The 144,179-nt window shown below is 40.7% G+C and overlaps 1 long non-coding RNA gene across 1 annotated transcript; it reads left to right on the top strand.

The window, feature by feature from the left end:
- Positions 1-20,723: 20,723 nt before the first annotated feature.
- LOC142107390 (uncharacterized) lies at positions 20,724-118,320 on the top strand. The gene is made up of 3 exons (XR_012679957.1): positions 20,724-20,828; positions 114,830-114,886; positions 116,364-118,320. It is a non-coding gene; the product is annotated as an uncharacterized LOC142107390 (long non-coding RNA).
- The last annotated feature ends 25,859 nt before the right edge of the window (positions 118,321-144,179 follow it).

Here is a 144,179-nt window from a genome sequence, read left to right on the forward strand (position 1 = left end):
AATTAGTGGCGCTATATAAATAAATGGTAATAATAATAATGAACTGCACCCAGGGCTGGTGCTAGGGTCCACGGCGCCCTAGGCATTTTTTAAAAAGCGGCGCCCCCCCCCCCCGCAAAAAACGCCGCCCTCCTCCCTCCTCTCCTTACCTTGTCTCACCACCGCCGCCTCCTCCCCTCCACTCACTGACACTAGTAAGTGGAGGGAAGGAGACGGAGCAGAGAGGCGGCGGTGGTGACAAAATAGCCTCTTCCCCCCCTCCCCGTCCATCTGAATGCTGTGCGGCGGCCGTGACAGGTATGGTCAGCGGTCGCCGCACAGTTTTAAAGTATTTTAGAATTCTGTGGCGCCCTCCAGAGCCCGGCGCCCTAGGCAAGTGCCTAACCTTGCCTAATGGGAGCACCGGGCCTGACTGCACCATGTTTCAACAGGATTTTTTTACCATGTGAACCAGCAGAAATGTTTAGCGGACACTAGAGTAGTCCAGAGTAATGCGTTGTTTACACACAAATAATCTGAATGTAAGCGCTTTGAGAAGGAAACCTTTCTATGATGTCATCACAAAAGTTAAAGTAAAAAAAATTACTGTGGACTGGTGATACAAAAATTGTACTTTTTGTCCACAGACACAACTTATACATTTAGAGGGAAAAAAGGTGAAGCATTTGAAGGAAAAACATTGCAACTATTAAGCATGGGGTGGATCTAGTATGCTTTGGGATTGTGTAGAAGCTAGTGAAATTTTATTCGGGAGGAAGGAAGAACGGATTCAACTAAATATGACCAAATCCTAGAAGCTAATGGTCCAGAGCCTGTGAAGGTTTTAAAGCTGAAAAGAAGTTGGATATTTCATCGAGACAACTATCCAAAACATTCCTACCGTGAAGTACTAACTGCAAGAAAAGATTAAGGTTAAGGCCTTCACAGCGCCTAGACTGAATATTATTGGAAATCAGTGTATGCATGCAAGCAAACCCAACAATATTTTGAGCGACACAAGTTCTGCAAAAAATAAATGCAAAACATTCCTAAAACAAGAATAACTTTTAACATTGTTAGTGGTACAAAAATGTGGAGTTTGATCATAAAACCAGTTTTGCAACACAAAATACATAGAATACAAAATACAAAGACGCTATATTGATGATGTCATATGTGTATGGACAGGAACTGCACAAGAACTAGCTCTGTTCGTTGAATACATTAATTCCAAGGATTTAAACATTCATTTCACCTCTCAGATCAGTACTACCAAGTTAGAATTTTTGGACCTAGAAATTTTTGTTCAGGATAAAAAATTAGAGACAAAACCTTTTTTTAAAGCAGTAGACTGTAGCTCGTATATATCCACTAAAAGCGAGCACCATGCAAATTGGTTAAAAAGCATACCAAGAAGTCAGTTTATTAGACTGAGACGGAAATGTTCAAACATAGGACACTATGATGAGCAGGCAATTATTCTCAAACAAAGATTTTTGGAGAGGAACTACGATGAGGACCTAATAGACAAAGCCTACATGGAAATTAGGGACACTGAAAGAGAGACTTTGTTAGGTAAACGAGAAAAGGGAAATAAGGAAAAGAATGCTACTGACACTCCCTTTATTACTAGGTATAGTAGTAATTCCTACAAAGTAGAAAAAAATCATCAAGAGACATTGGGCAGTTCTGCTTGGTGATGAAACACTTAAAACCAGTCTTCCTCCAAAGCCGCAATTTATTTATAAAAGGGGCGGATAGTTTGAAGAATAAGCTGGTTAAGAGCACCATACCACCCAAGGGACGGGATGTAAAGAGCACATGGCTAAATGAGAACGCACATGGTTTATTTTATTGTAACCGGTGTAGCGCATACAAGATGAGTGGATGCAGGGATACTAAACCTGTATTATCCTTTAGCTCAAATGTTACTCATGTGACCTATAAAATCAAGGATAGATTATCCTGTGATACTACTGGAATAATTTACCTGCTGGAATGCCCTTGCAGGAAGCAATATGTCGGTAGGACAATTAGGAAGCTTAGTAGTAGGGTTCAGGAACATCTTAGAAATATTAGAAACGAATTGACCACACATAGCGTTCCAGACCAATTTCTTCAGTGCCATGCTCATGATCCCTCTGGCCTTAAATTTATTGGGATTAAGAAAGTTAAAAAACCATGGCGGGGCGGAGATTTTATCAGATTGATCTCCCAGGAAGAAACCAGGTGGATTTTTAATTTGAAAACTCTGACACCACATGGTTTAAATGTAGATTTTGAGCTCAACACCTTTCTGTGATTTTGTCCAAACGTATTACTACTATTTTTTCTAGTTAGGTCATCCCTATGGAACCCAATCCCCCTATTACTACCTTCTGATCAAAAAAGAGACTGTTTTATATATAACTATTTTGTTTTTAACTTCAACAAGATGGCCTCTAACTGAGGACATAGTATTTCCACTCTAGTTCTCCTATGAGATGTGGAACAAAGAGAAACGCCCATTGGAATGGGTGTAACCAATCATTGAACAAGCACCTCTATAAGAGGCAGGACATTTCTTACTACCTACATCCCTGAGGAAGCTCATTGCGAGCGAAACGCGTAGGTAGCGGACATATTTATTGGTTTGCTAGCATTACCACTTGTTCACATTACATCCTACCTACTTCATCGTGTCTGTGCATGCGCAGAAGACCTTGCAACGCCAGCGCGAACTTTTCATCTGCCAGGACCTAGAGAAGGGTGGATGGGAACTCCCTTTCTGTAAGAGCAGGACCTCTGAATTACCACGGATACATATGAGGATTGCACATCGCTGGACCTACATCTACAAACTTCTTACAAAACGGAGGTCAGTTTTTACTTTTTCTATTCTATTTTTGGTTTTCTCTATGGACTGTTTTTTCAATTACCCTTGTATTTTCTGAAAGCTTTCAGTTGGAGACTGAGCTGGTTCACAACGTTTTTTGCACCTATATTTTTGTGTTATGGATATCATTGTTTTTATCTGACATTTTATTCAGGACTTTGTTTTGTGTTTTATTATCTGATCATCTAAGTCATTGTTTTTATCCATCTACCACATTCTTCTATTGTTCTGTTTTTTCTATTTTCCACCAAGTTGGAAAATTGGAAGTGGACTGATTACTACCTATTTGGTTTTTAATATTGAGGTTTATTTTCACCCAATAAGACATTATTGCCTGGGACTTTATTTGTGATACGTCAATAAGCTTTTTTCTGGTACATTTATATCTGTGCTCTATTCCATTTTTGCGCCAGGTTATACCATTTTGTTCTATCTGTTTACAAAGGGGAAGGCATCCCCCCCTTTTTTCACCAGGTATTTCCATCTACAGGCAGCATAATACATCTAGGAAGCGCGGTTTATCCCTTTATTTTTACATTATCTGGTAAATATTAAAACAAATTGGACTTATTTGAATGGGTGGGGTACGCGTTGCCGATGCTGATAAATCCGACGCTGAGGACACCTACAAAAGAAAACCGATTTGATAAGAAAACGACAAGAATATACACCGACTTACCTGATCAGCGACTGTCCACATATCCGATCCTAGCAGAACACTGACAGGAGGTTCTTGCGAATGCACAGGTATCCGGCAATAGTGTCTGACATGAGTGTGCCTTCAATGAATTTTTATTTAAAGCGGCAATGTCGGGACCCCTCTCTTAACAGTTAACCTGCGTGGTCCCGACATTGCCGCTTTAAGTAAAAATTCATTGAGGGCGCACTGACGTCAGACACTACTGGCGGACACCTGTGCATTCGGAAGAAGATCCTGTCAGTGTTTTACTAGGATCGGATATGTGGACAGACGCTGATCAGTTAAGTGTGTGTATATTCTTGTTGTTTTCTTCAGAAATCGGTTTTCTTTTGTAGGTGTCCTCAGCTTCAGATTTATCAGCATCGGCGAAGAGACTACCACCAATTTGAATAGTTGAGGACACATCCAGCCAAATATCTGTTCAGTAATCAGTTTATCCAGCCAATGTCAACTCTTACTATACCAATGTGTAGTTCCAAGTGGGTGAAACTTCACTGGGAGTGATGTGATATAATCGATCCTCTACATAGGAGGAGAAAAAGGGTAAAAGTTATTCTGCGTGTCGAACGGTGATACACGGGTCCTTCTCCAGTAATATATCCAATAAGTGTATGGATAAAACTCTGCAAAATATTGATATGATACTTGCGGTGAGTCGTTAGGCCGACCGGGTACCCAGCAGATGTTTGGATCGTGGAGGTCGTGCAGCGAGGCAGAATCAGGATGTTCCACTGTGGAACGCAGGGCCGTCACTTCCGGGTTTGGAGGGACGATTAGACTTGCAGGGGCATGTACCCAACGCGTTTCGTCCCCAAGGGGACTTTCTCAAGGGTAAAGTGGACGTATGTGTCCTATATGAGTATATATAGTGTGGTTCCACTTTGATGTTCGCCCTGATCGGCTGGAAGGAATTCCTTTGCTTCCAAACAAAACAAGCCTCGGCTGTCTGTGATTATGGCCAAATGCTTCTAAGTTGATACATTCAGAAAGAATCTGCCTTCTAATCTCTGATGTAACCAGATAAAGAAGAATGGTTGCTTACTCATAATGCAATCAATCTTGCACTCATATCTTCACAAGCTGACCAATACTCTGCATGATAAGGATCTAAAAAAGTTCACTATATCCAAATCTCCGAACTCCACAAATAGTCACAATATGGCACCATAGGGCTAGGTATGTATTTCATCATCATCATCATCACCATTTATTTATATAGCGCCACTGATTCCGCAGCGCTGTACAGAGAACTCATTCACATCTGTCCCTGTCCCATTGGAGCTTACAGTCTAAATTCCCTAATATAGACACACACTCACACACAGACTCATACAGACTCATACATCATGTATTTATGATGATGACAATTCCGACAGGCTTTTGTCCTAAAAAAAACCCAGAAATGGGCCAAAAACGAATACAATATAAAGGGACTTACCTGAACACGGAAGCTCCCGATCTCCGATGGAAATGACATGCTGACAGGCTGTCATTCCTGAACACACACAGGCACTTCAGTTTGACGTCAGCGCGACTTACATCAAACGCAACTTAAAGTGGCAAGGTCCGGACCCCGCAGGTTAAGTGTTTAAGCAGAGAATGCTAACCATAAGCAGATCTAGATTGTATTTTTAGGGGGGGGGGGGGGGATTTAGGCTCTGCACCCTTTTTTTTTTTGCGGCTGCTCACTATGCGCAGGTCAGTGTCACTTTCAGCAGACAGTCAGCATATGCTGCCCGGCCGCTCTGACTAGGTTTAAAACACAATCAAGATTCTCTGTCTGTCTCCCTGTCTGTGCAGTGACACTGTCCTGCATAGTGTGCAACTGCAGGGAGTTAGGGGGGTTGCCCCGATCGCCCCCCCCCTGGATCCGCCACTAGTGCTGACTTGTGAAAGATAAAAAATAAGGATTACATTTGTCCTGATTCCTGTTGTGTACAGAAAGCTAACAAATGCAAATTATCACTTTACCCAGCGTGCATATTTCTGTGCTGGTCCGATTCACAAGTATAAATACTTTTCCTACTTAGCCCTTTATTTGGGGATTACCTTATATCCTCTTTTGTTGCTCCATACATGTTGCTATCTACTTAGAAGGAGAAATACTATAGAAAAGGCTGGTAAATTCAAAACGTATGTTTTTTTGTGTGTTCTTTGTATTGTACGATGTAATGTAGACTCTTTTTAGCAGCTGTCCCTTTGAAAACTCCTTGTGGTTTGCTTTATGTTGGGTATTAGAGACTTTCAATAGGTGTGATAACTATTTTAGTTTAGAGCTTTTCAAGTTTACCTCTGAATCGGCAGAGAATGCTTATTTCACACAGTCTGCACTCCACTGCCTTTGATTTTTCCATCTCATTCTTAATCCTGGCAGAGATTCCCAAGTCACAGAGAATGACTGCATTGCATGCTTAAACAGAGATAGATTAACTAGGCTACGTTCTATTGCTGGCAAAAGCATGCAAATCAGCAGAAAAACTATGTATTAATAGATGGGCATGAGCATTTGTGGTGACTGTCTCCTAATTGTGTACAGTTATAGTGAAGCCAGTAGATTAATCCGTTGTTTCTGCAGAAAATAATGCATTGCATGGACCATTAGTGGGGAATATCAAGCAGAAGTACAAAAAAGACAAAACCACATTTTCAGCCGCTCTAAAATTCAGGATACAGACATCCTTAATAGATCCGACTTGGAACGTTAAAAGCCGGGGCAGGCTCCATTGTCTCATTTAGGGATCTATTAACTTTAGGTGTAAGAGCAGTAATTGGTCATTAACAGCTTTCAAGTTAATGACTTTTGCACTTTAGTGAACATTGATTGTTCGTGGATCAACAGCTGATTTGTTAATAGACTAATGTCCTGTGGAAAGAGCTTTAGACGTTACAGATGTGCACAGCGGGAAGAAGTAGAGGATTTAAAGCGTACTCATCGCCCACAGACGGTGGAGACAGAGATTTTTAGGGCTGAAATCATACTGATGTGAACACAACTTATTAATTAACTAGGAACTATGTGCTACTACTAATATTTTCTGCCTTATGCTTCAGTGATGTTGTTAGTCCCTAACTAGTTGACTGGTTGCATTCTCATGAAGGCATCAGCAATTTCATTGCTGTGTAGTGAATTGACAGGTTGCCTTGCATTTAAATGCCAGTTCATTGAAATATCCTAATTACATCCATTTCACAAAATAGAGGATCATTATGAAACTACATATGTACACTGCCAAATAACTGTATTCAAAATCAAATATTCTCCTTATGTCAATTAGGACAAACCATTGCAAAAATTATAGCATGTATCAAGTTTATAACACACAGTCAATGCTATATTAGCAATTGTAAGTAAGTACATTAAGTGCGTCAAAGGGAAAGAAATGCAGGTGGCCCAGGGACCCAGCCTAAGGGAGCTGCTACCAGTGTGCTATACTGAGTTCCTGTGCCTCTGCTACCAGTATGCAATTCTAACTTACTGACATCCTGCCACCAGTGTGTAATCCTGAGTTCCTGATACCCTGTTACTTGTGTGCAACCCTAAGATATCTCTCTAGTCTGAGGTCTCTCAATCTATTGTCCATAAAAAAATCCTGCATGATTTCAATATTTTTAAATGGAATTCAATGAAAGAAAGTGCATTTAAATTACTCCTGCATTAAAAAAGATTGGCAGCTCCTGATAAAAATGCTACCTACAGGATTCCTTTGGTTCCTTTGTGTTTAGCTACAATTCAGTAGACGCTAGTAGCACAGACTGTGGAGAACTCACAGTGAGAGCTGTCTTCAAAATTGTGTCATGCTCCAAAAGCCTTCATATGCTGAGCCATAGCTGGTTGTTAAATCCCAGTATGAATACTACGGAGAGTTGTGGTAGTAAAAACAGAATGTCTTTATTATTGAACAAGGATCACACAGGTATAACTAGATGCAGTCAATGGTTAAACTGCTAGCAATTGCAGAGGTCAGTGGGATAAATAACACAGATTTGTCAGGATATGCAGGTTTGCATGGAAGCTGAAGCAGGAAAGACTGATGTCCAGGTATAACAGATGAAGCAGGATACCAGGATTACCAGGTTTAGCAGAAGAAGCAGGATACCAGAATTACCAGATTTGACAAATGAAGCAGGAGACGAGGAATTCAGACACAAATGGTGAAGTGTAGATTCATCTTAGCAGGATGACAGGTTAGCCATGAGCCACGAGACACTGGATGATCCACGGCAGAATCAGGCAAAAGCAGGGTCAGGCAAGTCAGGGGTCATAAGACGGAAGGTCCACAATATACCAGGGAGTAAGCAGGAGCAAGATCAAACAAAGCCAGGATGTGGGTTACAAGATGAGATGCAAAACGTAAGTACAAAGCAGGGTTCATGGCAAGACAAACAAATTGGCACCATTCTGTAGGAAAAGGCAGTCTAATAAAGGCTAGACACAGGTAATCATGATCCTGATCAGGCAAGGAGAAACTGTCCAGGTACAACAGCAGAGGTTCTGCAGGCCAAATTCAGAGTCTTAACACTGATGCCATAAATCTGGATTCACAGATTCTTTAACTGATCCATTTTTAGCATAGGAAATGCCATATTTGTCTAAAATGTCTTGCAATCGCTTTCTTTCCCCAGACAATTCAGTGTGAGCCATGTTACATTGCTCCAGTGATTCAAACACTTTAGAATGGTTCTGGTTCTGTTTTGCTTCACTTTCATTTTCCATGGATTTCTTCAAGTAACTGGCTTCTTGAAATATGTCTCAGTGTAGTTTCCTATAACCCTGTAATGTCTAATGTGCAGAGCCGTATATGGTACCCAGTATGTGTACTGACTGATCTTTGGTGACCTCTCACATTGGCTCTTTGACATCCCACCTCAGATACAAGCACAATGCATATGGCTACTGCCAAACCTGTAATGTATCAGTGATTTGTAAGACACATTTAGACTTGGCAAAGAGTGGGCTGCACAAATTCCACACCAGATTTACATGTTATAATATTATTAATGACATGTTTGGTGGACGGCGACTGCTGTGTCCAAAATTGTCCCATATTGAAATGCACTTGCTGACTTTATGGTCTTTTTCCAATGATGACGTGGGGCTGATCCACATACAGGGGCTTACTTGCAGTTCGGTGTACAACTGTTATTTTGCTTAACACATAGCGCATGCAAACCAAAAATGCCAGATGTTAACATTTGCGTATCAATGACTCGCGTTTCCTTGCACATGGAGAGGCTGAACAGGGTGTAGGTCGAGTACAGTAAGGGAGTATTCACGTAATTGTATCACAAGTTTTGTATATGCTAGAAGGCAAGTGCAATTATACCCACTGAAGATAATGACGATCAGCAGCACACTATAGCCGCTTCTTATTGGCTGATTGTGCATTATCCCCTCCAATGGCATTTAAACTATTAGCTTTGCCGCTATATTATATCAATTCATGGAGTCACTCTCATGATTACTGTAACAAGTCAATTAAGCAGCATTTTATTTGAAACATCATCATCCTCACCATTAGCAGTTATTTATATAGCACCACTAATTCTGCAGTGCTGTACAGAGAACTCATTCACATCAGTCCCTGCCCCCATTGGAGCTTACAGTCTCTAACATACACACAGACAGACCGAGTGCTACGAGCCGTGGCGGTGCCCAGCCGCCGCGACTCTCCTACCTGCGTCCCGGCCGTCGCTATGGCGACCGGGACGTCACTTCTGCCCATGACCCGGCCGTTGCCGGGGCAACGGATGGACGCTTCAGCGCTGCGTCCCGGCGGTGAGAAGCCCGGCGCATGCGCTCAACATATATCAACACCTGTGGGCTAATTAATCTAGGTCAAGGGGGCTGAGGATTATCAGAGCCAGGCTCTGATTGGCTGGGCCTACTACTTAAGGCAATGAGGTCTGCTACCTCATTGCCGGTTATAACTTCTGTGCTCCAGTCTGCTGACCTGCTTGTTCCTGTTCCTGTATCCTGATACTGCTACTGATTTCCCGTGTATGACCCCTGGCTTTGAATTGGACTTCGCTTGTGTTTCCTGTGACCCTGATCTTCGGCCTGTTTACCGTTTCTGCTATCTGCCTGTGACCCCTGACCTCAGCTTGTTTACCGATACTGTTGTCTGCTGCCGGCCCTTGACCTCTGCGTGGACCTCACTCCGCTTGCCTGGGTTCTCCCCAGCCGGTACACACTTCATGACCCTCTGTCAGTCTGTGGCCCAGTCTGTCCCCACCATCAGGGGCTCCAGTGAACACCTGATTGGCAGAGTAGATTCCGGGTTGTGTTGTGCCGGCTGGAGGGGTTCCTAACACCGAGAGAGACTAAGGTCAATTCAATAGTGGGCAATTAACTTGTCAGTATGTTTTTGGAGTGTGGGAGGAAACCGGGGCACACGGAGAAAACCCCAGCAAACACGGGAAGAACATGTAAAGAAGAGATGGTCCAAGTGGTGGTTGGCAGGACTTTAAAGTGATGATTTACTCTTTCCACAATGCACACTTTCAAGTTCTTTCACTTGGCGCATCTTCATTTTTACATGAGAATTTCACAAAAGCAGGTGTGGTCCTATGTATCTGCTTGGCAGACAAACACACACAACCAAATGCTCTTCATCTGTACATAGTTTTAAGCTACTAAATTACCCTATCTGACTCTCAACACCCAGCCAATCTGTTACACTGCAATAGTCTCAGAGCTTGGCACTGTTCTACAACGCATTGAAGAAGTAGAGCAATGACCGCAGTAAGTATTTAGTATGTCAGCTCAGATGCTCTTTTGGTATAGAGTAGAGAGTCAATATGTTTCTTGGCTTTTATGACTACCGGGTTGATTAATCTGCTGACAGAAACTTCTTTAAAAGTAACATTTTCTTCACCCAAATCTTCTGTTGTAATAAAAAAAAATTATTACAAGAGACAACAATGTACAATTAAAAAAAAAGTGCGTAGGATAGAAGAGCATATGTTGCAAGAAAATGACAACCTGTCAAATTTAGCATTCAGAATGCCGTTTCTCAAGCTAAAAAAAAAAAGTTGGAAGTTACTTTATTATTTTGGATTACCATAAATTAAAAAAAAAACCACTACTTGGAAATGGAACATTTTAGATTTTTCTAAAATTACATTTTAACTTGATTAAAACGAACTATGATGTAATTTAATGAACATTATTAATGTACATAAAATGCTAATATACAAGCAAAAGTATCAGAAACTTGTTTGAAGTTTTGAATTGACATAAGGACAGGCGTGGATTAACAAATATGCACTGACATAGGATATTATAGAGGCAGTATATGTACTTGAACCTTATTTGCCCACTCTCCCGGAATTTCCAGGAGACTCTCGGAGGTAGATAGGACTCCTAGGAGAGCAGGCCATTCTTTCCGCATTCTGCCCACTTCCTAATAAAGTGGGAAGGATAACTTCTTCCATGGCATGTCGCGATGGCAGCGCCAAAATGGTGCGACTCACCGCGCCAATACAAGGGATATACAAGGCTAAAATAGTTCTAAATTTCACTGTGTTCATGCTGTTTCCTTGGCAATTTAAAACAAATGGAGCAATATTAAAAAGGCTATTGCCATGCATCATCATCATCATCATTTATTTATATAGCGCCACTAATTCCGCAGCGCTGTACAGAGAACTCACTCACATCAGTCCCTGCCCCTTTGGGGCTTACAGTCTAAATTTTCTAACACACACACACAGACTAGGGTCAATTTGTTAGCGGCCAATTAACCTACCAGTATGTTTTTGGAGTATGGGAGGAAACCGGAGCACCCGGAGGAAACCCACCCAAACTCGGGGAGAACATATAAACTCCACACAGATAAGGCCATGGTCGGGAATTGAACTCATGACCCCAGTGCTGTGAGGCAGAAGTGCTAACCACTACGCCACTGTGCTGCCCTAGTGCATGTGTGTGTTTAAGATTACAGTGTTGTCTATATAATATTATCAGTGACGTAAAAGTGAATGAATATGAAAAGCAAACTATAAAATCCCTCCATTGAGTTTTACAGGGAAGGTTACCCCATCAAAAAAACAAAACAAAACATTAACACAATCTATATATTTATTATTATTTAATATAGGTATTTGTGCATGGAAAACTCTTATTTCCAATTTCCTTTGGCTGTCTGCAGTATTTTATATGAACTGAATTTATAAAGTGTTCCGATGTGAACTAATAGGAATAGCTTCTATAGGGAGCGCTGATCCCTATGGCAACTACATATGGTTTAAAGGTGTTTTGTAACCAACTCCTTAGTTTCACAGCGAGAATATATGATCCACTGCTGCTGTTAAATCCATTTCTTCTCCTCTCACCTAATCAAACTCGCTTCACACAGTCCCGTAGTTGTATTTATAAATTTGTGGGAAAACTACTTTTTCCTGTTTGTTTTACTGTTGATGCCAACATTATGGTAAAATGCAGCCTAGATGTTCAAGATCATGTGTGTCGTGTGTACATTTGTCATACTAATGGATTCTTTATTGAGTGTGAGAAAGTGCACATTATTTTGAGGACAGTCTGCATTTTTACATTATGATTCTACCTATCAATCTAACACCATGCACACTTATAGAGCCGCGTTGTTTTCTTACTATAGTCTATATTGCAATTAGTTGTCACAGTTGGGACCTAGATGTCAGAAACATGATGGACTTTCCTTTATATTTATCCTACTTTCCTATTGTTATATCAGGCGAGTGGAGCTTTTTATCAGTTTGATTATGGACACACAGGTCAATCGTCAAGGTTTGGCAAGTTCCTCCCCACCTAAGCTTAGAACTTGGTCACAAGGGTTCATACTCTCAAAGGCTTCAAGCGTGCCCTTAAGACTCACTTCTTTATTCAAGTTTATCATATCAGTCCTCCTCCTAACTCCCTTGTCCTGGCTCTCTCCCCCAGTTAGTACCACCCTATTTGTGTCTCCCCGTTCCTTTAGGATGTAAGCTCTCAGGAGCGGAGCCCTCTTTTATTGTGTGTTCCTTCTACTATTCCATCACCCTCTGTACCTCTTGGCCTGCTTCCCTAGCCCTGTTTTCTTAAGCATCGGCCTACTTCTCACTGATTTCTACCATCACTTTCATTTATTGTCCCAGAAATAATTTGATTTGCATTACCATGTTACCTGTGTCTGTGTGTATATATTTTTATTCATTTTGTGTTCTTTCTGTACCATGTTGTGTCATGGCTCACTGTTTTCTGTATATGTCATGTACGGTGCTGCGGACCCTTTGTGGCGCCTTATAAATTAAAGATAATAATAATAATAATAATAATAATAATAGGGGTTTATATCAGGGGGGAGTACTGTATCACTGATCACACACTTGCTCAGAAGAAACCCCCACTCTGAAATGCTGGATAGAGGCCTTGGCCGGCTGGACGAGCATTGCTGAGCCCCCTCTCACCTTCATGGCTCCAGAGCGGACTCGTCCTTTGCAGTAGCGGAAGTTCCGCCACTGATTTATGTGAAACTTGTTCAATGTATTGCAGCTACATAATATGAAACATGACATTCTCCCAGCAGCTAAAGTAATATACATCTGCTGCCTGCCTTGTGAAATCTGTACACAGCCAGCCACACTAGCTTTACAAGGAAAGACTTGCTAAATACCCACTTTGAATAAATACATATGAGCTGTTGATTGATGTTACAGTTGGCAACCATGTCCCTCTCTATTTTCTCCTGAGATGTGCAGTGTAAAGCCCTGAGCTTCTATTAGAAGGTGTAAGGATCCAAAGTATCTTAAGATGCTGTGTCTCCAACACAGGCTATGGAGTTGTTATACTTGAAGGAAACCGTCATTCAACACAATGCTCCAATTAAGATTTATTGATGGAGAGAAACAGAGAATAAATATGATAGCATTAAAGTAACACACAATCCAATTACAACAGTTTCCTCAATAACACAGTATATAACTTCCATCAGGATCCTCAACTCACTCCATGTACAGTTGATGTAAAGTGCTGTGGAGTTTGCTGGCATTATATAAATAAATGTTGCTAATTATAATCGTAAGGAATAAAAGGGCACTAGGTTTTTGACAATTCTGCCAGCCCACCACAATCCAACCACTGGATTATATACCTTAGTTTGTGTCCACTCTGATCTATTGTATTGTCCTGAGCAGCCACCACTAATGATGACCAGTCAAACATTGTTACTGTTGTCTTCTCTCCCATCCCCGAACTCTCACAACCACGGAATAGAGCTGTCACACCCACGGAACCCACATCTTCCTCTTCTTTTCCTGAACAACCTGCCATCTCAATGTTCCCATACTCCTGGTACCTTCTCTCTCTTCTCCGTTCCATCTGAGGTGGTGGAGGTCATCTTTGCTTCATTTGTTCTTTTAACTTTACAGCGTACTTACAAGAGTTGCAACTGTAAAGCTAATAATTACCATTAATTAATGCCTGAGCTTTATATCCTGGCTCTCTCTTCCTGCTTCCTGTCTCATAAGACAATAGTTGGTGTGATCTAAGCCTATTATGCACACACCTATGCATAGCTTCAGTTTTATGCTCAAAGCAAAGGCATAATATTGAATATGTGTATATTTATTACACTTTATACCATACATGTTTTTAAATGTGTTTTAATGTTTTATTTTAGTTTCACATTAATATGTTTTATAAGAAGCTAATGCGAATGTAATTTCTGCGGGGAACGGACAGATGCACACAACGTTCTTACTATCATCATGACTGGTTCATCTACCGTATTCCCCAGCATGGCTCCGTACCCTGCTTCTGTCTAGGAAGAAAGCACAACAAATTGCTGAAGGGTATGGACACAGAGTGGAAGGAAGGGGTTGTACCAGGTGATGGGCAGAATTAGAGACCCTGCACTCTACCCCTATTATCGACACCTCCATGTGGTCTGGGTCTGGGTGCGGGACTATGGATATTCGGGACAGGGAAGTATCGCGCTTGAATATCCTACTCACCCATGTACTGGTGAAGGCCCCCACCAAGAGACAGAGATGAAACAGAAACATGATACTCACCAGCTAATCGTCGCCTAGACTTGTTGGTCGTCTGCTCTCCCGGGATCGGCGTCTAGAAAAACGGACGACACAACACAGCCCACCCTCAATGCTGTCAACCGGGCTAGTGTGTACTTCCCACACTAGTGCTAGCTACAATAACACAAAACAGCATCCTGGTCCTAACAACCAATCAATGTGACCATATGCTGCACAACTTTAAACTCCTAGCACTAGCTGTGGCGTACTGCCCTAACTGAAGCCCCATTGTTCACAGACACAAATCACAGAATGCAGACGGCAGGGAAATACGGATACCAGAAGTCTATCTTTAATAGGGGCCTGACTTCTGGATCCTGGAAGGGAAAATACTATACAAGAATACAGAACAATACAATGCAAGTACAAAAAAATAGCGAACAGGCAATGGTCTATAAGAGGAATCACCAAAGGGCCTTCCCTGACTCTAGCAGCGTTCGTTGGCAACAGTCTTCTTTTCGCTTCCGCCGCTCTCTGGCTCTGCGCTGACTGCCAGCGTCTTCTTTCCTCTCTCTCTTTCTCCGTCACACCCTCTCACACAAGCTTTCTTTTATACCTCTCATTATTTTTTTCCCCGGCTACTACATGTTGTCCTGTGATATCAGATATGCTGCTCTTCAATGTTTGTGATTTAGCTGATTAGATAGGGACTCGCCGACTAAACAAATCCTAGTTATACCCTAATATCTCTGCAATAGTAAAACACAGAACACATGTTAAATGATCTGTATTAATGTGGAAATTTAAATTTATATCCGTCATGTGTAGAATGCAGACTGGCACATAGCTAGACAGAGTGTACGTGTCTATTTGTGTCTGTGTGCTGCGTCTTCCTTGCAGCTGGTCCATGCATGCATTTGCAGTACAACAAACTTAATTTGTGCTATGAGAGACTTGTATCTGCAGGCTGTTTTCTTCCCATGGCCTCTGAGAATCTTACTGTGAATTGTTTCTTCCAGTCCAGCTCTTAGCTCAGTTGAGCATAATGACAGCCGATCTGTTCAGGAAAAGAAAAAATTGAGGAAATTTAATTTTGATTTTTCGACAAGTCGAGCTGGCATGAATCTCTGCTTAGGGAGGCTGGGGGATAAGGAATCTTAAGGGAAAAAAAGGAATATGAGAAAAAAGAATTAGTTCTAAATATTCCAACTTACCCAACAGCCAATAGGAGAAAAGCACTTTGCTTTAGTTGAGGGGAGATTTGCTTAGAGCTTTAAGGTTAATAGCTGCCTGTCATTGTGTAATATCACTGTACAAGAGTATTGCATAAAACACAACAAATGGATACATTTCAAGTGCTGGCTTCTCCTGAACATGTGAGTAACAATGGAAAATGTCTTTCTCCAGGCCAGTGCTATACACATGATGTATACATTTGTCTGCCGTACTAGACCATTCAGGAAATGGCAACATTTTAAAAGGGAACATCCTTTCAATGAATACGAAAAGGACGTTAACCTAAACTACATGAAGTTGTTACAAATTCCGCTTGTAAATGTTGACCATTTAGTAAAGTTGCCATTGTTTGTCTCTCTCCGCATTGTCCCTTTATGTCATCCCAGAGCTCTCCTGTCAAGTTCATTAATCTGTGATAACCCTCTCATTACATATCATGGGTGGGTATGACAGGCGGGGTATGATGTTGGCGACCTGACCAGGGTTCAGTGGTCTGACAATATTGCAGAGAGCAGGAAAGGGGATGTCAAACAGCAGAAATGTTGAATTTATACAAATATATATATATATATATATATATATATATATATATATATATATGTAACAAAAAGACAGCCCTTAACACTGCATATCTGCATCTCATATAGACACACAGACACACACATATAAGTATATATATATATATATAAAACAAAAAGACAGTTGTTGTCAGCCCTTAACACTGCATATCTGTGTATATATAGCAAAATAAAAATTATGGGGTATTGGTTCATATTTTGATTAAAACATTTAAGCCTGCATCTCATATACACACACAGACACACACATATAAATAAAGAAATATATATATATATATATATATATATATATATATATATATAAGTTTTTCCTTGTACTAGACACAGTAAGTTTGTATCGTTTCCTCCGGATGCTTTGGTTTCCTCCCACGGTCTAAAAACATACCGGTAGGATTATTGGCTTTTTGACCAAAATGTACTTTTGTGTGGTAGACTGTAATTTCCAGTGGGACATTGACTGATGTAAGTGATTAAATATTCTCTGTAAAGCACTGCATAATATCGTTGTACAAGATAAATAACGAAGAATAATAATTACTGTAGCTGTCATTTCTCATACTGTAAAAGCAATCCAGCTACTGGATGTTAGTTTACTGTATGATTTATACATATATAAAATGTGTTGTTACAAATTCATAAAGAAACTATGTGCATCTGTTCCTGTAAATCAAATACTGTCATTTTATGCCTAATGCTGGGGCTGCATAATACTTACAGTACTTGTCTGAGTGACGTTAATGAGTGAGGTTAATGACGATAAGATATGCAGCACTAGGTAAGATTTTTCCATGGCACATGTAATATAATGCGATAAATTGAAATCAGATATTTTTCAGCTGTGAGCAGATATTTTCCACTCAAAAAATGGATGGGGTTGTATCTAACAATCATAAACAGTCACATTTAGTACATAACTTGTGCGGGCTTCTAGTAAACTAGCTAGATAATAGCAATTGCACATTTACAAGTGTCCTTCTAGGCAATTCTATAAACGTGTGAGTCACATGACCTAACGTACTACTGAAGTTATTTCACAGATTTCATTGAGGATATATATACTAAACAATACACTGTAGAAATATAATATTATTGAAAAGCTGTATTTCAAAGTAGTAACGTTATGTTACAGAATATGTTTTTCTTAACCATCATATTACCTGGAATGCTTGGGTTAGAGAGGTTCAGATCAAGACTTTCCCATACGTTGCTCAATATATACTCAATCACATATAAAGTATGACTGTTACCCTGCACTGAGGCACCTAGTGATCATGTCTGTGTATGACATCATAGCAAACAGCAGCAATGTTTTCTGTGTGATTTTCAGTTCCTTCTACATAACTGGTTGCTGGTTAAAGAATTCAAAGCATATATATATATATATATATATATATATATGTGTGTGTGTATATATATATATATATATATATATATATAATATTTACATATATGTATGTATATATATATACATATATCTACTATATAAATGCCTAGTGGCGTGTGTGGGGAAAAAAAACCAAGCTGCAGCGCCACCTGCTGGGCAGAGTTATACACTGACATATATATTTCTTGAAGGAGAAGTGACAGTTGGGAGTGGTTGATGGTTGCCGGCGGCGACAGTGGGGAGTTTTTAACACCTTAAGTAGCTTGATGAAGGATGTGGCGATGAAGATGAAGGATGAGGTGATGGAGAAAAATGATGAGGTGGTGACATGTGGACAAAACCACGTTAAAAAAGGGCGCTTGCTTTGGGAAGTAACGCTCTTCCCCTAAAGGAGGCCTGGGCTAGGCCCAAATGCATGACAAGAACCTTTTTAACACCTTAAGTAGCTTGATTTGACTAGAATGCATGAGTATCATGCACGGGTTAACTTGTGTATATATATATATATATATATATATATATATATAAAAGGATGACACCAGTCCACCTAACTCTTAATAGACACAGCCCTCCTGTCTAGACACCAGCCACTAACTGGCATCGGTCGCACTGCACACATGCACAATGCAATCTTTTATCCTCCAGCCAAACATCACAAACCAATCACAGGAAACAACTGATCAATTACACCACTGTGGTGCCCCTGTGTGGTAGGAGAGGTGTGACAAATGGACCTCTTTGTTATAAATGTATATCATATATATATATATATATATATATATATATATATATATATATATATATACATATACAGTCATCAAAATTACTATGAGGCTATGTAGAGGAACTATTGCAAATACACAACCTATCTTCCCCAGGGCACAGTTACAGTGGCCATCTTTATTGCATTCCTAAAAACAATCCTACTGACTCTTTCTCATACTTACTTTGCACACTTGGACACCTGGAAGTAAGACAAGGGACGTAGGCGTCTTTTTTTTTTTTTTGCTTAAAATACAAAATGTGTTACACAATAAAATGCCTAAACGCAAGTCCTTATTTTGACTCCTTACGACTGGAGAGGCAGACAGGGGTAGGGAAAGGGTGTGCAAGCTGTGAAACAACGCGGTGCGATTTTTAGGACTTGTGCGACTGAAGCATAAAGACACTTGCGATCCTTCACCCCTTTCTGTGTTCTCTGAACTATCATTGTCTCTCTGCCTTATAGTTTATTGTCATTCGTTGTTCCTATGGGTTGGTTAAGATGTTATTGTATGCCGTGCGTATTTATGCTAATTGCTAAATAAGTTAGACAAGTTATTCTTAAATGTCACCAGGTGGAGTGTTTAATAAAGAATAAGAGAGAACAACAGGTCTTAGTCAAACAATTATCGTATACGCATGTTTAGCCAACAAGGTCTTTGTATACTAGTACCCTGGATTAGACTCCTAGACATCTCCTCCACAAGGAGCCAACGGTCCCCAACCACCATGGGGGAGGACACTCAGGTTTGTCTTATCATTTTCCTACCTGTCACAATCTGGCTACTGACCTTAATCCACCCACCACTACTAGCTCCACCACCGTGGGATATGGTTCTATGTTTCTAACCCGGGTTTCGAAGTACTGAAGGGTGTTCGTGGATTGGTGATAAGAACTGTCCCATGTGTACGCTGTACCTGCAAAGAATCACATCTGTCTGATGATTGCACATCCACTTGTCTGTGTTGCCATCTTTGGAATAAACTGGTCTCAATAATCTGCCTCGGTGATTTCAAAGAACCCACTAGGACTTGCGGTCCCGACACAAGCGTAGGCCAAGTACTGTAAGGGCATGTTAACCCGTACTTGCGACTAAGTCTGCCCTGGACGCGTACATCTGTCAGGAGACGTATCTCTTGCGGGTGCTGGAGGGCAGGTTCAGAATACGCACTGATGAGGATGACATGAACCTGGGGCATAGGCATTCGATGCAGACCTGGACGAATCTTTTCCCGGAATTCTATGCAAAATAGGTGCTAACCACTTAGCACGGTGGCTCAGTGGTTAGCACTTCTGCCTCACAGCGCTGGGGTCATGAGTTCAATTCACGACCATGGCCTTATCTGTGTGGCGTTTGTATGTTCTCCTCGTGTTTGTGTGGGTTTCCTCCGGGTGCTCCGGTTTCCTCCCACACTCCAAAAACATACTAGTAAGTTAATTGGTTGCTATCAAAATTGACCCTAGTCTCTCTCTGTCTGTGTGTGTATCTTAAGAAATTTAGACTGTAAGCCCCAATGGGGCAGGGACTGATGTGAATGAGTTCTCTGTACAGCGCTGCGGTATCAGTGGCACTATATAAATAAATGATGATGTAGATTTAGACGTTTTTATTTATGCTTTTTTAACGTGCATTGAGTTCAATTCTACATCAGGTCCGCAATCTCAACAAGAAAGTGCGGAAACAGGTATAAAAAAGCGAAATAGCTAAAAAAAAAAATAATCAAACATTTCTAGAACAAACAGCAAGCACAATATATAGGTAATTTTCCTGTATGCTATTGAACCATAAAATGTGAGTTCCTGGTGACAAGTGCATTTCCTTGTGTCCTGTGATATTTGACAGGGTATATTTTATCAGTCATTTATCAATTATTATATTGAAGTGAGGCTATTCACTCTAGTCCTTTCACAATAGGTTATATTTTCCCTCTCTCGCTCTCCCTTTGCTGTCTGAAGTGCAGTCTTAGTTTAATGTGTGGGTATCTAGACGAAAGTCTGGCTGACGGCCAAGATGTAGTAACTTTATATTAAAAGCCACCGAGCTTAGTTTAAGGCCACAGCTTACACAATGTATGGCTATGCATTTAACATTGATACTATGCTGAGATGACCACCTGTCTATGAGAATCGTATCTGTTATCCGAATTGGCCTATAGGGACGCAGGCAAACCACTTGGCAGGCTCCCAAATCTGCACATCCCCCCCCCCCCACCCTCCATCTCTGATCAGCTTGATTCATGAAAACGGATATCTGGGTCTCATCGCCACCCTGCCTGATGAGGATTAATTAGGATCTGCAACAAAGAATAGAAACAAAACCACAGGTATGCTTACCGTTGAAATTAATGCCAAATTCATAATACAGGAATCCGAGAGTCGGAACATTGTTGTGTTATTTCTCCCTTTGTTTAATATGTTACGTTCATAAACACACAGATTAATGTCATAGTAATTGAAAAGCAATCCACAATAGATGCTGAGCCTCTTCCTATATTGCATTTACAACCCGAGGCTGAGTTATCTCTAGAATGAAACACAGGCTTCTATTTAAGACTCATTCAAACAGCAGCTGGGGACATTACAGGCAGAGGAAAAGAGAGCCTTAGTATCCTGCAGTTTATTTATTTCTTGAGGGTATTTATACAAGACAAATCTCTGAGCACAAGTGTTGATATCTGTTAAGCATGAGATGGATTAAGAAGAGTTTGGCTAAGACACAAGTATTAAAACGTCTATCTTTCTTCATGTTGGTTCATGGAAAAAATTCAAGTACATTTAGCTCTTGCAATGGAATCTAAGAAATGGTCTTGGTGACCTGCGCTAACCTGAGGCCATTTCCGTGTAGATTTGTCTGCGCGGTTGTACGTGGAGCCAGTCATGTGTTAAGCTCCTTATAAAGTTCATACAACTCTATAATGTAGATATCGAATATATAATTATTGGATCGCGTGACCCAGCTTTATATTTTGGCTGCCTCTTTTATAGGCCTGTGAATACAGTTCATTACTTAAGAAAACTGGAGATCCAGTTAAAGAAACTTTCAACCTGTAGAATTTACAGTTTCTACTATCATCAGTGTTTTGTGGTAAGAAAAGTTTCAAAACTTATAACAGATAATTTTTCTGAACCATTAAGAAAATATTTATGAATTGTTGTTCAGAAATTCGTAACTATTGTCTCCAAATAATCCCACCAACAGAAAGGCAGGTGTTTTGGGGGCAGCACAGTGGCTCAGTGGTTAGCTCAGTGGTTAGCACTTCTGCCTCACAGCACTGGGGTCATGAGTTTAATTCCCCACCATGGCCTTATCTGTGTGGAGTTTGTATGTTCTCCCCGTCTTTGCGTGGGTTTCCTCCGGGTGCTCCGGTTTCCTCCCACACACCAAAAACATACTAGTAGGTTAATTAGCTGCTATCAAAATTGACCCTAGTATGTCTGTCTCTCTCTCTCTCTGTGTATGTTATTGAATTTATACTGTAAGTTCCAATGGGGCAGGGACTGATGTGAGTGAGTTCTCTGTACAGCGCTGCGGAATTGGTGGCGCTATATAAATAAATGATGATAAGGATATCTCTTTTTGCCCTTCAGCAGCCAAAGTATTGAGTAAAGTTGCCTTTTTGCCCTAAAGAAGAGGCAATGTGCTTTCATGGTGAGAACAGTAGCAGACTCGAGAATTTTTTTGAAGTACATTCATCACGATAAAATAAAGGACTATTATTATAAAACAAATAGACGTCTATTTATGACCCATCGTATTTTTCTCACGTTAGTTATAATTTCTTATCGCATTCATAAGAAATGATTTAAATTGTCTATTTATTAACATGGTTCAGCCGGGGCAGCAGCTCCACCAGGAGACTGTACCAGCAAATAGTTTATAGGAAAATGATCGCAATTGCGATAACTTTACTTACTGTGGTCAGGCAGAATTTGCAATGGGGAGAGCGCGAAGCCTGCCACAAAGGGATCTGAAGATGCTTCTCCTGCAATGCTCTCCCCATAGACAACAACCGCTAATGCTATCTTCAGATAAATAGTACATAATCACATTCCCCATAGACACTTTTGAGGACTAGATTTGCGAACGATAAGGCTGTGATCCCAGCAGATATTGGAGATATCTTATTCGAAGTCTCCATTCCACTTATTTATTCCTTTAGCTTCCATTGCTGACTTCCTTGTATTCATTACCGGGGCAATAACCGTTCTAATATTATAGTAGTATTAACCAACAGTCTGTTCTTGGAAGCTTGTGGGTGTTATCCTTCATTGTCCCATTGTTTGGGGCATGCTGACATCACCCAATGACATCTCTCATCAAATCAGGATACAACAACAAGCAGCAATCCAAATGCTTTTGTTATATCATGTGAGGGCTCAAGTGGAAGCACACCCAACATCTCTGCATTGTAATATGGATACCCAAGACAAAAAAACTAAATAGTACATAGCTCTTATTGTTATGTGTAAAGAACGTCAACATTTTCAAACAGAAAAAAATGCTAACACAAAACAATAAATGCAGTTACCCTTTGATGTAGCATAAAACAGGATTGCGGTACAAGTGAACAAAATGACAAAAATATATAATAGAACTTAGTGTTTCTCAAGTTTTAGTGTTCTGGTTACCTCCTTCGAGGTCTCCTACTCACATAGTTTTACAAAGTTGCAACGATAATTTAAGAAGAATATTGAAAAATAATAGAGGACTTCCATAGATCAAGTATTTAATGCAAAACAGCTAAAAAATTAAAAGCAGTAAATCTACTCACAGACTAGTCTACCCAGAGTAGGCCGTATTAAAGCATTGGGCACAGAATAATCCAACCCCCTGTCCCATGTGTGATAACAGTATGAGCTCTTCTGTCTCCTACTCATTGTGTCTCCCTGAACCGGAAGTGTTGTCACAGGTGGCTCGGCAACGCGTTTCGCCCTATGCACGTTCATTGGTCTAACAACTGGTCTATAGACTGTCTACAGGTGTTAGACCAGAGAACGTGCATAGAACGAAACGCGTTGCCTAGCCACATCTGTGACAACACTTCTGGTCCAGGGATCAAACCTTCACCACACTGTGTTTGGGCTAGCTTTCAGTCTGCTTTTGGATTAATTTTGGCTGTTTTGAACTGGTGATAGTGTATTTGTGGAAATCTTATCTGGTAACTCTGTGCCAGATAATGACCAGGAATAAAAAGTAGACGGGGTAACGGTACAATAAACTAAAAGACAAAAAAGTGAAAAGATAAGTCTAAAGTAGTTAGGGCTCACACACACAAAAATTGAAAAACAACACTAATTAAAAGGATAAAGGAAACCTTAACTTTGTCTTCGCTTTAATAGAGTGTTGATTAACCCCCTGACACAGTTTCCCTTGCTGCATAGTGTACTCTGTATTTACTGAGCGCTCCCATAGAATGCGCGCTTCAGTAGTTGATATTGACACAAATCAAAGTGAACACGTGTTCCTCTATACGGGATGTAATCCAGAGTGTCTGCATTTATGTTATATGCCTGGACATCTGCACAGTAACACTTTCGTGTTCTGTATGGTTGATGTAATCCAGGATGGCTCCTATTCTGTATGTATGGGCGACTGCTCAGTACCACTTCTTTTGTTCGATGTGCTAAGTCTGGTGTTCAGTATATGCACAGTCTTATTCTATATGTAAGGACCATTGCCAGTGACAAGCCATAGGACCAACAGCACTAGCAGCTGAGGCCCAGGAACTCCAGGGGCTGTGATCCTTTCTTTGCAACCATGAAAACTGCCCTAGTAGCAATTAAGGGAGAATTTCTAAATCAGTTCTACTGTGAGATGATAACACTGCAAAGTATTCCTGCAAGACTAGTAAGTCTCCAGTATCTACTACACACTTCTACATGTCTGGGGAGCCCTGAATCAAGGCCCAGGAGACTGTACACACACCACAGACCATTGCACAGTGTCACTTCTCTTGTCCTATCTGTTTATATTCTCAAGGGTATATTTAATAACATGGTGCAAATTTTGCAAATGTAATATAACCCATAGCATTGAAAAAGGCATTAGCATTAATTAGTCTAATGTGTAACGTACTAATCTTTGCTGATAGTTGTTTGGATGCCATGGGTTACAGGCTATTTGTACTTTTGAGTCATGCTATTGGTTTAATGGGTGCAGATTTACACCTGTTTTATTTGCTATATGTAATTCTAAGTGCCTGGTCTCATTGAGTATACTATTGAGATCAGTGATATTATTTTGAAAATAACCTTACTTTTTGCTATGTTTGATAACCCTTCCTTAATATAAATACAGATTTAGCTAGGGAGATGGTCATTGCATGAAGATAATTACAAGTTTATGCTTGGCTTGCTTAACTTAAAGTTAATGAGACTTAATGTATATTTAATTAATATTTTAGAGTGAGAATTAATATTTTGAAAACAAAAAAAAGATTATTAAATGTAGAAATATTTAACAACATTGTTAATGATGTGAACGTTTGTTTGATAAATTGAGTGGTCTGGGAAAAGCAGTGAAAAATCATAAGGACGTTTAAAAATGAGTCCAAATTTAGGTAAATTTTTAAGGAAAACGTAAATATTATAATATACCGAGTTAGTCTGCAGCTCCTAATAGGCAATTTGCAGATATTGCCTCAAAATATGAAAAATAATAAAAAGTATGGGAGCGCTGACGTGATTGGTTAATTTTATTTAAAAAAAATAATTGTTATATTAGGAGCAAAAAAAAGAATATAAATATTATCACTTATATAGACTAGTGTGCCGGTATACAAGAACAGCCCAAATAAGCAAAATTAATCACAGCGGGCCTGATATGAGCTCATAATTTTTCTCATGAGATCTTATCTTACATGACAAATTATGAGAGCTTGCAACTATCGGGTGCATCAAACACTGTCCTCCATCCCATTTCTGCCAAGTTAATTGGCTGGGGAGATCCATTAAGCAGGGCACCTTCATTATATTAATATTTTTGCATATCTTGTTTATAAACTACAAAATAAACTAGGGATGTGCACCGGCGACTTTTGAGGTCTCGTGTTTTGTGTTTTGGATCCGGATTTTCGTTATTTTTGAGGTTCGGATTTGTCTCGCAAAACACTTGACGAAAGGTCTCGGTTCGGATTTAAGGTATTGGATTCGGATTTTTTTTGAAAAAAACATAAAAAGTTTAAAAATCAAGTTTTTGGGCTTATTTTCACTCCTAGGCTATTATTAACCTCAATAACATTCAATAACAAGCATTTCCACTAATTTACAGTGTATTCTGAACACCTCACAATATAGTTATTAGTCCAAAACGTTGCAACAAGGTATCTTTCTGGACTGCGTAGAGGAGTGGGTCACCACAATATATATTAAAAACCCTGAACTTTTATGATTCGCACCAATAATTGTACCTGGACTGCGTAGAGGAGTGGGTCACCACAATATATTAAAAACCCTGAACTTTTATGAATCGCACCAATAAATGTACCTGGACTGCGTAGAGGAGTGGGTCACCACAATATATATAATAAGAAAACCATCAACTGGTTTGATTCGCACCAATAAATGTACCTGGACTGCGTAGAGGAGTGGGTCACCACAATATATTAAAAACCCTGAACTTTTATGAATCGCACCAATAAATGTACCTGGACTGCGTAGAGGAGTGGGTCACCACAATATATATAATAAGAAAACCATCAACTTGTTTGATTCGCACCAATAAATGTACCTGGACTGCGTAGAGGAGTGGGTCACCACAATATCTTAAAAACCCTGAACTTTTATGAATCGCACCAATAAATGTACCTGGACTGCGTAGAGGAGTGGGTCACCACAATATATATAATAAGAAAACCATCAACTTGTTTGATTCGCACCAATAAATGTACCTGGACTGCGTAGAGGAGTGGGTCACCACAATATATTAAAAACCCTGAACTTTTATGAATCGCACCAATAAATGTACCTGGACTGCGTAGAGGAGTGGGTCACCACAATATATATAATAAGAAAACCATCAACTGGTTTGATTCGCACCAATAAATGTACCTGGACTGCGTAGAGGAGTGGGTCACCACAATATATTAAAAACCCTGAACTTTTATGAATCGCACCAATAAATGTACCTGGACTGCGTAGAGGAGTGGGTCACCACAATATATATAATAAGAAAACCATCAACTTGTTTGATTCGCACCAATAAATGTACCTGGACTGCGTAGAGGAGTGGGTCACCACAATATCTTAAAAACCCTGAACTTTTATGAATCGCACCAATAAATGTACCTGGACTGCGTAGAGGAGTGGGTCACCACAATATATATAATAAGAAAACCATCAACTTGTTTGATTCGCACCAATAAATGTACCTGGACTGCGTAGAGGAGTGGGTCACCACAATATCTTAAAAACCCTGAACTTTTATGAATCGCACCAATAAATGTACCTGGACTGCGTAGAGGAGTGGGTCACCACAATATATATAATAAGAAAACCATCAACTTGTTTGATTCGCACCAATAAATGTACCTGGACTGCGTAGAGGAGTGGGTCACCACAATATATTAAAAACCCTGAACTTTTATGAATCGCACCAATAAATGTACCTGGACTGCGTAGAGGAGTGGGTCACCACAATATATATAATAAGAAAACCATCAACTGGTTTGATTCGCACCAATAAATGTACCTGGACTGCGTAGAGGAGTGGGTCACCACAATATATTAAAAACCCTGAACTTTTATGAATCGCACCAATAAATGTACCTGGACTGCGTAGAGGAGTGGGTCACCACAATATATATAATAAGAAAACCATCAACTTGTTTGATTCGCACCAATAAATGTACCTGGACTGCGTAGAGGAGTGGGTCACCACAATATCTTAAAAACCCTGAACTTTTATGAATCGCACCAATAAATGTACCTGGACTGCGTAGAGGAGTGGGTCACCACAATATATATAATAAGAAAACCATCAACTTGTTTGATTCGCACCAATAAATGTACCTGGACTGCGTAGAGGAGTGGGTCACCACAATATATTAAAAACCCTGAACTTTTATGAATCGCACCAATAAATGTACCTGGACTGCGTAGAGGAGTGGGTCACCACAATATATATAATAAGAAAACCATCAACTTGTTTGATTCGCACCAATAAATGTACCTGGACTGCGTAGAGGAGTGGGCACTGGGCACCACAATAAAATATATAAAAAACCTTCAACAGGTCTGCATTACACTACACATACGACTGCTCCTCCATCCTCTCCATCATATACATGTTGGAGTTTTAGCATGTGACAACCTCTTGTTTTTGATAATGTCAGTGCATTTTGAATATTTTTCAATTTGCCCCACACCACTGAATGTACTTTATCTATGCTACGCATCTATCTATCTTGACTGCGTAGTGTGGTGGCCCCGGTACACAATTTGGTACCGGGGCCACAATAAAATAAATACACCCTCCACGTGTCAGAATTCCACCAAACAAGTATCTGGACTGCGTAGTGGGGTGGCCCCGGTACCCAACTTGATACCGGGGCCACAATAAAATAAATACACCCTCCACGTGTCAGAATTCCACCAAACAAGTATCTGGACTGCGTAGTGGGGTGGCCCCGGTACCCAACTTGATACCGGGGCCACAATAAAATAAATACACCCTCCACGTGTCAGAATTCCACCAAACAAGTATCTGGACTGCGTAGTGGGGTGGCCCCGGTACCCAACTTGATACCGGGGCCACAATAAAATAAATACACCCTCCACGTGTCAGAATTCCACCAAACAAGTATCTGGACTGCGTAGTGGGGTGGCCCCGGTACCCAACTTGATACCGGGGCCACAATAAAATAAATACACCCTCCACGTGTCAGAATTCCACCAAACAAGTATCTGGACTGCGTAGTGGGGTGGCCCCGGTACCCAACTTGATACCGGGGCCACAATAAAATAAATACACCCTCCACGTGTCAGAATTCCACCAAACAAGTATCTGGACTGCGTAGTGGGGTGGCCCCGGTACCCAATTTGATACCGGGGCCACAATACCTCCTCAAAACATGCTCCAGACAATTCGTCATTGACAGACCCCAGACAGACAGGGTCGTAGTGTTACTGTTTGACTTTGTAAACCCAAAAAAATGTCCCTGTTGCACTTGCACATAGTCGTGCAATCAAGACTGACTTTTTCATTTAAAGGCACGATCTTTCAAGTGTCAGAAAGAGAGAGAAGACACAGGAGAGGAGAGTTGTAGCTGGGGACCTGGGGTGGAAGCTCCCAGGCTCCCCCAGCATTGCCTGGAAGTCTGAGCGTGGTGACTGAGCCAGGGCAAGGAATGTGTGCCCTGGATGAGGGGGAGAACTCCATGCCACTATAGTGAACCCAAGAGAGAGGGGGACACTGCACATGGAAGAGGCCCTGGAGTGAGGGCTGCTACAAGAGGCATGGTAGCTGTAGTGTCAGATCCTGAGGCTGAGAGTACACAGAGTGACGTGTCAGAGCACAGGAGACATTATCCCCGCAGAGGAGGGATGAGCTGCAGTTGAGAGGTCTGCTGTTGAAATAGGACATGCACACTTTAACAAACCAATCATTTCAGCGACAGGGCCTACCAAACAACTTTGACTGAAATGATTGGTTTGTTTGGGCCCCCACACCAAAAAAGCTATTCATCTCTCCCTGTACAGACTAAACAGGCTCTACTGAGGCAAGATGTCGTCCTCATCCTCAACCTCTGATTCCTCTCCCCCTACAGTGTCTACTTCCTCCTCATCACACATTATCAATTCGTCCCCGCTGGACTCCACAACCACAGGTCCCTCTGTAGTATCTGGAGGGCAGTGCTGTACTTCATTGAGGAATTGATTATTCATTTTTATAAACATCATTTTTTCAACGTTGTGAGGAAGCAACCTCCTTCGCCGCTCACTGACCAGGTTCCCCGCTGCACTAAAAACTCTTTCCGAGTACACACTGGAGGGGGGACAACTCAGGTAAAATAGAGCCAGTTTGTACAGGGGCTTCCAAACTGCCTTTTTTTCCTGCCAGTAACAATATGGACTGTCTGACATGTCTACTTGGATGGTGTCAGCAAAGTAATCATCCACAATTTTTTCTATTGTGACAGCATCCAATGCAGCGAGAGTAGACATGTCTGCAATGGTTGGCAGGTCCTTCAGTCCGGACCAGATGTTATCAGCATCCCCGCCAGTGCCTCTTTTGGGAAAACTGAGCTTTTTCCTCGCAGCCATAGATGTGGAAGAAAATGAGGGTGGAGCTGTTGGCATGTCACGGTCCTCTTCAGAGGACAATCTCCTGACCAGCAGGTCTTTGCACCGCTGTAGATTTGTGTCCGCCGGAAACAGAGACACAACATACGCTTTAAACCGAGGATCGAGCACGGTGGCCAGAATGTATTCCTCTGACTTTAAAAGAGTGACCACCCTCGGATCCTGGCAAAGCGTACGAAGGGCTACATCCACAAGAGCTACATGCTTGCTGTAATCGCAATGGCTTACCAGCTCCTCCCTCACTTTCTCCAGCTGCTTCTGCAACAGCCTGATCAGGGGAATGACCTGACTCAAGCTGGCAGTGTCGGAACTGACTTCTCGTGTGGCAAGTTCAAATGGCTGCAGAACCTTGCACAACACGGAAATCAGTCTCCACTGCGCTTGACTCAGGCGCATCCCCACTCCTTTGCCTATGTCGTAGGTGGCTGTGTAGGCCTGAATGGCCTTTTGCTGCTCCTCCATCCTCTGCAGCATATAGAGGGTGGAGTTCCAGCGCGTCACAACCTCTTGTTTGAGGTGATGGCAGGGCAGGTTCAAGCTTTTCTGATGTGCCTCTAGTCTGCGGTAGGCACTGGCTGAATGCCGAAAGTGTCCAGCAATTTTGCGGGCCACCGCAAGCATCTCCTGCACACCCCTGTCACTCTTGAGGTAATGCTGCACCACCAAATTAATGGTGTGGGCAAAACATGGGACGTGCTGGAAATTGCCCATATTTAATGCCCGCACAATGTTACTGGCATTGTCTGACACCACAAATCCCCATGAGAGTCTAAGTGGGGTAAGCCACTGGGAGATAATTTCCCTCATTTTCTCTAATATGTTGGCAGCGTTGTGCCTCTTATTAAAGCCTGTAATGCACAATGTTGCCTGCCTTTGCATGAGCAGCCATTTTGTAGATGCTGCTACTGATGCAGCTGTTGCTGTTGCTGCGGAAGGGGATGCATCTACCCAGTGGGCTGTCACAGTCATATAGTCCTTCGTTTGCCCAGAACCACTTGTCCACATGTCCGTGGTTAAGTGGACAGTGGGTACAACCGCATTTTTAAGAGCACTGAGGACACTTGATCGTACTTCTCTGTACATTTTTGGTATCGCCTGCCTAGTGAAGTGGAATCTCGAGGGGATTTGGTACCGGGGACACAATACCTCCATCAACCCTCTAAATCCCACTCCACTGATGGCGGACACCGGGCGCACGTCTAACACCAACATTGCAGTTACAGCCGCAGTTATACGCTTTGCAATAGGGTGACTACTATCGTATTTGGTGGTCATGGCAAACGACTGTTGGACGGTCAATTGTTTGGTGAAAGACTTAGCGGTCTTACGACTTCCCCTCTGGGAAGATGACCGACTAACAGCAGCAACAGCAGCAGTGGCAGTAGTAGGCGTACCGCTGCAGGATTCCTCGGATGAATCCCGTATTGAGGAGGACTCAGTCTGGCTGGTGACTTGGGCTGCAGGACTGAATCTGATGGAGATTGTGGAGGAAGTTGACGAGGAGGGTGTTGCTGGTGTGTATCCAACTGGACCACGGGATTTAGGTGTCCCTGTACCGATGAGGGTCCTAGCCCCAGTTCCTGAACTAACCACTGAACTATGAAGGTTATTCAGGTGACGTATAAGGGAGGATGTTCCTAGGTGGGCAAGATCCTTACCCCTGCTTATTTGAGCTTTACATAAGCTACATATTGCCATACATTGGTTGTCTGGATTTGGATAAAAATAACTCCAGACCGAAGAGGTGCATTTTTTGGTCTTCTGACCAGGCATGACGATGGGCTTTTTCATCCCATGGACATCAGCTGTTTCCCCCCCTGGTGCCTCATTTACAATAACCACATCACCATCCTCATCATCAAGTTCCTCCACAGCGCCAGCTACATCATCAATAGCCTCCTCCCGAGCCACCTCTTCCCGTACAGTGATGGGAAGGTCAGGCTTGACAACCACCAACACGCTTGGACTCGCCTTGGGGATTTGTGATAATTTCTCTTTAGAAGGCAGAGTTGTTTGCTGTTTTGTTGCTGACAGCATAACTCTCTTCAATTTTTTGTAGGGGGGGGGAGGAGGAGGAGGGCTAAGATCCGTGGGTGAAGCTGAACCACTAGTCATGAACACGGGCCAGGGCCTAAGCCGTTCCTTGCCACTCCGTGTCGTAAATGGCATATTGGCAACTTTACGTTTCTCCTCAGATGATTTTAAGTTTCTCTTTTTGCTACTTTTTCTTAACTTGGGCTTTTTGGATTTTACATGCCCGGTACTACGAGATTGGGCATCGGGCTTGGAAGACGACGTTGATGGCATTTCATCGTCTATGTCATGACTAGTGGCAGCAGCTTCAGCATTAGGAGGAAGTGGGTCTTGATCTTTCCCTACTTTATCCTCCAAATTTTTGGTCTCCATTATATGTAGCACAAGATACTGCAGAATGTGTGAACTTGGTAATATTGCAGTACCAATGGACTTATAATGCTGGATTGGTTTTGCAAATTTGGTTATAATTATTATATATATTTTTTTTTTTTTAAATTTTTTATTTTTTTTTACTTTTTTTTTATTTTTTACAAACTTGGGAATAATGGGGAAATAACTATGCCCTTAGAAGCACAGAGCACAGGACACAGCACCACTGGACTGAACAGGACACGGCACAGGACCCAGCAGCACTACGGAACTCAGCAGGACAGAGCACAGGACACAGCACCACTGGACTGATACTGCAGAATGTGTAAACTTTGTAATATTGCAGTACCACTGGACTTTTACTGCTGAATGTGTGAACTTGGTAATATTGCAGTACCAATGGACTTATAATGCTGGATTGGTTTTGCAAATTTGGTTATAATTATTATATATATTTTTTTTTTTTTAAATTTTTTATTTTTTTTTACTTTTTTTTTATTTTTTACAAACTTGGGAATAATGGGGAAATAACTATGCCCTTAGAAGCACAGAGCACAGGACACAGCACCACTGGACTGAACAGGACACGGCACAGGACCCAGCAGCACTACGGAACTCAGCAGGACAGAGCACAGGACACAGCACCACTGGACTGATACTGCAGAATGTGTAAACTTTGTAATATTGCAGTACCACTGGACTTTTACTGCTGAATGTGTGAACTTGGTAATATTGCAGTACCAATGGACTTATAATGCTGGATTGGTTTTGCAAATTTGGTTATAATTATTATATATATTTTTTTTTTTTTTAATTTTTTATTTTTTTTTACTTTTTTTTTATTTTTTACAAACTTGGGAATAATGGGGAAATAACTATGCCCTTAGAAGCACAGAGCACAGGACACAGCACCACTGGACTGAACAGGACACGGCACAGGACCCAGCAGCACTACGGAACTCAGCAGGACAGAGCACAGGACACAGCACCACTGGACTGATACTGCAGAATGTGTAAACTTTGTAATATTGCAGTACCACTGGACTTTTACTGCTGAATGTGTGAACTTGGTAATATTGCAGTACCAATGGACTTATAATGCTGGATTGGTTTTGCAAATTTGGTTATAATTATTATATATTTTTTTTTTTTTTTAATTTTTTTATTTTTTTTTACTTTTTTTTTATTTTTTACAAACTTGGGAATAATGGGGAAATAACTATGCCCTTAGAAGCACAGAGCACAGGACACAGCACCACTGGACTGAACAGGACACGGCACAGGACCCAGCAGCACTACGGAACTCAGCAGGACAGAGCACAGGACACAGCACCACTGGACTGATACTGCAGAATGTGTAAACTTTGTAATATTGCAGTACCACTGGACTTTTACTGCTGAATGTGTGAACTTGGTAATATTGCAGTACCAATGGACTTATAATGCTGGATTGGTTTTGCAAATTTGGTTATAATTATTATATATTTTTTTTTTTTTTTAATTTTTTTATTTTTTTTTACTTTTTTTTTATTTTTTACAAACTTGGGAATAATGGGGAAATAACTATGCCCTTAGAAGCACAGAGCACAGGACACAGCACCACTGGACTGAACAGGACACGGCACAGGACCCAGCAGCACTACGGAACTCAGCAGGACAGAGCACAGGACACAGCACCACTGGACTGATACTGCAGAATGTGTAAACTTTGTAATATTGCAGTACCACTGGACTTTTACTGCTGAATGTGTGAACTTGGTAATATTGCAGTACCAATGGGCTTATACTGCAGGATTGGTTGTGAAAATTTTGTGGTAATTAAAAAATATTAAAGTAGTTTTTGGTATTTTATAAAAAAAACTTTTTTTTATTTTTTTAAACACAGGGGAATATTGGGGAAATAACTATGCCCTTAGAAGCACAGAGCACAGGACACAGCACCACTGGACTGAACAGGACACAGCACAGGACCCAGCAGCACCACTGACCTCAGAAGGACAGAGCACAGCACACAGCACCACTGGACTGATACTGCAGAACACAGCACAGCACAGCACAGCACAGCACTAAACAGCACAGCACTAAACAGCACAGAACTAAACAGCACAGAACTAAACAGCACAGAGGACCACCTAACACACCCTCCCTCTACCCTGATCAATGCCCGAGTGAAGATGGCGGCGACTAGCGGGGAATTTATAGGATCCGAGTATCGCGAGATCCGACAACGGGATTATGAGTCAGAGCCTCAGTTTCACTTTTGAATTTGGCGCCAATACCCGGATCTGTCTCGGATCCGACTCGGATCCGCAACGTTCGGGTGGGCTCGGATTTCAGAAATCCGAGCGCGCTCATCCCTAAAATAAACACACATTGAAAACTAATATCATATCACAAAACCAATTTTAAAGAACACTTGGTTTTTGACTACTAACCAATTGAATGACACATATATATATATATATATATATATATATATATATATATATATATATATATATATGCCAGGGAGAAAAATGGCAGGCTGGGATGACTTGAAGTTCAGCCATTTTGTAGTTAGATCTTGGCTGCAGTGGTCAAGGCAGACAGCACTCATCTATACATCACTGGCAGAGACAGACATAACTAATCTATACATCACTGGCAGAGACAGACAGCACTAATCTATACATCACTGGCAGAGACAGACATAACTAATCTATACATCACTGGCAGAGACAGACATAACTAATCTATACATCACTGGCAGAGACAGTCAGCACTAATCTATACATCACTGGCAGAGACAGTCAGCACTAATCTATATATCACTGGTAGAGACAGACATAACTAATCTATACATCATTGGCAGAGACAGACAGCGCTAATCTATACATCACTGGTAGAGACAGACATAACTAATCTATACATCACTGGCAGAGACAGACAGCGCTAATCTATACATCACTGGCAGAGACAGACAGCGCTAATCTATACATCACTGGCAGAGACATACAGCGCTAATCTATACATCACTGGCAGAGACAGACAGCGCTAATCTATACATCACTGGCAGAGACAGACATAACTAATCTATACATCACTGGCAGAGACAGACAGCACTAATCTATACCATACTTGCCAACTCTCCCGGAATGTCCGGGAGACTCCCGCATTTTGCGAGAGTCTCCCGGACTCCCGGGCGAGTGTGGCAATCTCCCGAATTCTGCCCACTTCACTAGGAAGTGCCCACTTCCTAGTGAAGTGGGCAGAATTAGATCCCAAACGCCGCGATTCCCGATGAATCGCGGCGTTTAGCCCCGCCCCCCGCTGTCAAATGACGCAATTTGCGTCATGATGTCACAGGGGGCGGGGCCGAAATGACGCGATTTTGGCCGCCCCGCCCCCTCACGCCCCCCTCCACTGGCTGGCTCCCGGAAGGGAGCTGAAGAAAGTAGGTAAGTATGATCTATACATCACTGGCAGAGACAGACATAACTAATCTATACATCACTGGCAGAGACAGTCAGCACTAATCTATACATCACTGGCAGAGACAGTCAGCACTAATCTATATATCACTGGTAGAGACAGACATAACTAATCTATACATCACTGGCAGAGACAGACAGCGCTAATCTATACATCACTGGCAGAGACAGACAGCGCTAATCTATACATCACTGGCAGAGACAGACATAACTAATCTATACATCACTGGCAGAGACAGACAGCGCTAATCTATACATCACTGGCAGAGACAGACAGCGCTAATCTATACATCACTGGCAGAGACAGACAGCGCTAATCTATACATCACTGGCAGAGACATACAGCGCTAATCTATACATCACTGGCAGAGACAGACAGCGCTAATCTATACATCACTGGCAGAGACAGACATAACTAATCTATACATCACTGGCAGAGACAGACAGCGCTAATCTATACATCACTGGCAGAGACATACAGCGCTAATCTATACATCACTGGCAGAGACAGACAGCGCTAATCTATACATCACTGGCAGAAACAGACAGCACTAATCTATACATCACTGGCAGAGACAGACAGCACTAATCTATACATCACTGGCAGAGACAGACAGCACTAATCTATACATCACTGGCAGAGACAGACAGCACTAATCTATACATCACTGGCAGAGACAGACAGCGCTAATCTATACATCACTGGCAGAGACAGACAGCGCTAATCTATACATCACTGGCAGAGACAGACAGGCTCTTTCTAAACCAGAAGCATCACAGACTCTTGTCCAAGCTGTCTAAGTGCTTAATGCTCCCACTGATGCCCCTCAGCAACACATATGTAACTACCCTTGGGTGTTGTGCTATAACTATCCATCCGGATCTCAGAAACAATCATGTGGGAATTCTCACGCACCCACCAGAGGTCAATCTTAGGTTTGGACGGACGCAAATGTACAATACTCACACATAGTTCACGCGAAAATGTGTCGGTGGCAGAAGCATTATTAGAACACAGCTATTAATCCATTAATATTTAACCTTTATCATGGCAGTCGTACCTTGTTTGCCCTCAGTACAAAAACATAACTTGTAGTTTAATTGACTTCTGACAACTTTGAGTGTGTGTGTTCCAGAAGACAAAGGGCCTGATCCATTAAGGAAAGCAAAGCAAAATAATTGAGTAACTTTGCACCTCGGCAAAACCATGTTACATTGGCGGGGTAGTCAGATGTAAAATGTGATGGTAGATTTATAGTTGGCGTGAGGAATATTCTAGATCAACTTTAAATTTCAGTGTAGAAATAAAGCTATCAAGTATTTGTGTGCTTGATGTAAAAAACAGTCAGTATTTATTTCATGTGCAAAATAATAAACTAATTTGCACCCCTTGCAAGGGCAACATGGTTTTGTCCAGGAGTAAACGTGCTCAATTTTTTGCCTTTCCTTTATGAATCAGGCCCTATAAGTTCTAATGGGGCAGGGACTAATGTGATTATGTGAATGATTAAATATTCCCTGTAAAGCTTTGTGTATTATGTAAGTGCTATATAAATAACAGTTCATAAATAAGCCTCATAAATAATGTTATTTGTAATACATTTTTTGCAGTAGAAATTATTATAGATCTAATTTTTAATTTGTAACATTATTGTGGTCATTAAATAAATGGTGAACCATCACATAACCATACGCATTACAGTGTCTCATGTAGGGTACTTAGAATTTTGTCTGGATCCTGTACTAAGTACAGCTGCAACTTCCCGCCCCAACAATCCTGTTTTTGTGGAACAGTCAAATATTTTTGTATAGGAATGTTGGGATGTACGCAGCTGTATATCCTAAGCAACAGCTAGTAATATCCACCAGTCAGCCTATTTTTCCAGCGCAGACATAGCCCTTACCATCTTTCCCACAGCCGATGCATTTCATGCATAATTATATCATTTGCACAGTGCATAGTGAATGTCAAAGATTGGTGTAATTATGTCACTTTCTCAGGCAATAGAGCTGGTATCTGTCACGATAAGACTCACATGGTCCGTCTAAAAATTATTAGCGTTATAACCAAGCAAAGACAGAACATTATTAAATGAAGTTTAATATGTTTTTTCTAAAAAAAAAGATTTTAAAAATGACATTCAGAAATACAATTGCAAACAAATGTCTTAAATATAAGAGGAGCAAAAACAGAAACCAAAAACTCACGTATTTTCATGAGATCTACACCCGAGGAAGGCTGGCACATGGACAGAACTTCAATAACAGATTGATCCTAAAGAACTGGCAAATTTTCACAGTTTTCAGAAAAATTTTAAAACCTCTTTTTTTTCTACCTCATCCCCCCTTCCTTGTGACCTCACTGAAAGAGGTATGTGAGTATGCTAATCTGTTCTATGACGGCTTTTGTGGCCCTTTGTTCAAACACCCTTCTGATAATATATATTACCTGTCTTCTAATACATAGCAGAGATATAATGTGTTAAAGGTAATGTAGAAAACATGAGCTGAGCCAACAAGCTAAGTCAGAGTGTCTAACTTGTGTCAGAATTTCATAAATCTTCTTCAATGAGGAAAAGAATAGCGAAACCATGGCTCTTCAATAATTTATTTATTGATCTTCTGTTTATATTGACAAGTATTCAGTTAAGATGGACTTTAAATTGGTTCTCAACCTTCTGGCTGCTTACCTTCCACTTCCTGTTTGTTCCTGGTTCCTTTTCGCCATGGCCAGTTTATGACGCTGTCGTAACTAGTCCCGTCTATTTCTATGTTAGGTATCAAGCTTAAGGCCTAACTCTAATAGTTCACTTGAGAATCACTTGAAAATCATCTATTAGCAAATCATTGACATTGCTGAACATAACACTATGAATTAGGTTATTTTAGTGATCCGAAAAATAGTTTGGAAAACTTTACAGGTTACTCTTGTGATGTAACGGGATACATTGTAGCAACCACAAGGATTAAGAGATCTGTAACAGTCATTACAAGCTTTTGCAATGTCATAGTCCAAAGACCTATGTAATAAGACCCAGTAACCTCCCGATACACTGAGCGTTGTAAAAACACAGCTGGACCTTCCGTAGTTTTTTTATTTTTTTATTATGTCATTTGCAAAAAGATATCTTTACTTTGTACATTTTACGTACCAGCAAACTTGGTTCAGATCTAACGAGGAATGTCTATCTGACACATCTGTGTATATCAAGGCAATAACACTATGGGGGAAAATTTATCAAGCTGCGGGTTTGAAAAAGTGGAGATGTTGCCCACAGCAACCAGAAACAGATTCTAGCTGTCATTTTGTAGAATGTACTAAATAAATGATAACTAGAATCTGATTGGTTGCTATAGGCAACATCTCTACTTTTTCAAACCTGCAGTTTAGTAAATATACCCCAATATGTAAATTACAAGCAGATCATATACTAGCACTTCATTTTTTTTGTTGTTCTTGGCTAAAAGTTATAATGAGAACGGAAACACAGAAGTTTGCTACTTTCAATGACATCACAGGAAAATAAGACTAAATGGGGAATCTACCATGGTGTAAAAATTAAAGGGAAGTATACATAATTAGTACATGAAGATTAATATTGATAACTACATAACAGGTGTCTATGTGTGTCTATGTATAACTGTGTCTGTCCTGGAAATTGTGTGCCATTTGTCTATATAATAATTTATAAATGTGTGTAAGTATCATTGCTATATTACCCATGAGACAACATTTGTATAGGATCCAGTGAGTGCGAGGGGGCTAGGCCATACTTGCCAACTCTCCCTGAATGTCAGGGAGACTCCCTGAAATAGGGGTGATCTCCCTCACTCCCTGAAGAGTCTGGCATTCTCCCTGATGCTGAGCCAGTACAAGATGTGGTTGGCTTCGCCATCTGTGGCATGATGACACAGTTCAGAAATTGTGCCCTATGTCCATGTATTGATGCCTATGGAGGTGGCCATTTTCATGGGGACCAAGATTTAATCATAGACTGACAGGTAAGACAACATGACTTCAGTAATGGAAACAGAAATGTAAAAGACAATTCATTCTCTAGAGATTCATTAGCTGCATTTCTTTAACGCATAGTTGCCTACTCTCCCGGAATGTCCAGGAGACACCGTCATTTCTGGGAGACCTCCTGGTTCTCACCCCCGCAATAGATAAATGGCGCAAATATTGCATCATCTTAACCCCGCCCCCTGCTGTAATTGGCCATAACTGTGACAATCATTTAGGTGCAGGCCAAAATGATGCCATTCGTCAAGCCCCGTCCCTGCATGCCCACCTCCCCCGGGATCTCCCTGAAGCCAACGAGGAAAAGTTGGCAAGTATGGGCTAGGCCAAATCAAAATCCTGTCTGATATGCTTTATCAATGGGATAGAATTTCACTTTCCCACTAATATCGCAAACTACTGCATCTCAGTGGACAGTATGATGTTGTGCGACCTAATTAGTGTGTTTAGGCAATGTTTGTGAGCTGATGGGACTTGGGCCTTAATTAATCCCTGTAGTCTTACAGATGTGCTATAGTAAAGTGCTGCTTTCTATCCCCCTTGCTCCTCTATATTTTGTGGGCTGCACACAAGCCTCAGTGACAGTAACTATGCATCCTACAGCTCAGATGTGCAGTGAATCTCTGATCTTGGCATTCTAGAAGATGTCTGATACTTCCCATTGGTGACACTGGTAGATATCAGGCACCATGTGTACTGCGGACTGCACACTGTGGGCCTGAGTCATTAAGAAGAGCAAAGCATAAAAAAGGAGTAACATTTGCACTTGGGCAAAACCATGTTGCATGGGAGGGGGAGGTAAATTTAAAATGTGGGGATTTATAGTTCGGGTAGGACATGTCCTAGATAAACTTTAAATTTCAGTGTAATAATAAAGCTAGCAAGTATTTGTGTGCTAGATGAAAAAACAGCCAGTATTTTACTTATGTGCAAAATAATAAACTAATTTGCACCCCTTGCATTGTAACATGGTTTGTCCCAGAGAACATTTACTCCTTTTTTGCCTTAATGACTTAGGCCCTGTGTCTTTTGGACTCCTTCACTACACTGGGTTTAATTAATGGTGCTTGAAGACTACTGCTGCCAACTACTATGCACTGGCCCGCTAACCGCACCGAATTGTTCTAGTCAATCACAAAAGATAGGTAGAAGAGAAATGGGGACTGAAGTTTAATAATAAATGTGAGGATAATGTTATTATAATCAATATGGAGACACTTTTGGTGTAATCAATATGGTAGCAATGCTGGTGTAATCAATATAAGAGCACGATTTGCATAGCAATTAGCATAATCAGTATGTGGACAATAATCAATATACAAGTACTAACTGATAAATTTATATGGGACCACAAATATTATAATCAACATGTGGACTATTCTGGTGTAATCACTATGGATACACTCTTAGGGGTATGTTTATTAAACTGCGGGTTTGAAAAAGTGGAGATGTTGTCTATAGCAACCAATCAAATTCTAGCTGTCATTTTGTAGAATGTACTAAATAAATGATAACTAGAATCTGATTGGTTGCTATAGGCAACATATCCACTTTTTCAAACCCGCAGTTTAGTAAATATACCCCCTAGTGTATTCAGTATGGGGACAATGCTAGTCTAATGAACTTATGGGAAACCTGGAATAGTTAGTATGGGGCACTGCCGGTGAAATCAACACGGAGCAATGCCGGTATAATCAATATGATGATTGTAATGAATTAATGGCTTGTTAAAGTCATTTGATTGTGCTGGTCCCCTGGTTTTTTTACCGTAAAGTAATGGTAGAAGAGAAATATGTGGACAGTGTTTATTCAAAAAATATGGGACACTGCTGATATAATAACTTTGGGCACACAATTGGTATAATCAATATGGGAACAGCATTACTATGACCAAGTCTGTCCTAAGAATCCTATTGGGGGGAAAAATCAGGTTTCCCAAGTCTTTCCATAATTTCAAGTATGGAAGTATGTATTATTGTGTGTTTAAGCAAGTTCATATCTTTGTGCAACTATGGGCCTGATTCATTAATGATCTTAACTTGAGAAACTTCTTATTTCAGTCTCCTGGACAAAACCATGTTACAATGCAAGGGGTGCAAATTAGTATTTTGCTTTGCACATAAGTTAAATACTGACTGTTTTTTCATGTAGCACATAAATATCAACTTTAAATTTCAGTGTACAAATAAGCTATCAAGTATTTGTGTGCTACATGAAAAAACAGGCAGTATTTAACTTATGTGCAAAACAGAATACTAATTTTCACCCCTTGCATTGTAACATGGTTTTGTCCAGGAGACTGAAATAAAAAGTTTCTTAAGTTAAGATCCTTATTGAATCAGGTCCCATGTTTGTAACTGAATTCATGTCGGTGTTGCACTCTTTTTAAGTGTGTAATGTCAGTTCTCCAGGCTCTATAGTAGTCCTGCCACTAGTGATTAGACATAAGCAGACAATAAGGCTGACTGAGAAAGTTTCAGGGCTCAGGGTAGAGATCAAAGCCAGATCATCCACTATGAAACCTAATCCCCCACCTATAGCCCACTGAGGGGTCCAGATTACTGTAATGCCTTTTTATGCTCGGTTTATTTGATAAACGGAGTGGGAGAAGGAAGCCCAAATCTGTTTCTTGTCTAGGACCCCATGGGGTCAGGCTCTTGTAGACGGTTTTCAGTTGTGACCATGGAGTGCAGCTCTCCTTGGGGTGCCTTACAGATGTGAGTCAGTAGTGAGAACAACTTTGTGCGTTGAGAGTTTGCTGCAGTGTGCAGGAATTGTGTACAATGCATCTGGCAAAACTTTGCTTAGAACTTACCATGATTCTGTGGAGAAAATTTGGAGTTTGTTATATATCTTGGGTGCACCCCTGATTGTTCATAGTTACACAATGCTTGTAGCATATTATCCTAGGGTGTATTACCTTCTACACCAGGCTACTACATGGCAGGTAAACGAACTCCAAAGGAAAACTCCAAAATCCAGCTTCCTTCACCCAATGTTTATGTTCCCGTGATTTTGCAGACGTGAAGGGGAAGTGGGCTGTCACGTCTGCTCCTTTCAACACCTTTGTCTTTCTTACTCGCCCTGAAGCGCCCGCCGAAGGCAGGGGCAAACGCAGGATTTGCAGAGGGGGGTTTCCACACCACACCACCAGTGGGCATGACCAGCATGTATGGGGGCGGGCCTATAATTTTAGAGAGTGCTTGGCTGCTCTCCAACTCTTCCTATCCCCATAATAAATACGGGCAATGCAGCGTGCACTACTGTTAGGTGCATGCAGCTCTCTCTTTTCAAGCAGAGCCATGTAGAGCGGGGGCAGGGTCCAGCCATCTGAATTATACAGTGCCCCAGGCTTGGGATGAGGGGTTTCCAGACACTAGGAAAACCCCCCTCGGTTTGCCTATGCAAAGATAACTCAGCCTTTACCATTGGAATACGTCAAGCTTAAAACCTTACTACATTTTTCTTTCCTGTTATCATTTTGCTTTGGAGATCATCTATTTTATTATATATTTTTAAATGGATTTCAGTTTATACCTCTCCCTGTCACAATTCTGCACCCCCAAAAATCTTGCGCCCTCCCCCCCAACAGCCTTGCACCCTAGTCAGCCTATTGGATAATCAGGCCCTGCTGGCACCATTCTGTAACCTGGCTGGCTCTTATTCCCTTCTGTTTGCATCCAACAATACAGCTGCATTTATCACTCGTTACACTTCACAAATAATATTATAGTCAACATTTTTCTGTTTGCCTTTCAAAAAGGAGATGGCTTAAGTTTTCTTCCTTGACAGCCTAAACTGGAACAGCAGGTCGATTCTTTTCAAAATCTCATACTATTTGATTAAAAATATCTATATGCCACAGGCCTTGATATGTCCCCTGTGCCCTATTTAACATCTGCTGTGCATCCCAGCGCAGCCAGCAGTGGAAAACAAGCCACCAGGGACTCGATTTGATAGGGAAAAACAAAGCCGTTGATGCGCTAAAGCCAGCAGACAGAGGGAAAAAGCCTTTGAATGAGTTTGTGCTGACACAAGGCAACATCACAGCTTATTTTATCATACTTGAAAACTTATTTTAGTCCATTGTGATTTCGCTATAAAAAAAACCAAAAAAAACCTACAATTGCACATTTTGCAACAATTGCAATAGTGTTTAATCTTTTTCATGGTTTAAAACTCTTGTTTCACTTTTTTGCAATTTTTTATATACATTTGTTTCTTATAAAAGTAGCATCAAGTATCACAGCTGTATGTGGTAGGGAGAATTCACACAAGCTCAGTGATTGTCCGTATGGGCTCTGTGCTTGCAGAACTGGGAGTGTGCATGCAAACAGTTCTGTTAATCTTATACGCAGGGGCTCCTGCCCCATTCATACTGAATTATTGGCTGGGGAAAATGACTGCATGGACCAGTACCTTCCTACACTCATGTATGGAAAATGATCACATCCCATAAGCTGCGTACACAGCCTAAGGGCCCCAAGGAGTAGCCACACTGGGGAGCCCATTGCTGTGCATTTGCGTCTATGTTAAGGGAACGTACATTCAGAGACAGCCTTTATAGGAGATTACTGCCGATTTCTGCAAATATAATATTAGTAAATGTGCTCTAATGAGTAAAAGGCTGCTTTTGTAAAAAAAAAACTGAATTGCCAGATATGTAAGTTCAGATTTGATTAGACATCACTTGCCAACTCTCCCGGAATGTTCGGGAGACTCCCAAATTTTGGGTAGGTCTCATGGACTCCCGGGAGAGCAGACAAGTCTCCTGCATCCTGACCATCGGGAGCCAAAATGACGCGATTCGCGGTAAATCATGTCATTTTGGCCCCGCCCCCACAACAAAATGACGGTTTTGTCATGGAGGCGGGGACAAAATGATGCAATTTGCCCTCGCCCCTTTCTGCCCTCCCTCCACAACCCCTCCCGGATGCCAACAACTCAATGTTGGCAAGTATACCATATATTGAGTGTGAATCTACCATTCGGTAAAGACCACTTATGTTAACTAAGAGACTGCAAGCTTTTCACTGAGATCAAAGCTTACAAGATATAGAACGTCTACCCTAAAAACCTCTAAATCTAAAATACAGGTTGCTTAATATTACATACTGTAGATCTTAACAGCATTCACAATTATATCTGCAAAAGTTTCAGGATAATTTTAGAACTGAAGATATTTTAAATTAAATTTCTATCACAGCAGAAGCAGACGCCACTAATGACTATTCACTAACTATTTGCATTCAGTACTATTATCTTTATTTACTACAGGTTATATATTACCAAATATAGCCACAATTACAGCATCTATCTTCAATATACATATTTGACTTTAATAACAGCCGTTATGTGTGCCCCATTGTTTAAGATTAGACAGAGTCTCTTATAATATCACGGTCCACATAGTTCATACTTGGTGTCATTCTTATACATTTCTTTCAGTAAGTTTGTTATCAACAAAGTTTTATTATGAAGTAGACTCTTTGTTTGCTAGTTGATTTTTTTTTAATATGCTGTCTGTATGAGTATAGTTGTAAATATCATATTTTATTTATTTTTAATAAATTGCTTGTTTTTTAAACATTCCTCTTTGATTTTCCATTTGTCCAGTTTTCCCAATATATGTGTTTTCTTCTTGAATTGGAGTGATTATGGTCAGCACTGGTCAGTCAAATTAGTTTATTATGTTGTACACGTGGTCATCCCCTAAGGTTAGAGGAGAGGAAATTTCACAACCAGCAAAGGAAGGGGTTCTTTACAGTAAGAGCAGTCAAGATATGGAATTCATTGCCAGGGAAGGTTGTGATGGCAGATTCAATAGATATGTTTAAGAAAGGGTTAGACAAATTTTTAGCGGAAAGGTGTATCCAGGGATACGACCGTTAATTTAAAATAAAGGATAGTAGTGGATATAGGGTAAAAATTGGATTGCAATATTGAGTCTGGGGGGATTTTCAAAATTGAAACAGATTGGCGGTTGCTTACTCTGGATTAATTTCAAATATAAGTGCAGGATCGCAGGAGATCCAAAATAGGTTGAACTTGATGGACTGGTGTCTTTTTTCAACCTCATCAACTATGTTACTAGGTTACTATGTAAATACTGGCTGTTTTTTCATGTAACACACAAACACTTGAGAGTTTTATGCTTACACTGAAGTTTAAAGTTGATTTAGGACATGATCTACCCCAACTAAAATCTGTCATCACATTTTAAATGTACCACCCCCTCCAATACAACATGGTTTTGCCAAGATTCAAAGTTACTCCGTTTTTTTTCTTTACTTTGCTTAATGAATCGGGCCCCTGGTGTATAAAGTGGGGCATGTTTTTTTCTTTTTTGAATTAGCTTCGTAAAACATTAATATCTGTAAAGATCGGTGGTAATCGTTTTTACTATTCCCACCATTCCCACACCTGTCATGCCTACAAAAAAACACGAAAGAATAGAAAATCGACTTGAAAATAATTAGACTTACCTTAAAGACGACACTGGAGATCCCAGAAGACAACAGCATAATGACAGGAAGGTTTTCCTAATGGAGAACTTACCGGCTCTGCTGCCTGACGTCATCGCGACGTATGTCAATCAAAATTTAAAGCGACAATGTGGGGTCCCAGAAGGTTAAGTGGTTAAACACTTAACCGAACATTGCCTCTTTAAATTTTGATTGACACACGTCGCGATGACGTCAGGCAGCAGAGCCGGTAAGTTCTCCATTAGGAAAACCTTCCTGTCATTATGCTGTTGTCTTTGGGGATCTCCAGTGTCGTTTTCAAGGTAAGTCTAATTATTTTCAAGTCGATTTTCTATTCTTTCGGGGGTTTTTGGGAGGCATGACAGGTGTCGGAATTACCAGCATCGTTTTATCGTACCCCACCTGTAAAGATAACCTTTTGCAGTCTATTTAGGACCTACTTTTATTTCCATTTTCTTTTAACATTTTTGGTTTTTTTCATTTTCATTTTCTTCCTACTTTGCAGGATTTCTTATTGAAAGCATATTGATATAAGTGTAACAATATTTGAAGTGTACATGTCACCTACACACAGACATTTTGGGAGCTTACTAATCATACTTTTAATTCACTTGGAACAACTCAGAGTCATGAGCCACCTCTCACAGAACAAGGAGCACACCCACGTTTGTGGGTGTACGGGGCCAACTGGAAAATGTCACCCAGAGCCGTAACTTAGGATTCTAGCGCCTGGGGCGAGAAAGACAAATGCCGCCCCCCTAGCCCTCAATTTTAACCAAATGAACCTAAAATATTCCTAAAGTGTGCCCCCCTTCAGCGTTGCGCCCTGGTCGGTCGCCCCTGTTGCACAGCCCTAGTTACGGCCCTGATGTCACCCCAAAGTGCCGCCCACTATATGGCTACACCCTTTGTTCATTTCACCAGTTCAGTTATTCTACTAAATACTGCTTGATTTGGCCTCACTTAGGTTGTATATAAATCTTGAGAATTAGGGGACATCGGTACTGTCACTATTGTGCATTTAATTGTTTTTATTACATTGGTAGAAATATGCTTTCCCATGTAGGGACCAGGACGGGGTAAAATCATCTCACTGATCACCCCCTAAATGAGCTCCAACCACTCCTTCAATCACAGAAATATCTCTTCCTGCAAAATTAAATCTTGGAAAAATTTGTGTAAAGTAAGGAACATGTGTCTAATTGTGCAGAGTCTGCTTTTAGATATCATCATCATCATCACCATTTATTTATATAGCGCCACCAATACCGCAGCGCTGTACAGACAATATTTGTCACCAGTCCCTGCCTGATTGGAGCTTACGGTCTACACAGATAAGGCCATGGTCGGAAATCAAACTCGATGTCAACCGTGGCACACCAAAGCAACACGAAATCTTCAAAAACTGTCCCGTAAAGCAGAACGTCACTGGCGTAAATCTCGAAGCTCTAATGACTTCTTCACATATACTTCTGTCTACCACTCCTATCGAAATGCTCTGGACACTGCAAAACAAACATACTTTCAATCTCTTATCTATGCTCAGGCTTCTAACCCCAAACGCCTTTTCAATACATTTAATCATCTTCTCAATCCTCCCACCCCGAACCCTCCATCTACTATCAGTGCTCAGGATCTTGCTACCTACTTCAAGGACAAGATTGATAAGATCAGACTAGAAATGGTATCCTCTTCCTCAACAAGCCATCAGCTCATTTCCTTCCCACTACCCTCTGACACCCTCTCTTCATTTGACCCCACAAATGAAGAGGAAATTTCTACGCTCTTCTTATCTTCCTACTCTACCTCCTGTCCTCTTGATCCTATTCCCTCGCAAATTGGTAGATCCCTGTCTTCTGTGCTCATTTCACCTCTAACTCAAATCTGTAATCTCTCACTCTCTACTGGCATCTTTCCATCACTATACAAGCATGCAGTGATTACTCCTATTCTAAAAAAACAAAACTCCGACCCAAACTCTCTCTCAAATTACCGTCCCATCTCTCAGCTCCCTTGCCCCTCCAAGCTTCTAGAGAGACTTGCCTACACTCGCCTCACACGCTTTCTTTCCGCAAACAACCTGTTGGATCCTCTTCAGTCAGGCTTTCGTTCTCAACACTCCACAGAGACTGCGCTGACCAAGGTTGTTAATGATCTGATCACTGCTAAGACTGAACGCCATTACTCTCTCCTAATTCTCCTTGATCTCTCGGCTGCATTTGACACAGTTGACCACTCTCTTCTCATACAAACGCTGCAATCCCTAGGTCTTCAAGACACAGTTCTATCCTGGTTCTCATCTTACCTCTCTAATCGCTCTTTCACTGTTAATTTCTCTGGAGCCACATCTGCTCCGCTTCCCCTATCAGTTGGAGTACCACAAGGCTCGGTGCTAGGTCCTCTGCTGTTCTCTATCTATACCGCTTCTCTTGGAAATCTAATAAGTTCCTTTGGCTTTCAGTATCATCTCTATGCGGATGATACCCAAATCTATCTATCCTCTCCTGATATCTCGACATCTGTGTTGTCCCGTGTAACTGACTGTCTTTTTGCCATTTCATCTTGGATGTCCTCTCGTCAACTCAAACTTAATCTTTCTAAAACAGAGTTAATAATATTCCCACCCGCCAACAAGAGCATACCTGACATTTCTATCTCTGTTGATAACATGACCATAAATCCCACCCCACAAGCTCGCTGCCTAGGTGTAATCCTTGATTCACGCCTATCCTTTGTTCCCCACATTGACTCTATATCTAAATCATGTTACATACATCTAAAGAACATTTCCAGAATCCGCACATATCTCACACAAGACACTGCTAAAACCTTAATTCATGCACTAATCATCTCCCGCATTGACTATTGCAATTCCCTCCTTACTGGTCTTCCCAAAAACAGACTCAAACCCCTAAAATCTATTTTGCATGCTTCGGCAAGACTGATTTTCCTTGCAAATAGCTATTCCTCTGTTGAATCACTCTGTATGTCTCTACACTGGCTGCCTGTCTTCTACCGAATCCAATATAAAATACTTTTACTAACCTACAAGGCCATCAACAAAGCTGCACCAACATACATCTCCTCTCTTGTCTCAAAATATCTCCCAACTCGGCAACTCCGTTCTGCAAAAGATCTGCGTCTCTCATCCACCCTCATTACATCCTCCCATTCCCGGTTACAGGACTTTTTTCGGGCTGCACCCACTCTATGGAACTCTCTCCCTCGCACAATAAGACTCTCCTCTGTTCTACAAACTTTCAAGCGTTCTCTGAAAACCTACCTATTCAGACAAGCGTATAATATTCCTCAACCACCATCTTAACCTCACTACCTTTAGCCTGTTACACAATTTCACACAAGACAACTACCCCCGGACCAACATTATTGTGTGACAGGATCATTTAGCTTATGAGTCACCCTACCTTTGCAGTCTGGCTGGGCCAAGATGCAAAATGTATACTTAACCTCATGTGTCAATCTCCCATTGTCCCATAGATTGTAAGCTTGCGAGCAGGGCCTTCTCACCTCTTTGTCTGTTTTACCCAGTTTGTTTATTAGTTTATTACATTTGTCCCCAATTGTAAAGTGCTACGGAATATGTTGGCGCTATATAAATAACTGATGATGATGATGATGATGATGATGATGACCCCAGTGCTGTGAGGCAGAAGTGCTAACCACTAAGCCCCCATGCTCAGGGGTGGAGGTAGCGAGCTGTGGACCCTGGAGCAGAGAAGCGGGGAGGAGGGAACCGGGGCCCACAGCTCATTAGTTCTCCGTGCAGCGGGCCCTATTATCTCCATGGGCTCCATTACACCACACCTGTTGCCCTAATGGTAGTTCCGCCACTGACTGTGCTGCCCCGCTGTTGTTGATGCCTCCAATCTATGCTGGGAGGACCAGCAAAAGAGATAACATTATGCCCCACCGTAGAGGCTGTCATGATGGCCTGCAAATGCTTGGACTTTATAGAGTGGGTGTGTACAACTCTATCCAATGCACAGACGTCTTATGTACAATCATATCCAAGGACAACAACAACAAACAAATGTTCCTGGAAGATAAAAATGACGGATGGTGAAGTTCCCGGCACGGTAAGTGCTGTAATAAAGCTTCATGCACCTTATACATGCTATTGCTCTTTTCCTCTATTAATAGATAAAGCAATTATGAATTTACTGGAAACCTGTTCGTGATATGTTTTAGCCACCGATAATACAGCCAGCCGTTGCATTGTTAATGGACGTTCTCTCATTGTCTGTCTTATCCTTTAATCTGCACTACACAGAGAAGTAATTTGAAGAACCATTTGACCGATCCACTTTACTTATTCGTACAACTAGACAGTTTTGTACTTATGTCTTTGTTATATTTACACCAAACAATCTTAATTTCCCTAGTTCACATTCAATCTGGATTCTGCTGGGGTATATTTCACATACTTGCTGCTTTTCATGTTTTTATTTTGTAGTCATTCAGAGTATATTATATAACGAGTTTATTATTTTCTGTTTTATCCCTATACCGACCCAACAACCCCTAAGGATAATCCAATCAAAGTTGATCATTTGGCAAATTCAGTCCGCAGACGATCACTGTCTGAAGGTAATTACAGTTATATATCCACACTAACCGGCTTCAGTTATACTGCAAGAATGGTTGTATCTCTTCCAGTTTGGTCAGGGAGGTATCCGGCCAAATTGGATATTGATTTTGCCACTCCATACTTGGGCTGAATTGTAGATTCGGACCAGCACAGTGGCCTAGAGGTTAGCACTTCTGCCTCACTGCACAGTGGCCTAATGGTTAGCACTTCTGCCTCACAGGGGTTATGAGTTTGATTCCCAACCATGGCCTTATCTGTGAGGAGTTTGTATGTTCTCCCTATGTTTGCGTGAGTTTCCTCCGGGTGCTCCGGTTTCCTCCCAAACTCCAAAAACATACTGGTATGTTAATTGGCTGCTATCAAAATTGACCCTAGTCTCTGTGTGTGTATCTTAGGGAATTTAGACTGTAAGTTCCAATGGGGCAGGGACTGATGTGAGTGAGTTCTCTGTACAGCGCTGCGTGATTAGTGGCGCTATATAAATAACTGATGATTCACCTGACACACCTTCCTTTTGATGGGTGGAACATACAGTCAAAAATATTAATGGATCAATAATACCACCAATTGTCCTTCTTACCTGCCTGAAGAAAAAATTGTGCCAGGAGGAGGGGGGGTGGGGGGGTATTTCAATTGCTCGCGATGTGGCGCGTGGACATCACACCGTGCATATTGCCATCAATTATGGTAGAAATCTCTTCATAGAGGTGCAAGGAAAACTGAGCTGAGATTTTTGTCAAAATCTCCGCCGGGAAAGTGTCTCAGGAACGTCCGTAAGACACCTCACGGCGAATTGAATTCCCTCCTTGTGGTTATCAATGGGAAGCCTTGCAACTATCCCTCCATGTTACACTATGGTAATGGTAATTATTGATAGAAAGGAACAACTAAAGTTAACCTCTTCTCAATAAGGTTATTATTTTATAAAGCAATAACACAATCCACATGGCTAAGGTACATTTGGTGTAAATTCACCCCATGACATACAAAGTGGTACAAATGACGCGCATTGTTCCGTTTGTGTCTGCTACAATATCTAGAGAAAAGGTCAATTTCTGCTCTATAAGACCTACCAGGAAATGCTGGGTGCAGTCATGCGATTACCTGATCTTAACTTGCAGAACACCTGATTTAATTGTCGTAATCTTTCCACCAAGCGTGTTTTTTTTCCCTTGTTTCGTTATTTTTAGTGGTTGCAAACAAAGATGGAGAACGGAACAGGAATATAAAGCTTAGAGCCTGGAGGCAGCCCTGGAAACGGAGACAAGAAATTAATAATAATAAAAAAAAAAGAGTGCTATAGCTTGAAGGCAGCAGACTAGAACACTGACATTCCATTATACCGTCTGTCTGCTGAATTCATTGAGCATCTGTGCTCTAAATAGGCTTGTTTTAAAGGGACACGTTCCAGTTAGTAACCAGAAATAGAGGTGAGTAGATTCGCCTGCATAGCTGCAGAGTAATAACACACCTTTAATATTGATTTATAATCCACTTTCACATCTGCCGCACAACGTACAATATGGAAGCATTCAGGACGCTTGCGGAATAAAACAGATTTCACAGAAAACACACAAGTGGAGCTGTATGAATTATGAACACTGCTGTGTGTGACTGTGGGGGGAAGAAGCATCTTAATCATCTTGATAAATAATGCCTCCTGTGCGTGCTTACCTGTTCACTATTCAGCAAGGCAGTTTATTTTAAATCTGTATTTTCAAAGCGTTCTGTTTGCCAATGGGGTGCTTGCGTAAGAAAATGACAAAATAAGCTGTTTCACAGGATCTTAATTCCCCATAAAGGGATTACAATTTTGCCTGTTTCATTTTGCTGCATATCTGTTCAAGATGTTTTGTTTTGTGTAATGGATTGTACCTAGCATTTGTAGAAGGTAGACAGGGGCAAACGTAGGATTTGTAGAGGGGGGTTTCCACACCACGCCGCCAGTGGGGGTGACCAGCATGCATGGGGGCCTGGATATAATTTTAGACAGTGCTTGGTTTTCGAACTCTTCCTTTTCCCATAATATACATGGGCAATGCTGGGTGCACTACTGTTAGGTGCACGCAGCTCTCCCTTTTCAAGCAAAGCTATGTGAAATGGGAGCAGGGTTCAGCCACCTCAATTATACAGTGCCCCAGGCTTGGAGGGGGGGTTTCCGGGCACTAGAACCCCCCCCTGTTTTGCCTATGGTAGAGTGCACAGCCCTTTAGACGTTCTTTTTTTTTTCTTGGATTTAATATATATCGAATAGGGTCTTAGGTATTTGGGGACACCATACTTCCCAATAGTCCTAATATTAGGGGGACAGTTCTACAGATGTCTGTGATTTGTTGAGAAATAAAAAGATTATTTCATTGGTCCCCCTGTTTAGAAGAGCTGATTCGCTCCTGTCATGAACCAATTGGAGTACATAGAAATTGTTCCTCTCCTGTCACATGACAGCTCCTCAGCTCAGAGAAAAGCAGGTACCAGACCCTGAAACCAGACAGACCTAAAACATTCCTTTACCTGACATGACGTTACCCGGAGAACTGGGCAATTTATGAAATAAGAAGGACTGTGTCAAGATCACCTACTTCAATAATAACTTTACCTTTAACTAATATATTTCAAAGGGTATTAAATTAAAGCACATTAAAACTTAACACTTAATATTCAGAAACAATAAACAGTAACCTACCATAATGTAAACACATACGGTCTGATTCATATTTGGACATAAGTCCGATTATGTGTTGTGCCTTGCGTGATATCTCTGCCCATGCTCATAAACGGACCTTATGCCAATGAAGGCATTTGCATAAAATTCATGTCCAAACGTGAATATCACTTATGACTGCCTACGACTTAAAGGATGGAGCATGAGTAGAAAGGCCGGATGGACATAGGCAACGTACAGAAGGGGCAGGCCGATGCCGATGCGGTCAATTCAGCTCCTGGGTTTCTTTTAACTACGCTTGTTTCAGCCGTATCATTTGCACCAGCTACAGGGCAGGTGTAAGTGCTGATTGATAGTGAGGACTGGCACGACATAAGGCCTCATTTAGAGTCGGACGCAAAGTCTATTTCAGGCGCATTGTGCACATTTGCACTGACGCGCATGCGCAGTAAGCATCAGTTCCGTCTGCTTTTCAGACACAGTGTACACTTGCGACAGCCTGCGTCTCAGTACAAGGGAAAGGGTGAAACACGGAGTTATGTAGGCGTTACCGTGAATAATTCAGATAGTATGGGCGTCTACCCGCAAAAACAACCCTAGACGGATCAAGACGCAGACGGAACACACGTCAAAAAACACTGGAAAAGTGCGGCAGGAATTAGGTGGCGCAAGTAGTTAGCTAACTGCGGGAACTGGTCACAGCTCAGTAGGGTATTACGAGTGGGACGCAACTGGGGTTGCATACCACTCGTAATACCCTACCACGCTGCGGCACACTCCCACTCCTGCTCTTGCATGTAGGTCTTAGACGCACATTGCGTCCTACTCTAAATGAGGCCCATAGTCTTTGTTTAGAAAAGTACACCAATGTGTGCCACTAGCACAGAACATGTGTATGCAAGTAAGATAGGCCATAGAAATGCATTGTTTGTGCAGTATGTATTAAGAACCTCGTGATTTAGGTATTCAATGTGACAAAAAATGATTCAAAAATATATTTTTTTAAACAAACCATATTTTTTATGAATGATTACACTGTTTAGAGTTGTTCATTTATATTAAAATATAAAAAAAATTGTATGTGTTATGATGTGACCTTATATTGTAGATATACTTGTGCGTACCCTGCACTCTGTTCTGTCTGTTAACATACAGCAAGTAATATTTCAGCAGATCGTACTTGCTCCCAGATTCAAATTTAAATACATCTTGAGATCCGCTATAGTCCATCTTCAGTGCTCTTTTTTTACTGCAACTTGCATGCAATGTGCGTACCAGTTCAAATCAGGGCCAAAGAAAAAGAACATTTTAAAAGTGTAGATAGTAAAATAATATCACTCAGTTGCTACATTCATAGTGCAGACTCTTAAGAAAAAATAAAGTTTGACATTATAATTTACAATAAAACAAGAATTTTAATAAAAGGATATAAGAAACGTCCATTTGTAACCAATTCATGTATGAGTTTGTCAGGGGTGAAACAAGGGTATTCCAAATATAACAGGTGTTGGAGACAAGTACCTTAAATGCAACTCTTACAGGGCTTTTATTTTAATCACCCAAACATTTCAATGGATCTTCCAGCTTGTGTGATACCATGTGAAAACCCTTTAAAATAAATGGGCCATTGAAATGAATGGAACTCCTTAGGATTACTATGTTTTTTTCTCCACATCAAGAGAGATTCAGTTATTATTGTTTTTACCATGGAGTGAGAGGGAAGAGAATGAGATTTAGTTTTGAATTTAAAAAAGTTAAAATGAGGGATTGATGGGTGTTTTATTCAAATAAACCATTTTTATTTGTGTTTATGTATTTTCTTACTATATTAGTATAATGGACAGGGGTCTGAGAGACCACTATGGTGACAAATTTGCCCCTCCTGAGGTCCCAATTTTGTTCATTACACCGGTTCCAATAGCCCAGCCCAGGAGTGCCAGTAAAAGTGCCAGGGTTAGTAGTCTTTGACTGGGGGTGCCACTTTTTTCTTGCTTTCTCCATTCTATAGCTATACGCTGATCATGTTGGGTCTGGTTCACATGACAGGAAGACCCCACGCTGCGGGTTTCCTTGCCCGTCCTATCTATCCATTCTGAGGCTAGTTTTAATGTTAGCATGTTAGCAAGTTGTCCAGTGGAAGAACTTTCACCACTGCAGGTGGTGCAGTCACTATGGGGGCCCAAAGGGGCAGGCGGTTTTCCAAAACTAGGTCACCCTCCCTAGCCCCTATTATGCTCTTGTAGGGGCCTCTTCTGAGCATGTGTGGGTGCTGCACATGTGCAGTAAAGTCTCAGCCAAGACTGTTCTGTGCATGCGCCACACCCATACATGCTCACAAAAGTTTTCCCATCCATTTAAATGGGCGCAAAACCAATTACTTCAATATGACATCTAGTGGTAATAAATTGGTACTGCATGCCATAAAAACCAAGACGCTGTAGGAAACACACTTTATGTCATGTGTTTCCTTAAAGCACCACAGTGCATTGCGTGAATGGTAGCATGATGTGCATGGTGTCTATTTAAGTCTTGCTACATCCGCAACATATAAGGATACACATTTTTAATTAATGCCTATTATGTAACATACTAGCTAGTTTATCAAACATTAGGTATAACTGCCAAGCTTCACAAGCACTCCTCAAAAGCCAACCAGCCAGCTTGGCTTCTGGTTTGTAGAGCACCTTGATGACTATATTAAAGGTTTTAAAGTGTCAAAAGCCTCTCCAATATTGTTGAACAATGCCCAAAAAGTTAAGTGCTATATTGGCGCCCTAAGTGCCCACCCCTGTTGGGTGCCCCTCTACATGGGCCACCATTGGGTGCCCTTACCCCCTGCCCATGCTTCTTACAGTGTGGGGAGTGGGAGTGGGGCGGTATCATAGCCCAATGCTACACACCCAGCCCATTACCAACAGGTAAGAAGATGTTGGCTGCCCCTTCATGTCTGCACGCACTGTAGTGAGAAATAAGACACTGAATGAGTGACATTGTATAATACGTTCACTGTAATAGTATGATAGAGCCGGCCCTGTGGTGTTATTTGTTGTGATGTTGTAACCAGTGGCGGATTCAGGGGGGGGCGATCGGGGCATTCGCCCCCCCCCCCCCCTAGCAGCAAAAAGCTCGGTCCCAGCCGCCGATCAAAACAGGAGGGGCGGGGCTAAGCGCGAGTGGGGGGCGGGGATAAATGTGGGCCAACCAATCAGAGTGGTCCCAGCCGGCGATCACAACGGGAGGGGACGGGGCCAATCGCGGGCGGAAGGCGGGGTTTAACGCGAGCCAGCCAATCAGAGCAAAGGAGGGGCGTGATTATGCAAAATGGCCCCCCCTAAACATAAAGTCTAGATCCGCCCCTGGTTGTAACACACAAAGCCAAATTGCTGAACAATCATGAGAACATTTAAAATCAAAGCCCATCTTACTAAGATCTCTTCAGTTTCATTAGGAATAGTATAGCTGAGCATTGTCTTTGCATAATTTACATTTTTAACGTACTTCTCCTATAATAGCTCTATTCTTGTGACATGTTTAGTCTGCTATAGTGACCCAGAAATATGTTCTTATACAATGGTTGGGAATCACCGCTCTGGTGTCTGATTGATGAAATCCCTTAAAATGTCTGAACCCTGTGCGTAATTTGATTTACTGCCTTTAACTTTCACATAAAAGTTTCTAGAATGTTATTTTATCAGAAAATTATATTTAAGATTTAAACTATTTCTTAAATAGTTTATATGCACATTCAAACCTCAAATTTCAAAATATAATGACAGAATATAAGGAATCACCTGTGTTGTGTTTTTACGTTGTTATTTTTTTTGCGTGTGCATGTTTGGTGTGTGTGCATGATGATGATGATGATGGTTAAATATCCCATTTGATTTGTTGACCATCCTCCCTCATTTATATCCAAATGGTTCTTGTTTAAGTCAAGAACTTTAAACATCTCACATTGTGTCATTAACAATTGATTCTGCCATGCTCTGAACTAACCAGGGTAATTCTGCCCATTACTGACCAGTGGGGGTAGAGCATGGGTGGGGGGAATCTTATATTCTTTTAAAGGACACACTTACCCCCGTTTTTATTTATGTTTAACGACAGCAAAGATACGTGCTGCTCATCATCATTAGCTCATATAATTACACCGAAGCTGCAACAGAGGCGTATCTGTAAATAAGGTCTACCCTCAATAAGCCGCATCTCCTACAGTAACCTGCATTGGCACCCCCCCCCCCCCCCTTCCCAATCTGCCTCTCTAGACATAGGAGTCTGCAAGTGGAAGACAAAGAAATGGAAAGTATGTCTCCCGCTGTGCACATTTCAATATTGTTTCAGGATATATCTTCCCCAACTGAAGACTACAAGAAATAATTCCCAAAGGTAATGGAAGGAGAGAGAACTGGAAAACTGGAATAAGTTCCTGATTCGAGTCCAACTGTCGGCCACGACACTGCAGCATTTTAAGTTAAACCTAAATTCCACTTGCAGTCCACTATGTCTGGATAGGCAGATAGAGGTTAGAGATGTTCACTCACCCCCGTGTTTTGGTTTTGGATCTGGATTACCTTCATGTTTTGGTTTTGGTTTTGTTTTTGGCAAAACCACCCTCATGTATTTTGGTTTTGGTTTTGGATCCCTATTTTTTTTTGTTCCTACATTATTATTAACCTCAATAACATTAATTTCCAGTAATTTACAGTAAATTTTTGTCAAGTGACAAGAACACTGCTACCTCTCCTGTTTCTGTATGAGCCATGGCACTGAGCAATGGCACTGGAGACTGGAGAGTGACAAGAACACTGCTACCCCTCCTGTTTCTGTATGAGCCATGGCACTGAGCAATGGCACTGGAGACTGGAGAGTGACAAGAACACTGCTACCCCTGTTTCTGTATGAGCCATGGCACTGAGCAATGGCACTGGAGGATGGAGAGAGACAAGAACACTGCTAACCCTGTTTCTGTGTGAGCAATGTCACTGGAGGATGGAGAGAGACAAGAACACTGCTACCCCTGTTTCTGTATGAGCAATGGCACTGAGCAATGGCACTGGAGACTGGAGAGTGACAAGAACACTGCTACACCTGTTTCTGTGTGAGCAATGGCACTGAGCAATGTCACTGGAGACTGGAGAGTGACAAGAACACTGCTACCCCTGTTTCTGTATGAGCAATGGCACTGAGCAATGGCACTGGAGACTGGAGAGTGACAAGAACACTGCTACCCCTGTTTCTGTGTGAGCAATGTCACTGGAGACTGGAGAGTGACAAGAACACTGCTACCCCTGTTTCTGTGTGAGCAATGGCACTGTATCTCCTGGAAAGGGAGGTACTTATGGAATCCAAAACCTGTGAGATCCGACAATGCAACGATGATGTTTTACCAAGATTCAGATCCAAGGACGCGCGAAAGTACCGAGCCGGCTCGCGTGCCTACTCGGGTCCCCTAAGTTCGGGTGGGCTCGGTTTGCAGAAAATAGAGGTGTGCTGGTTACTTAGAGTAGGCTTAGAGGTGTGTCTGTCGTGGCTCTCTTGGACCTGGCGTAAATATATGAGCTAATGATGATCATATCTTTGTTATTGTAAAAAATAATTAAGAAAATGTGTGTCCCCCTTAATCCCCCACAAGCTCTGCCCACACTGATCAGCATGGGACAGAATTCCCAAAGAGAATCAGGACCACAATACTGGGCACCCTTTAGGGAAACCAGTAGAATAGCACTAAGGTTCCTCTTTGTACTCCTGTTCAAGGTGTTCCAGGTTACTCAATTAGTTTAAAATATTAAGTACCAGCATGTCTGTGTGCTTAAATCTGATTAGCTAGAGCTTTGTAAAACCGCTCTAATTGACTATTCATGTATAGACCTGTCATGGTCAATGAATTAAATTAATAATATATCACGTCAATTCATACCTTCACATCTTGCAGCCACATCTCACCTGGTGCTCAATATACACATTTTATGTTACAATATTGCAAGATTACACTTATATTTGGACCACAAACCAAGTACTTCTGTAATTACACCCAGGACTTAAATCAGCTGCATCTGCAATGGCTCGCCCTTGGCCCGCCCCTTACTGTTCATTACCTACGTTCATCTGCCCTTTCCCTCACCCTTTCCGCGCTTCAAGTCGTAGACAATTTTAAGTGTCCTTTGCATTCAGACACAAATTGCATGCAATTGCGTTCATTGGCGTAAGGTCCGTTTCTGAGCAATCAAATGACAAGTAAGAAGACTAAATAGATGGCTGCAAATTGACCCAATGTAGGTGCAACGTTAATGAATTAACTGCTATTAGTCGGAGGGAGTCACAAACAGCCAATCAGGAGCGGGAAGACATCTATATATCAGGTCTATTTCACTATTTTTATTTCCCTTCTTGCAGTTATCTCTAGTGATGAACTTGATCTTGCCCTTGACCTGCAATGTGCTGTTCACACACTTGGGGATATAAACCACTTACTTGAGTTCATTGTCACAGATCTCCATCCTGGGTACATTCCCCTGGCTAATCATTTAATGGCAGGGCTAGTTGGGTGGAAAGAGGCCAATTATTTGAATGTGGATGCAATTGATTTAATGTTGGGACTAGTTGGGGAGAAAGACGCTTAGGGGTAGATTTACTAAAGTGCTGTTTTGAAAAAGTGGAGATGTTGCCTATAGCAACCAATCAGATTCTAGTTATCATTTCTTTAGTACATGCTAAAAAATGACAGACAGAATCTGATTGGTTGCTATAGGCAACATCTCCACTTTTTCAAATCCACGGTTTAGTAAATTTACCCCCTAGAGTGTTCCTTTGTTACTCAGCTTTCCAGGAGGTGAATGGTACCTATACCTTTTCCAAACAGGACCCCAAAACTCCAGAATTTGGCCAAGCAGCAACAGAGATTAAGACACCAGCAGCAGCAACAGTCTGAAGAGCAGTACAGTCTGCCAACAGTCCAGGTTCTTTCTTGATTTTGGGGAACTGTCTGAAACAGTTAGGGTTCTGTCAGGAAGGAAATCCAGCTTCAAGCTAATCTCCCATTCTCACACTTGTCAACAATTCTTACCCTGCTGCATTGTCCGTTGGAGTACGTTACTGCTCCATGATGTAGGCGGTCTGTGCAGAGTACCGTTGACATCACCGTTGACATCACCAGAGCTTCCTACATAGAGCAAGTGGAAATGGGAGCTGCTAGGAAGATCAAAACCCTCCTCCACCTGACATTGTAGCACATAGGACTTGGCTGGGGGGAGGTGGGGGGTTAACATTAAATATTTACTTTGGGCAAAAATATATTTTCTTAATGGCTTTAGATCAGATATACCATACGGATGTTAATCATTGTCCTACATTAGTCACATTCTCAAATTCAAGTGTTTCACAATAAATCTTCTTTCTTTCGGGGACACTCTGCAAAGATTCCAATCACTATTACTCATATTAGTGAAAAGAAGAGATGAGAAACCCAAGCTAAGGCAATGATTCCTGAGTTAAAAGATAATTTATCACCTCTCATAAAAATTAGATCTCAAATTAGAAATCAAGTGAAATCTGAGACGAAACTGCAGGGGGGCGAAAACACTGAACAACGAATAATTAGCAAATGCAAAATAAATGACTTTTGTTGGTTCATCTGACAATTATATTTATAGAAGCCTTGAAGTTAAGCAGAAGGTGGGAAAAATATGTAATGCTCTACAAATGGCATGAGCGATCTGTCGGGGGAATCATTAAATTACAACACCCAGAGACAGAAGCAGTTAATGTTCCATAGAGAATGTGAAGATTCAGTCTCCCCAATACCTCTTTCCGCTATGTTCTGTCATCGTCTTCCCCACAATATATTCTTAATCTCCTCCAGGTATGAACTGAGCCAGAACTGATCAAGGATCAGGAGTGAATCATTAGTGCTTATGAAAAAGCAGCAAGGATTCTGCTCACAAAACTGCAGGCAGGCAATTGATTCATATACTGTACAATATTCTACAGGAACAGATGTAAATTTTATATTTTCATATGGAAAACAACACAATATATATTATGTTCGTTAACCTTCAAAAATACCACCTTCATTTGATCCTGGAATAACGCAAAGTCTGAAATAGTATCCCTAGACTTATTTTGTCATTGCCTTGGAAAAAAAAAGTATTGTTCTGCTACCATTGTATATTATATGATGTTGTTTGTGTTGTTTATGCACATTCCATCTATATGCAGTGTAGAAATAGTACTGTTCAACTTTGAATGATGGGTAGAGGTTTTTTCTGCCTCTAAAGGACACTTAGTCAATCCTGAAGGTTGATATATGAATCATCTTCAAATTCTTGGTCTGGGCTGCAGAACATTTTATTTTATTTTATTCTTGTATTACAGTATATCTATTTGTTATTATGAAAACAATGTATATACATAAAAAACAGATTTACAAATAAACAAGATACAGCTCCAAGGAAATGTATAAATTCCTAAAGTGAATCAAATATTTTGCAACAAATATCATATGCTAATTATATTTTTTTTCAAACAACCTATATTTATTTTCTTAAAAAAAATGATTAAAATGTGACATAAGATAACAATTAATAGCATAGTTGACAATGTTATTTATTCGCAAGAAAGAGAGATTTTTTTTAAATAGGCAATTTTCTGTCAAACATGTAAAAAATTATTTCAAGCCAATAAAACTGCAATATTTAGTTGAGTGAAAAAGAGTATTTCTAAAATACAATGAATATTCAAATAATTTGAACCACAACTATTCTGCTACTTATATGACTGAAAAAGAGGCTTTTATAATACATATACAATATACAATAATTGTATAATACAATATAATATAATTGAAATAAACTTTATTGACCGCTTCATGACCAATCCAATTTATTTTATTTGGGGTGCATGCATTTTGTCTGGTATAATATTTATATTTTGTTTTATTTTACCAAAGTACATTTTATATATTTTATTTTCCTGTGGTACTTACTTTTAGTAGTATAGTGGGAAAAAAAACTTGTCCTATTATATAGAAATCGATAGTGAAAATTAAGGGAAACTTTTAATTTTTTTTTTAAGATTCTGCTTTTTAGAACGTTTACATAGTGCAAACACATTTATTTACTTACATGTGTATCCAGCTCAAATATATGCTGCGGAATTGGTGGCGCTCTATAAATAAATGATGATAATGTTTGTTTTTAATATTACATTAACGTTAACAGACTTTTAACAGGTGCAATCTAAATGTAATGGTTTTATTAGCTATGTATTTATTTATAAAACAGTGGCATAAACTTGCAGTATTCAGTATAGTGCAATTTAAAAATTATTGTAACGACAATATATGTCTTAATTATACAAAGATGACATACAAATTACCACGAGTAGAAACAAAACATCAGCAAGCATCTCAGATAAGCTCACATTGGAGCATGTTTAGTGACCTTGCACAGACATTAAAAAACATTGGCCACTACTCCTTATGTAACATCACAAGACCTTCCTTTGGGTACCTTTATGCAGTTTGACTTGTCTGAGGTAAATTAATAGATCAAGTGCTTGTGGATGCATAGCAGCACGGTGGCTCAGTGGTTAGCACTTCTGCCTCACAGCGCTGGGGTCATGAGTTCAATTCCCGACTATGGCCTTATCTGTGTGGAGTTTGTATGTTCTCCCCGTGTTTGCGTGGGTTTCCTCCGGTTGCTCCGGTTTACTCCCACACTCCAAAAAAACACACAAAAAAACATACTAGTGGGTTAATTGGCTGCTATCAAATTTGACCCTAGAGTGTATGTTAGGGAATTTAGACTGTAAGCTCCAATGGGGCAGGGACTGATGTAAATTAGTTCTCTGTACAGCGCTGCAGAATCAGTGGCGCTATATAAATAAATGATGATGATGATGCATAGGACAGACATGTTGGAACATAAAGATTCTATAATATGAACATAAGTCAAAGATCTGTAACTGCAAATGGGCCTCGCAGAGGGTACATTACCAGTGCCAACAAGCAAATTAGCATTTAAAATTTCATTTTTGCTGCTTTGATGTTTCGACAATCATTGAATAAATTATTTACATATATATTTTATATTTCCTTTTTCTATAGAAATAATCATGTTGGACAATTGCTGTGTCCTATTGACTTGACTTAAATATGCTTCACTAATTTCAGTTTACTGAAGCTTCTTGTGCAATAAAGTACAGTGACCTCTACACATTGCCGCTGCTGTGTGACGTTTTATGAGGTGGCTGCTGATGACTGACGACTATGAGTAGGACTCAAGAAGTCAATCACTGTCACTTCTTCTTAACGTCACATTAGCTGGCTGTGGGGGAGGATTGTGCTGAAGTAGCGCTTAGACAGATCCTGGCACTGACACTACAGACTGGTGGGAATGCTTGGGATAGTGGGAGTTTAGTTCTGGACTATAGATAGCCTAGCTTGCACTGTATATCTTAAATTGATGGTGTCAGTGGGAAAAACAGCGTGTGTTTTATTGTCTCGCGTACACTGCCAGGCTCCCCATGACTTCCTCACTGATATATTGCTTCCTTCCTATTGGCTGCTGTTGTATCCAATAGGGGGAGCCTATCAGCAATAAGTAAAAAGTGGTTCTTAAGCAGAAGCGATGGTCAGATACTTGAACTTGGAGATAGGGCCTCAAGGAGAGAGCTTGGGGTAAAGGCAGGGACTTAGTCATTTTGACAAACGCCAGCTTGGGTTCTGAGCCACCTCTGGATCCTCTGGTCTGGTCACTGTACATCTCGAAAACATGTGACAAGCTGTGTTGTGATTGTTTCTTGTATATGCTGCTATATACCTGTCTCCGAGTGTCTAGCTTATATTCCTTTTTTGATCTTTTAAATGCTTTGTACCTGTTCACTCCCCTCCCCCTCCTCTCTACCCACCCTCCCCTGCTGCTCCCTTAAGTCTTCCTTGACCCTACATATAAGGAAAACTTGAAGGAAACAATCTGAGTGTTTGTTATTGATTATTGTTTATGTCTTCATCAGTTTCCTTTATAAATAAAATGTTAAAAAAAAATGTATATGTATAAAAGCACACAATTTACACAAATACTAATGCCACAATACTGCATGGGGGACTTACCTATAATCTTTTTTGTCCAAAATGTAAAACCTCAGCATGTATTGTGCTGGTGATTGCTGATTGTTGAGTAAAGTATGCATATATAAATGTATGTTTTTGTAATATACAAACGATACAGTCAACATGGATTGCACAGGCAAATCTTCAACAGCAGGAGTCCATGAAACATGGTTTATTGCTCCCAAAACAATATTCATATGTTTATTTGGTCTAACATACATAATATGAAGACTGTACAGTGACTGTAATTGTCAATCTTGAGCAGATGGAGTCAATTTTGAGGTTATCCAGTGGTGGCCGACTTTTATAAATGTCATTATGTCACATATCAGGAGATAACTGACTTCAGTTGCAATCACGGAGGCAGTAGCACTGAATGCACGCTCTGACAGTACAGGGCTGACATTCCTAGGTTTCTTCCCTGACGACCCTGACTGACCGTTTGCGCACAATCTATACACTCAACCTGTCAGTTGACATTGCTATGGGAGCAGGCCTCTTGGTTAATGCCAGACATCACTTGTATTGGAAATGTTAGTCGCTTTTCTTTGAAAGCACATTATTTGGTACTGGCAGGCATGGTCCCTTTGTTTATTGCATTGTCATTTGCTATTACTGTCTGTAATGGTATAGTTTCCGTCAATGTTGCTTTTTATATATTTTTGGGTTGTGGTCATCAATGATGCCAGTGTCTGACGGTTTTTGTTTATAGTTTTCCGGAATTTTTAGAGTCGTATCTACGTCAATGGGTGTTAGTTTCTATGCCGTCGTCTGCACTTAATACGCATGTGCTTTGGGAATATTGATTGCGGAATATCAATTAATTTCCTGGGCCATCTACAAGGGGAATAATAAAATACCCAGCATGGCTCTCACACTTGGAATCGGTGGTAGTCGTTCTACCAACTACAATAACAAGAACTAGCTTTTTATTGATTACAACAACGGAAAATGCTGCAGGTCTTAATTACGTCTCTTAAAAGGCCGACAGGGAGAGGTGTGTATTGAAAGCGTTAATGCGTGGACCCGCTGACTATAATATCTAGGACCGCTAACCCTAGCCCTAACGTTGACATTGGGTCCACACATTGTCGTTTTAAAGTTATAAATGTCAGTGTCGGACTCTTAAGTGATGTCAATAAGACAGGCGGCATTTTCCTTCGTCGTAATGAATATGAAGCTTGCTGGATATAGAGTGTGTGTCTGTGTTCTGGTAAGTCTGTCTTCTATACATGTCGCATTTCTCAACATCGTATTTGTTTTGTAGGCATACCTGCTGTCGTTCTTATTACAGTCGGGAAAACGTACCCAACCCCTTGGAATAAGGTATACAGCAAAGTATACAATCCCTCTGTGCCCGGCCGGCAGATCATGGTGGGTGTCTCTGACATGACTTGATCTGAATGCAGGCAGGGGCCCCATAAGCTTGTTGCCCTGCGGCTACCACAAAATCTGAATCGGGCCCTGGTAACACCACTATTTCTATTGTGGTATTTATTTTATTTATTTGAACAAGTTCGTTTATAAAATGCCGCTGTAGCTGTCACACTTGGTATAATATCTGAACATTTCGAACGAGATCCACAGAATTATTTCAGCAAGGATAGACGTTTACAAGAAACACATTTTTTGAACTCTAGACAGACTTTTCATTTCTCACAGAAACAGAAGTAATGAGAGATGGTCTTTGTTGTGTTGCTATTGGCTAATTTTCCTAAACGCATTTCTGATAGGTCTAATGTCCCAGGGAAAAAAAGGATTGAAATATATCCCACTTCTAACACCATTCATTTCTGAATTGGCCAACTTTCAGAGAATATTATTAAATTGCCCTAGATCTCAACAACAAAAAGGCCAGCACAAAGAAGTTGCAGGAGTACAGTAACTCTTATTAAAGCAATTTGTCACCTTTTGGCAACACTATACTATTGTTTTATAATAAACCACCAGGAAATTTTAATCCTCATGCATAAATTGATTTGGTTAAATAACTTAGCGAAACTTGCACGAATTTCAACTTCGGATGACTCCCTTCACTCTTCTCTAGACCATACTAATTACTAGGCCTTGGAAAAATTGCTGTTAATCAGAACAGAGCAGTCTACTTGATTTACTCAGAAAAAAAATGGCCAGGAGTAATTCAGCCAGACGCCAAGAAGCTTCTTTTAATTGATGGTACTAGTACCCTGATTATTATGGTGTGAATCTGCCTAATGTGTACAGAGCGTTTATGTTATCAGAGGCTGCCAACCATGCTACAAATCAAATAAATTTCAGCCTCCTCAGCATTCATTTTCATGTCTGCTTTCAACAAAGGAATGGAACAGGAAGCAGATTTAGTTAAGAATGAACACTTCAGTTATTTCAGTTAATTTAGTTCAGCAATACACAGGATTTTATTTACAGTATATTAATATCCAGTAATGGGATTACGTGCTCTTTAAAAATATACATTTTCCTAGGATTGCGTTACCTCTGTCCCCTAACCTCATCTATATAGAACCCATACTAATGCAAAAGAGTATTTTTTTCATCCCCGTTGAGATAATATTGTGAGTAAAATAGATTTGTTTTGGCAAAAAAGAAAATAGATTTGATGGAGAAAAGGCAAAAACACTGCAGCTGTAAATGCTTTGGATGCTTTGTTTTTCCTGTCGCTGTATATATCAAATCAAGGGGGGCTGTAGGGGAGGCTTGAAGGAAATACAAATTGTTATGCAGATGGCTCAAAGTATTCAGAAAATGAGGGGGGAAAAAACATGAACTTCTTTTTTTTTTTTTCTTGAATTAGAATTTGGAGGAAAGATTATGCACTGATGAAGGAAAAAAATCACTGCAATATGCTTCCAGAATTTAGAAAATATTGGCTGGAAACTCTAGAAGAAAAAAATATAGATGCAGATGATACATTTGTGCAATTGAGGAAAAGCTCTGTTCCATTCAAGCTTTAGAAGATATTTGGACCTGGAACAGATCTAAGGAAAACAGATGGCTGCAAATTGTCAGTAACAACACTAACTAGTCCTATTTTTATATTGTTTTATATATATATTTTTTTGCTGCATAGCTACACCCGTTCATATGCATTGCAGTCTATTTATTAACAAAATAGAAAAGTGAAAATACAAACCTACCAACATTCTAGGAAAAACAATGTGACAAAATTGACTATACCCCCGATTCTGCCCAGTTCCAGCCAGGGCTGTCTCTTCCATTGGGCACGATGGGCACATCAGCGGTGATCCGGCTCCCTCCCTGGTCCCCTCTTCCGTGCTGTGCTCGCAGTGAATGCTGGGCGTGATGTCACTCCCAGCATTCACTGCAACCACAGCACGGCAGAGGGCAGAAGAGACCCAGCGGCGCGGAAAAAAGAAGAGGATCGGACTTAAGGTACGTTAAGGGGGCCCCTATATATATATATATATATATATATATATATATAAAATATATATGTATGTAAAAAAAAAGTGATTATATATATAATCACGTTTTTTTTTACATACATATATATATTTTTTTACACACACACACACACACACACACACACACACACACACACACACTATTTATATATATATATATATATATATATATATATATATATTTTTTTTTAGGGGCCCAATACACTGCATTGCCCGGGGGCCCATAAAGTAGTTAAGGTGACCCTGGTTCCAGCCAGTAATGCTCCCCTTTCATCAACAAGGACACACTCTCAAATTGGCAATCCACACCCTTTAACTGCTATTAGAGGTAAGTGTACAGTAACCCATAGCAACCAATCAGCAATTAGCTTTTCATCCTTCCATCTATCCACTGCAACATAGACAATGGATGCAGTTGTTTGATTGGTCTACTTATAAATTAGAGCATAAATTCGCTTTGCTAGATAATAATCTCATGTGTCCATATATTTTGTGCTATGCAACATATGTTTATGCTTATGTTGCATTTATTATAATTACAGAATGAAGGATGCAGCAGACGTCATGAATGCAATACTCATGATAGACAAACGTGTCACATGACACCAACATTTGTGTGAGCGATTTCACCGCAAACCAATTAATATGAACTGTTGACACTCTCATGCTGGAAAAATTATGTGAGCAAGAACAATGTGCTTTTTTTTCTCTACTATGTCTTGTACTGATGGATAGTCTACAGTGCTACTGGACTCAGTTAGTTAGAAAGTAGTATTTGCTTTAAAGTGCTTAGCAAAGAAGTGTTAGATGATTTTGCTGCATGTGCTCTGCAGCTTCCACATATCTTGGTGAACCTGATGCCATTTTGCTGGAGGCACTAAAAACACAGAAGAGTAATTTGGTGTTCATGATACTCATGATTACTTCCTAAGTATTGCAGCACTGAGAGGAGTCAGAAGGTGACAGCCCTCTGGACCAGACAGTTTATCATCTGACAAGAAGCCTAGACATTAGCTGGTAAATTAGAACATGATGTAATAACAGAGAAGAGAGGTACAGTCTATTGTATCTAATAAGGGAACCGCCATGGGAGATATTCAATAGAGGGCTGACAACTTGTGGCCCAGGGGCAAGCAAAAGTAAGTAGTCAATGCTTATACACGACTATACCACATTAACATGAGCAGACTATTTGGCTTAAAGCTGCATTTCAATCTGGAGGTAATTAGCTCCTCCCAGCAGCCATTTTCCTGTGGCTCTGTGCTTTGTCTCACAGTCCTGACCAAATAAACACTCTCTAACAATGCCCTGAGGCAATGAAAACAGGCCATATTCAATTTTATCCTGGCACTACACTGGGGTGCACCTTAGCTGGCAAGAGAGCACATTGGGCTTCATTTACAGTTGGATGTGAGTCCATTTGTGTGGCATTGTAATACACAAGTGTAAAAAAAATGTGTGTCTGCATTTTGATTTGATCTTGCAGCCCCTTTTGCTTCCAGCCCTATATGCCTGGAATTGCTGCCCCATTTGCCTGGAATTTCAGCCCTTTATGTCTGGAGAGGTGGAACAGGGTGGTTAAGTGTAAACTGAGTACAGTAAGGCAATGTACATGTAAGCGCATACCTCACAACTGTCTCTAGATAGGCGGGACATCCCGATCCCCGAGCCACAAAAGGGACGGGGCTTAACATGAAAGTGGGTGGAGTTTTACACTAATATTACCATTTGTGGGTGGGATTTCATCAGATCTGGGCGGGGCTTATTTTGTCAGGATTCTAAGGAGGTAAGTGTAGCACGCCCTCTGGACATGCAACCTAATCAGACTGGGCCATATCTCCAGATCTGATTCTTAGGTGTCTTAGATGTCTTGCCGCTCCTGATTGGCTGTTTGTGTTTGAACTCCCTCCGGCTGATAGCACTTAATTCATTAGCGTTGCGGTTACATTGTGTCAAATTGCAGCCATCTATACGGTCTTTTTACTTGTCATTTGGACTACAGCAGGAAGGAAGATTCCCACTGGATTTAAAAGCAGTAAACAAGAGGTGCGGGGTGTTTCCATTTTATGACATATTTTATGGAAAATTCAACTTTCGCATTTATTAATAGCACTGTCAACAAGCTATTCTCTCTTATGTATATGACTCTTTATTACATTATAATATGTACAAAAAAAGGTAATGGAACTTTCTCATGAATTACTAATACTGTCAAGCTGCATATCTCCACTATCGTTGGGTGTAAGTATGTATTTGTACACCCGACGTTGGCCTGACATAGAAATACTGCTGTGTTCTGAGATATGTACGATGCCAAATATTCACATAAGACCAACATTTTTGGAACTGAATCTTCAATCAGCCCCATTGTGTGCTTTATTTGCAGAGCAGGGTTTCTGAACTTGTTGTACATGCATGTACTGGGGTGTCTGTAATAGATTCCAGGGGTATTTCAGAATATGAAATTAAACTTAAAATAATAGGTTTACTACATCAGAAAAGGATAAAATATACAGCATAATAAACAGAGAATATATCCATTAAATACATCAAGGGTTACATTTAAATATTTAGAAACATAAGGAAATATATAATATTAGAAAATGTTGAGAAAATCTTATGTAGACCAGTCAGGGGAATTTTTTATTTTTATTTCACTAATTTATATTTAAAAAATAGTTGCCTATTCTCCCGGAATGTCTGGGAGACTCACGAATTTTTGGTTGTTCTCCCGGACCGGAAAAGCAAGGCAACCTTCCCTATCCTGGCCTCTTCGTTGGGGAAGTGGGTGGGGGCGGAGCTAAACTCTCCGCCCGGGCCTAATGACTACATTTGCGTGGCCACGCCCCCCCATCATGGAGTCACCCCGCCACCCCGGACATCATGCTTGCAAAGTTGGCAAGTATGAATTAGAGGTTTAAAACCAAAACCAGAAATCAAGATAAGTTCCAATGCAAGCTCAGAATGAGATATATAGAAAGGGTGGTGATTCAGCGCTCCCTACACATATGGATCTGTGTATACTGCAGCCACACGGGAACGGAGGGGAAAATGGGAAGGGGAAGGATGAAGGGTGGCTCAACCCTTAGACACAGTATTAATAATAATAATAATCCCTGGGCGCATAGACAATGTAACCTTGTATAAAACAATTTAATAAATCATATAATGGTATATAGTGCTGTACATAAACACATGAATAACAGTAATAAATGACCTTTTAGTGGTAGATCACTACCAGCCCCTTGCATATAACAACCATAGCTAGCAACCATAGAAGGGCAATAGTGAAAACAAATACATATATGATAATTGTATATCAGCTAGTAGCCAACCGGGCTGACCGTGTGTGCAAGCTGAGAATGAGGGATGAAAGAAATTAGCATATAAATCCATGGCAATGATGATGTTGATGATGATGATGATGATGACAGGGGTAAACGCAAGATTTGTAGAGAGGGGTTTTCATGCCACACCACCAGTGGGCGTGGCCAGCATGCTTCGGGGCGTGGCTATTATTTTAGACAGTGCTTGGCTGCTCTCCAACTCTTCCTATTCCCATCATATACACAATGATGTCCTGATTTGATTGCGTGTGTCAGAACAGTTGACAGACTGTCCTGCTCTCTCCTGCCTGTTTTGCTGCTTTCAATACTTGTTGGGGAGAGATGGCTGTGAACAGTGCAGACAGAAACGATCTGCACACAAGCTGCAAAGTGGCTGGTTCTGTGGCAGGGTCCAGCTACCTCAAGTATACAGTACCTAAGGTTGGCAGGGTGGTTTCCAGGCACTAGGAACCCCCCCCCCCACCTCGGTTGATGATAATGGCATTATAAACCAGGCTAGAGAGGTTCCTGCTACATGGTATAATTTGCCAGCGACAAAGGAATCTGGCTGTTTAAAAAAAGTGTTCTAGCATAGGAAGTACAATGCTTATTTAATAAAAATGTGGTATTTTGAATAAAACATGATATTTACTCTTTGCGTAAATGAACGGAACACAGAGAATAAATATTAACAATGATCAGCTTAAGACCGGGGTACCTATCTGATTATTGGTTTTACAGACACAAGCTCTGCTACACAAAAGTTAATTTTCTCATTCATCGAGATGGCCACAAAAGATTAAAGGATGTCAACAACTGAAAATGACATGATTTAGGCACTTACGGGAAGTCGAAATCCATCTTAATCTGAAGTACTTTATGTAACAGAAAAATTATACAAAAACCTTATCACAGAACCATCTGGGCCACCTTCTCCAGTACGTTTTCACATTCTGTATGAGCCAAGTTCCTGTTTGATCTAATTAGGCATTTTGACCAGCCTGTCTGTTCTGTGGCTGAGTGGAAAGATGAAACAGTCTGCTTGCTTTGAAAGCTTAAGGAACCAAGGAGGGATTTTCTTTTTCTCTTTTTTCCGCTTTGCTTTTAGAGAGAATAGTTCTTTCCACAGTGCTCATGATTAAAATCATAAAAGAATGTCGAATTAGCCTTTCCCATATGATGAGATGCAATTATTTCTAAGCAATTGATACTGGAATGACTTCAGCATCAAATGAACCGTATATTGGAAGCAAAATAAATAATTTTTGAACGCCATACGTACAAGTTTTTAATCAGTGGATTCACCATAGATTATATACAGGTTCAATTACTCTGCTTAAAAAAATATATATACATTTCTTTTGGTAGTAGTGGAATCTTATTTGCTGTGTTTTACTGTCCTTCGCTAGTCAAGACATCTTTTATGTATTCCTCAGTGGAGGTTGTTATAGATATTTGTTCTTTTTTTAAAAAAAAACCTTATTTCAAAAGAGCTTAGATGAGAAGATTGATGTCAGTAGCAAAACAAAAGAATCAGTTTTGATCCAAAGGATTAGTGTTACAATAAAATACAAATATCATAAAACACAACATTCTGTATTTATAAATGTGGCGCACAGGTAAACTATACAACAATGTTCTGCAACCATGCAAATTTTGCCAAGTCTCCACCTAACTAATTTTCTTTGATACACTCTCTAGCAGATTGGATCTAAAAGAATATGGATGGGAAGAATTTCGAGAGACTTCTCTTTTCAGATGAAGGGAGATCACTGGCAGCCGTCTGTATATGCCTGACCCCCCTTGCCAATGTTTATGGTTTTAAATCCCCCAGCGTGAAGGGAGATGTCAAACCCACTGAAGTTTGGCAATATATTTTGTACAGCTTTGTCTACCATGGAAAAGGTATGAGAGGGTGATGTAAAGTCAGAAAAGGGGACTGTAAAAATCACAGTCTTGCTGAAGCCATTGGTGTAGAGCAGCAGGGGCACACGCAGGGAGGGTTTCTGGTTCTCCAGAAACCCCTCCCCTCCGCGAAGGACGGGGGCTAAACAGTGCCCCTACATAGCGGCACTTTACTGTACAGCAGCCGCGGGGCTGTCAAAGAAGCGGCGGTGCTGTATTGTACTACAATACAGCACCGCCGCGGACGCTTCTTTGACAGCGCCGCGGCTGCTGTACAATACAGTGCCGCTGAAATGGAGCTGCTGCGCATGCACGGCCGCATGCGCAACAGCTCTCTATATTTTTTTTCCTGGGGGGAAAAAATCCTGCATGCGCCCCTGAGCAGAGATGGGCAGCCTGATTCTCTTCAGTGGCGGCATGGGTGGACCTTTAACCTTTAAAAGGACCCACCTTACCTTTAATCTCAGTAATAAATGAAAACAATACATTTAATCAAAGAAACAGACGCCAGTCTGTAATAACATATCAGCAGACATTTTAAACAAGTGTTACAAGCTATAGCTATAAATCTGACATCAAATTAGGAAGAAGCTGAGGGCCAGAGGTGAAGGCTCAGACGGCCGTATGCATCCATAGTACCGCCTGATCGCCATAACTGGTGTAGAGCACTAAGTTATCATCATCATCATCTATTTATATAACGTCACTAATTCCGCAACACTGCACAGAGAACTCTTTCACATCAGTCCCTGCCCCATTGGAGTTATGCATAATGTTATAATATCCTTATGATCATGTCATATTTGCGCCAATAATTAATATATTCATTTAAGTGACAACTGCAAATTGGTCTTACATTTTGCTGAATGCTTCATGATGACGGACAAGAGACTTACCTGGGTAGTGATACCACTGTCCCAACCAAAACTGGAATAGCTCTACTCTTAAATGTTCCCAAACGCCTCTGCGACATTCTACCTCGCTAGGTTGACTAAGTGTGCAAATTGTGATCAATCACTCCAGTGGTTGGAATGTTCATTAATAAGATCATTAACAAACAAATAATATTTGAGCTGGCTCAGTGATTTCCAAAAGGGATACGAAGCCGGAATGATCCTCAGATCTGCAATATATTAAGAGAGACCAAAGTGTCCAATATCTGATGAATTTTGAAGAAAGGCAAACAGTTTTGTATGTTAGGGAATTTAGATTGTAAGCTCCAATGGGGCAGTGACTGATGTGAATGAGTTCTTTGTACAGCGCTGCAGAATTAGTGGCGCTATATAAATAGATGATGATGATGATAGTTTTGTTGATTTCTACACGATATTAAAAATATAACTTGTATGTTTGTCTGGTGGCGAGAAACGTCATTCGAAGATCAGTGTCCATGCTGGATTATTGGCCTAACGTCTCTGTAAATCTGGACTATTTAATGGTCCGGCTTTTTTACAGCTGTGCCTTGTGATGAAAGAGACGAAGCTCATACCCCTGCAAGGGTTTGAAACTACACAATTATTTGAAGGTTCTGGGAGTATTTGTACCAGGACAAGTTAATGGGCACCCATTGGACACGTGACCGCCGTCTACTCGGAGCATCGCCTGTGATTCTTCCAGCGGGGAGTCCGTGAGTTCTTATGATCATATATTGACTGTTTCATTCGAATCCTATCATACCGACCACAATATTGGTTCTGGCTCCTGGACATCTATATGGTTGGGAATTAGTTCCCTAAGTCCTTTAACATCATGGAGTAATTCATGGTCTGGATGTACTTAGTGCCATTTGGTACAATTCTATTGGTTTCATCTGATATAGATCTATTCCCATCTACATTTTACATGGGCTACCTGTTTGTTTTTATGGTGTCTATCTAAGTCTATTTATGGTTACATGTTGTATATATGTACACATTTGAAACATTTGCTATTTTTATAGGGCATTGCTCATTATATAAATTAATGTTTTTGTTTTTTATGCCAGCTTGAATCTTCCATTTTTTTAGTATGTTATTACTATTCATATTTATTACCTTTTAATCTGGTGATTATTTTGCGCTGGTTGTTTCTTTTTGTTTACCAGGACAAGTTAAGTAAAGAATTGGTGGGATCTCTGTGCAATGGGGGCTCTCTTACTGCAAGGGTATGTAACTGTGCACAGGAGGTCTAAGCAATGGAGATATCTTTATGCTGTAAGAGGGGAACTTTGCACAAAGGGAGGTGTCTGCAGTTCAATGACGGTTATCTCTGTTTAAAGGGGAGTCTCTGAGTTATGCCACTGCTTAGCACATTTTACCGGCTCAACTAAACCTGCATTACACCCCAGGCAATGGAGGTGGTTTGGGGGGACCTGCAATTCAGATTCTGCACCAAGACCCAGAGGCTTCCAGTTACGGAACTAGATTTGGTTATGGATCTAACTTCCAGAGCAGGACAGACACAAAACGTAATGTTCCATAGACAAATCATACTTTTATATAAGTTTCATCTCATTAAACTAACTTGTTTTACAGAAAAAAAAAAACTTTAGACAGGACAGACGTCTGAGCCTTTTCCTGGAGCCCAGAGAGAGTAATATCCTAGCAACGACTCACATAAAACGTTATTGTAGTAGGAGCCAGATTCCACTACCTTCTGTACGGGGGATGTGACAGTCTCTCTAACATCCTACAAGGTTTTCACCAATTAACCTGAACTGTCTCTAAGATACACAAGCCCTGCAGGTTTAATTGGTTTTGCATAACCCATTGTCATTGATAGTCGCTGGCTAATATCCAGGCTCAGTGGGCTGAATGTGTTAGGAATGGATTTACCACACTGCTATGGCTATGCTATTTTAGTCTTTTCATGTAATAAAATACTGGAATATGTGCCATTTGTATAGTCTCAGCAATATTCTGAGCCGGCAGCTCAATTTGTATTCAAAGCAACTAACGTGTCTGTCACTGCTTGGTACACTGCGGGTCTCAAATCCTCAGGGAACTTTGCAGCTGTCAAATTGACTTCCATCACTTCTTCCTGAGCTGAGAGACAAATTATCCAGCCTGCCGTCTGACTAGACTCAAAGATCGAACCTGCAATTTCTCACTGATAGAACTCCCAGCTCCAATTCAAATTACTGACTTATCCTGTTTAGAAGTGAATGCCTGGGAATATATTTACCTTCTCTTTAGATGCATTTAGCAGGTAGGAGGACATGTTAAACAGACGCAGGGAGCGGTTGAAATAATAGAGAGAGGCGCAGGGATGAGCAGTCAGATCTCAGCAGTTAGGCTGAAGTGATGGGAAGGAGACCTTGCAATGCCGAGTGGGAAAGACATGTAGCATAGCTCAGTGTGTCTTATAATTCAGGCAAAGAGAAAATGTTCCTGTTTATTAGTACAGTATATATATATATAAAATCATTATTAATATTAACATTATTATTATTATTATTATTATTATTTACTGACTTATTTATTTTTTATTATTATTAATAGAAAGCCTGTTGCTCACCTCTACAAAAGTACTGAGTTGGTTGCATAAACATCGAGAGACATCTGTAATGACCAGCACTCTCCACATAACAGGAGCTGGCTGGCAAATTTTAGCCCCCATGAGGGGTTTGAGACTCGGCTCAGTAGCCTATTAAGAACATATTAAAGGGGAAATAAAGCAGGTAGCCCAATGACATGGCCCTAAGTAGCCCACTATGGGATCAATGACATTGCGGGGCAGCACGGTGGCTTAGGGGTTAGCACTTCTGCCTCACAGCACTGGGGTCGTGAGTTCAATTCCCGACCATGGCCTTATCTGTGTGGGGTTTGTATGTTCTCCCTGTGTTTGCGTGGGTTTCCTCCAGGTGCTCTTGTTTCCTCCCACACTCCACAAACATACTGGTAGGTTGGTTGGCTGCTAACAAATTGACGTGTGTGTGTGTGTGTGTGTATGTTAGGCGATGTAGATTGTAAGCCCCAATGGGGCAGGGACTGATGTGAGTGAGTTCTCTGTACAGCTCTGCGGAATTAGTGGCACTATATAAATAAATGATAATAATAATAATAATAATAATAATTGCCCCCCTGCCCCCTCGCCCAACCAGCCCCTCATCATCATCATCATCAACATTTATTTATATAGCACCAGCAACTTCCGTAGCGCTTTACAATTGGGAACAAACATTAATAATACAGTACTGGGTAATAAAGACAGAGAGGTAAGAGAACCCTGCTCGCAAGCTTACAATCTATGGGACAATGGGAGTTTAAAAGACAAGGGCATGTGCTACATCATATTGCACAATGGACCAGCTTGAATGCAAAGGTAAAAGTATTGAGTGGGCTGTGTGTGTAGCAATGTTGGTCAGAGGGTTGTTGTCTTGTGTTAGCTGTGTAGAGGGTCGTAATATGGTAATCTAGGGAAATTAAGATGATGGTTGAGGAATATCATAAGCTTGTCTGAAGAGGTGGGTTTTCAGAGAACGCTTGAAGATTTGAAGACTAGAAGAAAGCCCCTGCCTATTCAAGATGATAAACAGGGTCTGTATACCAACGTTTCGGCACAGTATATCCTTTTTAAGGTCACAGACAGAAATAAGTATATACGTATAAATGGACTCTTGGTTATGTGGATGGTGAACCCAAAAAATGTCTCTACATGCCAGTGAGCTGGATGGATTGTAGTGACCCTTTATTTAACCAACTACTACTAAATTAATTATCAGCTGTTTATTAAGCTGCATTATTAAGTATAAATATTTTTGTAAAATATAACTACTTCTAACTTAAATTAGTAGTTATATTTTACTAAAATATTTATATTGTTGCAGTGAAGTAACTGCAGATATACTTGAAATGTGTCTAAAACTGAACCAGTGGTCCTGAGGCTGATTAAAAGGCTTATTGCTCGTAAAACATAAAAAGATTTTTAAAATTTACATAAATGGGCCCCACTGTAAAATCAAATCTAGTAGGATATATATATTGCTGTGCAATACACAATCTTCAATCCTTATTCCTTCTCAGGTACTTTTCCTTGTTCACACTTATTCATGCCACTAACACTGCTCACTCTCATACCTCTATCTTATGATATTTGGAATTCTTCGCTCTTTACTTAGGAGAAGGAATGTTCTATATTCAAAATCTTTATTTATTAATTTAGATTGATCTCGTACTCTCACCCTATTTGTGCTCAGCATGATACAGCATAGCACTAAATATAATCTGACTGATCTCCATATATGAGATTGTAAACTGGAAGCTGAAACAATTTTCAGCATCTGAATGTAGTGTACTTTCCTACTTTTTGAATGAGATGTTGTAGTTTAGCAAGGCTAAATAAACAGGTATGTACTGTACATATCAGAGCTCCTCCACGCGTTTTGTTGTGTCTCATCGTTTCCTCTATTCTTGTAATACTCTGTCCATTGCGATTCTTCCCATTCTCTCCTATTCTCTCTGTCATTCTACACCAAGGGGTACATTTACTGAATCATATTCTAGCTGTCATTTATTTAGTACATTCTACAGAATCACAGCTACAATCTGATTGGTTGCTATAGGCAACATCTCCACTTTTTCAAACCCGCCGTTTAGTAAATATACCCCTAAATTTTCTCTCCAAGAATCCTCATTCTGTTCTCCATACTTACATTCTTCTCTCACTTTTCTTTACTTCTTTCCATTAAAAATAATTCTATTCTTATTTCTTCCTTATTTAAATTCTATTCTACACCTCTTCCTTATGTAAACTCATGCACTAATGCATTTGTCAATGGAACTCTTATGAAGCAGAGAAACAACCCATAATTGTAGAAAATGTTACTCCTATTTCCAGCATGATTTTATATTTCTTAAAATGTATTTCCCGAATCCTCAATTAGGTCAACAGGTACACCACACAAAAATCCAATAATTTTCTTTACATACTGTAAGTTATGTATATTATGTATGTATATAATTGGTGGTATTCTTATCTATAAACATTTACAGTGTGTTGTGTTAAGTAAACTAAATTGCTCAATAAATATAATTAAATTATTTGGGTACTTACCACATTTATGTTGCAAATCATAATTTGTTTTATGTCAGAAATATCTATTCATCAATTCACATGTCCTCACTATAATTAACGCAGTTGTCCATTTTTGGATAACCCTTTCTCTCTCAATAGCGCCCTTCATCCTTAGTGCTCATTTTTTCGAGTTTTTATTTATATTTATTTCAGTTTTACTTTGGGCAAATGAAATGATTGCTCTTTTAATATGACTTAAACAAAATTTCAACAAAAAATAGTCTAAGGGGCATATTCAATTAGGTCCAGAGATTGTGATTACGCAAAGGTATTTCGCATTACCGCAACAACGCGATTTTCCCTTCACCCCCAATAGGTGAAGTGAAACCCCCGTTGTTGCGGTACCCTAATACCTTAAGTAATACGCAGCTGCCCTGTAACCGCGATCTCCAGACCTGTTTGAATATGCCCCTAAAAGGTTATAAACTGTCTTTATAATGCTACATTGTTCAGTTATTGTATAAAAATGACCATTCTCTAAATTAAATGTTTTCAAAAAAGGGTTGTTGTATAACATCCCATAGATTGTAAGCTGGCGAGCTGGGTCTTCTTACCTCTTTGTCAGTGTTGTTTTATTACTGTGTTTGTTTCCAATTGTAAAACACTATAGAATTTGCTGGTTCTATATAAATGTTGATGATGATGATAATGAAATTCATAGAAACTCGAACTGTTGCTGATGATGATTTATCAAGTGGTTTAGTGTGAGATTCACTGGATTTGTCTTATGTTTTGTTCACTTTATATTACTTGTGTAACAGCTATACTCAACCCATGACACAAGGAGTAGCAGGAAGGACTGACCAAGACCTCCACCACTACAGAGTACCCAGAGATAGCACTCACCTCTCTGGGCCAGAGTCTTTAAGACTGCCCAACCCTCCATTACAGCAGGTGAGGGGTAGACACTTCTACAGGGGTACCTAATAATATATACAGCCAACACCAGGATGGATGGGGCTCTAGGCATGACCCTGATGCCAAGGGTGATCTGGTTTTAATTTTATTTTCTACTGATTTACTTACCATGAGCCACTCATTACATACAGATAAGATATTATACAATATAATAAAATTGATATACAATGCTGGATTTTATCTGCTGTTGTCAAGTTAATTCGAATGGAAGGAAAAATATATTTATTATATTGCAATACTCATTTAAGTTAGGAATAAACATCAGATTATTAGGATAGCTTGTCCAGCCCTAGCATTTTAATTAAAATTTGATTAATGAGAAATAATAACAACAAAGTCAGGAACATAATATAAGCAATAAAACTACTTCCTTGACATTTTTTAATAAAATGATTTTTTATCAGACATTTACTGAATACTATTTAACTGTAGAAAGCCTTTGGGGATGTACGGGTGATTCTTACTGCTGTCATATAAGCACTATGCAGTTTAATTACATACTTTCCTGCTGTCATCTTTTCCCTGCTACCTCTCAGTAATGTAGTTGCTGACCCAGCCATGATATGGACAAATAGAGTTATTGATTGCCTTTGATTGATCCTTGTTAAACACTTTGAGAAAATCAATGAAACGTTTATAACAGACACTCAGAGCAAGAATCCAGAGGCCGGAATCCCTTTAAATACAGATGAATGCACCTATTAACAACAAATTATGAATTTAAGATTGAAGTCGGTTTTCAATGAGGTGTAAGAAATGCTAATAGGACGGTTTTTTTTAACTGTTAGAGAGAATGGGCAGCCGTTAATGGATCCTTGGCCTGCTACCCTGTCTACAAATAGGTTTATCTTGATACATTGAAAACACCTCTAGAATGTGGTGAAAAGTGTTTGGAGTTCATGCAGTTGTACGACTTAGCATTGGATATTTTTTCGGAAGAGAGAATCAGAACTGTAATTACCATATTGATAAGTGAAGTTATTGAGCAAAGTGTTATTGCAACATATTGAAATGTTTTTATCTCCAATTTAATTATTACTTTTTGTCTTTAATTTATTTTTTGTCTACTTTTTGGGTAACTTGATCTTTATCAATCATCCATTTTTTTCCTACAACAATAATGTCTAATGGAGCATATGAAGTGTAAAATGACTAATTTAGAACATATTTACCCATAATGATCTTGATCCACCCTAACACATCTCTCACCCACCCAACCATGCCCATATTTACCCAAGGTTACACCACAAATGGGGAAGCCCTGACCATTTTGGGGACTATCTTGCACAAATTGGGACTATTTGGGGGTATGACATGATCACCATCATTGAAGAGGTTCCTTGTTAATCGGTGGATTGCTAGAGTCATTTGAGGCCAACAGAGGCCACTTACAAGGTTAAAATTTTAGCTCTACAGTATTGTTTAGCAGTGATCATTAAACAACGTCATATGTATGTGGGGTGGCCGGGAGCAATAGCTTTCCATCTTGACAAAGGATCTTGTCTGGCCATTGGGAACTAAAGCTGTGTGTATATAGGCAGTGGGAAACTGGTAACTGTAAGGGTTTATTTGTTCTTTAATGAAACAAAAATAATAAGCCAGTAATTGTTTACCACCTTCAATCAGTTCTGCACTGTCAGACTTTGACAGCAGGGAGTTACCATGATGTTATGACTTAAAATAAGCAGCTTAATAACCATATTATTTTTTATATTATTTATTTATAAAGTATTTTAACAGGAAGAAATATAGAACAGCAAGAGTCACCTTTTGTTCTCAAGTATGTCCTGGAATACTATTATGCAGGGCGGTATATATACACCCAATAAGTAAAAATAATTCCCTATAAAAAAAATAGTCATCTGCATGGTACAATACTGCCAACTATCTCAAAGTTATTATAGCCAGGACTCCTATTCACCAGCCAGCCAATCACAAGCAGGTTCCAACGCTAGCTGCTCAGAGAAGGGGAGTCTTGACCAGCCAATCACAAGCAGCAAAGCGTGGGAAAACATTTGTGATTGGCTGGCCAGTAAACAGGAGTCCCAAGAACTCCTGGATGGTGAGGTAGTGAATTGCTGCTTTTTCATGGGAATGATTTTTCCATTTGGGTTTTTTATGCTGTTATTTGCACTGACCCCCACTGCTCAGGGCGCTCAACAAGAGTCCTAGGGCTTATCAGTTTGTCAGTGATTTGGCTACACCTCTAGGTGTGGGGTAACCTGTCTGATATTGGGGCTGGTAGAGGATTTGAGGAAGGGGGCACACTGTTTTGTAAAATTATTTTTATATTGTCTATATTACAGGAACCAATTTTGCATGTGATATGTGTGATCATATTTCTCAGAGAGCAAACGGAAATGTGCTTCTCTGCCACAGTACAACATTCAGGGGCTTGGGATAAATAAAAGTGTAGGATAAGACCCAATCTCTGCCATGGCTAAGTATGCCCCTGAGTATGTGACCTCTCCTCTCCTTTATTTAGCTACAAAAGCCTCGCTCTGCAAAATGAAAACCTTGGGCCTGATTCATTAGTGATCTTATCTGCCGTTTTTTGCTTATCTTAAGCAAATCCACTCTGTGCATGCTCAGAAAAGGGAGATAAGAAGCAAAATCCACTGCGTAAGTAAAGAATTTCTTAAGTTAAGATGAAAATCCATCTTAACTTCACTCTTATCTCCCCATTTCTTCTTAAAAATAAGCATCTTAACTTTTGCACAAGATAAGATCACTAATGAATCAGGCCCCTTGTTACTGCAGTGCTCCACAAAGCACTTCACTATGTAACATCCCTCTACTTTATCTATTTAACTTGGCCTAAACCATGAAATCCTGCAATATTGACAGAGATTTTAAAATGCCCCTCCCCCCTTTGAACCCTGCTTCTCCAAATTTGAAAAATAATAATCCCACCTCCAGACAGACAAAGGGTCTTCTGTAAATGTATGCAGACTAATGCGTAGTTTGGTATGAGATGCTTATGCTATCCCTATAAGCTGTTAAACAATTCCGCTGACCCCTCATCGGCACTGTTTTAACATCTGCACTGGTGGGAGTAGAGACGAACCATTTTGGAAGGTTAAGATTGTGGTTTTAGCGTCCTTCCTGATATTTTCTTAATTAGATATCTTGTGTGGTCCTGTGCCGGCTATGAATAGACAGTCGCTTGTGAGGAATAGTTTATATTCTTACATTTAATTCAAACTCTTTGCATAAATATTCTCCTTCACTGCTAAGTTGAAAGGTTGACTGTAGTAGTTTTGGTTGCAAAAAAAAAATGCTTACATAACATTGTGGTCACAGAAAAGTATAATAATTGAAAGTGGTTCTGTACTGTCCGGATGAACTGATATCTGCCATGCATTACAGTGGAAAATAAAACCATTGCTTTATTACTCATTTAAATAAAATGTTAAAATTATTGCGTCTTTTACTATCAAGGAGTTTTAACCATACAGCTCTTTAAACGGTACTTTTTAAATATAAAGTTATAACAGTTGGATAGTTTAACAGCAATGTGATTCAATAGGCTGATTTTTGAAATGGTGTCACATAAAATAGTTATTTAATGATATTCCCATTGGCATACACGGTAAAGTTTGCCGTAGGCATTAAGAGGGAATGTACCCCCAAATTAGTAACCGTGCTCACCAAATGCTGAATCCCTTCTATTTATTACCTCTCCTCTATTGTTTTACTGGGAAAAAACAGAGGTTTATTAGCAATAAAGTTAAAAACATAACATAAATGTAAGGAAAAACAGTACATACACCCATGTCTAGCATCATCATCAACATTTATTTATATAGCGCCAGCAAATTCCGTGGCGCTTTACAATTGGTGGTTAATAGTTTAGCAAAATAAAACGTATACATATATGTATCAAATAAACACCCATAAAAACATAAAGGACCTAATTTACAGTTTAGAGCAAATCCAGATAAAGGGGGCACATTTGCACCAAACTATGCTGTGATGCAAGGGATACAAATGCAATTTGTTTGCATGCGGGGGAAATACAGCTGCCTAGAGAACAAAAATTCTGGGCAGTACTCAAATAATGGGGAGACTGTAACACTGGAATTTAGAGTTGAGCTAGTACACATTCCCATCCTAACTCTAAGGTTTGAAACAGTGGGGATGTTGCTTATAGCAACCAATCGGATTCTAGCTTTCATTTATTTAGTACTTTTTACAAAATGACAGCTAGAATCTGATTGGTTGCTGTAGGCAACATCCCCACTTTTTCAAACCCGCAGTTTAGTAAATCTAGCCCTAAATCTGTTTGATCATTTTAGATGCCCCAACCTAAAACGAACACAAGATGGTTTTTGCCAAAGTGTCAACTGTGCCACCTGTATAAAATGTAGGACACAAATTCTTAATTAAAAATATCCCTCCTTTCTAAATACTCAACTTATCAATTACTACTTGCCATTACCCATCACCAACACTATTACTAATCACCATCATTAAACAGCTAACTGACGGTAGATGGGCTAAATGGCAGATTGCTCACATAAAACCGCAGGTAACCCTGTAGCATAATACACACCCCACCCAGAATCTATGGAGGATTAAACCTGAAACTTCACCCTCGGGCTATACAGGTCTGCTGATCCATTTTATGATTCTCAAGAGCCCAATTTTGAACCCCCTCACTTAGGGGGGGGGATTTAATTAGCCGATAGATGCCGCCGGACATTGCCTTGATGTGCGGCTAATATGGTACAGAATCTACTGTCGTTTTTATCTCACATCTCTATGGGTTGCGAGGACGTAGATTTCCCTCCTTAGAATGTTGTCAACCATCACCTGGCAAGAAAAAAAAACATTTTAATGTTCTAATGACACATGCCACTCGGATGTGATACAAATTACTTCCCTAAGTCATCTGAATTACCCAGAAATCAACTCTTTTTCTTCTGATGGCAGTTGTAGTAATCAATCATCTGGCTATTCCCATTAACAACATTTCTCATGAAAGGAGAGCCAGAATACATGCCTAATTTTTAGGGGAATTCTTAGTTGAATAATTTGAATCCCGTTCTCCATACTTGATCTCAGCCACCTCTCAGAGACAGTGGTTCATGAAAGTAGGAACCCAGGATTCATCTGTCCACTTGTTCCTTGGGCACAGATTTAGTTTTACTTATTGCCACTTGCCACTACTTTTAGACATGGGACTACTTAGATTCCTCCTTAAGTTCATCTAAATAATATTGGAGCATGTTAATTGTCGTGTCTAGAAACTCCTTGGAGTCCTCATATCACAGCCTGGCATGGTGCTTGATGGGCTTGTGAACAAACAGCCACGATGAAGTGATCAGTGTGCCATTTGTTTGTTGGTCTCAGTAACCAGGGTAGGGCTGACAAATTTTAGCCCGGGGGCAAGACTCGACTCAGCAGCCTATCAGGAACATTTTAAAGGAAAAGAATGTAGGTGGCCAGAGACTCAGACCAGGGTAGCCTACAACGGGACCAGCCTGGAGGGCAGATGCCCCAAACCCAGCCTGGCCCTGTCTGTAATTGAACCAATTTTTGAAGATTATGACTGTTCGCAAAAATTAATCTTGATCTAAATTGATCTTTTTTCAATGATCACTATTAATGCAATGCACTGTAGTCATTACTATTCCCTCAAAGACACAAGGTATGTTTTTCACAAGTGGAGTAGATTTTTCTTATATGTATTTATTTATATTTATTGAATAACAAAACTCTAATGTAATACAGAGCACAGCGAAGCCGAAGGAAGATTATATGAAAATAGGATGAATAATCACATCCATGAAATCAATAATAGGATTAGTTTCCTTCACACACAAAAATATTGTTGTTCTTAAATGGGCAGTAACCTCGAAAATGTTCTTTGTTAAATTGTGTCTAGCACGTGGGATGTACAGTGTATAGAAGACATCATTTTGCCTTAATCCTTTGTGCAGACTATGTGTAAATTCAGGAGGTTGAGTCTCAGGGAGAAGAAAGGGATTATGGGTGAAGAGAGGACAATGCGGCCATTCAGCTGGTGCCCCTTCACCCTTGTAGATCAAAACATTTTGCATGCAAAATTGTACCCTTGAAATAAAGATATGACACCTGTATGGCGAAATAAAGGTCACAGCTTTTACTTAAATTTGGCCCCAAAACAGCCACCAGACCCAGAACTAATAGGAGGAGCCCTTCCATTCCCTGTGCAAAAGCCCTCTAAGATTTCATACTTTTACTCGTGGCTTTGAACAGGGCCACAACGAGGGAGGTATTGCGCGCTTCAGCCATTTGACGTTAATGTGTCACCCATTGTGGGTGCCCGCACTTCCGTGACCTGTCTGCAAGTTCAAAACTTGGGTGGGTGGGTTTGAATTTTTTTTTACAAAAGGCGATTAAACCCAGCCCCTTGCCTTTAAAACCCTTTACAGGTGAGAGCACTGCGGCCCTCTTTGTCAATCAAGTTTTCCTTTGTTTAGCATGGCAGGAGGACGAGGAGGCTGCTTGTATATATGCTACAATGACACCTCCTGCCTTAACCCTGTGCACTTCTAGTTCCAGGTGGTCCTACCAGTGCAACTAATGCTCCGCTCGGCCCTCAGGCTCCTTATAGAGAGGTTTGTCTACTTAATGGTGAGCTCTACAAGAAGATACTAGCACCATTATAGAAACTAGGAAAAGTACTACAACAATAATAACTTTATACAGTCATACCTTAATATTTATATCTGACACTTGGTATGCATATATTATGAATGCCAGAAAGTTTAATCTCCCTCCATATACTGCCCTCTAAGGTTCAAGTAAAGCAGGTAGTTACCTAATGCAGGAGAAGCTACTTGTTTGGTTACTGCAGGAAGAGAGACAGTTGTACCCCTTCACTCTATTGTTCTTAGAAAAGCCATTGTAAAGTCTATCATTATTTGCAGTAGAGTTTCTTCTGTTTCTTTATTTTTTCACTGTGTCATAGAGTGTTATACAGCTCTCTATCTTATAGGGTCACTTACAAGATCGCTCCTCTTAGTACCCTTTCAGTTTTTAGGCAGCCCTGACTTCAATGTACTGGATTGTATAGGACATGGGACCTAATACTAGTACCTTTGTTTGATATCTACTGAGTTTACAGATAATATCCACTTGAATGTATTATATAAGAGATATCCTGGAACTGATACTAGTGTCTACGCAACGTCTCCACCATTGGTCCAAGTTGGGCTTATATGATGACGTACATTTCTACGTCATTTCCTAAGTGCAATCACATGATAGCAGGAATGTCATAGCACCTGCGGCTACATAAGACACATGTAAGTAACTACCTAAACAAGCTTATGGCTGAATTTAATATGGCAGCATTGGAAGTTGATTGGCTTCCAGTGAAATTGTTCAACTGAAAACTAGCAATGTAATGTAAGCTGCATTGGATTTTGTACAGTATTTTCAAGAAACAAAAGGGATTTCCTACGTTCAAGATTAATATGTGTGCATCTTGTCTGTTATTACTTTGCAATTGCCTCACAATTCCTTGCACTTGGGAAGCCTTTCAACCATGCTCAAGGGAAAGGAATGCCTACAATTTTGAATTTTATTGGGAACACACTTGGATAATATAGCAGTAGTTTTCACGTTAAATGGCCCCAGTATGTGCTTTACCATTGTCATGTCTAGTTTCCAAGTAGATTTTCATTCTTACAAAGACTGAACATATCAAACTTTTCATCCTTTAAAAATGCATATTAATATATTTTGTAGGTTGTCTCATACTTAGAATCAGGAATAGCCTCAGGACTGGATTCATGTCATCCTCTTACTTCCTGAACATCTGGAGTTTTTTAAGGAACTCCATTCTTTAATCAATCCCTCTAACTTGCATCGCTTCTAGCGCCCTGTAAGCCCCCCGGTGTTTTAATGCTCAGACACCATGGTCTTGACAGTTGTTTCATTTCTACCTACCAACAGAGCACAAGCACTTATAATCCAGTACTTATATAATACTGGAGTTTGTATGTTCTCCCCGTGTTTCCTCCGGGTGCTCCGGTTTCCGCCCACACTCCAAAAAACATACTAGTAGGTTAATTGGCTGATAACAAAAATTGACTCTAGTCTGTGTGTGTGTTAGGGAATTTAGATTGTAAGCTCCAATGGAGCAGGGACTGATGTGTGTGAGTTCTCTGTACAGCACTGCGGAATCAGTGGTGCTATATAAATAAATGGTGATGATGTTGAGATATATATATATATATATATATATATATATATTACCATGCAGCCTGTTAACCTGCTCCCTCCCCTTCTACGTGTGTTGTATTACATTTGGTGCAGCTCTGCTCCAAAAATTAAGCATTGGGACTCAATTTTTATCGAAAAAAATAGCTATATCTTCTTTGACAATATGAGACTTATTTTCAGTTTCATAACCACTTGTTGCTTAAAGAGGTTAGTTTAGCACATGCCTAATTTCTCTGCCTCCCCCCCAGGGTGGGAGGTCCAAGCTGGCTTCATGGCAATGCCGCAACTCCCATCATAACACAGCGGTGGGGCATGAACACCAAAATTGCTTAATTACGGCCCCAAGAAGATCGAGTGGGATCCAGTAGGCTGGCTTACTGTTCTAGGAATCCAGGAGATCTACCCCAAAAGTATTATTTAACCATTCCCCCTTTCATCTGATTACAGAAGACAAATATATAAATACTATCTACACCACTACACCACCATCTACACCACTTGTAATGAATATGCAGTCTGCTAACATGTTACTCATTCAATATTATACCAATGCGTCTGTTTGTCTGCCTAGCACATGCGTCCCATTACTTCTTGTGGAATTGTAGGGCGAGAGGACAATGTGCAGAGTGGAAGGAGGAAAAGATCACTAAGACACTTGAGGTTATTGATTATGAGGCTTTTGTAGTACTACCAAAGCATTTTACATGGACAACAGAGGTCAAAGGTTGTGTGAAAGCCATTTACAAGTCTCCAGAACGTGCCCTCGGGAGTTTACGGGGGAATAAAACAAATGCACAAACTATAACGTTGTATCTGAATGTAGGTTTCCATTACTGTTTTAAAGCTGTAAAGAGGACCCATCACCAGTCTGACAGGGGATTGTTTATTTATATAATTAATAGAGAGGAGTGGATCAAATTTCAATGAAAATGTTGCAGTGATAAAGATTGGCCTTGGGGGACACACAAACAAGCATTGGCTAGGGGACAAAAAATGGAAATCCGAGCCTGTGCTTATCACAGCTCCAGGTACTTTGACAGTTCTCAGAATGGTGATTATTATGTGAGCTGCTGGGCAGGGCTGCGTCTCCAATGCTCCTCGGTCTTACATGTCACTCTTAGCGTTCTTTACTAGTCCAACTCCAGTTTAAGTTGGGAGATACAAGTGAGGATTTAGCGCTTTCGAAACAGGGCATGTTCCAGTTTTGCAAATTAGTGTATTGGACACCCTCATTTTGGGTGACAGGACATGAAAGATTTTTGAAAGTTGATAAATAACCTCTCTCTATAAATAAAAGTCCCCTGCCAATATGGTACACTACTGTACAGCGGTTGTGCAGAATAATAGAGGTTTGTGGTAGACCAGGAAAATGCAACCACACAGCTGCCATAAACCAACTTAGCAATTTCAGCAGTGAGTCCTGAAGGCCCATGGGTTACATGCTATGAGGACCTCCCAGCAAGTCGTACAATAATCAAAAAGAGTCTAGGCATATTTTTAGCACTACTCTAAATAGCAAAACGAAAGAAAAAAGAATGATGAGCAAAACAGTTATTTTTATCAAGACTTTTTTTTCTAAAAGGACCATAAACTCTAACATACAAGATGATCAATTAGGCAAAGGCCTTTTCTGTTTTGGAATATATTTATTTGTTGAAGAGATGTTTCTAGCAAATACAACTGTGCCACCAGTGCCATCTGACAATTCTGGCAAAGAGTTTGCACGTAGCCCCATCTTTACTTGGTAGTTTGACCTACTAATAGTTATAACAGCCAATTAAATGTAGTGAAGGGCTCCCATTGCAATGCCCCAGTACCGCCAGTTTGTCACAGACAGAAATTACTGGCAGGCAACTTACTTCACCATGAGGACCAATCATAGGAAATGCTGTCTGTGCTATGGCCATCCATTCAGAGAACATGCAGCGTCATCCAATCAGAAAACATGCAGAGACTCCTCTGATTGGTCCAGTGGGCTGCCCCAATAGGAGTTCATTGTGGAGTCAAAAAGATGTTGAACAGGAGTAAGTGTCTGCTGTAAACTCACTGGACAGCGGTCAGCAGGGGATATGTCAGTGTGGAGGAGCAGGAGGTAAGCAGAGAACCAGGGACGGGGTGAGAAAAGGAGAGGTGGGGGTTGGGGGGACATAGAAAGAGGTGGGTTAGGAAAAGAGAGCTTGCATTGGGGGACAGAGCACTGGGAATAGACCATAAAATCTTGGGGAAAGCAAATAAAGAACCAGGTCAATGAAAAGGGATGTAAAGAATGTGGGGAGATCTACATGGAGATAACAAATAAGAAATAGTGTTTGAAAATAAAAAGCTGGATGGAGGGGAAAAGTGTTATGGGGGAAGAAGATATATATTTAAGGGAGGAAAAATCTGATGGTAGAAAAGAAAGACCTGAGTGAGAACACAGATTATATAACTTGTGAACACTATTACTTACTTTATTATATATTGGTAGAACTAGATTGCATCAGATTACACGTTTCTAGCACTGGGTAGGACCCCCCTTTGCCAGCAGAACAGCTTGAATTTTTCATAGCATGGATTAACCAAGATGCTAGAAACATTCCTTAGAGATTCTGGTTTATATTAATTGCCTAATGCAGATGCTGCAGATTTGTCCACTGTACATTCATGCTGGTGACCGTGGAGGCCACTGGAGTGCACTGAAATCATTGCAATGCTCTTGGAACCAGTTTGAGATGACGTGTGATGTGTGACATGGTGTGTTATCCTGCTGGAAGTAGCCATTAGATGGGTAGACTGTGGCCATACAGGGATGCACATAGTCAGCAATAATACTCAGCCTGTGGCATTTTAATGAAGCTCAATTGCTATTATGAGGCTTAATGTGTGTCAAGAAAATGTTCCCCATACCATTACACCACCACCAGTCTGCACTGTTGACACAAGGCATGATGGATCTAAGGACTCATGTTGTTTACGTCTAATTCTGACCCTACCATCTGCATGTGGCAGCAGAAATCAAGATTCATCAGACGAGGTGTCGTTTTTCCTATCTTCAGCTGTCCAGTTTTGGTGAGCCTGTGCCCTCTGTAGCCTCAGTTTCCTGTTCTTAGCTGACAGAAGTGGAACCCAGGGTGGTCATCTGCTGCTGTAGTCCATATACTTAAAGGTTCAATGTGCTGTGCATTCAAAGATGCTCTCCTGCATACCACTGCTGTAACGCCTTCCTGTTACCAGTCTGGCTTCTGACCTTTCTCATTAACAAGGCATTTTTGCCCACAGAACTGCTCCTCATTGGATGTTTTTGGTTTTCTGCACCATTCTCTGTAAACACTAGAGACTGTTGTGCATGAAAATCCCAGGAGATCAGCAGTTTCTGAGATACTCCAACCAGCCCATCTGACACCAACAGTCATTCCACAGTCAAAGTAACTTGGATCACACGTCTTTCCCATTCTGGGGTTTGTTCTGAACAACAACTGAACCTCTTGACCATATATGCATGCTTTTATGCATGGAGTTGCTGAAACACAATTGGCTTCTAAGATATTTTCATTCACAAGCATTTTTCTAGAGTCACAAATAACTGGTTATGGCAAGCTGGTTATTTTTGTTTTAAATGTAGTTTATGTGCTTTATTTGTTTTTCACTTTTATCTCATTATTATTCAAATTTCTCACAGTCTTGACACAGATTATGTTCTATATTATGTAATATTCTCGGAACTAGTTAGTCATGTTAGGTAATGTTGGGCATTACTGGTGATCACATTCTGACATCTATAGGTTAATAAGATAAACCCAGCTACTATTGTGGATGGTATTCTGAGAACTGTTGAATAATGCTGAGTATTACTGTGGATAATATTCGGACCAATATAGGGTAATAAGCTAATGTTTGACACTATTATTGTTTCAGTTGTGCCCTCTTCCACTTAGAATGTAAGCTCTCTAATGAGTAGGGTCCTCCATACCCTTTGTTTTCATGTCTGCGTTTATATTGTCTGCCTTGTCTGTTCTTGTTTAATGTCTGTCCGGTTTCACCTACTGTTGCGGTGCTGCGGAGCATTGTGGCGCCTTACAAATCTACAATAATAATAATAATAATAATAATAATAGTAATATTGTAGGTTATGCAAGGGGCAATGTGGGATATATTGGGAATCATTTAAATTTAAATGCAAGTTGTGTTCTATCTCTTAAAGTTTATTCATCTATTGTATCTAAGTCCATGTTAGATGTTCATTTTCTCTATATGTTTTATATTTATTTTCAAAATAATTAAAACATACTGTTTAAAGGTCCTAAGTCTGTTGCTGATAAAGCCAATCAAGCATTTTACTACGTTTTATGATGCTGCTGACATTCACAAACACAGATGCAATGTCATGTAATGCAATACAGATGTATTTTCTGTGGTTTAAAAGTTTAAAGTTCATTTATTTTTAATTTATTTATTTATTTTGCATTAGAACATTTTTTTTATGTAGGTATATTTTCTTCTTTCATAAAAACGAGGATTAGATTTAATAGAAGCTGCCTCGGCATTGACCAGACGCCGAGAAATGGATCAAGCTTCACCTTATGCTGATGCCACCAGCTTCTGTGGCTGCTGTGAGTTCACTGCACTTATCAATATCACTGTCAGTCTATCCATCCCCTCTAAGTCCTTATTGTATTGGGAAGAACCAAATTTAGAAATATTGATCTTAAATTTGTAGCAATTGAGTGAATATAATTTTTGGGGCTTCATACAACCCCAGTAACAGCATTTTTTTGAATCTATTCAACCACATGTATCTTCAGGTTTCAATGCTGAAGGTCTACCATGTTCTTCATTGCAAGCTCGGGAAACTTTAGATAAGGGACCCCCTTGTTGATTTACAGGCACTGCATTTGCCAAACTTCCTTCTGACATATTTTGCCCCTGACTGTTTTTATTAGACTGTAGGTTTAATTTTAATAGTAGATAATAGTAACAATGTATCAGTTTGTTGATTGGTTACTTTAATGTTGGTTGGCTAAATGGATTAGTGTAAAGTCTTGTACATTTGTAGAAGGATAGGGCCAGAGACATCGTGCATCTGTCTACCAGCTTTATGATAGGTTAGGTGGGCGCTGGGCAGTGATCCATTGGTAGAGAGTTTCCTGTTGTCCCATATTCCAGATACTTATGCTCAACCTGTCTTTCTCCACGTGAGTTACTTAACTGAGGTCTGATACACTTAGTACTGCCAAGAGAGGGAGCAATGCACACAGGCCTCACTTAGAGGCCTGACAGTGGCGGACTATGGTAGGGGGTAACCTCCTTGGGCCTTAGGGACCCATGATTCTGGCCTCATGTACCCATCCACAGCCCCATCTGATCCCGGGTCATAGGCAGGGGAAAAGCAATTGGACAGATTAATGATTTCTTGTTTGGTCCATGCGGTCGTACCACATTAACCTGCGATGTTAGCGTCACTAGACCTGCGGGCACATCCTCAGGTTGTCAGCACAGTCACATCCCCTTAGGCTGTGTGTGGTTTTTGTCAATCATATTGGGTACCGTTTGCACTTGGAACACACTTTCCATACGTTCAAAAAAGTGTCCAAGTTAACATATCTCAAGAGGTTTGTGCTGGAAGTTTAATCAATTACGACATAAAAAATTGTATTTGCAAGTTAATGTGTTTTTCTTAATTGAGTTTCTATTCATTGCAGAATATTAGGTTATTACTATTCAATGTAATGTTACCCAAAGGGTAACTTTTTTACGTACTGTTCCTCTTGCACAGGAGAGGTGAATTTCGTGGTTATCCATTCTTGGTTCAATTTTATGGATGTCAGAATTTCCATATATTTGGAGACAACTGACTGTCCTTCTCAGTTACACTTCCACCCAAGCACTGAATACACTTACAGACAAAACTCCAGAACAAAGGGAAGAAACAAATTTGCATAACTCTAAACACTTAAAATTTCTCCTGCCAATATTCCAGCGGATCAGGTGGAAATACAACAGGGCATTTACAGTATGGTTCACCATTCCTTTTCCATATGTTGATTTACCAAGCATGTGCCGGATCCCGTAGAGCACAGCGTGGCCTTTTCTGAGCATGTGCTGGATCTTGAACCGTACCCCTGGTAGATCCACCACTGGGCAAGAAACTCTAAGCTCCTTTTATAATGCTATGAACGGGAGATTTTGATGCTTGCTGATTGGCTACCTTATATTGCATGCCCTGTGATTGGACTTCTGCTCCAGTGGGCGTTGAATATTTCCTTAATTTTTTGGGTGAAACATGATTGATTTCAAATTAATTAGCTGGCAAATCTCTGAAATTAGGCTGCATTTCAGAATCGGGCAAATCAGTTTGCTCCAAAGTGCTTAGAAGAAACATAGGGACATTTGCGCTTTATAAATATTAAAATAAATACATTCAATCCATGGGAATGATGTGAAATATGCAGAGTTCTGTTAAACTATAGGTATATTCAGCGCTGCGAAATTAGTGGCGCTATATAAATAAATGATGATGATGATGATTTTAAGACCCCTTATCGCTATATATTTCTCTACACCATCTCTACGGCATCACGGGGGCGTCAGTACACACACTTGTACATGTGGTGTATGTCTGGCTCACATACTACTATTCTTGCACCTTGATACATTCAACTCAACATATTTACATGAGTACATTTTTTATTACAATTCTCTTTTCCTACGTTCACTCGGTGCGCAAATGCATCCTCCCTAAGGACCTGAGTCATTAAGGAGAGCAAAGCAAAAAAAAGAGTAAATTTGCTCCTGGACAAACCATGTTACAATGCAAGGGGTGCAAATTAGTTTATTATTTTGAACATAAGGAAAATACTGGCTGTTCTTTCATGTAGCACACAAATACTTGATAGCTTTATTTCTATATTAAAATGTAAAGTTGATCTAGGACATGCCCTACCCCAACTATTAATCTGCCCTCACATTTTAAATTTACCTCCCCCTCTAATGCAACATGGTTTTGCCAAGGTGCAAAGTTACTCCTTTTATTTTGCTTAACTTGAGAAACTTCTTATTTCAGTCTCCTGGACAAAACCATGTTACAATGCAAGGGGTGCAAATTAGTATTTTGTTTTGCACATAAGTTAAATACTGACTGTTTTTTCATGTAGCACACATATATCAACTTTAAATTTCAGTGTACAAATAAGCTATCAAGTATTTGTGTGCTACTTGAAAAAACAGTTAAGATCCTTTATGAATCAGGCCCTAAGTCCCTAAACATTTTATATGAGTATATTTGTTGATTAAATTTCATTATTCGCAAATCTGAGAGGTACTCTGTCTAAAATATATATTTTTTGATAAATTGATCAGAGAGGAAACTCCATCATTGAATACTGTAGATAATATTTTATTTGATATTGGATGGGCAACCATTATAAAGAATTGCAACTATAAAGAGATACACAATTGTATATTTGCAAAACAGACTACATCTATTTGCTTTACTGAACATTATAGAATATAAAGTGAAAATAAATAGGTAACATTTTTACTTTAAGTGTAAAAAAACAACGTGGGTTCATAAAAACTACATGCCTATTACTAATACAATGTCATATTTATTATACCCAGCAAGGAGTCTATATAGTTTTGCAGCTACATTTTTTTTTTTTATTGAATTACATTTTCAAACAGCTCTAATAAGGACAGGCTATAATGTGCTAGACCCATGGTCTGTGAACACTATCAGACTCCTTTATAATTGAAGTTCATCCCTTGCTAGGATTCGTGTTAATGGGTCCCTGAGACCGGCTGACTGGCTCGGAAATAGATAAATCAGGGCAAGCATAGGCCTGGAGAGCTAGCGAGAGATCCTATTCTCAGTCAGCACTACACACAGCTGGGACGCGACAGTCATGCTCAAGTATAATTCCTATTTTAAAAAAAAAGTAGAAGGGGGGAAAATAGAGACAAGGCAGAGAAAGATGATGGTGCTGAAGGAGATTCCAAGTGCACCTACTGAATATAGTAACTGCTAATTAGAGACAGAAGTGCCTTGTATAGGAGTGTGTCCTTCATAGTAATATGTTACTGCAGTGGAATGTCCGCATAGTGCTGCAGTGTGTTAACTCTTTCCATGGCAACCAGTTGTAAATAGGTATCCACTTATTATTATTGCCCGTGATCTGTAAGGCGCCACAGTGCTCCGCGGCGTTGGACGGCGGGGAAACCATGGCGCATATAAAACAGGGACATACAAAGTGGACAGCATAGCTACAGACATGAAAACAAAGGGTAGGGATGGCCCTGCAGGTGAGGGAGCTTACAATCTAATCTTACAATTTACCTCTTTTAAGGGTTAAAACACCCCATCATAATGTAGCAAAATTTGAATCTCGTAAGATTATCCTCTTGTCACGCTGTCATTTTCGAAGGGCTAATTATCACCTTAATTAAAGATAAGGGAATTGATACATTGTAATTTCAATTTCATGAGAATTTTACCGTCTACTAGATACAATTACGGGAAACTACGCAGTTCTTTGTAACCATATGAAATGGGAGCTTTACCAACATAGCCTTACTGTGATCTGCCTCACCTGCCTGATATTCTTATTAACCTTGGTTTCACCTCCTGCTGCCCCATTTCTGTCACTCAGATCATATATTTTACTATTCCCATAGCCCCTCTTACCTCATTTATATTCATCCGCTTGTTCTCACTCCCACCCACCTGTAGCCAAGACAGACTATTTGTATTACTCCTTGCATGCATCCTGTTCTGTAATGGGGATTTTCCGGCTGGTCCAGTAGCCTCTTGTGTTTCTTTCTCTTTGTCTTGCATTTCCCTATTTGCTCATTGTGGAAACCTTCTTGTGTGGTACAAGCTTGTGTCTGCCTCTTCCATAGCCTCCTTTCCCCTTTTTTTTTTTTAGTTTTTAAGATCTATTTTAGGTGAGGGGATAGTTACATGGCGGGTGGGTAGTTGGCTTGTTGGAGGCCATATTAGTAGTTTACTGGAAGATGGGTGAGTTGTTAGTTTGTTGGAGGCCGCATGTCAGGCAGGAGAGTGAGCTGTTGAGTTTGTTTATTGAGGAGTATTTTGTTTGGAGAAAAATTAAGGAAGTGTGAGTTTTCAACCTATAGTTTTTCCACTATCTTGACCTTGATGAGTGCAAACTGTTAATACGTCACATCATACCTGTAGCCATCATCATAGGAAATCAGTCCCCATACCACACGCAATGTCATCTCATCTATGTCTGTCATTCAGAGCTATTTTTCCAATATTATTGATAGACACCCATATGAGCACACTTATGAGGGGGGGGTTTCCTTTTCCCAGAAACCACACACACTCGAAACACAACAGTTATATGGGTTGTAAGTAGGAAAAGGTTGCTATAAACCTCACAGTTAGTGCCTGCATTAAATAAACAAATCTTGGGACTCATTTTTGTGGGACTTGGGCTTCAACAAAATGTCTGCCGTTATTGTTCTTACTTATTTTTTTAACTCTAGTGTATTTTGCTTTAGCGCTAATGTTTTTCTGTGACTAGAAAAAAAGAAAATGCAGACAGTAAGTTACCAGTAGGACTCTATTAATTGGATGTGATGTATTAAGTTTGTAGGCATGTATAAATATACCATATTAAAAGTATTATATTAAATTGGTAAGATGGTCAAAATTGATCATTTAAAGGAGGTTACTATTAATGTGGGTTCTTTACATTAATGCCTCATTGATTTATTTTGTTTTTTATTTATGGGTAAGGATCAGATTGCAGGATACAGGTGAGGAGGGAGGCCAATTAGTATCCATTGTTCTCAACATGACTAGTTCAGAAATTTTGTCTCATCCCCACTCCCCTTCCAACCCCATGATACAGCACCCAATGGTTAATAAGGATAGACCCAGGGGTTTGCCCAGGGAGGGGAAAACACTGTGTAAATTAGACCCTAGATATAAGGAGCCACTCTGGAGAGGGGGGGGGGGGGGGGTGGATATATATTCATTCTGGGACTGGAAGCTGCAGGGTGGCTGGTTTTAGAGTTGCCGTTCTCTATCACTGAAATACATCTGCAGATCCACAGGTCATCAAGTCTGGACAGCCAGGTGACTGTAACTCCTTAAGCTAGTGGGGTAAGGGACAGATAATGTGGTAAACCTGCCTGGTATTTATTTACTGTGTGTACATAATATTCTTGTGTTGTTTTTATTACAATAAATGTACTTTTCTAACTGCATTTGCCCGAGTGACCAATAAGACCCTTAGAAGGTACTGGGTAAGCTTCCCTGTGGGCGACCAGCCAGAGTGAAGTGTGTAGAATTGCACCAGAAAACCCGGTATCTTCACAGTATTGTATTGTATACATGTATTGTATACATACTATACATGTATAGATGATAAAACTAATAACACTTATTTTTTATAAAAATTAACAATAAAGAAAAAGAAATCAATATAATTTAAGGAAAATTTAAAAAAAAACTGTGCCTAGTTTCTGTAACATAAAAAAAATGTGGCATAGCGCAAAATTTTATGGCTGCTGCTGTGCATCTCGATTTGTTCAAATGCGCCTAGATTTACTCTACAAGGCGGTACAGAGTAACCGCAAAAGCGATGGTTTCACATTGAGGAGCAAGATCATTGAAGTGAACGGCAGAGTTGGTCCATTTTTAGGGGTGTTCCTTGAATTGCTGGTGGGTTCATGGAGGGACCTACAAGCATCTCCACTCCACAATTGGCACTTGGTTTTTGTACAGTCTCTGAGGTGGCAGAAATGAGTCTCTCAATATTGAACGCTAATAGGTATTTGGTTTTACTGGCGATACTCACTACTACAATGTAGTTTAGCACTTTGTTGTGCAAGAATGGAATAGTATTGTTAGAAAGGTATGCTGACTGAGGCTAGCCACTGACTCTCCTTAAAGCAAAACCCCAACAATAGGCAGATAGCTATTTTCCTAATTATTACCATTATGCAATTTGACACTTTTTCAGCTGCCTGGAAATGCACAATTGTTGGTCTTATCGGTTGCTTGCTAAAGATCGCACAGACTGATAAATAAAATGCATTTCATGACCTTTGACCTCTGCCTGTCCATACAGACAGAGGTCAAATGGCTTTTTCAGCAAAGTCTTTTTTGCATCAACATGTAGCTTCACTATATTCCTAACTGCTTTAATTCTTCTTTGTAAATGAAGCCCTGCAGCCCTGTCTAGAGCACCATGGCTTTGACCTCTGAGCATCGCATGCCTATTTATTAGAACATACTGAAGTAAAGATGAATTAGTCTAAGGTTACAGCACATGTGTGAAAGCCTTTACACTATTTCCTGTACAGTATGCATTTGTATGACTTTACATCAATCACAGGAGCCAACTTTTCATCATGATTAAAATAACAAAATAGCCCCCTCAATATACTGTTATGGTCACCAGTGCGGCATAAATACATAGAACAGGTAGACGAGGTCTTCACCTTTAGCAGCCGCCTTTCCCGTAGAGACTGGTTATGCTCACAGGTACTCAGATGCCCCCAGGTCTTATGCTCAGAGTAGTATGTGTTTATGCTGACACGGTAGCGCACAGGTATAGGCAGTTGCACACGGAGTAGCGACAGGCCAGATATCAGCGGACTGGGCAGGGCACCAGAGAATGTCGGGTATAGGCAGAAAGATCAAGGTCACAGGCACAGGTTCATGATCCAGGGACAGGCGTAAGATCAGGGTCACTAGCAGAGGTTCAGAATCCGGGTTCAGGCAATAGATCAGGGTCAGAAGCACAGGTTCAGAGTCCAGGAACAGGCAAAGTTCATACACGGGTAATCAATCTCAGATTAACCACCAAACACAGGAACAAATAGCAGGCAGCAGTACTGGAGACAGGATGCTATAACCAGCAGTGAGGCCCAGATCTCACTGCCTTAAATAGTACTAAGAGCCAATCAGGACAGAGGAGGATAGGGCTGACAATCAGCCTCAAGAGGCAGCTAATTAATTACTAGCTAAAACTAGCATAGGTAATAACATAACCAGGAAGCATGTATAAAAATATAATGAACCAGTTTAAATCATATGAGAGCTCCCCCTGGTGTTGGAGGATGTCCCTACACCCTCTAACATCTATGCCACAAGGATAATAATAAAGCACAGAAACTAAAGCAACTAGTGCACGCAGCTCGTGACATATACCCTACCAGGCTGAGTATAGATTTTTATGTTATAAAACATGGGATTTTTTTCTAATAACACAGTTTTTATTAAAATAATATTATTGTAAAGGATAACATATGCACATATATACATATACACATCCCAGGAAATACACACGGTGAAATCAATGACCAGGGTTGCCATATGAAATTGTGGGGTCAAGTTCAAATGTAACTACTCAACCAGGGGCGGAACTCTGCATTGCAAAGTTTGGGTAGGGGCCTGGCAGTGTCACTGTATCCTCCCAGACACCCATCTGCTCTGTTCTACAAAAAGCAGAGAAGGGGCCTCTTCTGAGCATGCGCGACTTGACCTCCTTCAGAAGAGGACTCCGCTCTGTTATGTAGCATCGGTGGATTGTGTATTGCACCCTAGGGCTGCAGCAGGTTTCCTGCAGGAGTCTCAGAGGGGGGCATCAGAATTGCTGGAGGCCCCCTCATCCCCGGGTCCCATCGCAGCCGCATTTCCTGCACCCACGCTAGTCTTACCACTGGGCGCAACTGCTTCCTCAGTCTTTCATGGCCATCTCTTTTTTCCATGCCTTTCTTTGGGCCTGGTTTATGGTTGTAAGTACATCCGCTTGCGGTGCATAAAAATGTCCTCTGCTGCACTGGGCCTATGCAAAATAATTTAGAGTTGCAAGAATCTTGATCCCTGCAGTCCCTGATCCTGGAGATGCATATCGGGGTGTGCATGTGTACGTTCAGTACAGTAATAAGATGCGGCCTAGTTAGACTTGACTGCAACTCGAAATCCACCCCTTAGGAGATCTATTGTTTGTGCTGAGAATATAAGGACAGTTTCAGCACATAATATCTTTACTGTTAACAAAAGAATACATATATATTTTATATTTATTTATTTCAAATATCTGCGTTAAATATACGCCAGTCATCATCTCCAGCTTAATGCATACCTGGCTACATCTTCAATGTTCAACATCCTGGGGGTGTTGGATGTTGAACATTCTCCACGCCGCAATTTTCGGCTTATAGCATCGGGACCATTTCCTGTGAATCGCATCAAGATCTCCTAGAGAGTAGGCAACCATGACTTAATGATAATGTCTGGCATTTCAAAGTGACATAGGTTCAATGCATAAATATTCCCCCCACCCCAAATAATCAGATCTCTAGGTCTTCAAGACACTGTCCTATAATGGTTCTCATCCTACCTATATAATCACTCTTTCAGTGTCCATTGCTCTCGATCCACCTCTACTCAGTTTCCCTTATTAGTTTATATACCCATTGCTCAGTCCTAGGTCCTCTGCTGTTCTCTATCACTTATCTTGGAAGACTAATAAGCTCCTTTGGATTTCAGTATCATCTATATGTGGATGATTTTATCTATCCTCTCTGGATCTCTTGCCATCTGTGTCTCGCGTTACTGACTGTCTTTCTGCCACTTCATCTTGGATGTCCTCTCAACAACTCAGACTCAACCTTTCAAAACAGAGTTAATAATATTCCCCCCAACCAACAAAAGTTACCTACCTGTCATTTCTATTTCTGTTGACAACCTGACCATATATCCCACCCCTCAAGCTCGCTGCCTAGGTGTGATCTCTGACTCACAACTATCCTTTGCTCTCCACATTAAAATTCCCAGCAACCCCTGCCAGTCATTGGCTGATTGGGCATGCTGGTGGAACTACAAGCCGAAGCATGCACTGGCAGCTTTGGGACACGTAGTTCCGCATTAGTATATTATAGAAGGAACTATATCTCCAATCTCATCTCTACCTACACTCCTACCCGCCCCCTCTGCTCTGCCTCTGACCGCCGCCTCACTACTTCACTGATCATCTCCTCTCACTCTCGTCTTCAGGACTATGCCCTGGCTGCTCCCCAGCTGTGGAATGATCTTCCACGTTCCATCAGGTTAGCATCTACTCTCAAAGGCTTCAAGCGTGCCCTTAAGACTCATTTCTTCATTCAAGTCTATCAGTCCTCATACCTTTCTTGTCCTGGCTCTCTCCCCTAGTTAGTACCACCCTTTATGTGTCTCCCCCTCCCTTTAGGTTGTTAGCTCTCATGACCAGGGCCCTCTTTCCTTGTGTGCTCCTTCTACTGTTCCTTCACCCTCTGTACCTCTTGGCCTGCTTCCCTAGCCCTGTTTTCCCTGTTTTATTAATCTTCGGCCTTCCTCTTGCTGATTTCTACCATCCCTTTCACTATCTGTCAGATATAATCTGATTTGCTTTACCCTGTCACCTGTGTTTGTATATATTTGTGTATCATGTTGTGTCTTGGTTCTGTTTTCTGTATATGTAATGTACGGCGCTACGGACCCTTTGTGGCGCCTTATAAGTCAAAGATAATAATAATAATACCAAACCCCTCATTTACATTTTTATTACACTCCTAAAGCCAAAAAGAATCTCCCTTCCTGCAGTAGTCAACACTAAACAAGCATTACAGATGGACACACAAATCCCGGAGCCTCAACAAGAAAGAATGAACTCTGGAGGGGTCAATATACATTAGCCAATCAGTGCAGTTATCCCAGAAATGGTTTTAATAACTAATTTTCTGTATGCAGAAACAATTTTTTTAAAAATAATCTTTTAACTATTATAATACATGGTAAACTAGATGGCTGTCTTTTTTTCTTTTGAAATTTATTGTAATTTCTACAATGTACGCAATGATCACAGATGGCTAATAATGTTTATCCTGACCTATAAGTGTGTGTAATAATTATTTTCCCCATAGAACATGGCTGTCTACGCAAGTTGCAAAACGAAAAAAAGGTTGTACAAAACAAGCTGTATAAAGCGTTGTAGGTCACAGCAGGATTCAAGGTCGACTAGTAGTTAGTTTACTATGAACGACTCTTATAGACTCCAGTGAATCATCTCTTTTATTCATGTTCGGAAAGAGAAGCCTATTTAACATTTCTTCATTCGCATCCACTTGTTTGGTCTGTTTCATCTTGAGATAATAACCACAATATGAAAAAAATATGCTTATAAACAAAAAATGAATGGTTTAAAAGTGTTTTTGTTTTTGTTTTTTATTATGGAAAACATTCTATATACCATATACAATATTCTACATACAAAATCAATAACAATACCAAACTATAGCTATTCAAACTATAAAGTTCTATCGTATGGATAACCTTCTATAGACATACAAAATAAATAACAGCGCAAAACTGTGGCTATTCAATCTAATATATTTGTATTTAAAGGACATTGCAGCTGATAGACTGTTTCTTTTCATAAAACCAGATGATGGAAGCAGCCTCTCTATGCTTTTTTTTTCCCTGAAAAAAAGTGGTATTTTTATACAATACAATACAATGTCTAGCCCCATTTATTTTCTCAGAAATGTATCAAGTCGGGAACTAAAAAGAAGTTCTAACATAAGTGTCTGAAATAAATATCCAAATAGCCACATTATTGATGTCATAGAGAGTTCCATTATTCTCGTCGAGTACCGCACCTGTGTTGTTCTATACCAGCCCCAACCCAGTGAGATTGTGGGTGCCACGCACAGAGTGTGTAACCTATGCAGCCCGTGGCTACTCTCTTAAAAGAAGGAAAGGGAGGCTAACCATTAACAGTCTGGTAGCCCAGTCTGAGGACAATGACAGCTGGGGATAGACCTGGAAAACTGTAACAAAAGTGTCCAAAGGTGAGGTCAGGGAGGACAGAAACCTCCCATTGAATGGAAGGGCGCTTGTAAACTCCGGCGAGGCGGACCTCTTGGCAAATGCCAGTGTTGCCAGATTGACAGTACTGGCTTGGTGGAATTGCAGTGCTGTGCTGAATTTAAGTAAAAGTATTTAAGCAACCAATCAGGAAATGTATTAGAGCTTTTAATCTTACATTGTATATTATGTTACATAGTAGAAATGGTTACACGTTAGATGTACAAATTTAGTTTCTCACAGAAGCAGGTTTATATATATATTATTGTGATGGGACACAAGGGAAGCATCTAGCCCCTCACATAGGGAGTCACCCCTTTCTATCAATTGGCAGCTAGGCCACTTACGGACTGTAGTATCATAACTCCCAAATGCACAATCCTTCTACTGTTGAGGTTCCCTCCTCAGCCAGTGACTGTGGTCATTAGTTGTGGTTAAAGCTCTTCCTCTCTCCAACTGGCCACTGTAGCAGACTTGGGTTACGCTCTGACAAATGCAGGACTCCCTTGGGTTCCTCTCTGGTAAAATCCAGTACTCACGGGACAGACCTCTTGTCCATCTCCAACTAGTTCTTTGCCTTAGACCTTCTGCCACTTGCAGGATGCACACAGCTCTACACTGAGCTGTCTACTGAGCTGCAGATGGTGTGGCCACACCCCTTTTTAATTCTGATGGGGAGGGTACCAGACTCCCGGGCATGAACAGGGATAAGAAGGGAAAGCTTTCCTGGAAGAGAAAAGAAGTCCGGTACGACTGATTTTTTGTGCGTTGAGAGATAAGATACCAACACATTTTAATATGAAGAAAATCATCTTTTATGGGATTAACAATTAACAATGTACCAGCAATTAATATTGATTTGATCTAACTGGAGTAGGAATCTCCTAGACTAGATGTATAAGAAAGTCAATTAATCTAAATGCTTTGATAAGGCCAACTTTAGGCTGAATATTCATGAATCATAGTGAATTTCGCAATATCAGTGGGGTTCACAAATGAAAAAAGGAAAATAACCTTCCCTGAGTCCAGAGCAGGCCCTGGTTTCACAGGACTGCCGCTGTTCAAAAACGAAAGGATACCCCCTTCCCCAAATATCTGATTTGCTCGACTTAATATAATAGGGAGACCAACAGCAGGAAGTCTACAATATCAAATCCAACCCCTATGGAGAGAGGGCAGAAATAGCCATGTGCTGACAACATATAGGCTGTTCCCAATCCACCCAGGGCTGTGGAGGCCAGGGTGATGAATGAGATTGGATGCCCTGGAGTAGCAATCGGGGCCTTGCTTGTGTGGTCGTGCAGTGGTGATTGCCGCGTGAGTCCAGGACAGCAGGGGTGTAGTGGAAAACAACTAATTAGTGCCCTCTGCCTGAAATAGGCCAGTGCTGAATCAGATAAGTTTGACTGGTGTGCCTGCCGGGTCGGCTAGCGCACGCGGACACAGTTTGGAAGCGGATCCATTCTGTGCTCCCATATACTTAAATACTCTCTCCCGTGACAGAGGTCCCCCAGCTGGGTCCGGTGTGCTGTGTTGGCTCCGCAACTTATGCTGACTTCTCTCTGTAAACTCCTGCAGTGGTGTGGGGTGCTGTCTGTGGCTGCCGGTTCTCTCTTTTGCCGCCGGTCCGTCCCACGGATGACATATTACCCAGGATTGGTAGTGACTGCGTGCCAAGCCACAGGGTGGCCGGAGGAGTCCTGTTGCCGCTCTTTAACTCTGGATGCCTGCGGAAACACAGGTATGGCCACTTTCATTGAAACATCCATCTACCTAAAAATTACAAATTCTATCCTGACTCGAGGGTATGTGGTGCTCTCTGGGCTATTTGAAGCTGCTGAAAAATACAATATACTGATACGAATGTCCTGACGCGGCGCAGCTGAAGAGCTCTCAATACACAATAAAGATACAGGCTCTTTTGAATTCTTAAAGCTCACTACCTTGTATTTATCACTGGGAGCCCGCGCTTCACTCATGTTGGGAGGTGAATCCACCTGAATCCACCCTGCTGTGGCTTTGCAAGTTTTACAGATATAGCCCAACTCAAAGCTAATGCTGTGAGACACAGACTGTTGAATCACCTCAGGCTTGTTGCTAGGGCATATACGAGAATATAAGCTAACTATTCTTTGGCATCGCTACAGGGTGCTTTACTACTTAGTCTCTAACATCATGGGCAAACATAGCTAGTCCACATCAGCAGAAAGGCCGGAGTGTTTTGCTCGTTCCTCCACTACTACTGGTAGCTCGGAAGACGCTCTGCCTTCTTCCGCCCCGTGCTCCTCGCTGGTTGATACAGAGGTCATATTAGAACAGGTCTTGCAGGCCATTTGGACGGCTTGGCTCCCCGCTTTTGAAAAACGTGTGACTGAAAAAATTGGGGTTTGCAGGCCGACCTCTCCCTTCTCCGGCATCACATGCAGAAAATCAGGGAGAGAGTTGGGGAGGTGGAGACTCACATATCTACAGTGAAGGATGCCTCTGCACCAGTGAGGGTCCAGTTTGAGGGCCTGGAGTTACAAGTTTATCTGTTCAAGCAAAAACTCACGGATATCGAAGGGAGTCTATGCCGCAATAATATCCTCTTGGTTGGGCTGCCTGAGAAGGCGGTGGGCGCTGCCCCAGAGACCTTCCTGGAGAAATGGTTGGTTCAATTGTTTGGCATAGATTCGTTTACAACCCAATTTGCAGTAGAGCCGACCCACCGTATTACAGCCCAGGCACCTACACCTGGAGCTCCACCCTGCAATATCATAGGCAAACTCCTGAACTACCGTGACCTAGTTGCTGTGCTGCGTTTGAACAGGCAGAAGGGGCGCATGGATTACAATGGCCAATGAGTAGTGGTGTATCCTGATTTCGCTCTGGATGTACAAAAAAATAGGGCTCAATGTATCCCGGTTAAGAGAAGATTACAGGACTTACAGTTTCCTTACGCTATGATCTTCTTCGTCCGGCTGAGAGTGGTCTCTGAGGGCCGCACAACCTTTTTCGATACGCCCCAGTAGGCTGCTGCCTGGATTGACCGTCTGGTTGTTGGTGGACGCTGTCGGATGATACCTGTTGAGTACCCTCTGTTTCTCTCCCTTTTCCTCAGGACACTTTGGTGCCGAATCTTCCTTTGCATCATCGGTTGGAGTTGTCAGTCATAATGTAACTTCTAATGTCCATTTTCTTAGTGATGTTTAATATGTGTTGATAAGTTATACTGTTATTACAATGTCACTATAAGATGTAATTGGTTGGAAGGCCCATAGCTCTAAAGTCGATCTAGGTCTCAGTTTGCCCCCTTCCGTTTCCCTTCCTTCTTATTTCTTGCTTTTTCTTCCTGTTCCTTTCTTTCTGGCTTTCACTTTGAGATCTACCGGCCTTAATCCGCTGGTTGGTGGACGGCCTTCCTTGTGGACCTGGGATGTCTTGAGTAGTCAGCTGGTGGTCGTGTGCTGGCTTGTAGAGTATACGAAGTTAAGTGTAGTGGGATTAAGGTATACTTTAGTTTTGCGTGGAGTTTACAGGGCGGGGGAGTGGGCTTTAGTGTTAAGGTTAATCCTAATCAGCTTCGATTGTAGCTATTATGTTAATGCAAAAGTATGACCTATGTATATGTGTGATTAAAATGGTACTGGATGATGTATGCTCTGCAAGGTGTGGTTTTCAGGTTAGGGGGACCTGGGGGATCTGCTGCAACAATATGTGGATTATGTATGTATACTGCCGCATCAGATAGGGAGTTGTGACTTCTCTCCTGGAATGTGAAGGACTTAAATAATAGTGTGAACCGCTCTCTGATTATCCGGCAAATTAGGAAAAACGACCCTGACATTGTTAGCCTGCTTGAGACCCATGTACATGGGGAAAGAGTACTCTCCTGAAGAAAATCATGGGTGGGAAAGGCGTATCACTCCACTTACACCACCAACTCTCGAGGGGTCACTGTGGTGCATAGGCGTCTCGATTTCTCTCTTTAAAAATTTCAGGTGGACTCTGGTGGGAGGTATGTCCTAATGAAAGCTGTCATTAATTGGGCTCTGGTACTTCTCCTTGCGGTTTATATACCCTCACTGTACAATAGTGAGGTACTAAAGAAATGTGGTGAATTCATAGCAATGCTTTCAGTGGTGCCTATCAAATGTTTGGGGGATTTTAATAATATGATGACTAAAACTGTGGATAGATGACGGGAGCAGAGGACTGTAGTTAGCCAATCGGCCTCAGCTTTCTCCGTCTTGATAGACGATCTGGGCCTGGTGGATGTCTGGCGCCTTCGACATCCAGAAGCTGTCCAAATCTCCTGTTGCTCCATAGCATATAATACATTCCCAAGAATTGATCTAGCTCTATTATCCCACTCTCTGGTGTCGGCGGTGTGTGAAATAGAATAGCCAGAGGGATCTCCAACCACTCGCCTCTCTTCCTGTCAATTAATTTTGCTACTACTAGGGGTCAGTCCTTCTGAAAACAGAATCCTTTTTGGCTTTCCCTGATGGGCACGGGTGAAACATTGGTGACTCAGTGGGAGGAACTCTTTGCGGACTACTGTGAGACAGCACGGCCTCCGTAAGTCTGGGATGCCTTGAAGGCTTTTTTGAGGGGTGCACTGATTACCGGAGTGGCAGAAATCAAAAAGTCGTTTAGACATAAAGAAAAGGAATTGGAGAATACCTGTAAATTACTAGAAGGGCAATATATAAGTAGTAGAACCGAATCTACAAAGCGAGCATGGCATTTAGCACAGAGAGAGTTGGTCGACTATGTTTTTGATAAATCTGAAAGTAAGCTTCTCTCCTCAAAACATGTGCAATATGCTCAGGGTGACAGAAGTGGGAGATTTTTGGCATATCTTGCCATGGTGGAGAAGGCTGATGCGACCGTAACGGTCATTTGCGATGATAGTGGGGTTAAGCGGTTTCTGATGCCAGATATTGTTGAGGTCTTTTACAGTAATTATACTAATACATACAAGTCCCAGGTTCAGTACGACTTGGCTGTCTTGCAGGCATACTTGGATATAGCCTCTCTCCCGCTTTCTGTCTCTGGCAGGTTAAATTAGATTAGGATGGTAGTACAGATAAAAAAATTTGTATATACTCCAGCAATCACCCATATATATTCCACCTTTCATCTTTCGTAGTACTGACCAATACTTGGTCTCTCTAGTTTGGGTAGGGGGAGAACTAAGGTCAAGCTTAGCTCGCTGTGAAGGTCTAGATTCTTTGGTGGCCTTGCGCTTCTTGACCTGAAATTATATTATATTGCCAATCAGTTAGCCCACCTCAAAACATGAGTCTCTGATGTTACCTATTCAATAGTTCCTTTTATTGTATTTTGGTATGGTACCTACCTGTTTTAGATATACGAAGGGATGCATAACGAAATGATGTGATCAGGATGTTACTATGGCAATGAACTCTCAAATCCTGACATCCAATCGTGAATTGTTTTTGTGATCACGTGACAGGAGAATCGGCGCTGCAGTTTAATCCATCCTTATTCATAGTGTATGAATGAGAATGTGGAGATACTTACCTTTTAATTATATCTATGTCTGTGTATCAATATTGACACTCATCTGTTTTAGACATACAAATAGATATATAACGTAATGACGCGATCTAGACATTACCATGGCAACAAACCTCAAGATCGTGACATCCAATCATGAGTTGTGCTTTGGTCATGTGACCGGAGAATCGGTGTTGTAGTTTAAATTTATCCTTATTCATAGTTTATGAATAAAAATGAGGAAACACGTATTTTCTAGTTATGTTCATGTTTATGTATTAATATTGTTGAACTACTGTTTATCAATAGAATCGATTTAGTTATGCTTTTCTTGCCAGCTTCCTGATTGGCCGGCTGGAGTATAAAGATCGGGGCCGGATACATGGATTAGCTATTACCTTGATAAAGACCCAAGAGTTCAGGTCGAAACGCGTCAGTAGTGAGGAGTGGAGTGTATACAAGTCATTCCATGTCATTGGATAAGGGAAAAGCCGGCTGTTTCTAACCCGGGACTGACAACATCTTATACTCTGACTTTCCCATATAATTTTGGTAGGAGTGAACTTGCTTTCAGCTGAAAAGAATTCACTTTTTTGTTATAAGTATTGATATGTTTTTATGTTTTTATGTTTTATTTTTTGAAATAAATTGCCTGTAAGGTATTATGCCAGAGACTGGCATGTTCATTGTTTTTTATATCACTGTATATTATCCATGAGGACATAAGAAGACTTTGAAAGAACGGGAATATATTTGAGGATTTACAAGTGTTCAGACATAAGTCTTTAAGTAAGTGCACTGGAAAGGGCGAAAGTCCTGTCAATACAATTTTCCCACTATTCACGTGGTTTATAATTTCTATAATTCCATTATTTCACCCATATCCACTAATTATATTTTTATGGGTATTATGTAGTGGGAATGAAATATGTCCTTTTAGATATACTACACATATATTTGTCAATTTTTTTCTTATATGATGATCGCATGGCTATGTGGAAGTACAACAGAATTGTGAATGAGTATTGAAATATCGGCAAACTACAAGAACCATCAATAACTTTGGTGTCTCCTAATCCATCTGGTTTTTATCAATACATCTCACCAATTTTGCAATCTTTCCATTACAAAAGAATTTGATGACTTTTAGATATAAGAACATACACTTTGTCTATTAGTGTGGGTTTGCGCCTATTGGTATAATTTTTTTGAGTGTGTACCGTATGCTTAAGTTTGCTGGTCTCCGGGTAAAATGTCAAATGTTCAATGTCAAATGTCACATACTCTGTAACACACATGCATTGCCTAGTTGCGCCATTATGGCTCATGGGTAAACTATGCAGACCCTCCGCTTGAATGGATATATATGCATGGGCATATTTGGTTCATGCTCCTTAACGTGTTTAGCACATATGATGTAATTTTGCGATGTACTTACATAGACTATTCTCCTGACTCTGATTGAGTTATACTTGCAATTGCTTTTCTTTGTATGTTTTGTATTTTCTCTTGCATGTTTGTGTTTTTGAAATACCAATTAAAATAAGTGAATTGAAAAAAAACGTTAATAAAGCCAGGAGCAGGGGTGGACCTACATTTTTTCATGGGAGGGGAAGGGGGGGTTACTGTCCCCTTTTTCTTAGCTATCAGGTGCGTCCTGTATATACAATATATACATGTCCCTGTCAGCAGAGACCTGGCAGAGTATGCTGCCCGCTCTGACTGGGTTTAAATAACAATCAGAGCGGCCGTGCAGGGTTCTCTAAGGTGGTGTTTCAAAAACAAATGCTCCCTTATCTCTACACCTGTTAAACCTCAACCGCCCCCCCCCCCTCTACTCTCCCACACAGGAAAGTACCAGAAACACCAAAACCATCTGCACAGCCAAATGACTATTGATCAGTACCAAGGACACAACATAAAACAAAGAAATGTAAGCCCCCCGTAATTAACCAATATCAAGTTGTTCTGCTCTCTCTCCCATCCCACCCCTTCCCTTGGAAAACAGTACCCACGAAATCTGTAAAGGCAGCATCCACCACACCAACACAAGACAAGCGTAGACATCCAAGGTGATCCCCCAAAAGGATCCCCTCTACCCCTATTGGGCAGGATTCTCTGTCTGCTTCTCAGACAATGGGGACATGTATATAGTTTGCGGCTGCAGGCAGCCCGCACCTGCTAGGTGTGTAGTATGATATAATGATACTGACTACCCCGACAGTATTATGTTAGGGTTAGGGGTTAGGGGCTAACCTTAACCCCTAACCCTACACCTAACACCTAACCCTAACCCCTAACCATAACATAATACTTACATGAGATGAATGTCAACCGGGTCCCTGCATCGCCACTTTAAGAGGAGTCGCGCTTTGAAGTGACGTAATTTTCAACAGTCGCCAACACATCGGGTCATGAAATGACAGCATCTGGGTAATGATAAGTCGATCTTTCTTTCAGGTCGTGGTATCAGTGTTCGGATTTCATTCTAATCATTCTAATCACTGTCAAGGTAGTCAGTATCGTTAAGCTGACTACCACCGCATGCTAGCGGGGTTTACCCAATTTCCCCAGTGTGGGAAAACATTGTCAAGAGACGTCCCGGGGTGCGGCGTGCCTGACCACTTTTAGAAACTCTTTACATTATAGACATCTCAAAACATGCCATTTTTGGAAGTCTCATTAAACAGTAGTTTACTTTTTGCTGTGACTTGAAACATATCTCCACAAGCATATCTAGTAAATACTATTGTTTAATTTGTGCAGAATGCAATGTAAAAGACAATGCTCATTATTTTACATTCAGACTCCCAGAGAAAATGTTCCTTATAGGATAAGGTAAACAATGAGCGTGTGATGAGCAGATTAATGTGTAACAGCTGCCTGCAAGTTGCTAGTGTTTTAGGGAGATACAGTGTGAGTGACACCTACACGCTAGCAGCGAACGTGAAGCAATTAGTCCTGAGCTGAACATGTCTGTTATGTCACGTGGTGTTATTGGGAAAACTGTTATTATTTAAAGCACTGACTGATCCCAGGCTCTTGACTAGAACACAAGACGCTGCTATTCCAGATAGCCCTTGGGAATTCAGAGGCTTGGGGTACTTTATAATAAGGCCTATTACCAGAGGTGAGGTGGATGGTGCTAGAAGCGAGCTGGCGGTGGGGTTAAATAATTGATTTCATTGAAGACCAACAGCCTTATGATCTGGCTCCCTGGAGACGGCTACCGCGGCTAGCTGATAATTAGGGAAAATGATTTCCTACTTGGACAGCCTTCAGTAGAGCTCCAGACTCCCATACTTAGTCCGCTCTTCTCACGGTGTGAGGCAGAGGGAAGAATCTGACACAATGACAGCACATCTCAATAGATAGAGACATCGATATCAGGAAGCAGGACATCCCATGACACTGGGCAATGAATATAATTATAAATGACTTGTGGATTTCCCTGTTAAACAGATTTATCACAGATAGGATGTAGTTTGTGCTTCTGCAGCAGTTACTGAACTATATGTGCGAGTAGGTCCTATTAGCCACATCTGAAGAGCCATTTGACTAATAACATATCTTTGCAGCAGACTTACGTAAAACATGGCTCTCCAGTTGTGGAACTACAATTACCAGTTTGTTTTCCCCATGTTTGATTCTAGATGGTCTTTCTGGATATCCTGCCAACTGTATTAGCCACAGCAAGCATGTAAAGGGAAAATTATTTGTTTCCATGCATATCTATTCATCTCAAACAGTCAATTTTGGCAGAACTTTCAAATTTTTTGGGGACCGAAAAGGAGAGAGCGTGTTAAATTGGAGTTGTGTTCTACTTCTACAAAACATGTGTATGGTTGGTTGGTTGGACTGGGGGCATGGTCGCGCAGATGGGCTTGAAGCTGGGTGGTTCACGGGTGTGATAAAACGAGTTTGATATCACCTTAACCAGCCTGTCCCTCATTTCTCATAAAATGTGTAGCATAACAACAATTACATTTTATAGTCCTGTTAATGTTCCCCAGCTCACCAGAGTGCAAGTGCAGTGTCTAATTACATGTGGATCAGTGGACATTGTAGTCATGCCTGTATAGTAGACTTTTTCACTATATGTTACTCATTGTAAAAATGTATAGTTTATTGTATATTGTTGATATTGCAGTGATGCTGTTATACATTGTTCTTAAATTGAAAACAGGTGGATTATGGGTAAGGATCAGGTGGGGTAAAGTTCCAAGATACAGGTGAGGGGTCTGTAGCAGCATTCATTCTCCCCTGCTTTCTCTACAGGAAGTCCTGATCAGCTGGAAGCTAGTTCTGGCTGAAAAAGCTTGTAAGGGGTTAACACTGGGAGTGCCATTTAATCAGCTTGGACTTACTCCTTAATTAACCCAAGTATGTCCCAATTGTCTCAGATTGTATTTCACCAGACTTCCTGGTGTCTGGTGGAATACAATGAGAAGGGAGACAGTCCTGTAACAGCCCATCTTTGACAGACAGCCACTCTCAGAGGATCCCACTATCTAAGGCCACTGGAGCATGGAAAACCTTCAGGTAGAGAGGAAGAGTAAGAGCGAGAGATTCTGGTTGTTTTCTTTTTTATCTTAACCTTGGAAGAACTCCAGCATTGAAGTCTAGGCTTCTGCTGGACTGAGCATCCTATTGGTACATATGCAGCTCAGAAGAACTCCATGGGTCTTGTTACTTGGTGGGCCTGATCTAATAGGGAGACCAAGGGCTTGACTCCTACCACACTGGTATAGGAGGAAATGGACGGCATTCTGCAAGTCAGGAAGCTCCTTAAGTTTGTGAGATAAGAGACAGATAATGGGGAAAATCTGTCTGGCATTTATGTACTGTGTGTATCTAGTATTCTAGTGATTGTTTTTATTACAATTAATGTACTTTTGTACTTTTCTAACTGCTTCTGCCTGAGTGACTATAAGAATCCCTAGAAAGTATTGGGTAGGCTTCTCTGGCATAGTAAGGCACCCCTGGGTGGCCAACCAGTGTGAATTAGGTATAATGGATGATGATGAAACACAAACAATATCTCAATAATCTCTAGCGCTCCTCTACCCGCAGCCTAAATTGTAACAATCTGGTCCACACCAGGAAAACACAAAGGAAATTACAAACAAAGTAAGTACCAGAATTATTTTATTATTGCCAAGTGCATGATACCAGTGCCCTATTACTATTATATATACTTTGTTTGAAGTTATAAAGTGAGGTAATGATCATTTTTGAATAGTATATACATTCTAAAAAATGTCACCAAGGCAGCTGTGCATTGCTCAGCTCCCGAAAGATACTGGCCGGCAGGGGTAGGACTCTTCTTACTTCTTGCCAAGCCAGCCCTGGGATCCTGCCCACAAGCTTGAGCCGCGCCGGCTCAGGACACGTGAACTAGAACTGTAAGCCCCGACTTCCAGATTATACAAAAAGAAAAAAATATCAAGGTTTAAAATAGAAAAATAAAATGAAAAGTTAGATAAAAAGAAAAAAAAAAGAAAAAAGAAAAAAACTAAGCTTTATTTTAATAATAAAGCATTTTTTGCATGTGGGCACTCCCTGAAAACACCATACAGAGACAGCATTAGAAAAAAGAGGACAGCAGCGGTACTTGTACCACTGCTGTCCTTGGTAAATAGACTTCTCCGGTGATGGCTACCTGCCTGCGATAGCATATCTCCCAACCGTCCCGATTTAGGTGGGATAGTCCTGATTTGAGGACTCTGTCCCACCATCCTGATCGGGACAGCTCTGTCCTGATTGGTAGGAAATTACGCAGGTATTGTCTGTTCTCTGCTCCTCTGCTTGGCAAGGGAGTTAGAGGGGAGGAAAGAACAGGGCAGCCTAGCACTTTAAAAGCACCAAGCATGCCCTCGTGTGTCGCCAGCCCCTTTGTGATGTGACCGCGCCTCCATCTTGCCATAGTCACGCCCCCTGTCCCGAGGCTACCTACCTAAATGTTGAGAGGTATGCAAAAGCCTTTATCAGCTGGGGTCTTTGGTAAATAGGGAGGACTCCTAAATCCTGTGAAAAATCCCATTTTAATAAATAGACCCCTTAGTGTAGCCCACCCATTGTCAGCTAGTATGGGTTTTTCCATTCTGCAGGTAACCCATTAAAGGAGTTTATTGTTGTAAGTGTCGACACAGCTACTTTTAGCTAGAAGTGTTCATGATACACCCTGTGTTTGCTAAAAAAAAATACCATGTGTGTTGTTGACGCCTTTATCATAATGATCTGTTGATTCCTATATTTAAAAGTATTCAAGCTGTGGACGTGACTCGCTGAATTCAATGCACAGACGGTTAATAAACCACACACGGTGTGCCATAGTAACGCCCCCCCCTTGCATGAAATACGGCAGGAGAAGCAACTTGTGCTGTATAATGTGGTGAAAAGTGTATTATTTATAACAGGCTGAATGAGCCTACAACATTCTATAAAGAGGTGTAAGAGTGGAAATGCTTCTTTTTTGTGAGAAAATGCTAAAAATAATTGTCTATCATTCTCACCTCTCCCGGAGACAATTTATAAGCTTGATTTACTGCTGACTTTTGAGAAAATAAACTTGTTTTGCTTTTTCTTTTTTCATTTCCATTCACAGAGCCGAAGCCAACTGTCCCTGAGGATTACACAGAACACTAAACAGATCAAATTTGGGGTGGAGAAAGGTATTTCAATGTTAACAAGCTAATGTTACCTCAGACATGTTTCTACTGGGATGGAAATCAACGTTAAACTCCAAGTTTGAGCCTGCCCAGGTGCACAATATTCATTTTCCCCAAGCTACAAAAAAAATAAAAAATATATGACAGTTATAGATCCCTGGGGGGCTTTTCATAATCATCTCACATCTCTCCTTGTACTCATTTCATGAAAAACCAAACTTTGGGGGTTTTTTTGCTTTCGGTTCCCATGATGCTGCTGGTTAAAATTGGAAATGATGGATGATTTGTAGGCACATGGAAGGACTGTATTTAAGTAGCATTCCAGTTTTTAATTTGAGAAAATCTCCGTCTTCTGAAAAGTGAAGCGAATTACCTGAAGGTATCTATAGTGAAGTAACCAGACATACTTTCTCCCTCATCTTCTCATCCCATCACCACCTCAACTATCTTCATAAACTCTTGTTTGGAATGTTTTTATTAGGTAGGATAAGGTTCCAAAGACAGGTTTAGAAAGTGGTGCCTAAAATATCTACTTGAAACACTTCCCAAAACAGTTACTAGCAGGAGTTTGTTACCGCAAACCCTGGACTACGGGTTGCCTCTCTCGGGAACTGTTGTTCTGTGGTTTTCTGATATGCACACTTGTCTGCTAGGAATCAACCATAGAACAAAACCTAATTTTAGATTACACAGCTGTCAGCATATAGTGATTATTGACACTGTACTATTTATATGTACATTTGCTGAGTATCTGTATAATTCCTCTTTATTTCATATAAATACTCAACATCCCTAGCCATAAACTGTAGGTTTTATATTGGACCTACATGTAGTGGTCTGATATTTTGGTAACAGAATATTATGACATCCCTCTTAAATGAAGTCTGCTCAGAGAATGACAACCATTCCTTGAATGCATTGTTGTTCAAAATGCAGGAAAATAGTATTGTTTGGGCATGGTAACAAGGGCCACTATCTGCCCAGGGCTTCAAAGACCTCATTCAAGTTTTATTTATTCATATTTATGGTATTTTTTTTTCATTAATAACACTGCTGCCATTTAGGTTAGGTACTAGGCAGAGTAGCTGGTAAGTGACCTACAAATCATGTTGTCAATTAAAACGGAATTCCTCCAACTAGTAAAATTTTAAGGGTACTACAATGGGAACCCTGCAGGTCACCTCCTCCACTGGATACTACAATGGAAGCCCTGCCTCTTTCACTGGGCACTACAATGAGACCACTGCAGTTCACTTTCTGTATTAGGTACTATAATGGGATCCCTGCAATTCACTTCCTGCCCTAGTTACTACAATGGAATCCTTGCTGTTGACCTCTTGTACTGGGTACTACAATGGAATCCCTGCTATTCACCTCTTGCACTAGGTACTACAATGGGACCCCAGCGATTCACATCTTAAACAACTGCAGCAAATTTTGACATTAGGCCAGATAGTCTGCAGCCAATGTATCAGAGAAACTTATTGTTCTAGGTGTTCTAGCTTATCTGTTAAAGGGTAAGGAGTCGCCTAAAATGCGCAATAATTAAACTAACCAGGTGGGTTAACCTAGATCAACTTGTCTTATGTTGAGAGAGTCATATAAATGTACGAGGCTTGTGACAAATATCACTGAATGCAAGTGCAACTTGTATATTTTCTTAATCATGAAAAGTTTCACTTGTTCTATTGGATGCCCTCTGTATTACCTATCCAGCGCACAACATTATTACCTACTGATCTTCTTCCACCCCTGCAGTTGTGGGATTGTCCACTTCCCATGAAGCTGAATTTGGTCATTGTGGGGACTTGACTGTTAACTAAAGAAGCTGATTGGACAAACAGTATAAGTTCAGCAAATCATCTTTCATGCCACACCCCAATAGCAGCCCTGCTCTACACCAAAATACCCTATAGGATAGGCAAAACACATGTGGACCTCCCCCCAGGGCTATGTTAAACAGCACTGGGGTTCTTCTAAGCACCCTTATCAAGGTGAGTGTCAAGGTAATACTACAAGGCCTGGCAGAAATGTACTGCTTGCCCTTGCCCACCTTGTAGCCACTCAAGTTCCAATGTAGGGGAATTGCACACTGTCTTGGGATTCCAGGAGGTCCCCCCCTAATTTGAGAGTCTCCGGACATTCTGAGAGAGTAGTCAACTACGATATACCATTGTTGGACATACTTTGTGGTTCTAGCTAGCACTGCATTTGCTCTAACCTCACACTATTAAAAGGAATGTAGCCCAAGTTCAGACTGACAGAGGAGGCCTAGAAGAACCATTGGAAACCAAAACCTACAGTTGTCACAGGGTTAATGGAAAATGAAAGTACAAGCGATTCATTCCAAGACCAACATCACCACACCTGGACTATAGAGAACAGAGGTTACTAGGATTTTAAAATCCCTCGCGTTTTTGTCTATTTTGGCAGCTGTGGGTGAATGGGTTTTTGCTTTCACATGTAAAATCCTGCTGTCGTATGAGCAAAGTGTGAGATACTTTCACTAAATGAGCTCACTTACAAGAGAGAAGAAATGTATTAGTCATCGGCTCACACATGTCTGAAATTGCTCCAGATCATTTACAATAAATTGTTTCAATCTATCACTCCTCCTTTAAGGAAGCTGAAAAAAAAGAAAATAAAAATCTACACAAGCATAAGAAAACAGAGAACTAGTCACATAGGCCCTGATGCTGAGATAGGAGCAATGCAAAAACAAGGAGCAAATTTGCACCTGGACAAACCATGTTGCAATGCAAGGGGTACAAATTGATTTCTTTTTTTGCATGCAAGGAAAAAACTGGCTGTTTTTTCATGCAGCGCACAAATGCTTGATAGCTTTATTTTTACACTGAAATTAAAGTTGATCTATAACATGCCATATCCCAACTATCCCTGCATTTTTAAATGCCCCTCCCCGCAATGCAACATGGTTTTGCCAAAGTGCAAAGTTACTGCTTTTCTTTGCTCCTCAGCATCAGACCCATAGCATCTAAAATGAACATTCTATCAGATAGGCAACTTTAAAGGGTTTTTCCACTTTTAGGTGAAGGAGGGTTTATACAAAACCCCCTTCATTGGTCCACTCACACAATCACCACAGTATAAAAAGTCCATGGCATATTTTAATATGGATAAGGACAATAGAGCAATATGGCAAATATTTTGAAAAAATAATAAAATTATTGTCCTGCTTAATCAAGCGAAAATATTTCAACAATAGCTCTCAGGTGTGTGACTATTTTTGTACTAGTGATCCTGTTCTTTAACCATAGTTTCCCAGACTCCCAGAATGTCCAGGAGATTCCCGAATTCCGGGTAGAGCAGGCAATTCTCCCGCATCCTGTCCAATAGGAGCCTCAATGATGCCATTTGCAGTGATTCACGACATTTTGGCCCCGCCTCCACTACAAAATGAGTATTTCATCACAGGGGCGGGGTCAAAATGACACGGTCTGCCCGCCCCACCCCCTTTTGAGTTTGCAGTGCAAGATGAGATATGTAAATGAGCTCTAAGGGCCCCGGAGCGCTCATTTAATGGCATGTTTCCATTTAGCAGCTGTGGAGGATATAGGGCGTCGCTCTATACATTCTATGAGATGAGATGCTATTAGGGTGAGTGCATTTACAGATTAAAATCTACCTAAGTAAAAAATAAAAATACAGATGTCCCACATGAAAAAAAATTGTCAAGTTCCCCTTATTTTCATGATTATTAAGACATAATTAATCAATAGGGCGGTCGAAAAGTGATAGTAGGCAGGACCTCAATGTGACTTTTTTCACTTAAAAAAGCAAGCATCAGCATTGTTCACTTACGTAAATACCATAGATTGTAAGCTTGTGAGCAGAGCCCTCGTACCTCTTTGTATGTATTACTCAGTATTGTTTTATTACTGCTTGTTCCCAATTGTAGAGCGCTATGGAATTTGCTGGCGCTATATAAATTAATGTTGTTGATGATGATGATGATGATATAAAGACTAATTCATTTTGGTGCAATAGGTGGAATTTGTGGACACGTGAAAATTGCAGTCTATTTTTCTCTCCAAAATTTCAATGTATCTTGACCAAATTACTCCCCAATTCAGAGGAAGTGTCTGCTCGAGTTTGGCCGAAGTGCAAGGTTTGAATAGCAGGAAAGTTGAACAAGCAACTTAATGTTTTGTATGCAACTTTGAGCCATAGGGCACTCATTAATTTCAATGGGCCCATTCATTTCAAATACATACTGGAATTCCACTTTAATGAATAGGCAATTGAAATGAAAGCTCTGCTAATAGATATATTAAAAAAGGGGGGTCCCCCCCACTTCACCTACCCAAATCCTCAATCAGCCCCAGCAGCAGACATACTGGGCTGGATTCCACTATAAAGGGGAGATCATAAGCATAGGGGCCCCTCTCTCATAAGCATAGGGACCCCTCTCGTACTGAGAACCAGATAATCAACACAGAGCTTGTGCCTCTAAGGGGGGTAAGAGACACAGAAAACAGTGTGCCCCCTCCCAGTGACTACTGGTCCTGTACTGAAAAGTGCTGGGCTCTTCCAACCCCCCGTTGGGGTTTGGGGGGGGTGGGGGGGTAAGAAAAAAATTGTGACAACTGTGCATAATGATGCATAAGGGAAATTGGAGAAAAAATATAATGTACCACTATATTACACTATTCCATTTATTCCATTACAGGGGCACCATCTCTCATTTATTTTATTATTTACTCCCTAAAGTGTTTTGTTCTGTTACTTTTTAATTTAATAACATAGCTTAGTGATTTGTTATTTCCTTTTGCTATGTACCCAATATGTCTGCATTTGGAAATAAACATGTGGTCCATGTATCAAGCAACAAGACGATCTATGCGTTGCCAAGAAAGTACTTTAATATTTCAAAAATCACAATAGCAGCATTTACAGAACAGATTTCAATTAATATCTGCCAATTATAGAATGAATAATGTCTTCAAAATATCAGATATGTGGAGGAAGTTAGGAGCAAGCAGAAAAAAATGAACATATTTATGGAGATTTATGAATACATATTTTATTTTTAATATTATATATGTTGGTCTATGCAAAACGCTAAGCAGTTTTCTGACTATTAATAAAGACACAGCAATCTCCTTCTACTGTTCAGCTTTTTTTGTGTGCTTTCTTTTTACCCTGATGCCCCTGTTCCTCCCCACTAGTGCTCCGGTGGTGTGGCTCTGCAAATGTCTGTCATTTGTTTTAGTACAGAGGAATTCATTACTTTAGTGAGGACCTCTGCTGGTCAGTTTCTGCAACTACCGGACTCTCCCACTGAAGTACTAATGTTGGGATTTTGACTGTAAGCTCCAATGGGGCAGGGACTGATGTGAGCGAGTTCTCTGTACAGCGCTGCGGAATCAGTGGCGCTATATAAATAGATGATGATGATGATAGATGATAACGGAGGAGAGGACAAAGCTAACACATGCATAACATCTTTAATTGTGAAATTGGGTGTCTGTTCAACTTGCTCACTATAGGGTTGATGCTGAGTTAGATGCATGTTGGGCGTCATTTAATCTAAAAAAAAAAGGTGCCCGTAAAAATAGTATATTTGCGCCCATATGATTAGCCGAAGCATCTCAAGATGCATCCAGCTCTGCCCCTGTAGAATATACGGCAGGTTTACATCCACATATACATACACACAACCAGATCATAAGCACAAGAAAATGTTTGTAAATATTTGTTTTGATAGCAAAAAACACATTCGCTATCAGGCTTGTTATAATACAGCGGATATAGTATTCCTTCTCCCGTACAAATAAAAGTAGCAAAAAAATTAGTTTGAAAATAGGACCACAAAATCCTATAATATATGCAAAAATGCAGAAAGAAACTATCCGCTTCAGAGTTGAATTCGCAATCAGCCAATCAGAAGCAGCGAGCTAGTGCTGGTGAATGACATCATCGTCAGAGTGAATTTACACCAGTCCTCCAGCAGGTGCAAAAGATACGTCTCCTGACAAACTGATCTGCGCTCCTATCTGGTGCGCAAATAACCAGCTGCATTTGCAATAACAAGGCCGTATTGTTCTCGGCCTATGTTAGACCGCCCCCATTTCTAGTCACAAGGAGGCGTAAGCGTTAGATGTACGCCCTCTACATGTGTGCATATACTTGTACTCTCGTTGTGGGCACACACAGTGCAAATGTTACGGAGTTTACACTAAGCAAATGGGCGTACAATAAACCCATGGTTGATGCAAATCCAACAATCATCAATCCTTAGTGAGATTTATCTTTAAACAACTGAGTGTATAATTTCCAGAAAGATATTTGTTAAATATGTTTTTTTGCTTTACAAATCTGCAAATAAAGAATGGAAAATATTCAAAATAAAAAATACTCCCAGACAATTTCTTTTATTTCACTTTCCGACATCGAACCTCCTGCCCTGACACTCTCCTAATGTCACTTTTTACATACCTGCCATCTGGGGGACTACACTGTACGGCTGCACTGGACTGTAGTGTGAGTGATTGTGCGGTATCCTGGCAGGTAGACATCAGGGTGAAGTGAACTGTTGGTACCTTATCCTGACTATTGTTCCTCAAAATTCTACAGTTGTAAAGTAACCGACTGTCCAGTGCATAAAAAATAGTAACATATATTAAATGGTGCAAATATTCTTCCTGCACTGCTGCCTCCTCCCCTCCACCAATCACAACTCATATTTGCAATATGCCCAATGTTATTAAACATACATGCCAACTCTCCCAGAAATGTCAGGGAGACTCCCGGATTCCAGGTAGGTCTCCCGGACTCCCGGGAGAGTATGGCAGCCTCCCGCATCTGCCCACTTAATTAGGAAGTGGGCAGAAGTAGAGCCAAAATGCCGTGATTCTCAGGGAATTGCGGCGTTTGGCCCACGTCCAAAATGGGTGGTTTGCATAGCCCAACCCACAAAACGCCCACCTCTCCCAGGCAGCTCCAGGACGTCGTCTTATTAAAGTCGGCAAGTATGTTATTAAATAATCCTTTAGCCTCGTACAGAGACGTGTACAAATCAGGCGATCAACGTGCATCCTTAAAGCCTGATAAATGCATGTCCAAAAATTAAGCAAGTTGACATGTACGCACAACTTCTGACAAGTGTTCACTTTGCTTTGCATCACTTTTGACATTCACAAGCATTAACAAGCGGTGGCATTCTATAGGAGCACTGATTGAGTACATAGTATTCTATGCTGCAGGGAGGCTTTCTGAACAAAGAACTCGAGGTGTCTCCTTTATTAACCATTGTTTTCCTATGCCCGTGTGTACGAGCCCTTAAATTCCTTGGCAAAATAAAAGAGGACACTATTGCTGACTGATACCTACTATAGGCTGTCAAGGTCGCTTACAAGCTTCGCGTTTAATATGTATTAATCCTTTCCAGTTTGATACAGAAATAATTATACTACTGGAATAAGACAGATGGAGGCTCTAGACGGAATTAAATGCATCTTTCAATAGGAAAAAAAAATCTGGAGCATAACCAAAGTAATTTATGACTTAGAATATCTGGCAGACACCTCCCTCCTCCACAGTGTGCATAAACACCGGCTCCTATTTACTTATACCTGTTATGAAAAAGCAATTCCCACCAGGGGTACGCAAGATGATGAGTTATCAGCAAGTACTTCTGTCAGGAAGTGACCTGACTTTGATGTGTTAAACGACAGGAGTCCACAGCACTGAGCCTCAGTGAGGCAGCGCACAATCCATCACTGTGATAGATATTTATATAAGGACAGGCCCTTCTGCTTGTCAAACACTGCATGAAGCATTGTAACTCTATGCTAGAACTGTCTCTTATCTTTATGGAGCTGATCATAAGAAGCGCAGCTAAACACTTACAGTTCTGGCTTCTGCAGTATGTATAGTATGCTGAATGCTTCGCTTTAAAATGTCACATGTGGAATACGGTGCAAGCAAGAGGGGACATGTAGGAACGGTAGGAGTTTCGGTGTGGAATTATTGACAGGAACAGTGATCACATAGGGCCAAAGGCAATTTGAACGTAAGTTGCCTTTTAAAAGGGAGCGCGGAATGTGAGCATGGTTCCGACCATGTTCAAATTCAAGCAGATCTCAAGATACGTCATACTTGCCTACTCTCCCAAAATTTTCGGGTGGCTCCCAAATTTCAGGGAATCCTCCTGGACTCCTGGAAGAGCGGGGAACCTCCCGGACACTTGTGGAGGTGGGGGTTTAGTAGCGCGATTGCGTCAATAAGCCATGCCCACCGCTATTTGATCACGTGAATTTTGGTTTTTTAACAGTAGGGGGTGTGGCTATAGTGACACAACACCCCCCCTACACTTGCCACATGACCTTTTAAAATTTGTCAAGTATGAGATACGTTTCTACATACTTGCCAACTTTGTGACTCTGTCCTCAAGGAGATCCTAGAGGACATTAATTACATAAATAAAGATGATTTCAATGTGTACTGCAAATACAATGAGTTTTTACACCCAGTTTCTTATGTTTCTTGAATTGGGAACTTTCTTGTACTTGTTTGCAAGGTTGTAGGTTGTAGCAAACTAGCAGCCATTTTATTGTCTAGTATTGTGTTATCAGTTTCACATTAAACTTTTCTTTGCAGTATAATAGTTTTTTTGGGGTCTGGACTTGTGCTTCTGAGATGTGGTTGCTGGGGCAGGCAATTTTGTTTAATGTTTTTTTCTGTGCCTTTTGAATAGCAGATGCACCTAGTTGCATGACTGTTTCCTCTTCATCATCATTGCTTGATATAATTCCTTAAGCAGTTTCTGCAAATCGGTTGTCTAATATCACTTCATCTTTTGAGGCGACATCATCAGAATCTGCAACATGGAGTGTTTGCATTGCACGTAACTGGCAAACGTTTGCAACCCCTTATATTCGAATTAACTTGGATGAGGATTCATCAGGAGTACTTTTTTTTGTTTCATTACCACTGTGTTATGCTGTTGTTGTCTCTTTTTTTTTTTTCAAAATGATTCCTACAGGTTGGGACTTGAAGAATCAGCGTCAGGCTGGAAAGTAGTCTGTTCTCTCAGATTTTATATATAGATAGAACAGGTGATTAGCCTAATCAGATTTAATCACAGGAATCGGCAAAACAACATGTAGTTCCGGAATTGCAGGAATTGCTCGACAACTGTGGTGAAAGAAGCAATTATTAGAGGCTAGATATGATTCTTGTGAAACAAACCCAGAGTCTTTAACCCCTTCTTAACAAATACCTACACCCACCCCCAAAAGCGACCAGTGGGTGCACAGGTCCAGGTTTGGAAGGGAACAGTATCAGTGGCGGATCCAGGGGAAGGCGATCGGGGCGATCGCCCTCCCTGGCTTGCTGCCGGCGGCTGCACACTATGTGCAGGTCCGTTCGGCAGCGACAGGCAGGGACAGTGTGCTGCCCGGCTGCTCTGATTGTGTTTTAAACACAATCAGAGCATCCGGGCAGCACACTGTCCCTACCTGTCACTGCTGAACGGACCTGCACATAGTATGCAGCTGCCGGCAGCCTCAGATGTAAAAAAGGGGGTGGGGCCTAAATCGCCCCCCCCTAAATCGCCCTGGGTAGAAGAATTCTCTAGATCCGCCCGTGAACAGTATCCAAGGAACTCTCTTCAAGAGCATATCCCTTACAGCAAGTCAAGTATTGTAATTGGCCTCACTGTAAATGATAGAGTCTACAACACTGGCTATTTGATTTTCTTTTCTACTGTCAACAACAATGTGCTTTGGAGAACAATGATGATGAAATCGATGAGCTGGACAAAAATGTGTCGAAAGTGACTCATGAAAAACTGGAAAAATGTGAAGTGATCTTGGTAATTGGAGCAAAAAAGCCACAGGATGTCTTTAGTTTGCAATGGTGACAGTTCCAATGAATTGTTGACCCTATTTGCAGAGGGGACCCATAATTGTTCTGTCTTGAAAGCTATACTTTACCTCCAACCTGAAACTGGCATTGTCTGTTAGTCATAGATATCTAATGCTTCTGGGCCATCCAAAGGTTTCTGGATGGTCGGCTCTAAGCTTCATAAATCTTTTGAACCATCTCAGAAAAGCCAACAGAAAGTACTGATTTCTTTTGTGGTTCAGCTAAACATCTTGGAGAAAACATACATAGCAACATAAGCATTGTTTGAGTGTATGATTAGTGAAGTGAGTTGTATTTTAATGATCAAGGGTTTCCAAAAATGCCACCATTATCTAGAGGTGAATAGAAGCCCTCGATCTGATATAATGTCATCTGGTATGCCATGTAGACGGGATATTTCCTGTATGAGAATGATAGGAAACATCAAATTAGAGGACAATTTTTTGGAGAAGGATGAAATTAACAGGGAGTTCCACAGCAAAATCCAGAACGATGGAACTCGTCATGAGGGAATCAGCAAAGATAGGTTATTGCAAAGCAAGAAGGTGTCTTCTTAGCTAGGTACATGTCTTGCAGGTAGATACATATTAAATATATCCTGGTGCCACAAAACTATTGATTAATAAGATCTGGGGGTAAATGTATCAAGCTGAGAGTTTTCCGGCAGGTCTAAACAACCAATCAGATTCTAGCTATCATTTATTTAGTGCATTCTACAAAATGACAGCTAGAATCTGATTGGTTGCTATAGGCAACATCTCCACTTTTCAAACCCGCCGGAAAACTCTCACCTTGATACATTTACCCCCTGTAGTCTTTTGTACTCCAAAATGTCCAGTTCTACCAGCATCATGATGTTCTTGAAGAATCTTTAATTGAGCTCAGAAGGGACAATATTATATATTTATGTAATTAAGTGAACAGAAAGGAAACTTGGGGTAAGATGGATCCTTGATTGGAGGGATTAACAGAATTGTAAGTTCCTAGACGGGAGATAGTCTCCAATTTCGTGTTTCTGGAGATGGCAGCGAGAAATGACAAACTTAAGTCCAGCAGCATATTGAGACCATCTATTCTGTCAAGGAGAAAATTTCTAGTGGAAACTAATATAGGATACGTCCACGTAAGAAGTGTCATTAGGTTGACTCTTCATTGCCAATGTCAGAATATTTGCAGCCGGAGACATCTTCTGAAGAGAGTCAGGACTGTCATTCCTTATGAGAGGATGACTTCATCAGTAGTATCGGGAGCATCAACTTCGAGAGCGAAGGAGTGAACCAATAAAAGAGCAGATGTAAATGTCTGTTCCAATGTAGGGAAGTCTTGGCAGACTTGGACTGGAGTGGCTGTTTATTGCTGGTAAGTTTGGTTGAAAGAGCTAGAATAGTGGAAAGTCCTTGACAAGACGACTATAGAAAATTAAAAAGCCAATTAATTTCTGAATATCTGTTTTAGAATCCGGGGCTGGTCAATCCAGTATGACCTTAATGTTTTGAGGAACCATTTAAAGACATGCAGCTCAAGCAATAACGTAAGAACGGAACTGACTTTTTTTAAATAATATTTTTTTCCAATCCAGCATAAAGATGTTTTTTAAGTGAAGATGATGTTCCTGTAAGGTATTCACATATGTGTCCAAAGTTGTAAGGTCCCATCCTGCAAAGTCGATTAAGCAATTCAGGAGTTAGAGGCAGAGGATATCTGTTCTTTATGGTAATCATCTTAAGTTCACAACTATCCACGCAAGGTCGTAAAAAAACAGTCTAGATTTTTTGATGAGCCATTAGTGTTGTTGACATGGAACCGTTGTAATATGTTGCAGATAAACAAGCTTGGTGCCCAAGAAATTTCCTTTGACCTTGGAATCAGTAAGTGCCCTGGATAGGATCTTGAATTCTCCCCCCTGGAAAGATATAGAGACCATTGTGTTACTAAGTTCTAGGCTGGGTACACACTACAGAAAATTTCTCCCCATGCAATATCGTTAACGATTTTACCAACGACTGAAAAAAAGCCCCAATCAGCATGTTGATTCCTGTGTACACACTAAACACGTTTTACATGATTTACCTTCAGATCTGTGCTCTTCATCTGTCATAACCATCGACTGAAAAGATGGTGACTCTGCACACTCCATAGAGCTCTATGGACACTGCCGGTCGTGAGTGCATACACACTGCAGAATTGGAACGACATTGTTCCATCGTTGAACGACATTTTTAGTCCGGTTTAAAAATCAAATGAAACGATATGATGAGCTTTGGAATGATAATCGTTCATCTTTGAAGCGTACACACTAATGCAATATCGGTCCGAAATGTTGTTTATCGTTTGATTGGCCTGATAATTGGCTCAACAACCTGCAGTGTGATCTATAGAAGTTGATGTATTTTTGCCAGACAATGATTGTCCTCTTTACTGTTATACAGTATGAGTACCATTGAACAAGGCCATTTTCATTACAAATGTATATGGCAAGATTCATCATAATGAATATAGTGTCCCATGCATATTGTACATATACACTCAAATACAAAGATGGCATTTTTACAGTTTACTATTATGATTAATGTGAGCCATTTTCTTCAATTAAGGCTAATCCATTTATATGTTTGTGCATATACCTTTACCAGTAATCTGTCTGGAAAATTTCAATTTGTTTGCTGAAATGGAATTTTCCTAGCAACGAAAGATGTTTGGAGAGCTGTGTGTCAAATCAGGTTTAGAGCCATTTCCCATTAATTTGGCATTATTTCATTTTATTGCACGTATCAGCAACAGGTAAAGCAAATAAGATTGTGTCATTGAGACCAAAAGTAATTACAGAGAAACAAGCTGTAGAATGGATCTTCCCCTGCAAAGTTCACTTTAAAATTTGGAATGTAAGTCCCCGGAAGTAGGGTCTGGCATGAAGGTGTTTGAATCTTGTATTGCATATAGCACCCATCATCTTGAAGTAATGCAGATCTTATGCAAATTCGTTCAACTCTAAATGAGGCCCAGTATGCATAGTTGCCAGCATTTTAACATTTCCAGGGACGTTATGCTCACAAACCAGGGCATCCAAGCACAAGATAACGTCTCGGCAGGCCTTGGAACACTACAATGCCAATCAAGACAAGTCTACTGAATGGTAGACTTGATTGAGCAACTTCCACTTCTGTATTGTTTGTCTGGGAGGCATGTTGGTGTCAGTAGCTGAGGGGGAGTGCAGATGCTGTATTGCCATTTGGAGGCTTTTAGGGTACCTCTTGGTAAGTTAGTTCTCAATTTAAAAACACATATATGTATGGCCCAAATATATGGGACTCTCACTGTTTAGAGTTAGGACCACCCTATTAGCAAATGCACCGTGGAGTGGGGGGTGGCTTAATATACATTTGCAAATGTGTGCAACTGAGACTTTTGCATTTTTATGTACAAGTAGAAATGGCAGGTCTTTTGCTGGTTATAGCAGTGTGTTGGGGGAATTTTCTCTGTGGTAGTCTAGGGTGCCAGTGTGCACGGGGCACCTAAAATTATGAATTAGTGACACAATGTTATTCATTCCGTGTCGTTATTCACATCAAGACACCCCACACTGAGCGCCGGCTAACATGAAGGGGCAATAGATTATTACCTGCGAAGCTGCTGGCTGCTGTTCCTCCATGTTATGATGTCACAGCCCATCTCCTATAACTAAAAGATGCAGCGTGCCCCTTCCCCACACTAGGTAAGACGCCGGGGTGGGACAGTGCCGAAGAGGGGCGGTCGTTGATCTTTGGGCTACATAGAGTGCCCTACAAGGACGCTCAAGCCTGGTAGAAGTGGGCCCTGTCTGCTATTTGCAAGAAAGGGGCCCTGGGAGGCTACAGCGGCATAGCTGTTCCACCACAGTTTTTTGCCCCTGAACTGTTATCTGCCCCTATACAGGTCTCTACACAATACTCCTCGCTCTCAGAGGTTCTACGGAACTAAATAAACGGTGGAGTTAAATAAATAACATAACTCTTAGCAGCCACTTAACTTCCCCACACATCAGAAAGAAAGGAGACTAATATATTCCTATCTCTGACTGTGATGCTTCTTCCTTGCACTAGAGAAATAATCAGTAACTTTTAAATGAATTGATCTCTGGTGTATAATCCAGTTTATCATCTACATCACACGCTGCTATCTTCAACAATGTCTAATTGAATAACTGATACATTTGTTTCGAGTCTCAGTATAACTTCGTATAAGATAATCATAATCCAGCACACTTTAATTACTGCAGTTTATAGCCAGTTAATAGTGTTTTTAATAAATTGAGTCTTGTTGCCTAGCAGCTAAACTCCGCATCAATATTTACATATAGAGTATGTGCAGTATTTTTTTACTTGTTCATCCATCAAATTCTACCTCTATACATCACTATAAGACATATTTAAAAGTAGAAAAACCCTTTATATAACTAAGATTAAATACTGTATCATTTCCGTTGCCAGGTCAATGGAAAATAGTTGCCAAAAACACCAATTATTCAGGACATTAGCACCCATGTAAGAACATACATTTTTACCAAATCAATATAACCTTTCAAATCTTTCAGATGCACTTATATTAAAAAAGAATATTCATTCATATTTTTTGGTTGGATAACGTCCAAAATTTCTGAATAAATGCCCTTGCAAAGAGTGTCTGTGCGTTAAATTAGACAAATATTATTTATATTGGGCAAAGTATTAGACTACGGAACTGGCTTAGGCAACTTGCATCTCGTCAGCTGTTGTGGAGCTACAAGTTCCAGAATGCCCAGGTTGATTCTTAAAGGGTTAAGATTTGTTGTCAGAAAGAATTCTGATTTTCTACATGTGAATCAAGCAGAAATAGAGAGCGCTATTGTGGTTACAATGCACGGGGAAATAAAATAAAGAGATTACTCTACTGGATGCAATGCTGCATAATTATGGATAATTAAAAAGTTATTAGACATTATAATTACTGTCATTTATTTATAAAACATCAATATGTTGCAGAAAGTAGCACAATAAGGCCAATATATAAAATCCAATTAGAAAATGCCAATAAGGTAATAGGTTTGACACCAGCATGTACAAAATAGAGCATGATATCTCTTGAACATTGTAATAAATTCAGTCAATTCAAAAGCATGACGTACTCAATAATTTATATTATACAGGCAGCAAAAATATGCAGCTGCTTAATCCTGGGCATAACAATAGATGAGGCCATTTACTAAGCACAAACTTCCACTGTGTAGTGCATAAAACAGTTTGGACCTGCGATGCTCCATAATTTGTCTAAGTGCACCGATTTCTAAAGCTAGGTACACACTACAGAATTTTCCACCAACTTTTTATGCAGAGCGATTTTACATGCGATCGATGTTCCGATCGCTCGGTCCATGGACTGCATACACACTAGCCTTGTTTAGGACGATAAAGGGAAGAGCGGACGTCCCTTTAGCGACTTTTTACAGACATGTTGTCGTGAGCAATGACTGTAATTTCGTACTCACTGTTGTGGATCAGTCGAAAGTTTATACACACTACACAACGGAAACGAGATTGGAACGAAAATATTTAACGGTACGACCAACCAAATGAGGCGACAATCGTCCATTTGGGCAGACTTTCGACCATCGTGTCACTGCACACACTGACCTGACTTTTGAACGAGCGGTCGTATGTCGGCTGATTGAGCCGATTATTGGATGAAAACTGTGTAGTGTGTACCTAGCTTAACAAGGAATGTGGATTTATGGTAGCTCAGAGGTTAGCGTTGCTAACTAACAGTGCTGGGGTAATTCAAAAGGGGGGAATTCAATTGACTGTTGTATTTATTTATTTTTGCAGCGTTAAAAAATTAAAATTATCCGTGCAGGTTTTGACTTGCGGACGCAACCGTTTTTAGGTACCGCAACATAAAAAATTGTGCTATTCAAATTAAAAACAGGTAGCGCCGCCCCCGTGCATTAACCATTGGATTGGTGCTTGCAAATTTTTAGGGGAGTGAAGGAAAGGGTTTAACTTGTCATCTATAATAAAAAAAAAATGCATTGGCATACACTTGTATTGCATTACACAACCTTCTATTTTATAATATCATTATTATTATTATTATCATTTATTTGTATCTACATACAGCACTTTTTTTTACTATACTTTTTTTTACTTTTATATTATCTATACCATGACAAAACACATTAGTAAATACATATTAGTACATACATACATATATTAATTAGTGATTATTGTGTATTAATTTTATTTTTATTTTTTTACATGCTTTTTGTAAAAAAAAAACATCTTTTCCTTGTTAATCCATGTTATGCATTACTGAGAAACATCATTTTTCTTTTTTCTTTACATTATTACATGATTCCAATAGTTTTCTTATGTTTTTAATTATTTGCACAGCCATGAGAGTAGCCAGATAAAACTGGAGATTTTACAGTTTACCACGTGGCGTTAAAAAAGGATTGAATAGCTTTTAATGCCTCTCACTCCCTCCCTCCCTATACTTTCAATGGATCATCTACGATGGTACGGTTTTCGCTAACAAAACGGTGCGTTAAAAATAGATTTGAATAAGGGGTAAAGTTAACGCCCTCCAGAATAAGTGAAAACCGAGTTAAAATCACTTACCGTGAGTGTTAAAAAAATTGCAGCTGAGAATTGAATTCCCCCCCTAGGATCCTATATGTGTGGAGTGTTATAAACTCTTCAATAACCGACTGGCAACCCCTATACAGAACTTATGGTGCTGGATGTTTTTCACCATGTTCACTAGTACTCGGATGCCCCCTGGACTTGATCCCAGTATTCTGTAGTTGTTATCAGCTGTGAGTGAGGTAGAGTCAGGGAAACTAGCAGCTATGTAGACAAAACAAGACAGACAGGACACAAAAGAGAATGGTCAACGTGTGGGTCAGGTCAGAGGGCAGGAGAGGTACACAAGGTCAATAAACAGCCAGAAAAGGAAATTTAGGCTGTAAGCTCCAATGGGGCAGGAACTGATGTGAGCGAGTTCTCTGTACAGCGCTGCATAACATTATTGTTGCTATATAAATAAATGATAATAATAGTTTATGAAGAAAGATGGAGGTGTTTGCAGAGGATCTAAAGTTTGTAGAGCGTGGAGTGAGAGGTAGACGCCCCTAGTTTTAGAGTCTCCTTTATCTTTTATGGGAATAATTTTGCACTTCCAAGTTGACCTTCGGGGAAGAAGCACATTTTCAGGCGCTCTCCAAGCATATAATAATCAGATTAACGATTGTCATATGTAATTAATGGCAGTCCCAATGTCCCCTCACTTTCATGGTTCATTTAAATCAGGCTAAAACAACCACATTTTTTAAGGAGAAAAAGGAAAACATTTATTTTATTAAATAGGGTGATACTAAAGTGGTAGTGGTTAGTTTGACGTATGCAGCTTTGCACAGCATCAGCACATAAAGTATCTTTACAATATCTTTTAGACACATGAAATAGATACACCACCTAAACGGCATATCTGGAGATTCTGCCAAGCAGGGGCTGGCTGGTAAATTTTAGCCCGGGGGGCAAGACTTGACTCAGCAGCCTACTAGGAACATTTTAGAGGGGAAAAAAATGCAGGTGGCCCAGTGACCAAGCCTAAGGTAGCCCACTATGGGACCGGCCCCCCCAGCCCAGCCTGGCCCTGCAGTCGGGTTGGGTATGTATTAACGATCCTGAAAATTCCGACAGGCTATAGTCCTACAAAAAAAGCCTAATTCTGACAAAAAAACTAAAACAAAATAAGCAGAGTTACCTGAACACCGAAGCTCCAGATCTCCGATGGAAGCGGCATGCTGATAGCCAGTCATTGCGAAGACACAGGACTCTGGCAATTCAGTTTGATGACAATGTTAATTTAAAGCAGCAATGTCTGACCCCACAGGCTAAGTGTTTTAACAGCCTGCGGGGTCCAGACATTGCCGCTTTAAATTAACATTGATGTAAGTCGCGCTGACGTCAAACTGAAGTGGTGGAGTCCTGTGTCTTCGCAATGACTGCCTATCAGCATGCCGGTTTCATCGGAGATCTGGAGCTTTGGTGTTCAGGTAAGTCTGCTTATATTGTATTCATTTTTGGCAGAATTCATTTATTTTGTATGAGTAAAGCCTGTCGGAATTTTCAGGATCGTTAATACGATTACCACCGCTGCTGCCAAGTGTAACTAGGTTGAATCTCTATTGGGCATGCTACACTTACATGTATGTACAGTAGGAAAAAGCAGAAACAGGGAATGTGAATGCTTATTATCATTATCCTTTATATATAAGGCGCCACAAAATTTCCACAGCACCGTACAGAAAACAGACAATGGACCATGCAGGGTAAACAGTATCGATCATTAAACTAAAAATACCAGGGGGTAAATGTACCAATTAGCGATTTTTGCAAGTCGCCGATATCTGGCGACTTTGCAGCGGTAATGACTTTAAAGGGAGAACTTGCCTTTAAAGATATTGCCGCTTTAAATTTACCATGAAAGTTGCCGGCAATTTCGATTTGAAAAAAAAAGTTATTTGATGCCTTTGTCTTAAGGACTTCAAACATAGATTGCACAGAAAAGTTGGAGCAGAAGTATAAGAGAGACAAAAGGGAAGAGGGCCCTGCTCCTAAGAGCTTACATCCTAAAGGGAAGACAAACAGACAGGAGGCACAAAGGGAGTCAGAGCATAGGTTCAAGTGCAAGAGTAGCGAGTAGGGGGGATGAGAGAGGGTGAGGTCGTCAAGCATGAAGAGAAGGGTAGGTGGATGGCCAGTTGGCTTGGAGGAACAGATGAAATTTCAGAGCTTGTTTAAAGGAGCACAAATTAGGGGACAGTTGGATGGAGTGTTGGAGGTCGTTCCAGTGGAGGTGGGCAGCCCAGGGGAAGTCTTAGATTCTAGAGTGGGATAAAGTGATCAAGGTGGAGGAGAGGCGACGTTCATTGGGCTAACGCAGGTAACGGGAGGGATTGTGAATGGAGAGGAGGTTGGAGATATAAGGGGCTGTAGAGTGGGAGAGAGCCTTTCCGGTGATGGTGAAGCATTTGAAAAGGATTCTGCAGGGGGAAGGGGAGCCAGTGTAAGGCAAGACAGAGAGGGGAGGCAGAAGAGGAGCGGCGAAAGAGCAAGATGAGTCTGCAGATGCGTTGAGCATAGACCTAAGGAGGGTGAGGTGGGAGAGGGGGAGGCCGATGACGAGAAGGTTACAGTAGTCAATGTGGGAAATGATAAGTGCATGAACAATGGTTTTGGTGGCATCCTGGGATAGGAAAGGCCAGATGCAGGCGATGTTCCGGAGTTGGAAATGACAGGACTGGGCGAGAGATTGAATGTGGGGGTAAAAGAGAGGGAGGAGTCAGGGGTGATGTCGGGGCAGCGGAGTTGGGAAACGGAAGAGATAGTGATTGATGATTTCAGACTGAAGGAGGAATTCCCCTGCACACAACTAGCAGATGACAGCGATCCAATGTTCAGAACCATTACTGATTAGAAAATGCTTACCAGCAACACTGTAGCGGCTTTTTCTCTTACCGTGCCTGGCAGGAGAATTTCACATTACAGCGCTTCACCTGAACGTATGCCAGCTGCAGCAGCCATCCTGTGCTCTTGACACAAGATAAGGCCAATGTGTCAGAGGCATTGCTTCAAAACACGCAGCCACAGATAAATTAGCTGTAAGGAAGGTGCTGTGTAGGCAAAAGCAAATTAACAGGTAATGAGATTAAACAGTCAACTATTAACTGGTTAAGATGGTGGTAGAATTGTAATACACCCTCAGATTTTCATGCAGAAGAAGGCATCCTGGATTGCATTTTGCGATAATTGATCAAAGTCATTACAAACTGTGAATAATTCTGCCCGTCTCTAATGATACTTTACTGATGAAGTTTCAAATCAAGAAAAAAACCATGTACACATGGGTTTATTGTCACCCAAAGGAACATATAATGACGTTCGGGTATGAGATTCATTATTGGGAGTAATCTAAGAATTTCTGGATATAGTGGTTTTTTTTCTGTAATTTGAAACATCGTACCTAAAATATATTCAATTAGATTTGAAAATGACCCCTGTGTGTAACCACACTGTCATTAGATTGCTTAGCAGTGCTCCATACAGTGACTTCAAGACGAGATATTCCATGATCGTGTCTGTGGGGGTGATATTACCATCAAGCAGCAGTAATAATTTATTTTTTGCTTTCTGAACTAATGGTTTTTAGATGAATCATTCAGTACATGTATTTCCATTTAATTACTTTAATACTGACTACAAGTTAAATATATTCTTTTTTATTAAAATATAACTATTAGAAAATGTACTTACGATATAATAAAAAATATTATTAGTAATTATTTTTACGTTGGTTTTTCACAGGAATTTTACAAAAGTGGGATCATGAGGATAAACTCTAAATGCCATATAGTCTCATGTTTTTAATTCTCAACCCACAAGTAAAGATGAAACATTTTGGCATTTGTTTGAATTTGAGCATTTTCTCAATTCAACTTGAAAGCAAAAAACAGAAAGTTCTAAACATGTCTTAAAATGTAGTTTTTGAAAACAAGTCGCACATTAAAATGTCATTGATTTATCAACAAATTCAAAAAACAGAAGTTAAAATATCAAATTGAACACATTTACATTACAAGAGATGTCAACCCTTAAAATATATTTCTGAACAACGTTTTGTCTTTGCAGCAGTACTCGAAGATTCATGGAATGATTTGTCAAAAATAATAGTAAATTCCTTGTTTTTGTATTTTGATTTGGCTGTTAACTTCTAAACACTGAAGAGCATTATTTCTACAGTAAGATGTAAACCATGAACCCAGACTTGCTTATACAGTATAGTTGAATATTAAGTTAGACCTTCAGGCTGTGATTGTTCAAAAATTGCCAGATATATTATAAGCAAATACTATTACTGGAAGTGAAGGTGTTACATGACTGAATGCTTTCATTTGATTCTGTATGTAGATAAGTGAATGCTGGTACATTTGAAAACATGTTTAGCATTTCCAACTTAATAACATGTTTAATGACATGCCCTATTCGACAGAACACAGAAGTGTCATTGTATCTGTACTAAATACATACTTACCAACTTTCTGAGGTTGGCTTCCAGGAGCCTGTCGGGGAAGGTGGGTGTGATGGGGGGCGGGGCTCCAAAATTCACGTCATTTTGGACCTGCCCCTGTGACGAAATTTTAAGCAGGGTGAATCGCTGCATTTTGGACCTAATTTTGCCCACTTCACTAGGAAGTGGGCAGATGCGGGAGATTGCCACACTCTCCCGGGAGTCCATGAGACTCTCGCGAAATGCGGGAGTCTCCTGGACATTCCGGGAGAGTTTGCAAGTATGACTAAATACCAGCAGTGTATATTTTCCACAGTGCTGATTGGTCCAAAGACATTTCTGGTATTGATCCTTCCAACTTCCTGGTTTGTGGTGTCTGAGGTTAATGGTGAATTAGGTCTTCCTGGTCCAAAATCTTTCCTAGCTCCCTGTAAACTCTGCTGGCCTATGGCCCTACACTATGCTATCTCTCTGATACTGTCATTAAATCCTTTATCTCTGCTTTATATGCACTTTATTCCTCAGACTATCCCCCTATCTTGGCTGTTACTCTCCTTCTTAAACTCCTCTCTCTTTAATCACTTTGTTTCCCCCTCTCTTAATCCTGCTTCCTGCTTGCTGCTCCACTCTCAACCCTCCGTTTTATTGCATTCTCTCATTGTCTTTAGCCTGTTTGCTGCTCTCCTTCTTTAACTTCCCTGACCGTCCTGTAACTGTATCACTATCTCTTACTTCCTCTTTTTAACTACTGTTAAACCTCCATCTCTATCCTTTCCTCATATCCCTCATTATCCTGTTTCCCGCTCCCTGTTTCTCTGAAGCTTCTCTTCTTTTCCTCATTCCTCACTTTCCTAACCAACGTTCCTCACACTCTAAATCACTTCAATTATCCCTCTCTTTACCTTATCAATGGCTTTTTATTTCCCATTCATTGCATGTCCACTTTCTTTCACCATTACTTTTCCCTAATTTGTCCCTGTCTTCTCATCCTCCTTGTGATGACTCAGCTCTCTGACCATAGCACTAGCTGTTACGTCTCTCACTTCAGCTTCCAGTCAGCTTTGAGATAAGAGACTTACATTTGTATGTCCATACAGTCTTTCCACTTTCCAAATCTCCTGGTCATGACCTGTCCCCCTCTCAAGGTGCTACACCTGGTCATTATAGGTAGGCTTTGGATGGGAGATGTTGAGTTTTTTTCTACTGAGTGAGTCAAGTTCAGTGTTGAGTTGAATCAGAATTCCAAAGTCTGAGAATACCTAGATAGAGTTATAGGGAGATGATAGGTCCCCAAGCCAGAGATAAAGCACGAAACAGAGAGTTAAGAACAGTCATGTAAATTTCAATAACGAGAAGAGAGCTTAGTGTGCAACTGATCCCGGTAGGTTTGAGAATTGGAATCGGAGAGAGTGGTTGCACGTTACTGTGAGCTATATCTGCGTAGAGTTTGGAGATCCTGAGCACTGAACATACACTATACGGACAAAAGTATTCGGATGCTAGACCCTTACACCAACAATGACTGTAATAAGATTGTATTGAAATACATATACTTTAATATGGAGTTGGTCCCCCTTTTGCAGCGATAGCAGCTTCCACTCTTCTTGGAAGGCTTTCCACAAGATGTTGGAGTGTTTTTGTGGAAATTTGTGCCCATTCATTCTGTAGAGCATTTATGAGGTCAGGCACTGATGTTGGACAAGAAGGCCTGGCTCACAATCTCCATTCCAGTTTATCCCAAAGGTGTTTGATAAGGTTTAGGTCAGGGCTCTGTGGGGGCCAGTCAAGTTCTTCCACACGAAACTCATCAAACCATGTCTCTGTAGTCCTTGCTTTGTGCACTGGAGCACAGTCATGTTGGAATAGCAAAGGGTCTTCCCCAAACTGCTGCCAAAAAGTTGGAAGCATAGCATTGGCCAAAAAGACTTGATATGTTGAAGCATTAAAATTGCCCTTTATTCGAGATAAGGGGCCTAGCCCAAACCCTGAAAAACGGCCCCATACCATTATCCCTCCTCCACCAAACTTCACAGTTGGCATAATGCAGTCAGGCAGGTCACGTTCTCCTGGCATCCGCCAAACCCAGACTCACCCATCTAACTGCCAAACAGAGAAGCGTGATTCGTCACTCCACAGAACGTGTTTCCACTGCTCCACAGTCCAATGTCAGTGTGCTTTACACCAGTCCATCCGACACTTGGCATTGGTCTTGGTGATGTGAGGCTTATATGCAGCTGCTCAAGCCATGGAAACCCATTCCATTAAGCTCCTGCCACACAGTTTTTGTGCTTCCATTAATGTCATTGGAAGTTCGGATCTCTTCAGCTATGGAATCAGCAGAGCGTTGGCGACTTTTACGCACTATGCGCCTTAGCAGTTGTTGACCCCGCTCTGTGATTTTACATGGTCTTTCACTTCATGGCTGAGTTGCTGTTGTTCCTAAACGCTCCACTCTCTAATAACATCACTTACAGTTGACCGTGGAATATCCAGCAGGGATGAAATTTCACAAACCATCTTATTACAAAGGTGGCATCCTATCACAGTACCACGCTTTAAGTCACTGAGCTGAAATAGCCCTGGAATATACAGTGTTTCCCCGATAATAAGACACTGTCTTATTTTTTTTCGGTCCAAAAAACACCATAGGGCTTGTTTTCGGGGTAGGTCTTATTTTAATTAACATAGACAGCAATGTTAGCAGACGCTGCAGCTGTGATTGGATGCCGCTGTTAAATCTTTAACAGCGGGGGGGGGGGGGGGGGGGGCAAGCTGGGGCATTGTAGTGTAGCGCAGGGACCGGGGAAAATGGGGATTTAGCTAGGTCTTATTTTCAGGTAGGGTTTATTTGGACCGTTCTGCAGAAGTAAGGGTAGGTCTTATTATCAGTGAAACACGGTAGGTACACTATTTATATCGAAACATTTATGAAAACTGTGTATTAAAAGGGGTGTTTCACATAGCAACCAATCAGATTATGTCTGTCATTTTTTTTTGGGTACCATTTACAAATTGCAAGCAAGCATCTTATCGGTTGCCGGGGAAAAGTTCTCATACGTGTCCTTCGCGGAGCTCCTGCACATAAACAATATAATCATACATTTACATTTTTACTGCTCATCAGACTGGCAACAATGTATGTTTCATGCAAGCACTTCAATTAACAATGGCATTGTTCTAATGTTATGTTATGAGTGGAAGCTACGTTGAGCACCAGGCACCACAACATTGTCTGCAATGCTTCAGTAACCCAGGTGTGTGTTGTCATTCAAATAGCAGGCTAGGATCGTGTTTGAAATCTGTGTGCTTCAGAGAGACATATCATTACCATCTGCAGAAGTACTTATTCATCTGTAATCCTCTTCAAACCACTTGACACAAAACCCCAGACGCCAAAATCAAAAGAACTTTATTTCTATGGAAGCACTGAATAATGTGCTGTATATGTGTGTTTTGATTTATTTTTTGGTATCATGTTTGTATAATTCTCTGTTACATACACATATTTAGGAAAAACTAAAGAAAAAACACATTTACAGGGCCCTAGAAAATGAAACATTTCAAAATATTACAATAATCCTTTTACTGTTTTCAGCAGACCTGACCAACCGGTGTTGTGAAACCACATGTCCCAGAATACCTTGCTAGCTATCGGCTGATTATCTGGTGACAAATCATGCTGGGACTTGTAGTTTCACAACACCTGGAGAGTCACAGGTTGGTTGAGGGAAAAACTTATATATTCAATTGAACATAAAATATGATATTTATAAAATGCGCAATTTTTGTGTTTTATCTATACATGCCTATTTTCCAACCTCGCTCCTGGAAGAACCAGAGGTGAGATAGAAAAAGGTGGTGGGTAGAACTTGATGATGAGACTCATATGCTCAAGTGTGTGGGGAAATCACATCATTGTTTGCAAACAAAAAAGCCAAGTACCAGCCAGAGTCGGCACTAGCGCTCTGTGGGCCCTGGTGCAGAGAAGTGGAGAGGAGGGAACCGGGGGCCACAGCTCGCTAGTTCCCTGTGCAGCTCCCTATTAGCTCCATGGGCCCTGGTCCACCGCATCTGGGGCCTGATTCATTAAGGATTTTAACTTGAGAAACTTCTTATTTCAATTTCCTGGACAAAACCATGTTACAATGCAAGGGGTGCAAATTAGTATTCTGCTTTGCACATAAGTTAAATATTATTATTATTATTATTATTATTATTATTATCCTTTATTTGTTAGGCGCCACAAGGTTTCCGCGGCGCCGTACACAGTACAAAACAGTCGACTATACAGGGTGAAACAGTACAAAACAATAAACAAAAATACCAATACTTCAGAAACTCCAGGCAGGCTGATGCAAAAAACGGAGCAGAAGAACAGGTAGGGAGACATGAGGGAAGAGGGCCCTGCTCAAGTGAGCTTACATCCTAAGGGAGGGAGAACAGAACAGGCACAGGGGGAGCCAGATAAGGTAAGGGGGAGAGCGAGTTGAGAGTGAGAGGCGGGGTCATGTGGATGGTTGGTATGCTTTGAGGAAGAGGTGGGTTTTCAGCGCACGTTTGAAGGAGCACAGAGTAGGAGAGAGGCGGATGGAACGAGGGAGTTCATTTCAGTGAATGGGGGCAGCGCGGGAAAAGTCTTGGATTCTGGAGTGGTAAGAGGTGATAAGAGTTGAGGAGAGGCGTCGATCGTTGGCCGAGCGCAGGGAGCGGGCAGGCGTGTCAATGGAGAGGAGGCTAGAGATATAAGGGGCAGTAGAGTTGGAGAGAGCCTTGTAAGTGGTGGTGAGGAGTTTGAAAAGGATTCTGTAGGGGAAGGGGAGCCAGTGTAAGGTAAGGCAGAGAGGGGAGGCAGAGGAGGAGCGGCGTGAGAGGAAGATGAGTCTCGCGGCCGCATTGAGTATAGAGCGGAGGGGGGAGAGATGGGAGTGGGGGAGGCCGGTGAGGAGGAGGTTGCAGTAATCCAGGCGGGAGATGATGAGTGCGTGGATGATAGTCTTAGTGGCATCCTGAGAGAGAAAGGGACGGAATGCGGGCGATGTTGCGTAGTTGGAAGCGACAGGCTTGGGCAAGGGCTTGAATATGGGGGGCAAAAGAGAGAGAGGAGTCAAGGATGACACCCAGGCAGCAGAGTTGGGTGACAGAGGAGATGGTGGTGTTGTTGACGACAATAGAGCGGTCGTGGCGGGATGGGAGTCTGGACGGAGGAAAGACAATGAGTTCCGTCTTAGAGATATTGATTTTGAGAAAACTCTCGGATATCCAGGAGGAGATGGCGGAGAGGCAGTCAGATATACGAGAGAGGAGGGTAGAAGAAAGATCAGGAGAAGAGGTGTAGAGTTGAATGTCGTCAGCATAAAGGTGATATTGAAGACCGAAGGAGGAGATGAGAGCACCAAGGGAGGAAGTGTAGAGCGAGATGAGAAGAGGGCTGACTGTTTTTTCATGTAGCACACAAATACCAACTTTAAATTCCAGTGTACAAATAAGCTATCAAGTATTTATGTGCTACATGAAAAAACAGTCAGTATTTAACTTATGTGCAAAACAGAAAACTAATTTGCACCCCTTGCATTGTAACATGGATTTGTCCAGGAGACTGAAATAAGAAGTTTCTCAAGTTAAAATCCTTAATGAATCAGGCCCCTGCTGCACCAATGGTAGTTCCGCCACTGGTACCAACTTTCCAGCATTGCAGAGCACAATACAGTTTATTTATGAACATGAAATATTGCAAATGCACATGGCCTTTCTATTTGCGGAAATGCAACTAACTGTCCACCCAGCGCATTCGTGAATGCTGTTTCATGTACAGTTGTGTGGGTTACAGTTCTGCATTAAAGCTCCATATTTTAATATGTAAGTTAAAATAAGATCTACTTAACAGTAAGGAGTAGATGTATCAAGCTGCGGGTTTGAAAAGTAGAGATGTTGCCTATAGCAACCAATCAAATTCTAGCTAGATTATTTTGTAGAATGTGCTGATAAATGACAGCTAGAATCTGATTGGTTTCTATAGTCAAATTCTCCACTTTTCAAACCAGCCGGAAACTCGCAGTTTGATACATGTACCCCTAGATCTAAAACTGTTGGTGTCAAGGGAGATATAATAGTATTTCCCCAAGTTTCCTACACTTAACGGGCGAGTGCATTGAGCGCTGTGTTCTGGCGATGACCGATCAGGTTTCTGCCCGCTCACTCCAACCTTCCGCTGTGACTAACCGCTGGATGCAGCTTTAGCATGCGAACGCTTTTGCCACCTGCCATTTATGTAATTATATGGCCAATGAGCCAACCACTGGACAGTACACTGCGTTCGGTCACAAATCAACAACCATCTCCCACTGTATATGGAACGGTTATTGGTGTCAGTAATTTGTATTGGATGAGAATTTAGCTCCCATAAGAAAGGCAGAAGGGGAAAAAATATATCTAATTCCTTGGCTATACCCAGCATAAACATACGTCTGTTATTGAACATCTGTAGCAGAGCAATGGTCTGCGGAACTCTAGAGACGTTTTGGAATGTAGAAGTTTAAGAGTGCAGCAGGTGCGTTTTCACTTCAAATACGTATTACCATCACTGTTGTTGTCATTGCTTTTATTATTATTATTACACAGTCCAAGAAATAAAAGCCTCTTTGTAGCGCGGCCATTTACAGAAGTGTGTAATCGGGGGCCTGCTTGGGGTCTTCTTAGCGATCCGAGAATAAACAGCCTCACAGTCAGCAGCCATGCAAAAAAAGTCAAAGCTGCCCCTGCCTATTTTGTAATTGATTAAT

This window comes from Mixophyes fleayi, chromosome 11 (genome assembly GCF_038048845.1).
Source record: "Mixophyes fleayi isolate aMixFle1 chromosome 11, aMixFle1.hap1, whole genome shotgun sequence".
Taxonomy (NCBI): domain Eukaryota; kingdom Metazoa; phylum Chordata; class Amphibia; order Anura; family Limnodynastidae; genus Mixophyes; species Mixophyes fleayi.